Source organism: Eschscholzia californica, unplaced genomic scaffold, assembly GCF_041429995.1.
Source record: "Eschscholzia californica isolate CP2 unplaced genomic scaffold, dmEscCali1.0.p SCAF_5, whole genome shotgun sequence".
NCBI classification, from domain to species: Eukaryota; Viridiplantae; Streptophyta; class Magnoliopsida; order Ranunculales; family Papaveraceae; genus Eschscholzia; species Eschscholzia californica.
In genome coordinates this window covers 35,561,234-35,705,412 of record NW_028238472.1, presented here as the reverse complement: position 1 = coordinate 35,705,412, position 144,179 = coordinate 35,561,234, and the positions used below count along the sequence as shown (strand labels likewise).

The following is a 144,179-nucleotide window of genomic DNA, read 5'->3' as shown; positions in this document are numbered from 1 at the left end:
GTTCGGTTTGCATCTCTTGCACCATTAGGTTTATTGTTTTTACTTCATTTTTCTTTTTCTTATTCATTATCTTCATCAAATTGATAAATTAAGAGTTTAGACATTAACCAATTAAGGTTTATTGTTGTTGAGAATTACTCAGTCTTTGTTATATTAAGTTAAGGGTTAATTCTGTTTTGGCCCTCAATTGGTGAACTCATCTTTTTGGCCCTTGTAAATGTCCGGCAGTTTGATTTAGCCCCCAAGGGTAAAAAAAAGTTCAACTTTTTCTGGAGCTACCCTTGAGGCCATAATGGAATTAATTCTAATTTTTATAAAAAGATAAACGCCATCTCATCTCTCCCCCTCTCTCTTTCTCTCTTCCATTTCATCACCTCTCCCATCCACTTCATCTTTCTCACCACCTCATTGTCTTCACCAGCAAAGACCGCCGGCGAAATTTCCGGTTGGCGAAGGAGGGGAGCCCTTAATCGGTCGTCGATATGGTTTTCCCAGACTTATGAAGATTTGGGAAAACCAGACCTTCCCCAGACCGACAGAGAAAGTGATTGAGAAGACAGAAGAAAAGAGAGAAAAGGAGACGAGAGAAGAAGAGAGAGAAAAAAAGTTATGTTTGTAGGTCGCCCAACCGAAAAAATTGGTTGCCAGTGAAGACGATGAGGTGACGAGAGAAATGAAGTGGATGAGAGAGGTGATGAAATGGTAGAAAGAGGGAGAGATGAGTTGGCGTTTATGTTATTTTTTTTGAAATTAATTCAATTTGACCCCTAAGGGTAGTGCTGGAAAAAGTTGAAACTTTTTTTGGCCCTTGGAAGTCGAATCGATTTGCCGGACACTAATGGGGGCCAAAATGGTGAGTTGGTGACAAATTGGCGGCCAAAACGGAATTTTATTTAGGAAAATATAATCAAAATTCTTTACACTATATTTAGGAAATAACAATCACCCACTTTTTGTTGAACTCAGATAGTATATAAGCTTTATTGTTTTATGTGAAAGCAAGAAAAGGCAAAAAGAATTCATGATTGGAACACCATAACCTTTTACAGTCTTGACTTCATAATTATTCTAACTATCGTATATCTATTATATAAAACACAATGTTTTATACTGATTGGGACAAAGCAAAAGACAAATCCAGCCGTTCGTTATATTTTCATTAAATCTTAGACATTAAATCTATTACCTACCTTAAAAAAACGAATTTTGATCACCCACTCACTTAATCTATTATACAAAACGTCATGCTAAATCATGACCATATAATTCATTATCAGTAAATCTCAACCGTAGTATATCTTATCCTCACATACCACTCATAAAACCCCCATTTAAATGACCTCTACTAAATGGTCAGTATATTAAATAAATGTCATTAAAATTTCTCCATAACTTCTAAAAGATTAATTTCATTTAGGTTATGAATTATGACCTTTAGATCTCAACCCTTCTTTTCTCTTTAAATCATAGCCTTTGGTATTTCCCTAATAACTTTTTTATCTCCCTAACTTCTAAAGAATTTCTATAAATTCTCAAGAATGAATTGTTCTTCGGTTATAACAGAAGATTAATGAATTTTATCTCATAACCCCCTCTCTGTATATACTTTCCTTCTGCAATCTTTCATCCTCACACCTCTTTCTCTATCTCGTTCTCATTACAGATTATCCTTCACGTAGTAGAAGAATTATCCTTCACGTAGTAGAAGAATTGCATAGAGATATTAGCTACTATAAAATAAATATTAGCTAGAGATATTAGCTACTATAAAATAAATATTAACTATAATTGGCTAGGAATACCTAGGTGATGGTGGAATTTTCTTTTTTTTTTGCATTTTGATTGTTGATCTCTTTGAGTCTCTTCAGTAGAAGAGATGACAAATTGTGATTTAGAAAGATAATAAGATGTGATTAACAGAGACTAAAGAAACAAATTTTACAATTCAAAGTTAGTTTTTCATAGTTATTTGGTATTAGGTTTCCTTAATGTTTGTATTATGTAGCTCTTTTACTAATTTAATTGTAAATACAATTGTAGATATTGAGATGTTTAATTGTAAATACAGTTTTAAATATTTAATTGTAAATACATTTTCAATCTTTTTGTACTCCAACCGTTTTCAATTGGTTTGGAGAGTTCATTGTTATTCTTCTTTTGATTAATTTTGACCATTTGAAGTCTATTTTTGGTTTTAAAAATACTTTTGAGATGAGTAAGAGTCAATTAGTTGATATTCTTACATCTTTAAACTACACATTAGGAATTATGTAAATCGATAGGAGCACATCTCCTCTTTGTGGGTAAATCTTTACCAGTTTTTTATTTATAATTTTTCTATTTTTTCTTATGTAAACTCTGCTAATAATTTATTTATTTTCCTGTAAATTTAAGAATTTTCCTGTATATGATTTTTATGTAATTTAATACTTCTAATGCACACATAAAACGCTCAATTTAACATCCCGTGCCGGAGGCACGGGTTATGCATAGTACCTTTACAAATAACACATTGATCAGGTATTACTTTTCCTGCGATGCTACCTTTTTTCAATTCATAATCTATTTGATATTGTTTATTTCATAAATGAAATGCATAAGTGTCTCTACTAGTTGAAGCAGTTTCGCCACTATCCATTTTGATTTGTTTTGGTTCTTTGGTTCCAAGAAAAACACACTTATTTTGATCTCTGGATAAAAAGTCATTACTGGCAATACTGTGAAGTTAAAACCAAACTTTTCTTTGTTTTTGTAATCACCCTTGAAACCAGGTATAATCCATTATGGACCATTTATTTCCATTAAAGGTAAGCGAAAATCCCTCTAACGAATAAGTATATTAGAATAATTGCAGTCTTAGACTTCATAATTATTCTAACTATCGTATATCTATTATATAAAACACAATGTTTTATGCTGACTGTGATAAAGCAAAAGACAAATCCAGCCGTTTGTTATGTTTTCATCAAATCTTAGACATTAGATCTATTACCTACCTCAAAAAAATGAATTTTGATCACCCACTCACTTAATCTATTATACAAAACATCATACTAAATCATGACCATCTAATTCATTTCTATTATATAAAACACAATGTTTTATGCTGACTGGGATAAAGCAAAAGACAAATCCAGCCGTTCGTTATGTTTTCATCAAATCTTAGACATTAGATCTATTACCTACCTCAAAAAAATGAATTTTGATCACCCACTCACTTAATCTATTATACAAAACATCATACTAAATCATGACCATCTAATTCATTATCATCAAATCTCAACCGTAGTATATCTTACCCTCACATACCACTCATAAAACGCCCATTTAAATGACCTCTACTAAATGGTCAGTATATTAAATAAATGTCATTAAAATTTCTCCATAACTTCTAAAAGATTAATTTCTTTCATGTTATGAAATTATGACCTTTAGATCTCAACCCTTCTTTTCTCTTTAAATCATAGCCTTTGGTATTTTCCTCATAACTTCTTTATCTCCATAACTTCTAAAGAATTTCTATAAATTCTCAAGAATGAATTGTTCTTCGATTATATAAGAAGAAGATTAATGAATTATATCTCATAACCCCCTCTCTGTATATACTTTCCTCCTGCAATCTTTCATCCTCACACCTCTTTCTCTATCTCGTTCTCATTACAGATTCTCTTTCGCGAAGTAGAAGAATTGCAGAGAGATATTAGCTACTATGAAAGAAATATTAGCTAGAGATATGCTAAAAACAATTGGCTAGGAATACCTAGTTGATGGTGGAATTTTCTTTTTCTTTTTCTTTTTTTTTTCATTTTGATTGTTGATCTCTTTGAGTCCCTTAAGTATAAGAGATGACAAATTGTGATTTAGAAAGATAATAAAATGTGATTAACATAGACTAATGAAACAAATTTTACAATTCAAAGTTAGTTTTTCTTAGTTATTTGGTATTAGGTTTCCTTAGTGTTTGTATTATGTAGCTCTTTTACCAATTTAATTGTAAATACAATTGTAGATACTGAGATGTTTAATTGTAAATACAGTTTTAAATATTTAAGTGTAAATACATTTTCAATCTTTTTGTACTCCAATCGTTTCCAATTGGTTTGGAGAGTTCATTGTTATTCTTCTTTTGATTAATTTTGACCATTTGAAATCTATATTTTGGTTTTAAAAATATTTTTAAGATGAGTAAGAGTCAATTAGTTGATATTCTTACATCTTTAAACTACACATTAGGAATTATGTAAATCGATAGGAGCACATCTCCTCTTTGTGGGTAAATCTTTACTAGTTTTTTATTTATAATTTTTCTGTTTTTTCTTATGTAAACTCCGCTAACAATTTATTTTTTTCCTGTAAATTTAAGAATTTGTATATGATTTTTATGTAACTAAGAATATAATTTAATACTTCTAATGCACACATAAAACGCTCAATTTAACATCCCGTGCCGGAGGCACGGGTTATGCATAATACCTTTACAAATAACACATTGATCATGTATTACTTTTCCTGCGATGCTACCGTTTTTCAATTCATAATCTACTTGATATTGTTTATTTCATAAATGAAATGCATAAGTGTCTCTATTAGTTGAAGCAGTTTCGCCACTATCCATTTTGATTTGTTTCGGTTCTTTGGTTTCAAGAAAAACGCACCTATTTTGATCTCTGGATAAAGAGTCATTACTGGCAATACTGTGAAGTTAAAACCAGACTTTTCTTTGTTTTTGTAATCACCCTTGAAACCAGGTAAAATCCATTATGGACCATTTATTTCCATTAAAGGTAAGCGAAAATCCCTCTATGAAGTTATATAGAAGTGCTTGATTTTTGTCAAAAAGTAGGATAACATTGTCAACTTTAGTCTAATTCTTGGACTCAATATCCATACTTTGTAGTCTTATAGAATTTCGTAAGCTTGATAAAGTTTTGAGCATTACAGAGTATGTGAAATGAACACCTCCATAATTATTAAAAAAACGACAAGCCTTATGAGATTAGATACATCTTGAGAAAATAGTATCTGCCTTCTTCTTTCTTACCATTCTTCACACAAAGATAGGATTGGGCTATTATCAAACAAAACCAACAAGTTTGGTGCAACTGCAATCACTTTATATGAGGTTTGTATATATGACTCCAATTAAAATTTTTTAGTAGGCTGTTATGAAAAATCGTAATTCAGACACATGACTATCGAGATGTCACAACTATTAGCTCACAATTGAATTAAGCAACCACCTATCTTTTTTGTGGTAGATTTGACATCCTATTGATTACACCATGGGATGAAATCATTTAAATAAAATAAAGAAACTTCTGAAATAAAATTAAGCTTACGTCCTTGATACCTTCCCACACTTGGGCTTTCATACCACTCCTGAGTAATCATATGTTTTTAAACCCTCCACCCATATAACAAAAACAAGAGAATTTCTTTAACAAATTTCCTCCACTAAATTCTTCCTTTAAACCTCAATTCAACATTCCGAAATCAAGAAATCAAAGGTTTAACTCAAATCACTTTATATCTAAACTTGAATATGTTTTGACAAAGTTTCATTTTTAAAGTTGTCATGTTTCACAAACATTAGTAGCTTTGTTAGGTTATTATTTTTATATTTTCCATTGGAAACTTTCACTTTCTATACGATAATCATGTAAGTTTGAACCTTCTCTACAATGGGATAATGGATTTATTGAAACACTAGTTTGATATGAAGTTGTCAATGACATGTTTTATAGTTTTAACACTGTATAAAATTATATTTAGGTGTTCCTACCATGTCCATACCATCTTACACATTTCCTATACATATTATTAAATAATAAATTTATTTTTTAATTGGGATCAGGGGATGTCTTTTTCTTCTTCTAATTCTTCTTTTTCTCTTTCTTTGTGCACCAGTAATTTTTCTTTGTTTGATAAACCATTGGTTGTTCTCAACCGTAATAATCCTGAAATTAATAAGAGTTGGATGCACAAACATAGGACGAATAAGGAGTATCAGGATGGTGTAAAGACGTTCATAGAACATGCCATTACACATGGAAGAATTTTTAACGAAAAAGTTGTGAAATGTCCATATATAGATTGTGTTGTTGTAGAGTATGTCAACAAAAATTTACTATACGAGCATCTAATTTTTTGTGGAATAATGCAATTATAAATTGTGGTATTCTCATTGTGAATACTCCAACGACGATTAAAGGCGGAGGAGACCTTCTGATATCGACAGTGATGATCTTTCTGAATCTTCCGCAGTATCATAAGTCATAGATATTGAGTAGATGGGTTGCCCGTCTGGCTCAAGAGACGATAACGATTAAAGTTGTGAGTTAAAACTTATGACACTCGCATGTTTACGTATAATGTACACTCGCGATTTTACTACCCCCGTGGTTGAATCTGAGTCTCAGATGTTGGGAAGGGAAGAAAGGAGTGAGAGAGTGAGTAACAATTCAACTTCTATTATACAAATGTGGCCATAACTAAATGATGAACACATTGTTGATAGAGCCAGAGAGAGAAGACCGAGACTGTTAAATAGGAAACATAGACTTATTAATTTGTACCAATCTTCCTAGCAGAATTAACACAATAAAAAGTAAAAGGGGTAATGAAAATGGGGCTAATTCAGTGGATGCAAGTGGAAGTGAGATTAAGGAGTGCATGACATGGTCCCGGGGGAACTAAATATTTTCTTAATGGAGGTCTTTTTAGATAGAGATAAAGAGAAGTAGAAGATGAAGATCAACGTAACAAGAAGAGAAACTAAGAGCAAACACAATAAGGGTTGAACTAGCACTAACCACTTTGCCCAAACAGGGGAGCTCCGATAGCCCCAGATAGAGTCGTCGGGGGTCCTCTTTAAAGTGGATCCACAGTAAATGTTTTCTTCAACCTTATCTACTTTTTCTCTAAAAATTTCTTTTTCTTGTTCGATCTAATTCAGTTTTGTATCCAATGGCTACTCCAAACAATTATTAAATTGATCTAGCGAATAATGAGGTCGAAGAAATGTTTATTGATGTTTCTGAAACGCTGAACCAATTGTCACCTCTAAAAGTTATAATCATCATGTTAATATTGTGCCCGTAAATGGTTATTTACACGTCGCAGATAATGCAATTGTAGGAAATGATAAAAAAAAAGTACTTTTTGGAGCAAATTTGTTGAGCACTTCACTGAACATACAAGTCAAAGGGTTTAATAAGTCGTTGGAGTGAGATTAACAAACAATGCTCGAAATTTTGTGGTTATTTGACCACGTTACGAAGAAATCCAAACACAAAATAAAAATGATGATTGGGTATCAAGTACAAAATTTAATTTTGTAAACTCGTGTCTTTAATTTATTTTTTTCGAAATCAGGATTAACTTTTTAATATTTGGTTTTGCAATTAAAGACTACACAAGAATGCTTTAAACAATACAACGGTGGCAAAGCTTTTAAGGCTGACCATTGTTATAAAATTTTGAAAGACCACCACTAATGGATATCAGCTTTTCACAATCTTCATCAAACAAAAGAAAGTCTACTACTAATTTGGACGAATTAAGGATCACATTATATAAGTCCGTACCTAACAAAGACCACTTGGGAGAAAAGTAAGCAAGGAATTAATGAATAAAGGTAAACGTGGCGAAACTCCTTCTTCTTTTATGATGACATTTGAGTATTAGGAGAACATAGTAGAGGAGGACCACGAGAGAAATAAACTAGTTCAAGAAACGATAACGATACGACGGAAAAACTAGAATTTCAGTGGAGAAAATGATGGCTAGACTTGGTGAGTGAAAACACCAACAAAATAAATCCCAAACAGCTTGCTATTTTTGAAAAGTTGATGAATGATTGTTGTGCGCGAAAAATTGGCAATAAATTAGCATTAATTGTAATGTAGGTTTTTTTTAGGAAAGAATTGTAATGTAGGTTTATTTGTTTTTTTTTTTTTTACTTTTTTATTAAGTTTTATTAGTAGTTCTAATTATCAATTAATTCTATCAAATTTAAATTGCAATTTATAATGAGCCAATAATGTCATATATTTAGAATCAAAATGTCACACGCGTACACACATATACATAACAAAATAAATCTGAGCTGGGAGCCCCTCATTTAGGAGCCCCTATTTGAATTGAAAATTTTAGTGAATCCCAAAAATGTTGAGGCGCCCAAAATGGGACCCCTCGTCTAGGAGCCCATATTTGGTTTGCTCTAGGGGATCAAAATATAAATATAAATAAGAGAAGACAGAGACAAAAGTATAATATAGAAAAGTTTAAATTTGAATTTTTTGTTAATGTGTAAAAAACACAAAATATGACTATTTCCGTACTAATTTAGGTGTCGTTTGGCAACACTAAAATAAGTTTTTTGCTTATTTAAGTAGAAAAGTAAAAAAAGTTAGTTTAGGTGTCGTTTGGCAACACACAAAGAAGTTACTTTTTTACTTATTTAAGTAAAAGCTAAAAGTTAGTTTGTTAAGGCAAAAAAATTTGACTTTACTTAGGGTCCGTTTGATACGCGAGAAAATATATGGGTAAGAAAACAACTTGAAAAGGGATTTCTTACCTCAAAGTCAAATTTTATGTGTTTGATAAAAAGGTGAGAAATATAGTGGCTTTAGAAAATGTTTTTTAATTAGGTTTTATTGTTAATTGGGCCTTTAACCAATATATAAATGTTAGACAATTAATGGGTGCCTTTAGAATTTAAGGGGGTGCCTTTAGACAAATGATTATTAATTAAGTTTTATTTATTAATTGGACTTTTAACAAATATATAATTGTAAGAATTTAAGGGGTGCCTTTAGAATATAAGGGGGTGCCTTTAGAATTTCAATTTATTTATTCATTCGGTTTTATTTATTAATTGGACAGAGATGAACAGAGAGAGTTATACTAGGAGAGAAATAGAGAGAGAAAGTTACGGGAGGAGAGAGTTATGGGAGGAGGGAAAGAGTGAGAAATCAACTTTCCCATCTAAAAGGTGGGAAAAAAATTAGACCATTTGCACATTTTTCTTTCTTAGGAAATCGATTTTCTTACCCAAAGTGGCGAACCAAACAGCGGAAAACTGATTTTCCTGAGAAAACGATTTTCTTACTCACATTTTCACACGTATCAAACGAACCCTTAAGTTAAAATTTGACTTTCATTTGAAATTCAAATTTTTTGTTTTTGACTTCAAAATTAAGTTACTTATGTCCAACGCATACACGAACGTTACTTGACTATTTTTTTTCATGTCTACTTCCGCTCCACCACAATACAAATTTGCACCACCACCAACACCATTGTCACACCTCCACCACCACCACACCTCGACCACCGCCACCGCACCTCCACCACCACCTCACCATCTCAACCACCAACACCATACTTCCACCATCACCACCACCACACCACCATCACTCAACTTCTACCATACCATTGTACCCCCACGGCCCCACCACCACCACCACCATAACAACCATTGCACCTCCCCCACCACCATACCTCAACCACCACCACCACCACCACCACACCTTAATCATCACCTTTGTACCTCCACCACCACCAATGACACTATTTTTTTTAGTGTAAACCATATATTACCATTAATAATTGTTCCAATTACGAAATGGAAGAAGATAAAAGGATCAATCACTGACGCTACTACCCATACACCTCCACCACACCTCAACTACAACTACCTCGTACCTCCATAACCGTACCTTCACCAGAGCCACCACCACCACCACCATACCTCTACCCCACCACCATACCTCTACCCCACCACCATACCTCTACCCCACCACCAAGGGCGGAGCTGTTAGTAGGCTAACCCGGGCTGCAACCCGGGTCAACCTACTAATTATTTAAGCGAAGTAGCCATTCATTTTAACAAAAGCATATGTTGGTGTAATGGTATGATGGTTAGCTGTCCACCTCATTGGCACAAGTTCAAGTCCCTGTACCTACTTCTTAGTCTTTTCTTTACAAACCAACAACATAAGGGCCTCTTTGGTTCTTAATTCCTAAAAAGAGTCTCAAATCTTCAAAGTATATAGTCGATTCTTTTCGACTAATTAAACACAATATTTATATAGTCGATTTCATCTAATTAAACACAATATCCCAACTATCAATGATCTATTGTACAAATTTCTCATTTACAAAATAATAATTACCACATGAATTGTGTGAAACGAGTTAAAGATTCACATGGTGAAAAGTTTTTTGTGTACTCTTTATATAAAAATTTATTTTTTATCGACGTTAAACTTTCAGCCCGGGCCTGCGCCAATTCCTGGCTCCGCCTCTGATTATCACCTACATATCTTATATGGTATCTCATAGTTTTCTAAGCGAAATCTCATACATCTAATGGCTAACGCTAGTATCCTCAGGATCTCATGCATAAGCTAAATATGAACAAAGGGGGTTAGAGATTTACCTTAATCGCTAATTTCCACGAACTATTATGATTGCTTTCTTGAAGACCAAGAGCTCCAATTATAGTTCCTCTACTTGAGACACCTGAGCAATCTACTTGATCTCCCGCCTTCAAGTTGGCTAGAATTTCCCAGTTGTTAGACGAAGAACACCTTCTTCTTTAGACTAGATAGATAGTCACGAACTATTATCTCTTTATCTCTTTACTTGATGTTGTAAAGACATAAATCTCTTTGAGAATTTCCACACCTATTTGTGTTCTAATGAGGCCCTTTTATAGAATTCCTCAAGTCAGAGCCCAACCTTGATTAGGTTTCTTAATTGCCACAGAAATAAATTTAGGGTTTTCACCCTAATAGGATTCTTCCTATTATGGCCGACCACCCTATGCCCTAATGGGTTGGGTTTGGCCAGCCCTATTAGTGTGGGTGGCCATGCCTTGGCCGACCCACTCATGGGCTTTATGCGTTCGGCCAAAAACTCCTTTGGTCTGCACTTCGCACTATCTTTGTCTTAGCTTCCACCTGGCCTTTTGGACATATTTCTGGATCTAATCCGTATTTTTATGTCTCGCCCCTCTAGTCATATCTTCCGATCAAAACGACACTCTTTGGTGTTACCCGATGTAGGATCCGAACGAAGTTAGCCGCGAATCACCCCGTGATTCGGCGATCGTAGTTGGTTTCTAGCTTAAAATTACGCTCCCTAAACCGTCCGGACTTTGATGGTCTTCTTCATCAATTGTCCTACCCGACAAATTGCTCGCATTGTCACTTTGGTCGAAGGACATCTCCGTCATTTACCACCACCATCCCTCCGTCACTACCACTCACATACTTTATCCACAACCACCACCATACCTCCACTACCACCACCACCTTATCTCAACCACCTTACTACACCACCACCACTGTACTTCCACCATCATCACGACCTACCTCCACTTCCACCACCATATTTCCACTACCACCGAACTTCCACCATCATCACCATCATCATACCTCCACCACCACCATCCCCATACCTCCACCACTGCCCATCATACCTCTACCACTGTCTATCATACTTCTACCACCACCACCATCATACCTCAATCACTACCAAACCCCATAACCATACCTTTAAGGCACCGCCACCACCAATATCACCATCGCTTTGTATACAAGAATAATCGTGGAAATCATGAATAAATTTAATTAAAAACAAGTGTCTCTATGACTAAAAGAAAAATAAAATTATCAAAAGTAAATTGGATTACCAAACTAACTTTTTTTACTTTTAAGTAACATTTTTTGCAAATATACTTTTGAATTTTTTTTACTTTTTAAAGCAAAAGAACTTCTACTACAAGCAAACTTACTTATACTTTTGGTTGTCAAACGATACCTTAGGGGACCACGCCGAAAGTTGGTCATACTTTTAGAGATCAAATGAGAAATAACCCAAACAAATACATTTTTTGTTGTGTTTTGTACCATGTGATGTGCAGTATAACCCATTGTTTAAGTACTCAAGTCTCATCCTTCCATAACTGATAATGCTTCCATGGGTGCCTTCACATGCGCCCCACTTTTTTGTTATGGGTGCTTGGTTGACTCCAGTCAACTTAATGTGACTAAAAATTGCTGTGGATGCACCTTCTTCAGACTACCGCACTCGGACTATCCAACCCGAGTGTTCTCGGAGTGGCTATAGTCTGAAGTCTGGCTTAGGCTCTTGGACGAGAGAGTCTGAAACCCATCCTAATGGTCTCGGATTATCCATTTGGAGACCTCTCGAATTGGTACGAGTTCAAGACTATTTAGAATTTTAAATCCGAGAAACCAACTGCGACTTATAAATCACTCTAAACCACTCGAAATCAACTCATGATCGATGACAAACACTTTTCAAGGATTTTACTACTTCGACAACTTTTCAAAGACTAGATGAAAAGATAAAATCAGAAAATAATAATGGTTTTTTATCACTGGATGTTAACAAGAAATTGAAATCTTTCGAGATCTTTTTTTAGTTTTTTTTTTCAATCAACAATTTACATATGATGCCCCTTAAAAAACACAAAAAAAATATTCAAATTTTGATGAAGATTATAGAAGAAAAGTCGAAATTGAAATAGAGAAAGAAGGAAAAGAAAAATAATAAGAAGAAGAACAAGAAGATGGGGGGAAAAAATCAAAGAGTGCTTGGGACACCTACAGAGAAAATGAATAAAATCTTTGTGCACCTATGAAAATGAATGCTCAGTTTCTCTCTCTCTCTCTCTCTAAAAGCGATCTTCATCTTCTTCCTCTTTTCTTCATCATCAACAAAGATCTTCATCTTCTTCTTCAAGCGATCTTCATCTTCTTCCTCTTTTCTTCATCATCAACAAAGATCTTCATCTTCTTCTTCGTCTCAATTCAATTGTTCTTCAATTGTTCTTCTTCTGCTTCTGTTCTAAATCTAAATCAGAGATGGAACAACCAAAGATCACTTCACTCGCAATTACTTTAATGGGAAATGTAATTCCTATCAAACTTCACAGTGATAATTACTTAGCTTGGAGAGCATTATTTCTACCAATTCTCAAGAAATATAAGGTTTTAGATCTCATTGATGGTTCTCGACCTCAACCTGAACAATTTCTCGATACAGAGAGGAGAGAAATCAATCTATTTTGATACCTTGAATGGCTTGAAGAAGATCAGACCTTACTAATTTGGATCAATTCGACTCTATCTGATTCAGTCATTCCTTACGTAATTGGTAATTCAACTTCTCGAGAGCTATGGCAGAATCTTGAAGATTCGTTTGCCTCATCTTCTACCTCTCATATCTTTCAACTTCGAGATAATCTCAGAGATTTGAGAAAAGAAAGTGAGAAAATGCCAGATTTTCTCACTAAAGTGAAGAAAATATATGATTCTCTTGCTGCTGCTGGAAGTCCAGCATCAAGTGATGAACTTGTTGTTAGTATTTTGAGAGCTCTTCCACCTGAATATGATTCCTTCTCTGTTGCTGTTCGACTTCGAAGACCTCCAATTACAGTTACTGAACTTCAAAATTTACTAATCAGTGAAGAAATTTCTATTTCTGAAAATCAAAAGAGGTCTTCTTACAATCTAAATCAAGCTTTGTTTGCTAATCCACCATCACATCCTTCTTCTCACAAATTTTCTCAACCTAGAAATCAACAATTCAATCGAAACAGAGGCAAAGGTTATAATTCTTCCACTCAAGGAAGAGGTTACAATCATTATTCAAATAACAACAAATCATCAACTTCTCACACTCCAAAGACTTCTAATGGAGAAAGACCTACTTGTCAAATTTGTCATAAAGTTGGGCACACAGCAGTTGAGTGCTATCATAGGATGAACTTCTCTTATCAAGGTCGTAATCCACCTCAAAACCTAGCAGCTATGCTAGCTACTGCTAACATTTTAGGAGAGAATCCTTGGTATGCTGATACAGGTGCATCTCACCATATTACTCCTGATGAGTCCAATATTGCTTCTTCTTCTTCTACTGTGTATAATGATAAGGAATCAATTACTGCAGCCAATGGCCAAGGTGTGCTTATTTCTCGCATAGGTCACTCTTCTTTTCAACATCATAAGCATAATTTTTCTCTCAAGAATGTGCTAGTTGTCCCTAAAGTTGCACACAATTTACTATCAGTTAATCTTTTTACTAAAGATAATAATTGTTCTGTGACTTTTGATCCTTTTCAATACTATGTGAAGGATCTCAATTCGAACCAGACACTTTTCCAAGGGCTAGCTAGAGATGGCTTATATCCTATTCACCTCAATAAAGATCATTCATGGTCGAAACCTCAAATAAAGGCTCTAACAGCTCGACCAACATCTGCTGCTCTCTGGCACAAGAGGCTGGGTCGCCCCTCATTCACCACTATGCAGAAGTTAAAGCATTTGTTCTCTCTTACTTCTTCTCAACCTTTGTTTTGTTCAGATTGTCAATTAGGAAGAAGTAAGAAACTTTTTTTTCCTGTTTCAACTATTGTTTCTTCTAAACCTTTACAATTACTTCACATGGACCTCTGGGGTCCTGCTCCTGTTCCATCTGTTAGTGGTTTCCACTATTATGCCAATGTGATAGATGATTACTCAAAATATTGTTGGATACTCCCTTTGCATAATAAATCCCAATTTACTGCTGATTTTATTACTTTTGTTAATTCTATTGAATCAATTGGGCACCAAGATTCAAACTATTAGAACTGATGGTGGTGGGGAGTTTCTGTCTAGTGTGTTTAAACATTTTATACAAGATAAAGGGATTTCCCATCAGTTTACTTGTGCTCATACTCCTGAGCAGAATGGGGTTGCTGAATCTAAGCACATGCATCTTATTGATCTAACTAGAACCTTTCTCATTCAATCTTCTCTCTCTCACACTTATTGGCTTGAGGCTCTTACCACAACCAACTATATTGTGAATCGGCTACCTACTCAGTCTTTAAACTTTATTTCTCCATTGGAAGTGTTATTTTACTCTCCTCCTGACTATGATTTTCTTAGAACCTTTGGATGTGCTTGCTATCCATGGCTTAAGCCATATTCTTCCAGTAAATTGGATCCAAGAAGCAAAGAATGCATCTTTTTGGGTTATTCACAAACTCAGAAAGGTTATAGATGTTTAGATCCTCTTACAGGTAAAGTATACACCTCTAGACATGTTGTTTTCAATGAGGACCATTTCCCATTGAAATCAACTAAGCAAGCTCATAATTTCCCATCAGTTGTCTCCAATGTTTCTTATCCAATTCCTTTATCTCCCTTACCTATTTTACAAACTCCACCTATTGTCCCTATCCAACCTATCTCACCTATAGCACCTATAGCACTTGATACTCCTATAGAAGCTATAGCACCTCCTGTTTCCTCAACACCTCTTGTTCCAACTTTAGCACCTACTTCTTCTACTATTCCAATTACAACTTATTTGCCTGTTATCCCAACTCAATCATCTCACCCTATGCAAACTAGAGCCAAATCAGGAATTTCCAAACCTAAGACCTATTTAGCTTCCACAAAACATCCACTTCCATCTGCTCTTAGTGTTGTCATGTTACCCCCCACACCTACTTCCTTCACTCAAGCCAACAAAGACCCCAAATGGAAACTTGCTATGGCCACTGAGTTCAAAGCTCTTGAAGACCTTCAAACCTGGTCTCTTGTTCCTCCTTCTCCCAATCAAAATTTAGTTGGGTGTTGATGGGTCATGAAAATGCCCCATCTGAGTCGTTTAATTTAGCCGAGTTAGTTCTTTTCGAGCCTTTATTATAATAAAATGGTTGGACGTTTTCTTGATTAGGTGTGGTTTGTGGAGTTAGGTGCGAAAATGGTTAAAAATGAGAAAAAAGATACACGGAGGGTATTTTGGTCATTTGGAGTCAAGGGTATTCTGGGAAATTTGGACAAGGTCAGTGACGAGTGAAAAGTAGAGTCCGAGACAAGCTCGTAGGAGAAAACGGAAGTCAATTCGGAGTCCGGAAGAGCGAGATATGCATAGTCAAAGTTGGAGTCAAACAATGTAGACTGGTGGGACACTTTCGGGCACCATTCTGGCTGGTGGGATAATAGCAGGTGACATGGCACAAACCGGACAGCAGCATGTGGTCCCTCTTTTCACTTTTAAGCCCTTCGAAAATTACTTTTATACCCCTCCTTTTTGTCTCACTTTATGTTCAACCAATAAGAAATCATTTCTTGAGTAGAAAGCAACCCTAACTTCCTATTTTAACCCTCTTTCTCCCATTTTCCCCAATTAACTCCTAAAACTCTAGCCATCAACCCATCTATAAATAAATCTCTACCTCTTTCATTTCTCTTTAGACTTGAAAACCCTCTCAATCCCTCTTCTCTATTCCCAAACCTTCTCTTACCTATCCTCATGTTACCTATTTCTTTCTTCAACCTATCCCCTCTTACCTATTTCTTTCTCCAACCTATTTTCTCTTCTCTACTACTAAATCCATCTTTTCCATTCTTTTCCCATCTTTCTCTACTACTACTACTTCTTCTCTACCACTATTATTCTTTCATTAATAGTCTTCTCTTTCTTCCTTCCATATTCTTCTATCATCTTTATCCCCTTTCATCTCTTCTTTCCAACTAATTTCTACATCTAATTTCTTCCTTCTCCTTCTTTTTCTTATTTGGGTGGCAATTAAAATAGCTATTACTTGGATTTCTTGGAGTAAAATTCTTGAGCACAAATGGAGCAAATCTTGGATAAAATGGAGATACATGGGAATATGGAGTTTGAACATTCTTGGTGCTTTCCATTAATTTCTTAGTATTTTCATTTATTTTACAATGTCAATGAATGTTACTCTAGATTCCATGTATAGTTAATTTAGCAATCTAAGGTTGTAGATGAACCCATGTTGTATCTTTATAATACTTGTTCTTGATTAATTAAATCCCTTGATGTGCTTTAATGTCTATTGATTGTTTATCTATATGGATTGAATTTTCTTTCCATTACTCATGCATCATAATTAGATATTTCATACTTTCGTTAAGTTGTTAGATGGAGTACGCTTTTTAGATGATGAATAATAGTTAAGCAATCTGAATCTCTATAAGGAAGACAATTAGAATTAGTAATCATAAAATTGTTTTATCTAGAACATCATCCGGAATCCAAATAGTTCATTATATTGGATCCCGAGTATATACAAAAGAGATTTAAGTAATTAAGTGTTTGTTTTATAAAGTGACGTTATGCGGTGGATTTTATAACCTTAGATACCCTCTTACCTCTCACTTAGATAATTTAGTTAGTTTTATTTGTTATCTTATTTCTTGCAAATCAATTATCAAATTTATGAGTGGTGTGCGTGTGTGTTTTAGTCTAAGTTAGCTATTGACATCTTGATTATTGGGTCAAACTCGCCGTCAATATCTGAAGTTACCTACCTATTCCTTGGGACGATTTTCCTGATTTACTAACATACTATAACTTGACCCCGTATACTTGCGGGAATAGACCTATTTTGGGCCTATCACAAATGGGTGTATAAGATTAAGCAGAAGTCAGATGGTAGTGTTGAGAGGTACAAGGCTAGATTAGTAGCCAAGGGTTTTCATCAAAGAGAAGGTATTGACTACTCTGAAACGTTTAGTCCTGTGGCTAAGCCCACAACTATAAGGGTGCTTCTCTCTCTAGCAGTTCACCTTGATTGGCAAATTAGGCAACTTGATGTAAGTAATGCCTTTCTTCATAGTCAGCTTAAGGAAGAGGTGTTTATGGCTCAACCTCCTGGTTTTCAAGATAAGACCAGACCTCATCATGTATGCAAATTACATAAATCAATCTATGGGTTAAAGCAAGCTCCTAGAGCTTGGTATGAAGAGTTGGTTGATTCTCTTCTTGCTCTTGGGTTTCAAAAGTCCTTCTCTGATACTTCTCTCTTTGTCTATTCAAATGATGGGGTTCTTACATATGTATTGGTTTATGTGGATGACATTTTGGTCACAGGCAACTCTTCTTCTGCTTATGCTACTTTGATTTCTCAATTGAGTACTAGGTTTGCTATGAAAGACTTAGGTAACTTACACTATTTTTTAGGCATGGAGGTTCATAGAGATGATTCTGGTCTTTTCTTGTCTCAGACAAAATACACTTTGGATTTACTTCGAAAATCTCAAATGGCTGATGCTAAGCCATGTTCTTCACCTCTAGCTCACAGATTTAAGCTTACTCCATCCGAAGGTACACTACTTGATGATCCAACTCAATATATGAGTCTTGTTGGTGCCTTGCAATATCTTACATGGACCAGACCTGACATTAGCTATGCTGTCAGCCTGGTATGTCAATTTATGAGCAAACCAACCAGTGCTCATCTCTTGGCTGTCAAGAGAATACTTAGATATCTCAAAGGGACAGTTGATTATGGTATTCAATTCACAAAATCACCTTATCTTGATATTCAATGTTATGCTGATGCTGATTGGGGGGAAGCATTTCTGATAGTAGGTCTACCTCAGGCTATGTACTTTACCTGGGTGGTAATCCTATTTCTTGGTCTGCTAAGAAACAACCCACGGTTCTAGGTCTTCAACAGAGGCTGAATATCGTTCTTTAGCTCATACTGCTGCTGAAACAAATTGGGTCTGTTCTCTATTAAAGGATCTTCACTGCTTTCTCTCTCTACCTCCGAGACTATGATGTGATAATATCTCAGCTCTAGCTTTAGCCTCCAATCCAGTTTTCCATTCAAAACTAAAGCATCTTGCTCTGGATTTTCATTTTATCCGCGAGTTGGTTGCTAATAAACGAATTCAACTCTCTCATATCTCCACCAATGATCAGATTGCTGATGTTCTCACAAAACCATTGCCTGGTCCTCGATTTTGTTCTCTTCGATCCAAGCTAAAGTTATTTTCTATACCTTCAGCTTGAGGGAGGGTAATAGAGTTCTTATGATAAATTGTTGGACCAAGCTCATACGACACCATTGTATTGGATCAGACGCGGGTTTTAGCAGTTATGTTGGTTGAGGCTGGACCACACTCCTTTAGCTTACTTGTATAGGATAACGACTTCTGTTAGTAGTTATTTTGTTTGTTACATTTCTGTTATAGGATTGTTATGAGTTAGTTACTCATCTTTCCTCTTATTTAAACTCATGTAACAGATTCATTTCTTTTTAATGAAAATCGTTTTCACTACGAGGCACCCTGCTTTCACGTAGGTATGCAACTTTTGTTGTTGAAAGTATGCCACTTTAGATTTAGTTTTTTTTTTTGTTGATGTAACTTTAGATTTAGTTAGGGGGGGGTAGTGGTTGGGGACATTGGGGGACATTTTCATGTCCCCCAATGTCCGTGTTATTGGTTGGGGACATTTGAAATGTCCCCAAATGTCCGTGTTATTGGTTGGGGACATTTCAAATGTCTCCAAATGTCCCCAAATGTCCGTGTTATTGGTTGGAGACATTTCAAATGTCCCCAAATGTCTGTGTTATTCGTTCGGGACACGAAATTAGGGACATTTCAAGACAAATTGTTTTTGGGGACATTTGGAGACATTTTAGTGTAAATTTGGAGAGCTTTTGGAGAGAAAATGTCTCTCAAAATATGGAAGACACTTGGGGACATTTGAGTAAGGAAGATAATAAAAATAATTATTATTACCAAATCATATTATAATAATATTATCTTATTATTATATTACTACATTATTGTATTATTATTATTATTATTATTATTTTTATTATTATTATTATTATTATTATTATTATTATTATTATTATTTTTATTATATTATTTTTATTATTATACATTTGAGTAAAGAAGGTAATAAAAATAATTATTATTATCAAATTATATTATTATAATATTATCTTATTATTATATTACTATATTATTGTATTATTATTATATTATATTATATTATATTATATTATATTATATTATATTACATTATATTATATTATATTATATTATATTATATTATATTATATTATATTATATTATATTATATTATATTATATTATATTATATTATATTATTATTATATTATATTATATTATTATTATATTAATATTTAACTATATTAAATAATAAATATTTACCAATTGTCCATCAATGTCCACAGATATCTACAGATGTCTACGAAAGTCGAAAAATATATATTTGGAAATATTAATTAATTTTTTTTATTTCATATGGTAAGACAGTAATAATATTAAAAATAATAAATATCAACTAAATATCTATCAATGTCCACAGATATTCACGGATGTCTACGAAAGTCGAAAAATATATTTTCAAAGTAGTAGGGCAAATTTATTTCGTATGATTAGACAATAATGATTACATTAATAATAAATGTCTACCAACTGCCATCAATGTCCTCAGATATCCACAGATGTCCACAAAAGTCGAAAAATATATTATTGAAACATGAGTACAAATATATTATTTCATATGGTTTGACAATAATGATAATATTAAAATAATAAATGTCTACCAATTATCCTTCAATGATGAGATAATAATAATAATAATAATAATAATAATAATAATAATATCCACTACACATTTTGTCCATGGATTCAATATGTTGAAATGTCCCCAGGACATTTTGTCCATGAACCAAATGTCTTGAAATGTCTCTGAGACATTTTGTCTATGAATCAAATGTCCTGAAATGTCCATAAAGACATTTTGTCTACGGACAAATGTCCCGAAATATCTTGAAATGTCTCTGGAACATTTTGTCTCTGAGTATCCTCCAATGTCCTGAACCACTACCCCCCTTAGTATGCACTTTTACTGGTCTACCTAATTCTAAAGTATAGGTAAAATAGGATGCTAACTTCAGCATCTATGAGAACAAACAAACTTGTAAGATGTGAAAAGTAGTCCTTTCTAAAACAATGATGTTATTTCTTTCTTATCTATATTTCAAATACAGAACAGGGGACCAACCAGTGAAAAGAATACAATGTTTAATGAATTTTGGCCATGGTACTAATCATATTTATGAAACTTTTGTAAGTTTCTAAGTAAATCATGTTTGTTGAGTGGAGCCACCACCTATGTCTAGTTTACATGGGTCCGTTAGGGCTTCTAAACAAGGGAAGACAGTATTGAAATTTCATTTTCAGGTAACTTGATTATTTTTGGCATGTGCAAATTACTTATTAGTGAAAGCAAGTACAATCATATAAAGGGAAACCTAATTAGTACTTTGCTTCACTCCTTAGGCAAGCCTATGAAAACGATGTTGATTTTGTTTCTATAGTCAAGTTGGACCAAATCTGACCAACTCTTTTTTTGACCTACTTCTTGTTGTTGCCTAACCCATAATTTATGAAGAATTAAAAAATATATGTCTACATTTGTTCAATATTCTAAAATGATAATCAAAACTATATTTTTGTTAGCCAATTTTAACCGTTGATCTTTTTTGATATTTTATTTTCAAAAAAAATTTATTTGTTTCAAAATTTCTTATGCTAAATTTATAAGTTCTCATGTTATGGAAATCTTTGGATCAGGACATTTCTAACAACGACAACTATCTAATGTGTTCGTTAAATCTGTCTAATTTGAATTATTTTATAATCTCTTTGGAGTTATGATATATGTTTCAATTTTCAATCAATGCTAAAAAGATTTTTTTTCATTATTATTCTTTTAAATTCTAAATATAATAGGTGATTAAACTGGACATCAACTTTTAGCCCGTCCTGAATGCAAATCCTGACTCCACCTTGACCACAAGTACCAACATATAATCTTATATATGCATAGTAAATCTCCATAACAACTACCATAATATATGTTTGATCTCTATCTACTTCTCTCTACCTATACAGTGGCTATCTTCCAATATGTGAAACCCTCAGACCCGGTTCAACCAGTGGTGAAGCCAGAAACTTTTATGAGTGGGTACACCTTTTGTTATAGTTAATGAAAGAATTCCACATTACACGATCAAGCTAGAATCGAAAAGCAAATTCTTAACAAAATTTTATTTATAGTTTAGATATTCCGTGCTAACTTTGATGTATAACAATCAATCTTTAATTTTTTCAATATGGATCAAGGATCTTTCCTCCAACTGGATTCCCAAAATATATTAAAATAAAAAACAAAGGAGGGGATGAAGAGATAATGGTGAAGATTAAGAAGAACGATGCTAGATGATGAAGAGGAAGTGATCGTAATGGAAGAAAAGATGAAGATTGAGTTTTCTTTCTAATAACATAGTTACCAGAACAAAAGTCTAAAAAAGACAATTTTGAAATTCAAAATACAAGTCACCGAAAAATCAGACAAAATCAAAATTAAGGGGGGCGTTTAGAAAACTCATCATCTCTACGAGGCCATTTTATTTAGTTGGTCACTTTGAGGAGGTCAAAATTGAGCATCTCAATTCATAAGAACCAATTTTAAGCCAAGCATGCCTTTTATAATCTATTTTTAATAAGTAGTCATCTTAAACCAACACAATATTTTCTACTAACGTAAGTAGTAGATATTTTAGAAATAAAAAATTTTAAGTAGTAGAAATTTTCTAGTAAATAAGAATATTGTGTGTGGGACTCGATGCCTTGACCTCAATATTGAAACATAATCGCTTCACCAACTAAGCTAGGGAAGAATTGTGTTAGAAAAACTGACATATATAGATATATATCTAATATAGTGGCAAATGTCGCATAACATTAATGAACCACGTTAGGGTCGTGGGAGCCTGCGCCCCTACGGACCCCTATGTGGGCTCGCCCCTAGGTTCAACCAAACCCTCCATGTGTGGTGTCACAAAGAGATAGACTGTGAGAGAGAGTCAGGGTCGACCCGAACATGTGGGAGGCCCCAAGCAAATTTTAAATATGGGACCCTCGCCCCTATATAGTGTTTGTAAGAAATAATGCTTAGAGAGGTGGTTTCGATCATTTGACATCTCGTACGAAATCTAAATTATAAAAAATCACTAAGCTATAACCTGATTCATGTCATAAATTCGTTTAAAAATTAATTATTATTTCGGAATATGTGGGTTGCTTTGGGCCCGGGCCGCCTCTGGAGAGAGAGATATATAAAGATGATTCAGACCATTCATCTTAGAAATTATATAAAGATCAGATGATCGAGATGACCAGGATTATGATGAATTGCATAGAGGGGAGGCAATTGTAGAGAGACACAAAGTTACATGGATTGTAGAGAGGCAAAGGAAATTCATTCTCATGTAACATTGTTAATTAACATATTAATCCCCTTTTCTGTAGTAGTTCGATTGTGTAATATTGTTAACCGATTTCTTAGAATACCATAATGGGTTCTCGAACAATGATCGCTAATGTTTCATTTGAATTTGTCTAACAATTTACTTCTTTGCTAATTTGCCATGAGATATGAAACAAAATTGATTCTTTAAGATTGTAGAAGGATTAATATTTGGCCACTTGTACAATGTTTCTTCGGGTATCCATGTACTAAAACGAGGCTATAACTCGTGCCCAACGGGCATGGAAAAGTTCTATCAAATGCGTAATCTCAACCCTTAAAGATAAGTTTTGGAGATTTAATCTTAGCTATTGAGGAGGATTTGAAGATAAGTTAGAGGGGTATAGTTTCAACTTTTTAAGATTAGTTTGAGAGGTATAATAGGCATTAGAGAAGATTTGGAGATAAATTTGAGAGATATAATTTCAACCCTTTGAGATAAGTTTGAGAGGTTTGACCTTAGTAATTAAAAAAGATGGTACATTCCGAAAAAAAATGTACTTCTCTTATTACATAAATTGATGCCTTAGGTTAAAGAAATTTTCTAAACAGCATTGAAACCAAAAAAAAAAAAAAAAAAATCAAATTATGACTTTGTCTCACAACTTAATATTTTTGGGTTATTTCCCAAACGACCCCCAACTTTGTGACCAGCTTCCTGCCTGACCCCCTACTTTAGCAAATATTTCTGTATGGCCCCCTTTTTCCGTTATCTTTAACTGTTCGTTACTCTCTCTCCTCCATCTCATTTTCTCTCTCTGCCAAGTCACCTATCACGTCACATCATCATCTTTTCCGGCAGGGGTCGCTGTCCGGTCAAATTTCCGGCTGGCGACCTTCAAATATTAATTTTTTATTTATTTTCTCTCTCCTCTCTCTAGATTTGTTTTTTTCCTCGCCCTTTCTTTCTCTGTTTCCCTTCGCCGGAGCTAGATCTGTTCGTTGAACATACCTAGATCTGCTCACGAACAGATCTGAACTGTTCACGAACAGACCTAGCTCCGGCGAAGGGAAATCCCTTCGCCGGAGTTTTAGAGAGAGAGAGGGCGAGGAAAAAAAAGTTATTTTTTTTCTAGAGAGAGAGAGAGAGGAGAGAGAAATTATTATTATTATTTTTTTAATATTTGAAGGTCGCCGGCCGGCGACCCCTGCCGGAGAAGATGATGATGTGGCGTGATAGGTGACTTGGCAGAGAGAGAAAATGAGATGGAAGAGAGAGAGTAACGAACAGTTAAAGATAACGGAAAAAGGGGGCCATACGAAAATATCTGCTGAAGTAGGGGGTCAGGAAGGAAGCTGGTCACAAAGTTGGGGTCCATTTGAGAAATAACTCATGTTTTTTTGAGTTACAGACATGAAAAGGAAAGTTAGATGTCAATAAACTGACGGAAGACTAATGACGATATTCTTAGTAGGTCCGTAGCTAGTCCCAACTACTATGCATCTAAAGGTTTGAATCATTTTGAGATCCAATGGTCCAAAATGACTCATTTCTTTGATCTTCAGAATTCATTGATTGTATATTCATTTACTCCATTTAATTTTGTTACAAGGGTCAACGATCGACACTACTTTCCCTTGTTGGACTGGTCTAAGGGTGAAACACATAATCGTCGCGACCAACTATAGTCTAAAAGTAAAGTTGTTAGTGAATTTTAATGTTAATCATTTATCACCTTATTAACAGTTAACAATCTACTCATGGTCCAAACAAAAAAATAATATCAATTCATGCTTCAAAGTAGTCGTCTTGAATATTTCGTTTGACTGAATTCATGAAGTTTATAACTATCACTACCAACAAGTAGGTGAAAGACAAACTCAATTTTGATCACTCCTTCAACAAAAAAGATTTGAATTGAAGTTTGAGAGAACCTAATAATAAGTCCAATTACAAACTAAAAATTAGGTACATTTTCAATTATGACATTTTTTTTTGAGTGAACCATCAATACATTCATAAGTGAACAACACAAAGATACATGGTATAATTCTTATTTCTCTCCTCAACTTCATGAGAGTTATATAAGTAAAGTTCATAGAACTTTCGAATATAAAGTGCCTCATAAAGGGACAGAAATTGACTCGATACTGACTCAAAATAAAAGACCCTAAAGGCCGATAAAAGATCCTAAAGATCGAGAATGAAAAGACCCTAAAGGTCGACAAAATATTACAATAAAACTTATAAAAGAACCACTGTCTTGTTCCCGGAGAACCGTCGCCGTCACCGGAAAACCGCCGCCGACACCGAAAAACCGCCGCTACCGCCAGAAAAACCGTCTCCGTCACCGGAGAATCATCGCCATCACACCACCACAAGAAATCACGTCACCACCACACCACAATTAATACTAATTCGGTGAAGAGATAACGTCGCCAATTCCCGTCAAGTGGTTATTCTTTGAATCCAGATTGGCGATGTTAGAGGGCAGACCGATAGACAAGAATGACGTCTTCCCAATACCATCAATGATCTTCACCGACGGCGAAGACGAATTGGAATAGATACAGAGAGATGTCCAGAAGACAATTATGACATTTGTGCTAGGGTAAGTTGAAGAAAGGGAACCAGTCCGATTGAGTCATCATATCACAAATTAAGATCTTTCTTACATTTAGCATATTGGGTTTGGGGTGGGGTGGGGTGGGGTGGGGTGGGGTGGGGAACTTCAAATTTACACAAAAAAATGAGATTAGGCAAGTTCCCAAGTTTGACCCGGATCAATCAAAACCGACCCGTTTTTGTACCAAAGAATATGTGCAGAAAACTTAATGAATGGGTCTCGAACTGATATCATTACTGTCCGGTAAAAGACCATTCAAAATTGAAAATTTATACACTCGTTTGGAGTGAACAAGAAGGTCTCTGACGTTCTAAATTCAGATTTAGGTTAGAGAGAGAGAGAGAGAGATATTTGCTTGCGTAATTAATTCCTGAGCTTTAATGGTTATACGGATTCAGGTTCAGTCAAAATAGATAGATAGATAGCTAGCTAGGGAGAAAATACAAAAAACCCATCTCTCAATTTGTACTTTTTTCATTACATTTTCTTGTTTAGAAGCCTAGGTTACTTAATTTAGAGAGAGAAAAAAGAAAGATACAGAAAGAAGGGTAGGTAGTTACTCTCTTTTCTTTCTTTTCTCTGTAAAGAAAGGAAAGAAAGAAGAGTAAGGAAGAAGAACAGTTGCAGAGAATAGAGAGAGAGAGAGAGAAACAGAGAGGGGTAAAAAATAGAAACCCTAAAAAACGAACTGAACAGAGATTCACGAGAGTGTCAGATTTGCTGAGGTATCTTTCTTTTCTTTCTAAAGACACGTCCCCCCCTCCTCAATACTAGTTTTTTTTAGTGAGAGAAAGAAAAAAAGAAAGAAAACTATTTTCTTTTCTTTTCATTTCATTTTCTCACTGGAAGAGAGAGAAACATCCATTATCATCCTTAAAAAATAATACCAAATTCAAAAAAAGTTGGGGGTACTTGGGTAAGTTAGTGGCCTCTCTCTCTCTCTGTAAATTATTTCATTTTAAATTTTTCATCTTTAATAAAATTGGGTTTTTTATTTCTCTAATTCAAATTAGTTTATTAGGGTTTTTTGAATTTTTCATTTATTAATCATATCTCTGTATCTTTCTGTGGCATCAATTTTGTCTGATAATGCAGTTCTTCACTAGGTATGGACAGATTTTGTTTTACCAAAACCCCATATTTTTATCCCTTTTTCCTTTCTAGATCTCTCTGTTTCTCTCTCTCTATCTCTGTCTATCCCTATCTATCTGTCCTTTTCAGTTCATTATGTGCAAAATGGAAGAAGTATGTATTAAGAGGGTCTTTCTTTGAAAGCTATAGTTAGTTTTCTTGATTTAAAAGTTTGGGTATTTTTCAAATATCTTTGATTTGTTCTTCTTCAACAGAAATGGGGAAAGCAACAAGATGGTTTAGAAACTTATTGGGGATGAAGAAAGAGAATGATAATCATCAGAGAGATGATTCAAATTTTGTTGACAAAAAAAGGTGGAGTTTTGGGAAATCTTTGAGGGATTCAGTTTGTGTGGGTCAGATTCCGGTGACAACTACTACTAATCCGGTTCATATTCAAGGAAATGAACCATCTTGGTCTAAATCTTATTATACTAAAACAACAGAGACTGAACAGAATAAGCATGCTATTGCTGTTGCAGCTGCAACTGCCGCCGCGGCCGATGCTGCCGTTGTGGCGGCTCAGGCAGCTGTAGCTGTTGTTAGACTTACAAGTCATGGAAGGGGAACTATGTTTGGTGGTGGAAGAGAAAGATGGGCAGCTCTTAAGATTCAAACTGCTTTTAGAGGTTATTTGGTTAGTACCCCATAAACCATTCTCTCTTAATTTTACTTTTTCATTTTGCTTTTGATTGGTGGAAGTTGTTCTCTGAAACCTAGACCTTTTTCAGCTTTTGTTTTTTCTTTTAGGATTTGGGTCTTTTTGGGTGTTCATTAAATTTAATGTTCTAGTTCAATTTGTTAAGGTTTCCTGATTTGGGTATTCTCTCATTTCTTCTCAGATTCAAATTCCCTTCTTTATTGAAGAACTGAATTTTTTTTATTTGTATTATGAAAATCACAAAAAACAGGCAAAGAAAGCTCTTAGAGCCCTAAAGGGATTAGTGAAGTTGCAGGCTCTAGTGAGAGGTTACTTAGTTAGAAAACAAGCTACTGCAACTCTTCATGGTATGCAAGCTCTTTTCAGAGCTCAACTAACAGTTCGATCTCAAAAAGCCGGTCGGGTAGTCAATAATGATCAAAGAGTTTACCCCGAATTTCGACCTCGTCGATCCATTGTAAGTTCAAAAAGCTAGTACATTCATTCAAATTTAATTTTAAAGACTATTTTGTTTAATTTTGGAGTATGTATTATATAGGAGAGATTCGATGAAACAAGAAGTGAGTACACTTCATCAGTTCACAGTAGAAGGTTGTCAGCACCACTTGAAGCTGCCATTCCTAATACATCCGACGAAGTCCCAAAGATTGTGGAGATCGATACATGTAGGCCTAAATCTCGATCACGAAGAATGACGATAAATACCTTATCTGGTTATGGTGAAGACCCAAGTAATCAAATGCTATCTTCATCGCTTCCATGTCAAATTCCAGGTCGAAGTTCAATTCCTGATTGCAAGAACTTTCAAGACTTCGATTGGACATTAACAGGCGATGAGTGTCGATTCTCGACAGCTCAAAGTACTCCAAGATTTGTGAATTCATATGGATCTAATGCACCAGGTACACCAGCTAAGAGTGTGTGTACTGAGAGGCATTTCCGACCTTACTCGAATTTCCCTAATTACATGGCGAATACACAATCATTTAAGGCAAAAGTAAGATCGTATAGTGCTCCAAAACAAAGGCCTGAATCAGGATCAAGAAAGAAAATTTCATTGAATGAAATTGTCGAATCGAGGGCTAGTTTAAGTGGTGTTAGAATGCAGAAATCTTCTTCTCAAGCTCAAGAAGTTCTTTTTAAGAATGCTGTGATGGGTAGATTTGATAGAGAAGCTGAATTTGTTAGAGAAATGGAGAGGAATGATTATTATGATAGGAGATGGTGAGTGAAGTCAGAGAGATAAATTAACAGAGATATTCTCAATCTCTTTCTCTCTAGGTTAGAAATCACACAATGTGAGTAATGTTTCAAAAAGAGTATGAATTTTGAATTCAAATTGTATGTGAAGTTCATCATGAAAATCTTATTTTGTTAATGAAAAATGAAGAATATTAATAATGGGAATTTTAGGGTTACACCTCCTTACTAATGTGCTTAGTGAAGCACTCTTTTTGATGGGTTACCCCCTTAACTAACAGAATCTGTGAATTTGCCGTTAGTTATCATATTTGCGGTTCACTACCCTCGTTTGGAAAAAACAAGAATTCACCAGCCACCGATAAGACAGTTCTGAGTTGGACGCCGTTGCCGGATTCTTCTTTCGGTAATATCATTCCGACATCACCCATTCTTTGTTTTGTGTTAACGAATGTGAGTCATATGTTATATGTAAATTTTAGGGTTCATTCTTTTTTGATCTCCAACTTGTGACAAACAAATGTTTTGGCCTCTGAGTTTTTGGGCTTTTGTTTTAGTCCCTATAAATGTCTGAACTTCATTTTTGTCCACCAATTTTTGTCAAGCTCCTAACTTAGTAAACATTAATATTATATCAAATGGCACACTAGTAAACATTAACAAACATTTATGGATGAACCAAACCAAGAAAATCTACTAGAAGGAACATAACAAAATCAGCATTGTCATCCTAGCCAAAATATTGAAATGGCTAGCTCCTTCACAATCAATGAGGTACTGGCAGAATTTGAGAGATGTATTTATGGGTAGAGATCGGGACGTCTGGAACTTACAATCGGTCGACACCAATCCTAGTGGGCCATTGTTGTTCTTTTCATAAATAATTGTGCTGATGAGTTGAAGAAGAATTCGTTCTAGATCTTCTCCGTCGCTTCATTCACGAATTTCTGCCTTGATCACAGATCTATCGACGCTTATTAATTCCCATAATGGGTAATTGTTTCTCGGCATAACTTTATCTACTTGTTGGAGCTTTAAACTCGGGCAAGAATCAACCTTTCCATCTCCAAGATATATGAATCGATTCTTTCCATTTGCATAAGCTTTAGCTTTAATCCTCTCCAAAATTTATCCCTTGCACATATTGGGAGGGCAAATAGAACAACCATGAAAAGAGGTAGTGAAATCATGGTAAGGTAAGACCCTGAGCTTTCCAAAGTCGTGCTTTTAAGTGTAGGAAAGAGGGGTTCACTAATTTCCAATCAAAAAAAGAGGTATCTTTAAACGGACATAAGCGCTGAGGAGGTAATGCTAAATTCCCGTAAAAACTATTCTCATATAATCTTCTTAACTTTATGTTTCTGATGCCTTTCTAAAAGTAACCTCTTTAATTTTGTACAATATACTTATGTGACTACATTATATAAATAAAGATATATAACGTCTTGAAAAAGATAGTATTTTTTTTTTCTGTATACAATCTCTTTCAATAAAATTAACTGCAATATTTTCTCTAAATATTTAATCAATTCATTGTATCTATTTTTTGTGCCTTCGCCAAGTTGTATACCTAGTACAAGAAAATTTTCTTTAAAAAAAAAAAACCTAGTACAAGAAAAAGAAAATAGCTCAAATGGGGTTGAGAATGTGAGTGGTGTTTGAAATAATATCTTGTTGAAATGTGCTTTAAATTAATAAATGCTAAGTTGAAGCCACATTCGCATGAAAAATAAACCGAAGGGTAAATTGGCGCAAATAAAGGAGTTACTTTCTAATATCTAAACGTTACCTAGTTCTGCCCTTGATTTCAATTAAGTATATTAACCTAAATATTTTAGATTATCAGACAAAAACAATTATAATCGTAATTAGATTTTTTAGAAATATGTGCATGTTTTTTGAGAAGAAATACTTTTCGTTACGTAGAGCAAAATCACCACAAAAGCAATGATGTTTTTTTATTGAAATAAATTTGGCTTTAATCATATAATGATATATATGTAAATTCACAACTTAAGCCACTCAGATCCATCAATGAAGTTCAAAGAAATAAAAGGTTTGGCTTCTTGATCACTTAATTCTCTTGACCATGAAACCCTTCCAGAATAGCTTGCTCCTGGCCCTGTGCATTTGTATTGCCCATAAAACACCGTCCTACCATTTCAAACACAAATATAAAACTTAGAAAACAAAGAATGGAGAATAAAAGGAGGATTTCCTAATGATTCTTTAATTTTAATACTTGTTAAACAAGTAACTTAAAGCAATAGGGTAACCAGATTAGAATAAAGGTTGATCCAATTTGAGCTCTTAATTTGTGACCAATTGATAAATTTGGTCCATCTTCCGGATCAGAGCTCAAATACGGACCCATTACACATGTCGAGGTCAAATTCGCCTCCATGTGTCGTGGTGTCAAGTTAAGCTTGTAATATTTTTTCTTTTCACTTTCTAGTTTTGCCCTTTTAATTTGGGGGCGTCTATAGGCGCCTCTCCTCTTTAGGCGCCTCTCCGAAGTTACTGTAGGCGCCTCCGAGCGCCCCCCCATCTTCTTCGTTTATGTTCTTTCTCTTTCCACTTTCTCTTTCAATAAACCAACAAAAACCATTAATATATCAACAACTAATATCATTAAACATCATGAAAGAAATCAAAAACCTAGATGTACTGGTTAGGCGCCTCCCAAAATTTTCTAATTTATCAACAAAGAACCCTAACCATGAAACAAAGAACCTTAACCATGAAATCAAAAACCCTAACCTTGAAGTGGAGAACCCTAACCATTAAACGAATCACCCTAACCATTATCGAATGGTATTTTTTATTTTTTTCATCTTTCGAGTCCATGAAAAGAAGAACAGTGACTGTGAAAATGAGTAACCCTAGCCATGAAAACGGAGGCTAGACTGTCCCGGTCTGAAACCTAAAGCTAGGTCTCGGACAGGGCCAGCCCGAGACCTATCGGAGTGGACAGTCCGTCTCCTCACGGGTTGCTCAGTCCGTAGCGATGCATTGGGCCTCGGACCTGCAAGCCCGAAATGGGGCGCCTACAACTGTTGGGAGTTGACTGTAGTCAAAAACTTCTGTGAGACTCCTATAGCAATTTTAGGAGGCGCCCTTTTAATTTTTACTTTTTCTATTTCTTTCTCACTCTCTTCTGCTTTACCCACTTTCAGTCGTTGTTAGAGAATATGATGGTGGTTAAAACAGAAAAAAATGGTTACATTAGTTGATGGAGAAGGTGGAAGTGGTGCTGTTGGTGAAGAGAAAAGATAAATAAGAGAGATGAGAGAGAAAAGATCTCCAACAAGAGGTTTTTTTTTAATTGTTCAACGTGTACCTTGAATGCTTGACTTTTAAAGTGGAAGATTATAATTCTTACCACTCCAGTCAATGATTGTTGGCTCCAACAAGAAGTTGGTCGACTAGTCTTTTAAGTGAATTATTGTGGATGTAAAGGAGAATAAAGAAAGAAATAGGGGAGAGAAAGAAATCAAGTTAAAAAAGAAAACTAGAAGGGTAAAATTGAAAATTGAAACAAATTAGATATCTTGAGAATTGTCAAAAATTGGGGTCCAAATTGGATTACATTTTCTTTTTGGCCTTTCCGTCCACAAAATTGTGGAATTTGATTAGTTTTAGTTAAAATCTTTTCAAAATAATTTTCGTAATGAGTAAAACTTTCGAATCAAAGTTTTGTAATCCTCCTATTAACGTCCTAATAGATATGTCAATGAATATTACGAATTTGCAATCCGAATTAGTATTATGAGTAGAATATTATCCAAATTCTGTGTATTCAACATAATCCTTATAGCATTTGGGTTAAGTTATCAAAATATCTAAACAAATAATTATCTGCAATTTGATTACATTTCATATTTTAAATAACTGTATTTTTTAAAGATAAATGAATATTATATATATTTTATGACAAATAGATAAATCTGGGAAGATGTTATTATGCTAAATTCCTAAAATTAGGTGATAACTTTGTAAAATACCACTGGTCAATAAACATTGCAGAAAATTACTGTTGGAAATATTACGGCTGTAGACATATTATAGAATTATTTTAGACCCTACCTAATAATTTAATTCATATTTGGGGTAGTTATGTAATTTTGAATTTTGAAAAGGTGTTTGTCGTTAACCAGAGAGTATTACCTAGTCACCTCAAGTTTTAGAGCAACCTCAGTTTTCATTTTTTTTTTGAGAATTCGACTACGACATACGATAGTTGTTACAAGACATTATACATCATGAAGATGTGATGAGCACGATAACCGCCTAACTTAAACCAAGAATGAAAAAGGTCTAAAGCCCAACAACATGAAAGAGGCTTAAAGCCCGACAAATTTATTAACTTTCTTTAGGGCCTAAATTATATTGCAAAAATCTTGATAGCAAACTGCTTCCACCGAGACTCGATCCCATGACCTCATGGACTTAAGAGGGGTGTCCAACTGTTTCACCAAAGGCTGGTAGACAGTTTTCGTTTTTGTGGGGATGTAGGTCGACTATTACATACTATAGATGTATACTAGGAGAGATAACAAAAATGTTTTAAGTACACTTTCGTATACAGTACACGTTTTATCCTACATGGGTAAGAGGACAAGGAACAATTTTGTCATTTCACACCGTTTAAAAAGGGTCTATAGAAAGACGAAATTACCCCTTATTGTATTTAAGGCGGTGCACGAGAGTGTATTCGAAAGTGTACTTGTATCATTGTTGGAGAGAGAAAGAGCGAGCGATCGAGAGAGAGAGAGAGAGAGAGAGAGAGAAGAAAGACTTACATTTCACGATTAGGGTCACCCCAATTGTACCAGCCTTTGGGAATGATAATGTTGTCCATATATGTATAAGCAAAGACAACAGTGGAGAAGGTTCCCCAAGCCCTTCCTAGGTAAAGTGCACCTGATCCCGTGACCTTACAGTTCACAAATGAAAACCCTGTATCCTGCAATAAGCTCTTCCTTCCCTGTGCCGTCACAGCACCATAGTTTTGTGCTATTGCGTGGACATGACATCCCTACCAACCCCACCCAACACACACACACACACAACTTTCATCATTCTCACTTTTTCAAATACCACTTTACATCTATTTATCTTTATACATAGCCTTTTAGGTCTAACCATTCAAATCCTGACAAACCCTTTATAGAAAAGTTTTAGTGGTCATATTTTTTATAATTCAATAATACTACTATACATTATGTCGCTTCTTACAACTTTGACATTACCTACTTAAGCAATGGTAGTTCAGACGCTTCGAGTTTGATACTGTTTTTATTTGTATAGATAACAATGCAGGTCCATTAACAACCTCAGTAGAATTATTTCATCGTATTTGTTCTTCTAGGTTGTGTAATTTACTCATATTTTATTCAAATTAACCTACATTATCATCGTAATCAAAGATATATAACTTACGTTAGAGCGTCTCCAAAATTACTATATTAGCCTAATCCCAAATGAGCATGCAGGCTACAGGCGGCGTCTAGAGGATTCCCATACTAATTCATGCCGTATTTGAACAATTATGGACCAAAAGGCGAACACTTGTAGAAATCCTTAGTGTGTTTGATGATTTAGATTTATGCGTTAATCATTAAAATGATAATTAGTTAATAGTGGAATTAGAAAGATAACTAATTGACACTCTCTTGTTTGTAATAAAACTTAGGACCTTTTGTGAAGATGAACAAAAATCAAATTATATACTAAAACTGCAGTTATTGTCTTGTCCATTACTTTCCCATCAACAAAACTATGTGCTTTAGTACTGCCAAAGGCAAAGGTAATTCAATTATTTATATACTTGAAATGGAATTAAAAAAGAATTCACCAAATTTCTCAAAAAAGGACATCCCATTTTTTTTTCTTGGTAAAGAGTTGAGAAAGTTCACTTTGAATGAAAAGAACAAATGATTAAAGTTGAAGAATTTTAGTTAATGAATATTCTAACCTCAAATAGTGAAAGTGCATTCCCAAAGATGAAATCAACAGATCCTTCAATATAGCAATCTTTGTAATAATGTCTTCCAATATGATCATATAGGGTATCTTGTGCTCCTAGGAATTTACATCCTAAAAAAGCTGCTGTATCTGCTGATATCCTAAATGCTACTGCTTGCTTTCCAACTGCTCCTGCTCTTGGTAGTGGTGTTGTGTTCTGCCAATTTTCCATATACAATTATCTCAGAGCCAGGACAATATCGTTAAACTGCTAAGGTTTGGGGGGTCACAGGTGGTATCAGAGTCGAGGACGACTCTTCGCTGAGAAATAAGGGATTGTAATATTCAGACATCGATCGCAAGTGTGTCCGGAGCCTGAACTATAGGTGTACGCTCAAGCTTAGCAAGTGACGAGACTTTTTGGGGGGCTCAGACAATACCCGTACATATGGGCTTGGTCTGAGATGCCAAAAAGCGGGGACAATATGGTCAAATTACTGAGACTTGGGGCGTCACACAAAGAGAGAGAGAGAGAGAGAGATTAAAAAAACAGAGTAGTATGTACCTTAAAGGTAATGTTCTTGGCAATGAAATAAGGTGAATTAACAGAAAAAGTAGCAGAACTATAAGTTCCAATAGGTTTCCCTGAAGCACCAATTGTTTGAGCTGTATCTCCCCATTGAACAATTGTTTTATCTGAACCAGCTCCTGCTATTGTTATAAATGATTTAAATGGTGGGATGTTCACTTTTTCCCTGTAAAAGTTTAATAGAATCTCAAATCAAACATGTAATTAAAACACAAAAACAAACAAAACCCAAGTCATAAAAACACACAAGAAATTCAGTAAGTAAATGACAGAAAATTTGATCCACAACTTGCAAATTTTTAAGTAGAAATCCAACTGACCCAATATGACAAAAAGCTAAATCTAAACAATTATTTAATTATTTAATTATAATTAGTTCAGATTTTTATCAGTAATTAGAAAAACTTGAGTAAGCAAAAAGATAAAACAGAATTTCACTACTTACTGATAAATTCCTGGTTTCACTTTGATCACAACTCTAAAAAGATTGATAAAAGGAAGAGAATCAATGGCAGATTGAATTGATGTGAAATCACCAGCCTTTGGGGTTTTACTAACAGTAAGAGTGTAAGAAGGGAAGAGTTTGTTCATTGCTGCAGAGAAGAGTGAATGTCTAAGACTACCTACAAATTTGACCCACTTCATGAATTCTTGTTCTGAGTAATGGGTGTGTGTCATATTCGGCAATAATGCCTTCCCGACTGACCTACCGGCCGACTTCCTTGGCCGGTTTCCTTTCGTATGACGGCTAAATGTATGAGTTGAATTGTGGAGAAGAAGAAGAAGGAAGAAAAATAGGTATAAAGAATGTCTAAACTTGGACATGTTTAAGTGAGAATGAAAAACAGAGAGAATGAGTTTGAGAGATTGTTTTGTAATTGTATGGACCTTTATACAAGTTTGTTTTGCTCTACTATAGAGAGAGAGAGAGAGAGAGAGAGAGAGAGGTCACGGGCTCTTCAAACTGGAATGAAATAGTGGGGGTGGGGGAGGTGTCAAAGGCAGACAATTTAAGGCCACAAGAGGAGGTGAGAGGCTTCTTTATTCTCAATGACTTTTTGCATTTGAGATGTTTATAATTTAATTCTCTTGGTTTTTAACTTTTTGTTTCTTCTTGTTGTTTCCTGTGAAGGTATCTCTCTCTGTCGTGTGTGGGTTGGATTTATTCCCCACACTAAAAAGTAACCTACTTTTGTATATTTTTCGGTTTGTATATGAGCAAAGGGCGACCTAACAACTAATTATATATCATGCTAGAGTTTCGACTAAAACTTTCACCAATTAACGAATGTATACAGCCTTGTGATACATTCAAAAGAAATAAGGATTCTTAAATGTTAAGTTTGAAAACTCTTCGCAATTACAAGATAAAATTCGTGTTTGTACATCCCAAGTGTGAAACTCTCTCAAGTACGAGCCACAAGTAGGCCCAACCTACTCATGCTAGTTTGAGCCTATGTTGAAGCACACTAAAAATAAGTATTTGTTGATGCAGTCTCACGTCACATTTTTCCAACTCTAAGAGCCGGACTAACTAAACCTATAAGGCCACTTCAATTTGTTGATGCAGCCTCGTGTTGACATTCTTCTGACTCTAAGTAAAACCTCCAGAAAGCAATTGCTTGACTCGCCATCTCAACCATACGTGCACTGAGCCAATGAATCCTAAGCATTCTACATGAGCAGCTAAAGTTGAAAATCTTGAATCTCTTGGTTATACTTGACCCATGGCATCTTGGAGCAGAGGGCCATTGTATGGTAGAGTTGCTCGATACAAGCTAACATACTAACAACATCAACTAGAAGATCGCAAGGTCAAACATAATTCACTGTGAGTTTATCATAGTTGGCACTTATTGTAGGGTAAAGTTGCCCAAAGATGTAGTAGCCGACTCACCACGTGTTAGATGATCCTTGCGTCACCCTAGCTCGACCTAGATTATTTCGTATCAACATCCATCATATATAGGGTTGAGCTATTTGACGATGTAGGTAGCCAACTAACCACATTGGCTAGAGGATCTTAGGCTCACCCTCGACTTCGAGTGTCTCAAAGTTGACACTCATCATAGGGTTGAGTTATTTGACAATGCAGACAGCTGACTCAGCATATGGGCTAAAGGATTTGAGGGTCATCTTTGACCCAGATCATCTAGGAATCAACGCCCATCTACGGGTGAGCTTCTCGATTTTAAGTAGCCTACTGACCATGCTGGCAAGAAAACCTCAGGGTTACCCTTGAACTCGAGCATTTCGGAGTCGAGACACCAAGCTCTTAGAGGCACTGGCTCACCCTAGAAGCTATAAATAAGAGAATGCTTCAAAAAAATGCATCAAATCTTACTCAACTCTCTAGACTACGACTTTACAACTCGCACTCCATCTCTTTGAACACCCTACATCCTAACGTACCTCTCCCTTCTCGAATTCCATTAATTCTCAAGTACACTTCAATGACTCACCCTGTAAAGTAAACCCCCAACAAGTTTAGGAGTTACGCAATCATAGGTCATTCCAACCAAAAAGACATCTCCAACTCTCGTTCTCTATATACTACTTCTCTTACAAATTGTTGGCGTGAATCATGGAAACGTGAATCACCCAATATTATCATATAAGAAATAATATTATTATATAAGAAATAATATTATCTGTAAATATATAGTTACCAGTGTTAGGAAATTGTAACATATGTCTAATCTCTATTTCTATTCCTGTATATCATGTAACATTATATATACTCCTCATATGAGATGAATAAAGTATCATTCAAAATCAATCTTGCACTATTAAATATGGCATCAGTGCAGGTTATTTAAAAATTTACGCTTCCGCTACGTCGACTATCGGAGAATACATCACCGAGAGTCGCTTTTACTGTCATAACATCAAGGTTTGGTTGTGTCCAGATCTAGATTATTTCTGGATCTAGGTTGTATTAATCCTGATTAGGTACGAAGCTTTTATTCTTTTTGGCATCTTCAATTTCTTTTGGTGTCGTTGACAGTGCTTGTCATCCATTATCTCTACTAAATCATCTTTTATTATTATCAATAGATATTATATAATGTCTGGTTCATCAGATATGTCAATGACGGTGTCATCTAATTCTCAGACTATGACCACCGGACAATCGTCTATCTATACTAGTGAGCCTATGTCTATTCCTTATGGTGTAAAATTGAATGGTATCAATTATTCACTTTGGTCACAAGTGGTTGAGACGTTTATCGCTTGACGAGGTAAACTAGGTTATATTAATGGAAGAAATGTTGAACCTCAAATACAAGATCCTATATATGATAAATGGTGTATGGAAAATGAAATTGTTAAAGGATGGCTTATTGGTGCTATAGAACCAGATTTGATGAATTTATTTATTCGTTTACCAACAGCTAAGGCCATTTGGGTAGATGTTTCTCGGACTTAATTTGAAGGAACCGACCGGTCAGTAATTTATAATTTAACACGTAAATCTATGCATATGAGACAGATTGGTAAACTTGTATCAACATATTTTGCTGATTTATGTGCTATCTGGGATGAATTGGATTATCGTAAACCAATTCAATTTACACAACCTGATGTTGTTTTTGCTTGACAGAAAGAAATCGGGGAAGATAGAGTTTATGTATTTCTTGCAGGCCTCAATGATGTCTATGATCGTGTTCGAAGTGATATTCATCGTACAGATCCATTTTCGAATTTAGATTCGGCTTTTGCAATTGTTAGGGGTGAAGAACAACGCCGAAACACGATGCTAAATGTTGATATTAATATGGTTATGGTTGCTAAACTTTCAAAGCCATCTTTACCTAATGGTCCTTCAGGAGGATGCAAACATTGTGGGAGTTCTAAGCATGTAATTGAAAATTGCTTTAAGAAGAACGAATATCCTGACTGGTGGGACAGTTACAACGAACGAAAACGAGAAGGAAAAAATAAGAAGGGTGGAGGAAAAGCAACTCTTGCAACAAAACCATATCAATATATCCAGAAGTGAATTTTGTTTCTGATACACAACCATCGGTTTCTGGTGTCTCTCTTCTCGATCCAAAATTGATACAACAATCAGGTAGTTTCGCTCTTCTCTCCTCTGATGCTTCAAAGGATCCTGGCTGGGTCATTGATTCTAGAGCTGCGGATCACATGACCTATGATGCTAATATATTATTTAATCCTGGTGCATTCATTGTTCTCATATTGATAATGTTAATGGTGTATCTGTATCCGTTACTAAATCTGGAACTGTTAATTTAACACTGATGCAGGTTTTAAGTAACCTAAATATAGGCTAAAATAATCCGTATTTTGTAATAAAATTCCGCAAGTGCACGGGTCTATGTAGTATAGACCTAACAAGTACGGGTCGATCCCACGAAGACAAGTTGGAAATCTATCTCAACCTAAAACTAGTAAAATGATAACTTTGAGATTTGTTTTGAAAAGAAAATAATATAATGAAAATAATAGTTCAATCGGAAGGAAGCTAATATGAGAAAAATCCTAGAGTTTAGAATCCACCACAAACACTCATAAAAAGATATCTAACCATTAATAATTCTCTATCTATTTTATAACTCAATATTTGGTATATCTCTTGCATCCAAATATCGGAAAATATATATTTTTTAAAACATATAGTCGTCTAAAGAATTAAACCCGTTATGAAAACAATAACAACTCAACTATCATTTATCAACTAATAAGTATAAACCATTAAAGATTGTAATCTAAATATGATAAATCAAATCGGAAGGATAAATGATGAAGAATATATCATGTGAAAGAATAACAAGAGTTTAATATGTTCATACAATAAAGCACATACTCAAGAGAATCATTATGATGAAATATTATTTATTCATGTTCATGGTTTCATCTTTCACTCTAGGTGAAGAGTCTAGCAATCCATTACAATAATTAAAGTAGTTGAACTAAAGAGAAAGAAAAAGGTATCACCCATATGATGCTTTGATGTTGTTCTTCGTCCAGCTTCAAAGTTGTAGATGCTGTCCTCTTTGATTTATCAACTCGGCTACTGTTTTCTACTTTTTGTTGCTCCTAAAGATGATCCGAAGTAAGCCAATATAGCTACTGATTTCTCCACAGAACTCTCTTCCCTCCCTGAAAATCCTTCTTAGTCGTGGAGAAGAGATGATTAATGCTCCTCTGGTTTCAGCCGTGAGAGATAGTCCCCAAAACCGAGCCGAGCTTCAAAACCGAGCTGATATCCTTCTATCTCTCTCTCTCTCTCTCTCAATCTGTCTCTGTTTCAGCCGTCGAGAGCTTCCCCCCTCTCTGATGAAAAAAGCCTCTGTGTCTTATAGCCGAGAGGAGATGTTCCTCTATCTAGCTCTCGAAAATATTTTCTCCCAATCCTTCCTTCCCGGTTCTAAACTTTCCAACTTGAAATATATTCTCTCTTTCCTTCTTTCCTTTCCCACTCTTTATTCCTCTTTCTCTTCCCATTCTCTCTCTCTCCAGGTTAGTTATTGGATAAACCCTAGAGCAAGAGAAGGAAATGATAGCTGTTTCAATTCTTCACTGTTAAGTGCTCACGATACCGTGCATTGCGGAGCAATATAAGATGTTACACCGCGATCCGGATAAAGCCACATGAGTGCAAAGTTTCTTATCCGTTGGATTGTCCTTGATGCGCCCAAGTGCATGGCAATATCATGCGCCCAGTTACACTAAACTGAAGACCCTAAAAATTCTCATAGTACCACCATCTGTATCCGAAAATAGCCCACAAATAATCCGAGCCATCAGTCCACCCGCCTAGATCATGCCACGTTTTTCTAGACATTCTTGGCCTCACTTGAGTCAACCCACTCTGACCCAATATTTGATTTTAGCTTATTTGCTCCTCCGAACTCCGATTTGACTTCCGTTTTCGCCTGAGGGTCCATCTTGGACTCTACTTTCTATCCGAGTATCAACATAGACCAAACTATCAGAAAACTATTACCACCAAATGACCGAAATGCCCTAAAATGCGCCTTTCTCCCGTTTTTACTCATTTTTCGCACCAAACTCCTCAAAAGACACCTGAGAAAGAAAAACTCACAATTCATCAGAGTAACTGCTCGAAATAGACTAACTAGCCCAAATTAAGAGATTCAGATGAGGCATTCTCATGACTCATCAAACACCCTCGCTGTCACTTGAGCACACATTACTGGTTCCTTCATTATCTAATAATTTTTTGTCTGTGACACAAGTGACCGAGCAATTAAATTGTTTAATATTAATGTATCCTCGTTTTTGTCTACTTCAAGATTTCAACAGCAAGGAGATATTTGGGTGTGGTACTAAGAGAAAGGGGTTGTATTATGTGGATGATGTCTGCATCAGAAAATGGTTAGCAGTAATAGGGTCATCTCATGTTAAGGAAGATCAGATTTGGTTATGTCACAAGCGGTTAGGCCGTGCTTCATTTGGTTACTTGAAACATTTATTTCCTCGTCTATTTTTGGGTTGTGATATTTCAAATTTTAATTGTGAGACTTGTTTAGCAAAAAGTCATCGTGCTTCTTATTACTCTAGTAAAAATAAAATTTTGTTACCCTTTGAGTTAGTTCATTCTGATGTTTGGGGGCCTGCTCCGGTATCTACCGTATCTGTTATCGTTGGTTTCTAATATTCGTTGATGATTGTACCCGTATGACATGGTTATATCTTATGAAACACAAAAATGACGTACAAGAATGCTTTCAAATTTTTCATAAGATGATACGCACAATTTTCTACTACGGTTAAGATTCTTCGTTCGGATAATGGTGAATATGTTAATCATGAGTTAAAAAAATATTTTCAAGAACATGGTATTATTCATGAAACCACGTGTCCACATACCCCTCAACAGAATGGTGTAGCAGAACGGAAAAATCGTCAATTACTTGAAGTGACACGTGCACGTCTCATTGGTGCTAGTATGCAACTAACTGGGAGAATGCATATGCAGTTTATTTAATTAATCATGTCCCAAGTAAAGTGTTGGATTTCAAAACACCACTAGAGAAACTTTCTCAATATGTCTCTATACTTTCTCAGTTGACTTTGGTACCTAGAGTGTTTGGATGTGTAGCCTTTGTTCAAATTCCTAAACATCAACGTACAAAGCTAAATCTGTGTGCTTTGAATTGTGTGCTTGTCGGTTATTTTCCTCATCAGAAAGGGTACAAGTTTTATCACCCACCTACTCGTAAATCGTTTGTCACTATGGATGTAACATTCTCTGAACATGAGATGTATTTTTCCTCGTCGATATCCAATTCTTCTATTTCGGGGGAGACTAATGTTGTCTAAGAGATGAATTGGAGAAAACTACTTCCAGATTTCATTGAAGAACCAGAACAATCAAATAAAGATATTAATATTGCGGTAACAGATTTATTAGCATCGAATCTTGCAGAAGAAGCTATGATTGTTCATTCCGAACCAACTACTCCTATATCCACTACTAATACTACTCCCTTCTCTGCGATACCATCTAATGATTCTCCTTCGGTTCCTGAAATTGAAGTATGTACTGAACCGAGTCTTAATACTAACAGTTTAACTAACAATGACATATCAGTTGCTCTAAGTAATGACAGGTATAGTTTGCCACCTAGAAGCACGAGAGGTAAGCCTCCAGATAGGTATTCACCTCACAACTCAAAGAGTATGAGGTATCCCATTGTTAATTATGTATCAACGGATCATCTACCTACTTCAGTCAAGGCCTTCGTAAATCAAATGAGTGATATTATTATTCCAACTAAAGTTCCGGATGCTTTGACAAATCCAACTTGGAGAAAGGCAATGACTGAAGAAATGTGTGCCCTTGATAGGAATGAAACTTGGAATTTAGTACCACTTCTAGAAAGAATGAAACCAGTTGACTGTAAATGGATTTTTACTATCAAGCATAAACCTGATGGAACCATAGATAGATATAAAGCGAGATTAGTTGCTCGGGGTTTCACTCAAACATATGGTGTTGATTATCAGGAAACTTTTGCTCCAAAAGGGTAATTTGGTCTTTTGGGGAGTTCAGTAATTTTGGCTAATGATGATACTCAGATGAAAGTAGAGTCGAAGACGAACCTGTAGGCGAAATCAGAACTTAAATCGGAGTCCGGATAAGAAAAAGAAAGAAGGTCAAAGTTGAAGTCAAAATCGAGTCAACATGGACCTTTCAGAGACATGTGGCATAGACGGGAATGGTAGTATGGAGCTTTCGGTATGTTGGTGGGCGTGAGAGGGACATTTTCGGGATCTTCTCTAGGTGTTGATCCCGTGTACCGCGTAGCAGGATACCACGATGCTCCCTCACCAAGGTACGAAATCTAACGTGTGGTTGTTCTCCATGCACATGCCATCATCCTTGAAGGGCATCTCATGCTTTTAAAATGCTTCCTGCTACACTATATCACTCCTACTCTCTTATCACAACGTGCATGGGTTGGCACCAGATTTGTTTCCCATTTTCTCTCCATTCTCTATCTTTAGTAAACACAAATAAACAGTAGAGAGAGAGAGAGAGCTTAGAAGATGAAAGTTTTGTAAAGAGATTTATTAAGGGGATTTTCGATTTGAAGAGATCAAATCGATTGACCGAAGCTGGAAACAAAGAAGGAAAGAGAGATTTTCGATTTGAAGAGATCAAGAGAGAGAGAAAGGTGATATTAATATTGAATCAAAGAAAGGAAATGAAGAATATTTAGAGAGGTCTTCTTTCCTTGTCTTCTCTGAATCTTCAAACCAAGAAGGAAAGAGGGTGAGATGAGATTTCTTTCTATTTACAAAAGAGAGATAAAGTGAAGAAGAAAAGAAGAGATTGATGGAAAGATTTCGGCTGAGATATTTTAGAGAGAAGATTTTGAAATCTGACTATGAGATTGAGATGATCTTCTCGGCTGGACTAACAGTAGAGAGAGAGAGAGAGAAAAAATATTTTTTTCCTCTTTCTCTTAAACCAGGAAAGGAATCAGTGGTGATTGGGATTGATTGAGAGAGGAAAGTGAAAATTAAGAAATGTTCTTTTAATGGGAGGAAGATAATCGAAGTTAGAGAGAGAAGATATTGGAAAGGATTCGGTCTCTCTTTATCATTCTATAAAAACAGAGACCAACCAAGGAGGAGATATCTCGGTTGGGGGGGAATCAAATCATCTTCTCTTAAGCTCACTTAAACCAGAAATATTAGAGAGAGAGAGAGAGAGAGTTTCTAGGCGTGAACAGAAAACCAGAGACCATTTATCATTATCTTCTTCCTCTGTATTTGATTTTCTTTTTGTGAGAGAAAGTGAGTGATTTGTAGAGAGAAGGAGGAGGAGAAGTTTAATTCGTTTTGATCATCTATTTTTTCTTCTTTTGTTTGTAATCCTTTTTAGTGAGAGAAAATATTATCAAGATAGAAAGAGAGATTGTAGAGAGAGAGAGACAGAAAGATACAGTTTAGAATAAAACAGGAAATTGATTTTAATTCTTTTATACTGTTTGTGTTTCTCTTTTAGTGAGAGAAAGAGATTAACAGGGAGTTAAGAGAGAAAGTGATTAAGAAGAAAAGAAACAGGAAATTATAGAGAAAAAGATAGTTGGAGAAGATGAGAAAGTAGGTGAGAAAATAATTTTCTCACAGGGAAACCATTTCCGGGAAGACGAGAAAATCGTTTTCCCAGAGGGTGCGTTTGGCAGAATTTTGGGAAAACAGAAGGAAAATCTTTCCCTAAGGCCCTGTTTGGTTCTGAAATAGCGAAAAAGTTAAGTTTTCTTCTCCCTCTCTTTACTTTATTTTCCAATTTCTTTTATTTAATGTCCATGAGTAACTAATTCTCTATCTAGGGTTTTAGATGAAGTTCTTCATAAGTAATTTTATCAATATGATTTTTATTAATATTTTTATTGCTTTTCATGATAAAATCTTCCGGATTTTTAGACCATTCATGGACTAGAATCTGAGTGATATATAAAATTCGCTAATTAAATCCAAATAAATTGTTGTTAGAATTGTTAGGAGAACGGATTCAGATAACCCTAGGCTCTCCCCCATTTGAGTTCCTTGTATCATTTGTAATTATTTTCTTTCCGTAATTTTACTTTAATATTTTATTCATTTCAAAACCAAAATCAAATCATTTTAAAAATCTTAATATTTCCTAGTTTTAGAGTAGATTTCACTTAGTCTCTGAGGAACGAACCGGTCTTACCGGAATTATCACTTGACGCCCGTATACTTGCGGGTGGTGACCTATTTAGGAAACTTTCTTGGCCCATCAACAAATTCGTAACTTGACTACCAGATTCTTGTTTTCCAGCACCACCGACCCTAGTATGAAAACTTCATGGTCCTCTCACATTTGTCGGCTAGAAAATGGTTGGTTGGATCTTTATAATAACTAAGAAACAAGTAACTTTTTCTATTAACTAAAAGTTGCCGAAGTATTATAGATAATTATACATAAAGTTTACAATAATACGGTTAATTAGCAATCAAGTCTTTTTCTTATTTTTCTGGTTTCTAAAATACCCTTACACATTAAAACTCACTTTCTTTCTAAAAAAAACTTAGTAAGTTTCAGGGCTTCGAATCTTCGAAGGACTGTGATGAACCTTTAAAATCTCCGAAACAGTAACGATTAAGAGAAAATGATTATCATAATAATGATGTTGACTCAAATCTCCACATGAAAACTTCTCGATGAGCCGCCTGCTCTCTCTCACTTAAGGGTCTTCGGCCGTCTCTGCAGGACGAGGACAACCTCTTAAGAGACTTGCTGACTATCATTGTGGCATGGTTGTTTGACCATTCTTTAAGTCACTTAACTAGATTTTTTTTTTATTGGTGAAAACTTTCCTAGGTTACTCCTTCCTCATAAATCATCTCACATTATACCATTTTAACATTACTTATTGTATTTTTTGTCGAAAATTCTTTCGACCAAGAAGCCCTCTTCCTTTTCCAAAACCCTAATATCTCCTCATTGGAGCGATGCCACAAGTAAGGAGATTAAAGTTGTTGAAGATAACAAGACTTTCACTCACTAATTTACCTCCGAACAAACCCGCAATCTGTTGCAAGTGGGCATATAAAATACTCCCTCCGTCTCATATTCATAGTCCATTATCGAAACTCACCCGATTTATTTTCGTTTTGTGTGTTCCCATATTGTCCTTATTAAATAGGAATGCTAGCATTTATTGTAATTCAATCTAATGAATTTTATTGGACAAAAATAGTGCATGCATTATCTTTCTTAATAAATGCACTTGATATTGATAGAATTGAGGAGGGGTATATTTGTCAAAATAATGGATAGTATAGGCTATATATGGTATGAGACTTTCAATTTGAGACAACCCAAAAAGGAATAATGGACTTTCATTGTGAGACGGAGGGAGTATAATTTAATTCTGATAAAATATAATTTGATTCTGATGAACACATTGAACGTTTTCTTTAAGATGATTAGGATGAGGATGTTGACGTGAATATGCCTTTTGATTTCTCATGAGAGGGGGAGAATTGTTTGTGACTTTTAAATAAATCTTTGTATGGTCCCAACCAGGCTTCATAATAATGGTTGTCTAGATTCTGCTTTGTCTGATTAGAGAGGGTTTTTACAAGTCTCTCTGTGATTATTCGCTTTCTACATGTGATAGGGTCGAAACAGATTACTAAACCTAAGTCTAATTACTATTGTTGAGAGACTATGGTGTATTCCAAATGTGAGAATCTGAAGATTTCGTGAATCCATTCCAAATCACGTATACATACGCTGTCATGGTTTTGATTTTCGATTGTTAAGTTTCTTCGACCTAAGGGTAGATGTTGTAAGTGCCAGATATACATAATGGTCATAACTGGTCAAAAGATTATATTTTTATCGTCGAGCCTTAACCGCAAACAAAGAACAACAAGTAATTATGAAACATGCATGACATAAAATATGAAACAACTTATTTGGACGTCAACCATGTGGGTGGACGAATATTTTGAGCATTAACTATTTGGTGAAATTTCTGTGGCCATAACTTTCATCGGGGTATGTTATTTTGTCTCACATGCCAAATTTTTTTTTTTGATGAGATTCTCACATGCCAAATTAATGCTACAATGACTTTTTTGGTCATTAGACCAAATTATTTTAGAACAAACAACCATTTCTCTATAAATATTTAAAACAAACCAATGTTATAAATCTTTGATTTATGGTGGATGACCACCACACTTTGGTAACTCCCACCACCATAAGTTCTCCACCATTAAATTTGTATTCAAGCACCATTGATTATATGTAACTCTTGTATTAGATATGTAACTCTTCAAAGGCCTATATAAAGAGGTTACTTGCTAATGAAGAAGAGGGATCAAACCAATGTATCATAGTACTCAATATACCAATGTACCAAAGTAGAGAAATTCTCTACAAACATATGAATACAATATAGTTCTTCTTGTCTCTATATCTCTTGATCTATATTTCCATTATCTTTCTTCTTCCCTACTTCTTTTATTTTTCACAACACGTTATCAGCATGAAAATCTCTATGATCGAAGGGAAGAAGAAGTTATCCATCTCCTTGATCAAAATATAAACAAACAAAATGTTGGTAAGTTTGTTCAATTGTAATTGGTAACTTACAAGGTATTTGGATTTTTCTTTGTTGTCATTCGACCTTTCTTATTATTTTTATTTATCTCTAACCATTGATTTTGTGTTTTTTGAGACATAATAAACTATATCAAAATGATATAAGAACTAAATAGATGATAATGATGAAAGGGTTACAAACATGAATATCAACGCAATCTATTCAATGGTAAGGTCAAGGTAAGTTATTCCTCCAAATTAAATTGGTATTACTCTCATAACTAATGAAAGGGTTACAAACATGAATATCATCTTAAGGATGATGGATTATCTCATATTTACCCATCTAATTTTGGTGACAATCAAATGTAATCATCTTTACGTATATGAGATTACCAAACCTGAAGTTTGGTGTATATATTTCTTCAAATCTAGACAATTCTAAAATGATTATTAGAGTAAAAAAAAATCTCAAAGGATGAAAAGATAATATCTCTTATGAGTTGGTAAATTGTCACGAAAAAGGGTAAACCCTTGAGAAAACAAATTTATATGCGCATTCCTGAAGAATGACAAATGTTAATTTTTCAGTAGTGAAGTTATTTTCCATTAATTATGAAAGGATTATAATTAGACGGTGATAAGAAAAATCCTACACCGACTTCAGATTGGAAATAGAGTGACAAAATTGAGAATCTCATTTTACTATACCAACATATAGTTTGATTAAATTTGACAAAGCTATTCATCGTGGAATGTAACTAATTTTTGTGAAACTCATCATATATTAAGTCGAAATCCAGAATATCTATTCAGGTGATGATGATATTTTCTTACGTGTCTGTAGACAGTGATGAGTTGTAAAACAAATAAAATTGTTTGATTATCATATTTCATATTACACCTGAAGTTGTAATAACCAAAGAGAAAGTGATGATGGATTTAATAAATAAAATAAAATAAATTCACATGAAGATGATATATCTCACATGTAATTAATCACACCCGAAGTTGTGATATTATAACAAATTGCTCACACCTAAAGTTGTGATCAGATAGTAATTTTTGTCTAACGAAAAATATGATATGAAAATAAAAATCAAATTTGCCTAAAGCAATTGATTTTTCTTTCGTCCTTGTCACATCCTTGAAGTATGTGCTCATAAATAAGACGGAAATCTATCGACATTAGGGGGAGGAAGTCCTATATTCAATGTTGTAAAATACTTGAAAATGATCGAGTTTCTCTCATTTGGAGTCAATATACGGAAAACTTACTACCTCGAGATATTAATATTTTTCAAAGCTTAATATGCTTATATCCAGATAAAGATAATGGAAAATGATCAGAGTTGATCAAAGTGACATATACTATTTGACACTGAAGGAATAATTTTTCCTCCTGAAGAGGCTATCAAATTAGAAATGAATGTGATTCATATTCTTAATAAAATCCCCTGAAGAGGATATGTGTAAAAAGAGACACCGATCTTTTACAGAGGCACATATATGACATCATTGAACTATGTATGTTGTGAAAATTTGAAAAAACAAATAAATCATTTCAGACGATGTATTTCTGAATATAGTAGCTACTGGGAGCATATTGATCCGGAATTACTCTAAGTAATATTGGTCAACTTTTGACGAGATACTTCATTACTTGTGGATTTTCTTACAAAACAATTAAGTCTTCAGACATGAAGTCGAAACACCAATTAAGAATTACCCCGAAGGTAATAAAGTAGACATGTGTAAGGAATATCCTTTAGTCTATAAAGGATTTGGCGTCCACTTATAAAATTTCAATATGAATTACAAATCTCTGAATTATATTATGAAGTATTTATAAATCCTATTGTGACTCCTGAAGAGTTTATCAAAGTTTGACAGTGGAGTATTGAAAAAGATTATTCGAGTAAAGAAAATCTTGAAAATGAACATATTCTGAAATACTAAAAGGCTATAAGCTTCAAAGCAACTCATATTGTCTTAACTTATCATATGTCATGGAAATTCAGGTCCTGAAGTACCTAATATAGTATAGACAATACATTATGCGTGTTGTAATGTGGTTTTAGAAAACAACCATCATTCATATATAAAATGTCAATCGCGTTGTACTCTTTTTCCTTCGTCAAGGTTTTGTCCCATCGGGTTTTCCTTGTCAAGGTTTTAATGAGGCAACTATGCGTATTAGAAATTTTTAATTTGTTTAAAAGTTGTAGTCTTTTTTCCTTCGTTCAGGTTTTGTCCGATTGGATTTTCCTGACAAGGTTTTGGCGAGACAACTCTATTTTAAGACAATAGTCATCGAATGATGAATTTAACACCTCTTATGTGTGTCAAGTGGATTGTACAACGAAATGTGATAAGTACATCAATTTCACAAGATGTTATAGTTATCTTACTGATGTACATGATACACAAATACGGATCACTAAATAGTGACTTCAATCGATATCCCTAAAGGATTAACAAGCTTCAAGTTAAAGTATGCATGAACTTTAAGACATTATACTAATGCAACTTGAAATGTCAAATGCTACAAATTGTATTTTGTGTATATATACCGAAAGGAAGCTGACGATAAAAAGTTGAAAATGCCCTCAACCTTCATGAGGGGGAGCAAGTTTATGAAGACACTATATACTATATTTTCACAAAGTACTCTTTTTCCTTCGTTAAGAATTTTTCCCATAGGGTTTTTCTTAACAAGGTTTTAATGAGGCTGATTATGTGTTCATCAAAGATATACATAAACAAAGAATTTGTACTCTTTTTCCTTCACTATGGTTTTGTCCCATTGGGTTTTCCTAGTAAGGTTTTAATGAGGCAATATCTGATGTGGTGGACATCCAGGGGGAGTGTTATAAATCTTTGATTTATGGTGGATGACCACCACACTTTGGTAACTCCCACCACCATAAGTTCTCCACCATTAAATTTGTATTCAAGCACCATTGATTATATGTAACTCTTGTATTAGATATGTAACTCTTCAAAGGCCTATATAAAGAGGTTACTTGCTAATGAAGAAGAGGGATCAAACCAATGTATCATAGTACTCAATATACCAATGTACCAAAGTAGAGAAATTCTCTACAAACATATGAATGCAATTCTAGTTCTTCTTGTCTACAATCTCTTGGTTGATATATTTACATTATATTTCTTCTTCCCTCCTTCATTTTTCACAACAAAAACAACGTTAATTAGATTATTTATAAATATATTTTCCTTATATACATGTTTGTTGTAGATAATTTTTCTAAACGTTCATCGTTCTTTGACGCAGTGGTTGGACACTCCCTCTTAAAACTATGCGGTCGTGAGATTAAGTCTCGGGGGAAGTAGTTTGTCATCGAGATTTTATCTCATATAATTTAGGCAATAAATAAAGTAGATCTATGATAGATGGATTTCAACCCTCCTCGGATATCTTAAGTGTCTTTATACGACCTTTAGGATCCAAGATGTCTTAATTGGCGGTTATATTGCTCATTCAGATGCATGATGTGTTGCATATTATAATCATGACGTATCAATGTCATTCAAATGTAATGACTCTTGGATTAAAAAAAGTTTCTATACATACATTTTTAGTTATATAAAATGTATATATAATTTTTGAGTTTATAGCCCAAAAAACGGGTCCTAATAGCAGATATAGTCCTCTATAATCCTATAAAGGGTTTCAAAACCAAAATAATAATATAAGTGGATATCTAGTCCATTTGGTCTCATCTAGAGAGAAAACACAAATCCCTAGAATACCAAATAAATCATAATTCCTAATCTAACCTTCCTCATATATTATAACTGATTTATCTTCAAAATCCATAAAGATCTTCTTCCATTTTTATCTCCCACATTCTCTCTCCAATCACGTTTCTAAACAAAGTAAGGTTAGCTTCATTATTTTTAGTAACCGAAACCTCTTTATTCTCTCTCTCTAAATCCGATTCACATAACAAAACCTCCATTAAACTCAGAAATCTTGTTTCATCTTCATTAGATTGTTTTTCAAACATTCGTCTTCTAATCCAATACACAAGCTCAAAACTCCATTTCCATTTATATCTCTTCATATCAAGTTTATTTTCAAGATCTACAGTTTCATCTTATTATAAGTGAGAAACTATCTTTCAAATTAATGTTTTCGCTTAACATCTTCTAACATTTATGTGATTTTGTTTATAAATGGTTGTAATCACTTTATCATTGAATCATCATATCATATTTCATTAGATTTAGTTTTCCTATTGATTATAAATCGTTTTAATTATTTTGTTTACAAACCAGATTTTGATCTCTTTCTAAAACCGAAACATCATTCATTCTCTTTTTCATACTGAAGATTTCAGATCTGTAATTTAGGTTTTTGATTTTCTGACATTTCTTCACATCAGAACTTTGCATCCGTACAATTTTTTATCAAGATATTATTCCGTACGGTTTCTCTTAACAGAATGTACATTATAAGTAATTCGTATTAAAATTTTCATACTTTAAAGTACATTACGCCAATTTCAGTCGTACTGCAACTGTATAACAGGATGTAAAATATATGTAATCTGTTAACAGTTGTACATACTTTAGAAGCCTTATTTAAAAAGAATGTTTAATTATTCATAAAGTACATATAATTGCGTAATATCTGAAACAGTACATGTAATTTATAGCAAATTACACATATTTGTGTTATATTACAGTGTCAATGTGATTCAAACTAAAATACTATTTATCTCCAACACATGTTGAAGTTTATCAAACATTATGGATAATTTATTCATTGTTTAATGTCGTTTATGATAAATTATAAATTTTTCTAACTAACGTACATGTTTTTTTCTTGTAGTAAACCAGCACTGATGGAATTTCCTACAGAATCATCACATAAACTATAGAAGTATAAATTATGACGAAGAAGATTGTTTCTATGATCCTGTTTGAACAACGGAGTCTTATATGAAGACTTACAAGGAACATATAAGCTCTGCCCCTAACTTTGATGAACCACGTGCATTTAATGAAGTGTCAAAAACACTACCATGTTTGATTCGCCGTAGACCTGGAAGACCAAAGACAGTAAGGATCAAGACCAAAGACAGTAAGGATCAAAACCAAAGACAGTAAGGATCGAGAACTCGGGCAACGTTCCAACGGAGTTTGTTTTTAAGTTACCTTGTCTACTGATGGGCCTAAAAGGTTACCCTAAATAGGTCTACACCCGCAAGTGCACGGGTGTCAAGTTGTAATTTCTCGGTAAGACCGGTTCGTTCCTCAGAGACTAAGTCAAACTCATTTTAATCTTAAAACTATTGTGATTTTCAAAAGTGGTTTGATTGGTAATATGATTCAAATAAAAAGAATAACAAATATAACTCAAAAGAAAACAAATAAGTTGATATTCAGAAAAGGGGAACCTAGGGTTTTCGAATCCGTCCACGTGACAATCCTAAAGACGATGTATTTGCCTTAGTCAACTAAGTTCTTTGTTTTACTCGGGTTCTATCACATGAACGTTCTAGAATCCGGAAGATGTTGTCATTAAAAGCCATAAGAACTTTAAAAGATATGAAGATTTAATCTAAAAATTGACTTGCATATAAATCAAAACGATAACGTTCTCATTATGGACTTCATCTAAAACCCTAGATAGATAAGATTTAGCTACTCATGATAAAGGATGGAAGTTTAACTATATAGAATGAGGGAGAAAAGTAGAAAATTGAGTTTCTTACTGATTTTGCAGCCAAACAGAGCCTTAAGGATTGCCAAACGCACGCTCTGGGAAAACGATTTTCTCGTCTTCCCGGAAATGGATTCTCTCTGAGAAAATAATTTTTTCGTCTTCTCCAACTTTCTTTCTCTCTCTAACTTTCTGTAATCTCTCTCTCTCTCTCTACTATAACTATTCATTTCTATCTTTCTATCTAATATAACTAAAAAGAATCAAATTATAGTAAGGAAATCATTCAAAATAGATAACTTGACTCTCGGTTCTGTCTCTCTCTCTCTACAATCTCTCTCTCTCTCTCTGTTTTCAACCTCTTTCTCACTAAGAAATAGAAAACAAAAAAAGAAAAGAAGAATCAAATAATGAAACCCAGATGATAATCTCTCTCTCTCTCTCTCTCTCTAACCCGTGAGCTGTTTTCTTCTTCAAACTCGTTTCTCTCTCTACTGTTCTGTCTCCAAACCCCGTGATATTTCTTCAAAACCGTCCGCCTCTGTTATATAAGCCTGAACCCATCAAATCTCGGCCAAAACAAGTTTGATTTCTTCCTCCAATATCTCTCTAAATCCGAACAACCCTCTCGGTTCTGTTTGTAATTCGAATTTGAAAAAAAGATTTGATAGACCTGGATCACTGCTGATGGTGAGGACGCAAGACTTGTTGTGACATGGCCATGATACTGTGTTTCGTGAGAGGGTAAAGGCTGTTGCAACGGTACTCGTCAGATTAGGCCACGTGTACAGAAATTAAAATGACCGTCGGATCTTGCATCACGAGCAGAGGAGCATCCAAGTATCTTGCTTCGCGTTGCACAATATTAGCACTTGGAAGCAGTCCAGAATATTACCCATTGCGCCCACCAGAGTCCCGGGAAATTGTCCCTCACCGTCAGGTTGCATGCCACGTGTATTTAAGTGATTTGGTCAACCAAATTTGACTCCAACTTTGACTTTGGCTAATTTGCTCGTCCGGGCTCCGATTTGACTCCCGTTTTCGCCCACGGACTCGTCATGGACCCCTCCTCTGAGCATCAACATTATCCAAACTTACCATGCTACCCTTGTCACCAGATGACCAAAATGCCCCTAACACCAATTTCTCCCGATTTCGTCTGTTTTTCACACTAAACTCCGTAAAAGACATCTGAAAAAGAAAATCAAGCAGTTCATCAGAGTAACGGCTCGATATGGACTAACTAGCTCCAATTAAGAGATTGAAATGAGGCATTTTCATGACTCATCATCTACTATGTTCTTTTCATTTACAATAAAACACATATTATTGTTCAATAAGGTTTCATTTCAGTTGTACAAAGGTTGTGTTATTTACTATACCGTATACATAATTTATGATAAATCACATACTTTATAACAAAAAACATGATTTCAGATTTACATTTCTTAACATGTTACCATAATTTATGGTACATAATGGACATGTACGCGTAAAAAACAAGTATTTTATGTCAGAAAATAATCTAAGTATTCAATGGTACATAATGGACATGATACATACATATGATAAATTACGTTGTATACATAATAAATGATGGTTTCCTCGTCATAAATAACACATAATTTACGAACTTGTTTCATAATTTGTATTCGATGTGTGTTTATGTATGAGTAAAAACGAAAGTTAAGTGAGAGAAAGTTGATATATATGTTTTGAATATTAACCCCCCAAATCACGCTAATTGATCTCATAAAATATACTCTTTCCAAATCTGAAAGTTAAGTAAGAGAAAGTGATACATAGATTTGGTTTCCAAATCTGAAAGGATGAGAGAGAAAATCTGTTTTGGAAAATCTGTTTTGGTTAATATCCTTGATCCGTTACTTCCTATAAAAACCCCCAAATCACTCAAATCTTGCCTTTCCAGATTCTTTCCGCCCCCAAATTAAAAACCCGTGAAATATGAAGGTGAGACATTGACGGGACTCTGTTTTAGAAAGTGAGGGTTTTTATGTCCATATGGTAAAAGGACTAAAAATTTATTTTTGGGGAAGATTGGATCCTAAACCCTTTTTGAACATTATTTTGGACTATATACCCTTGGACTTATGTATATATTGTACTTATATATGTACAACATATAGGTTTCCAATTGGAGGTGGGTGGGATATTTATTTATTAGAAAAGTCATAATTTTTTTTTTTTGAGATAAACCAGAATTTCAAGAATAGCAGACTAATGAACTGAAATGTAACTTAGTTAACTGCGCCAAGGACTAAATGTTGAAGTATTAGAGATTGAAGGGTAAGATTGAAACGTGTTGGGGTGAACAAGGGAATCTTCCCAATATTGGGATCTTCTTCATTACCGAATATTGAAAGGATATTTTGTTACCGTTGTAGTTCTTTCCTCTCAACGGTCAAAAAAACTGGAAACAATTCAAAATTCAAATGTTCATCTTTCTTCAATAAATAATCCACACTTCTAACGGTCGTTTCGTTTCTCTAACTACACAGCAAAACTCATTCAAACAAGAACGATCAAGAATTTTTCTTTCAAGAAATTTCAATTAACCTTGAAAACTCCCAAGAACAAGAAGAAGAAGAAGATCAATGGATGATTTCATGTCACCAACACAACCAATCAAACCTTCAGGAATCCCTAGAATCTCATCAAACTCTGGTAAGATCTCTCTCTCTCTCTCTCTAAATTTCTTCTGGTTTCTTGTAAAACAGAATCTTGAAATTCTTCTTTATCTTTTTTGTGTTTCCAGATTTGAAACAGAAGATGTCTTCAAGGAAAGAAATCAATGAGAATGAAAAGGATACCCAGAATCATATGTGTTCAAAATCTCAAAACCCTAAAAAACCATCTGTAACTAAACATTTCATGTCACCCACAATTTCTGCAGCTTCAAAGGCTACTACACCAAGTAAGAAAATCTTGGCAGAGAGAAATGATATCTCTGGTTCAATTTTCTCACATCCATCTAATCAGATAACACCATTATCCCCAAAATCTTCTGAACTGGATGCTTCTTATGATCCATTAACGAATTACCTCTCACCCAGACCTAAATTCCTTCGTTACAATCCTAATCGCCGTACCGAAATCCTTCTCCGTAGAGAGAATGAAGTCAAACAATTTGGGAAAAATGGGTTAGGTGTAAATCGATCTGCTTCGAAGGAACCTGAGAAATTAGTTGAAGAAGAAGAAGAAGAGGAAACACAGTCTGATGTTTCTTCGTCTCAGGAAGATGTGTCTAGTTCAGGCACTGAGGAATCAGAGCAAAAACAGACATTAGAAAGTGAGAAATGTGATGAAAGTGAAGAAGAAGAAGAAGATGATGAAGAAGTTGAAGAAGAAGTAGAAGAGGAGGAAGAAAATAAGGGTTGGTGGAATTTCAGTAAGGTACTTCAATTTTTACTCATATTAAGTTTTGTAGCTTTTTCGACATTTTACGTGTCTTTTATGAATTCCCCAAACCCCCCTCCGCCGGTACAAACTATATTGGATCTGAAACAAGGTTACCAGAGATTTCAGAATAGTCTATCTCAATCTGTTTTAGACAATTTTGTACTCTGGGGAACTAATAAGGAGTTCTTGATGGAAGAAATAACCGAAAGAGGTAATGTTGAGGGGATCAAAGGGGAAGATATGGGTGAAATTCAATTGGAGATACCAAATGAATTTATAGATCAGATGGATGGGATTTCAGAGCTGAATGGACCCGAAAAGAATCTGGATTTGATGGAAGTTTCTGAAAGAGTTGAAGATGAGGAGATCAAAGAAGATGAGGTGGTGGGTGGGGAAGAACTTGAGAAGGCAGAGGACATGTTGGTAGATGAAATATTTGAGGTGAATGGAACAGAAGCTTTAGACATTTCTGAACTTGTACGAGTTTCTGAGGACCAAATCGTCGATGTATCTGTCGATGAAGAAGATGAAGCCGGTGAGAAACTCGGTACATCTGAAATGGAGGTGAATTCAGAAAAAGAAGAGAATTTGGAAATCACAGAAGCTGAAGCAGATTCTCAGATGGAAAAACTTCCAATTGAGGAAGTTAATGATGAGGTAATTGTGCAAGAAGCAGAGATGCTTGAAGGAAGAAATGTAGAAACTGAATTCTTGAGTGAAGTAGCTGAAGAGATTTCTGAACCATCAGAAGTTCTTCAAACCCAAGGGACGAACGACAACGAAAGATCTGAAAAGGAGTTGATATCAGAGAAGCAGCAGATTGAATCCAATGAAGTTGTTTCATCGATTGCTGAACTGCCCATTGTGATTTCAATTTGTGGTGTACTTCTGGCATCTCTTGTTCTTGGCTTTCTTGGTCTAAAGCGTCGAAAGTCTATTGCCGAGAATGTTTCATCAACCGTGGAACCGACATTTGAATATAGGGTTCCAAAGAAACAAGATACCACCATTGATGAGATAATCGAAAAGGCCAACAAATTGTGTCTTCCTGAGAAAGAAGAAGCTGAATCTTACACTAATCCGTCGTCTGTACTTCATTCGTTTGGGAATGTATCAAAAGATCTATATCAAAGCCGATTACAACCAAAAGTGGAGTTACTTGGTGAATTTGTAATGGAGGAGTCCGTGAGCTCCCTGAAAAACTGCAGTCTTGTGAAATCAAGGACCATAGATGGTGGAGAAGATAGTAAGTTTTCAGTGTCTATTTCAGAGAAATGGCGAGGAAGACGAATGTCACCTGATGACAGTCAAGATTATCCTTCCCAATCCGAGTTCTCTGCTGCAGATTCTCCTTCATATGGAAGCTTCACTACCCAGGAGAAGATTGTCAAGAAAAAGGTCAGTTAACAATTTCGAACTATGCTTACATTATTTTGATCAAACTATGCCGGTTAAGAAGTTCAAATTGATGATGTTTATTGAAAGATTTGATATTTTTGTGTTTGAAAACAGGGAACCAAAGATGGCGAAGAAATACTGAATATCATAACGACACCAGTGAGAAGATCAAGTCGAATTCGAAGTAAATCAGTCATGTCTCCATAACTGCAGCAATTGATAAAAACAGCTTCCTGTTGTTTCATTTAGGCTACTAGTTTTCTTTATTTTTGTTTTTAATTCAATGGTAGAAGAGTTTCCTTTACCTTAATAGGAACTGATCAATTTGTATCTCAACTAATCAGTAATGAATTTTGATCAGGCTTTTGATCAATCTTGTTTCTGTTATCCAATCTCTTATTTTCCTTTTCCGAAGAAAAACAATGGTTATAAAAGCCTGATATCATGAAAAAAATGAAGTTGCAAAAGATAGTCTCTCAAGTGAGAAGTAAAATCGATCTCATCAAAAAATAAAGTGAGAAGTAAAATCACTAGGGAAATAGGATTTGCCCGAAGTAACTCAAATACCGCCTTAATTTAAAAGCTTAAAACCACTAACTTTGCTTGAAAAGTTTAATAAGTTTGTTAGCTCCGCTTCGAGGAACACGGCCATACCATCCTATTTTTTTGTATCCCAATTATCAGAAGTTGCATTTGAGTCCGATTTTATAGTATCTCAATTCGGCTGAACTTTCAGATGTAGAAGTACTTGCAATGATCAGATATCGAAAATAGAACATGTAAAGTGATACTTTTAAATGGTCGCATACATTGATAGGATAACCATCTATACAAGTGCCAGCACAACTACTACCATTCTATACAATTTTCCAAGGATTTTCTGTTACTGAGTGTTCACTAGAAGTAATCATGTACATTTTCAAGTAAACTGCACAAAAGTATGTACAATGAGTTTCTGCACTTCACCGATCTAGACATTTTACTTCCAGACTTTGATGGCACCGTCTCGACTGCTTGATATGAGAAGCCTCTGGTTCAATTTGACAGATGCTAGAGAAAGTATGGAATCGCGGTGACAACCTGCTGAATCAGTTACTGCAGCTGCCAGGAGTGCCTTTTTTGTCAACTTGGATGCCAGAGGTTTCTTGTTCATCTCCTGTAAGCTCGCCAACAAGTAAACCTTTTTATTAGCCTCTAAAAGTTAAGAAATTTACTTCAAGGTACAAAGATTTTTGTAATAATTACCTACCAAAAAAAATGTCTCGATTAAGAAATGCATATATTCATTTTGTTTTTTTCATTTCTAGTAACAGTAAGTATGGTTCAACAAAAAAAAGTAACAGTAAGTATGTATTACTATCACGGTATCACCTGGCGACCACTTAGTCCTTTCCTGTTTATCATATATACTAAGAATAAACAGGTAACCAGGCCCACAGAGTGACGCACTGACGACTAGCGTTTCTCTCCCCGTTACAACTGGGGTTAAGGGAGTTCCTAAAAGTAGTAGTTTACTATTACGATTGTCTCAACATTGTTTACTTAAAGTCTATAAGACATAAGATAATTCAGCATTACATTCTTGAGAAAGATGAAGAAAAACAACCGAATAGACTAAGAGAAGTTGACCTAATCATTTTAGAAAAGGATTAACTTCTCGAGTCGGAAACCAAGAGATCCAAGACTACTAAAGTAAAACAATATAGTCAATACTTAAAAGCGGTCATATCTTTCATCTCAGAGAGTGTTGATTTAGTGATTTTAGTGTTAACTGGAATTTAGTAATGTTGATTTACTGCAACCTACTGCTAATATGAGACTTGGGTTACAGCATATATTTTTTATAATATAACAATATATGTGTGGCCGACTGATGTCATGTACTCAAAGCAATTCTCTAGTTTCCACTTTGCTGACTAGCCTCTGATTACAAGTTTAACTACAGAGATTATCCTTCTAAAGTGTGAGAATTGCAATGCACTTTCTGACGCATTTATCTATGTATGCTAAATTTGCCACAGTTGTTTCACATACCTGCACAACCTGCACTCCTGAACTAGACCGTGTCTCATAAAAGTCGTCATTTCTGGTTCCTTTTAACAATGGCCCGCAAACAGAGTAACTGCGATCAGGACTACAAACATAGAGATAAACATGAGTTAAAATAAAACCGACCAACCAGACAAAAGCAGAGCGAAAAGAAAAAAAATATCCAAACTAAAACCTGAGATGGTCCCAGCGGCGGATCTTCATGTCAGTGCCACCAGTTAACAAATCTCCACCAGGTAGAGGAAGCAATGAGCGGATGCCAGGAAGCCTTGGTGGCGGCTCACTCAACTCGTCAACACGATACTTCGGATTTGTATTACGTCTCACATCTTGTTTAGAATTGGTCTTTGTTGAAGGCCTTGCTAAGGCCCATGGAAGGTTAGAAGTTTCAGCTTCGCTACCATTATTGGCCAGTCTAAATACCTACAAATATATGCATGTTTTGAAATTGCTTGAGTTGGTGGAGACAAATATAAAAAAGTTGAGAAGCTATGATGATGTAACATAGCCTCAGCATGTTCCGATGTATATTCTTTTTCAATATATATTAATACAAAGTTCCAAAAAAAAGAAAGACAGCCATCTTTACCTGGTGGCAACTTCCATTCTCTGCATTCCAGAGGGAAACTTCATTACAACCAGCAGCGACATAGACCAGAGGCCTTGCAGTGGCAGACACAGAAGCATTAGGTGGAGGAATGAGTAAACACATATCCTCTATGGGGCATACCTGAGAATAGTTCCATGAGTTAACAGGAAGAAGGAACCTCAGATCCCAAAGCGTGAGGACACCCCTTGAAGATCCTGACACAAACCATTTCCCACACGGACCTGTTACCAGAGAGGACACATATCCCTCTTCAGGAGTTGCCTTTAACATCCATGACATTGAATTCGATCTTGTATCCCAAAGATGGACCCCACAACGCTGTGTGCTATACATAACAGTCTGACTAGGACAGCCATCGGAAGAGTAGTTTAACAAGGTAAGAATGGCACCTTCCCCTACCTCCCTCTTTTTCACGTCAGCAACACCTGAGTACTTCTCTACAACATTCCCCAATCCTCTAGAGATGTAGTCAACAGAGAACATATGTATTGTGCCATCACATGCTCCAACAACGACTTGTGAAGAGCTTTGAAGCATTGTAGCACAAAGTGCTTGGCTCCCATGAAGAGAATATGTGAGCCTCGACCTGAAAGAAATGTCTTTTTCCAGTTTCCTAGTGTCCCATATCTTGACAGTAGAATCATCAGATGCACTCACGAAAAAACAGTGGTCGTTTGAAATTGCGATGTCATTAACAGCAGAACGGTGTTCTTGGAGATGTGCTACAAGCACCCCACGAGGTCTCCATCCTGCGTCAGGAACTGATGATGCTCGTGAGGAAGTCAACAGTCCAGTCAAATCAGACTGTGGTTGAACATCTTCTATATTTACAGACGAGGTTCCCGTTAGAGTTCCAGACATACCCATATCTTGAAACTTTCCACCGATATAGGCAGACTCGTGGTTTTCTCTTCCTTCAGCATCATGCACGCCCATGTGGAACTGCTTACCACCTTTGCTAACGCTGAATGATCCTGCCAAAATCTTTGATGCGGCAGTTGAACCAGCAAAACCAACTGATTTGTTAATAGCACTAGTCCAAGGCATGGATGATGAAGCTATTCCAAGAGAATTTGTCTGCGGATAACAATCAGATCCTGCAGAAGCAGCTCCGCCTGCTCGTCTTTCCATGCTAAAGGAGTACAAAGGTATGCCATCAGATGACCCATCATAATTAAAACTATCTCCACCACTGATATGCGTAGAAATAATGCCGGAGAACTGCAACTTCTCCGTGCACAGAGGATCTCGAGTGTCAACTGTACTCAGATGATTGCGCATGAAGCTACCCATTGCTCTCAATCTATTTTCGTCGTCCTCCGCATTATGTAGCCCCAACTGCTGCACTGAACTGCTGATGGTTTGTTTGCCACCCCAGTTCGTCTTTGTATTTACTTCGCTTGTTCCTCTCCTATTTACTTCCGAAGTTCCCAATTGCTTTGGTTGTGCCGATGTATTGTACCATATCTTTCTTTGTCTCTCCAACATGTCTGAACCCCTCACATTTTCCAAGGCTTGGTAGAACACCTGCCTCGAGACTGGAGGCTTCAGACATGAAACGAGAGATTTCTCTGAAGCTAGAGATGCCGGCTGTCTGAGAAGTAGAGGGCGTATAACTGGAGCTAGATAAACACAAGAGTCTACAGCACCTAAACACTCACTACTAGCAGCAATAAAAGTGACAGCTAACCTTCTTACCCATTGACTTGGATAACATAACAACGGAAAGGCCCGTTCTATCATTTCAAGCAATATCCTTTTTCGCAGAAATCTGCTTTTGCACAACATGGCCAAGCACTCCAATGCATTAACAATCACAGCCTCTGTTGCATCACTTAAAGCCTGTTCGATATAAGGTAAAAGATACTCCTCAACACTTCTTTCACCCACAAAGAAGCATACAAATACAATCTGACCATAAAAAACTGCCCTTAACTGCTCATCTCGGTCATTTAGAAAAGCTGGGAGTATGGGTAACAGAAATTCATTACTCTGCCTCTGACCAAAAAAGCAGCACAAGTTTCCAATATACTGCAACAGTGCTCTCCTGATATTTGGAGTTTGTTTTGTGCCCATTACCAGCTCTTGAACAACCTCTGCTATAGACTTCCTTAAATTTGCAAGCTGTGCATCACTGCTCTGTTTCTGTAGCCATTCTGATACCTCAACAGAAGGGGCTAATGATTTATGAGGTGTGCTCAATTTATCAAAAACCCCTGCCTCCGTCAAGCTATGGGACTGCATCAAAAACCTATAAGCTGTCAAGGCAAGTTTTGAGATATTGCTAGCATAACAAATCCGCACACTTTCCTCTGGGTCATCTGGAAGCATAGATAACATTGGAAAGATATACTCAGGAAAGATTTTAGCATCACTAGGAGGGAAATCCCGAACTAACGGAAGAATGTCGCACAAAGTCTCTAAAGCCGCACACCGCACTATTGCAGCAGGATCAGATAGCATCGCAATAGCATAGGGGAGTACACGTTGCAATCGATCTTCATCATCAATATACAAGGAACATGATTTGAGTAGAAGTACAGCGGCCCTCCTTAACTGTGGTAATTTTACACTGCGTATGCAAGAACACAGCAATGATGCGATAAGGACCATATCTTCACAGCTCATATCGTGCTGGAGCACTGGATTTGAAGGCATTACAAAAGTATCTGGATGGCGGTCATATTTCGTAATTAATGCTTCTAAGTCACTCTTACTTATCTGTTTCAGAATATAACCCCCTTTGAACTCCTTGGACATGGTTTTGAGAACCCCTTCCTGAGAATGCTTATCAGAGTGCTTGATGTTTGGGGTAAATGTGGATCTCCTCGCATCAGATGTAACATAACCAGAAGCTTTTTCAAGCACAGTTTTGGTATTTGAATTATGGTTTCTCTGTTCTACATCTGTAAGGAGGGTTTTGATATCACCAAGAAGTTGGACTTGATTACCAAATAGGCCTTCTTCTAGTTCTCCCCTCTTCCTCAAGGAGCCCTCTGAATTCATGTTTGGTTTCTCGTTCTCCGTCACTTCAAGAAGCTCGCTGGTTCTGCAGATTGAAGATTCCTTGGACACATTACCACTCTGCCTACTTGATATATTTTTCTTCATTTGCGTATGTATATCATCAAAAGCACTTTGTGTGACTGCAACCTGCAAAAGAAATGATATAATGTGCCCAAGAACTAACCAAACTAAAGTGCTGCGGAAACCCTAATCTTAAGGAGCCAATTTTGCAAAACTCCTTACCCTTGTATCAGAATCAAGTGGAATCAAACAGGAAAAGAAATTATGAAGGAAGGGAGAGAAATAGCAAGGGAACACAACGGATGCATAGTTCTCCAAGTAGCTTTCAGCAGAGAGTCGGGACGATGGATCCAGCTGAATCATATGAAGAATCATCTCCCGGATACCCAGATCTGGGATCTGCATTGACAACATAATCTATCAGTATTACGAAAAGCAAGTGCGTGTGACTGTAAACAAAAACATAGATAAGTAAAACAACACGGGCTAGAAAAAGAAGTAAGAGATACATAGTATAGAAGGAAAATAGAAGACAAGGGATCAGGCCCACCTTCTCGAGGGATTGATTAGGATCATATTGGCCTCTCCTATAAGAAAGTATTTGGGATAGTTCAAATAGTGGCTGTCCCTCAAGGAAAACCTCTGCTATAACGCATCTGAAAATGTACCAATTAAGGTTTGGAAGAGTACCCAGCAGTCATCAGACAGTCTATATATGAACAAAAGCTAGATTTCAAGAAATACAGATGCATAGTTACAAGAAGAAAAAAAAGACCAACATGATTTCCTTAAGAGGAAAAAAATACCCTGCAGAGAATATGTCCATGGAAGGACTCAAAGGTGCATCTGGTGCAACTTGTCCCTCACTAGTATGCTCATAAAACCTCTGAAACATAGAGAAGAGTTTAACTTGGATCGTCTAATATATAAATGACATATCAAAGTAGCTTACATCCATACACTAAATACTTAGATGGTTGAAGAGTCGAAGTTAATGTAGAAAATATGAGAGTATTAGTTGGACCATAAACAATTTCATTCAGCTTTATTTTTTATTTTATTTTTGAAACTTCGAATGAATATATTGAAGAAAGAAAAACTATATAATAGGGGAAGGGGTTAGGACATAGATTCTCTCACAAAATCCACGCCTCCCAATTAACTACCACATCTAAATAGGAAATAGATCTAACAGTTACAATTCTTTTAGCCCACAAATATATTGTCTTTTTAACATCCTCTATGACGATGGAGCTAGAGAGATGCAGTAGCAAGTTAAGAAAAGGTCTATGCTTGCGTGGACCTGATTCAAGACCCATTTTGTGTCAAAAACATCAGTCTATGCAGATCCAGAAAAAGAGTCATCTGATATTTCTCATCATATAACGATGAAGGATGTAGCCTCTTCATGTAAGTAAACAATGCAAATTGCATTACTGGACTGGAGTAATAGGCAAGTATTCATTCAAATCTTGAAAAAAATAGGCAAGTGGGTTGCTTTGGAACCTCTGGAATGATATGTTCATAGTTCTTCTCATGCGACTTTAATATTCAATAATCTTTCGTTTCCTGGGGCATACTATAACATCTCCATCACGCAATGGTTAGTTACCCTTCCTCTCAATAGCTTAAATGATGTAGCTTAGCGGTAGTAACAGTAAGCAGATGTCTACTCTGGAAAGAGTCACCTGCCAATCAGTTGCTTCTAGATTGCAAAGTAGCACGGACACTTTTCCATGTTTGTAAGAGTAGCTAAAATCAGTGTTCGGAAATCTTATCATTTGGCATCAAATAGGTTGCACGCGAATAATTTAGTTCTTATATTATCTGGATGTATCACATCATTGATGATATGATTAACATATTCATTTCCTTTTATGAAGGAACTTAATATCAAAAAATAAAAATAATGAGGTCACTCAGGTCTCAGGTGGATTAGACCTTTTAGAGGTGGTAATATTGTATTATTATTTAAGTTTTACCTAGCTGTGCTTGACTTTATTTGTCATCATACATTATTTTTCATCTATGAAAATATTTTTACCAATAAAAAAAAAAGAAGGAAAATCTAATAAACAAAATATACTTATACACCTATAGTGTCCGTTTTATCTATGTTGCACAGCCAGAGAGGTCCATATGTGTGAATACTTTAACTATTTGTGTTTGCTAAAGCATTTTTCAATAAGCCCAGCCCACATTTTCCTTCACCAGAAAATATGACAAAAAATTAAATTGCCGAGAAAATATTCATACGTAAATCACGAGACCGTCTATTAGGCATGGAAAGCTACATCAAACAACCTTAATCTAGTTAGCCGGCAACTCTAAACATCACTAAACATAAAATAGCAAATCAATCGGATTTAACACATTCCACCACATAGAAGTATTCATAGCAGAGAACCAACCTCGGGAGCAAGATAACATCTCCTCCTCCCTCCAGTGTCAAAGAAAAAAGAGAAATCCGAAGGGTCGTCATGAGGTATATAAGTGGGCTTAAACGATGCAAAATCAGCAAGATAAAGCCAATTCCAAGATGTCACTAGAACGTTCTCGCACTTAATATCACCTGTCTCGACCAAAACGATCAGCCACACTCAAAACCAAAATTAAATATTTTCATATAATCATGTACTCCAAATAACTAGAAAGACTCACCGTGACAGACACCATTTTCGTGACTCTGTTTCAAGGCAAAGAGTAACTGTAGAACGAAAATTGCAATCGTCAAAGTGAATATATCCATGACAATTGTGATTCATGAACTTAAAACCCAAGCAACAATTAACTTTGAATCCATTAACAGTTTATTAAAAAGAAGGTGTACCTGAAAAGCTAACCATTTCTTCTCAACCAAACTGAGAAATGGCCGAGTACTCAATCTATCATGAAGATTATTAAAGAAGTATTGTCTCAATAGATAAGCCGCTTTATCCGTTTCAAGCCAATACTGCATCAAAATTTAAGGTTCACTAATAAATACACAAAGTTGGATTAACAAAATAAGGTTATTAGTGTTAAACAAAATCAATTTCAAGACAATACAGCATCACAATTGAAACTTTTAGGGATTATTAAACTTCTAGTTCTCAATTCAATACTACATAAAAGTTGAAAATCCTAGATATAATTAAAGAAACAGAACCAACAAAAATTTGGGTCATTAAACGTTTCAACCCAGTATAATTTGCATCAAAATTAAAGAACTTTGGGGATTAGCTGAAACTAGCACTACTAGGGTTTTTTTTTTTTGGTAATTCTTACTTGGAAAGGCCAAACATGGGGATGTTGAAGAGATCGAAAAATGAGTCTAATTTGAAGTAGACGACGTTCATAATCTTTGAGATCAATTGAATCCCCACGCTTGAAGTAAACTTTAACAAGAACAAGACCTTCATCATGTTTACACTGAATGGATTTCAAGAAACGACCACGACCTAATACTTCTTTGAGGACTAAATTGTATGAAGAAGGAAGATCATGAAGATAATATTCTGATGCTGAAGCTTGTGTTGTTCTTGCGATTTTATTTCCCATCTTGTTTTTTTTTTGTTACCATTTATGACTTTTTTTTTATGTTGTGGTTTGGACTTTGTTTTGTTTAAACTTCTTTTCCCCCTTTGGGTACATTGGAATGATGTTAAACCAAGCTAGCTCCACTCCATATTGTTCTTTCTTTTGGGAAGTTTTATAGGGCTCGTTCTTGTTTAAGGGGCCCCCTTCTCAATCCGATACGAGTCTATCGAATTTACATGAGACTAATCGGTACGAGTCCATCCAAATTCACTCCAGTAGTCTATTTTTGTGAATTTGTCAGACTACAATTCGATAGTCCACCGAATTCACAAGAAGGGGCCCTCTTAACAAAATTAGAGGCTCCTATAAAACTTCCCATTTCTTTTTTCTCTTTTCTTCTTTTGGGTTATTTCTTTTTTGGCCTCTTAACCCGCTTCTTTTTGACTCTCGTCTTTTCATTTATTTAGACCACCTGTGAGATGTCAAAGAAGATAGTAAGAATAGATGAGGATTAATTTTAGAAGAAGGATAGTAAGGAAAGGAAAAAAATAATTTGTTAAAGTTGATTGACGATCTTTAGAAAATGGGGAGTTTTTTTAATAAATGAATACTAGGGGGCTAAAATGAAAGTTGGTCACAAATTAGGGGCCAAAAAAAATCCTTCTCTTTCGGATCAAAATCAGTTATATTTAATATATAAAAACTCATTTATATTTAATATACAAAACACAGTTCGGTCGGTTATACAAGAAATAAGTCTAGCCATACAATTTTGCTTAGTTTCATAAAGATTATATCTAACCGAAAATGACTTCTTAATGTTTGAACTCTTTAAGTAATTATGGAAACAACAAAACAGTATTTATGTCATTTAAAATCATGAGTGAAAAAAAGGCATCTCTCTTCATTTATCCCAGAAAAAATATTAGTGCTACGTATGTTTATGGCGTTAGCCTAAAGAAATCTACTTCGCCCTTATGGGCGGGCGAGAACCTATAATGACAAAAAAAAAAGGAAAGACTGATGGTTTGAGAAAACAAGAAAAATTCGTACGTTACAAAATTTTAAAGGGAAATAGTGAGTTTTGTCAAATTTTCGTAGGCCACAAAACTTCATCTTTCTTCGTCTTCGATCACCAATTCCGACCACCACCACCACTTCCAACCACCACCATCATTCCTCTCTCCCCATTCCTCTTTCTCGTTCTCACACTAGTTTTGCACATTTGGTATTAAGGAGATTTCCACCTAAATTAGAGCGACATTCTAACGAAGGAGAGTCTCCTTCACCAAACAGTCAAAGAAGATGGAGACAACGGTGGAGGAGAGAGAGGGACATAAGAAAGGGAGGAGATAAAGAGATGAGAAAAATGGTGGTGGTAGCCAGAGGTGATTTTGTTGAAGGAGAGAGAAAAAGCTGAAGAAAAGAACTCCAAAAAGTCACAAATAATGTTGTTCTCCAACGATCTTTGTCGTCGTGGAGAAGAAATGGCAATGAAGGCTTAGGGAAACAGAAAAAGTTAAGTCAAAAAATTTTACCCGCCGACAACTGATAGCCCAGTTAGTAAGTGCATCTATTTCGTAATGCGGAAGTCCCAAATTCGACAGTTATCATACTTAGCACATCCTAGGCCTTTGTAATGATCATTGTGTGAAATTCTATTGCTATGCAGTTAGAATAAGGAATAATTTGAACAAGCTATTAGTCCACAAATTTACAAACAAATTTTAGTTTTAATTAATACTATTTGGGAGATAATATTATAACTAAACTTTGTGTTCCAATTTTACACTCCTGGTTAAGAGGTAATCAGATAACATGTCTCCACTTCTTTCAATACTGTAGGACAGTGATAACAATCTTTGGAGAATTCAATCACAACTGCCTAAATGACTTGTCCTACACCGTTTCCAAGAATGGTTCAAAATACTTCCATGACCTTGATGAAGAAAGAGACCTATCTGCTACCTTAAGCCAGATTGAAATTCTATCTGCAGCTATTTCGCATATTTGGAAGTGCAGATGTGACATGATTTTCAGAGGGTCCAACTTGAACACCACAACCTTGATCTGCACTATAAAGAGATGCATCCAAACCCAGACATCCATGCTACGAGCCTACCCCCTAACCCTTTGGGAGTGATCAAGATAATGTTTCTTTTGTTCAAAACACTCTAACTTCAGTTTTAGCTATTGTGGTTCATTATACAAGAATCCAGATCGTAAGGGATTCCATCATCACCAAAGCACGATCAGTAGATGAAGGAGAAGGGTAGGCAACTTTTTTTGAAGTTCTCCGGGCAAAGAATCATGGTGTCAGTTTACTGATTTTGGAGGGAGACTCCATTAACATCAACAACTTTTTGAGTGGAATCTCGAACAACTTGCATTGGACAGCTAAACACACTCTGGAAAGAGTCAAGGATGCTAGATCCTTTTTTGAGCAAATCAATTTTTTGTATGTTAATAGAAAGTTAAACTCAAAAGCAAACTCACTTGCTATTAAACACTAGGAAAGAGGGTTCTTCTACCTCATCTTATATTCCTAACTGCTTTTCTTCTCATCATAACTCTTCTGTGACTAACTCTTTTAATATATAGTTATGTTGTCTTAAAAAAAAAAATTTAACTCCTGCTAGGTGTACCCGCCCCCCTTGGCCCTAGGGCACAATCAAATTGTGGAGCACATGTACAAGGATCATTTGAAGAGAAAAAAGGTTTCCAAATATAAAAAAATATACACAAATCTCTCATTCAAAGTTTGGATAGAATTAGAATACCCTCCTAACTGAAATGTTAATAGGATAGTTACTTCCTATGTTTTGTTTTGTGTTATTCCTATAATGTCTAGGTTGGATTTAGGTGATACAAGAATATTATATTAGTCTTGAAATAAGACCAATTAGGCGGCGGCGAGCCTTGTAAAATCTCAACCCTAACATCAGTCTTTCTTGAATTCTTATTTAAAACATTCTTGATGTACAATTTATAGAACTACTACATTAACTGCAGAATTGGTTTAAGCAAAACTAAAAACCAAATAAAGCTCAAATTTGATAACAAAGAGAGTCACCAGTATTTTACTCCTTAATCTGTTCACTGGTCTCCCCTTCCTCCTGTATCTCGTATTCATCATCATCGTCATCGTCTTCATCATCTTCACTTCTCTCATCATAAATACTGGTTCTAGAGAACCTGCCAAACTCTCCTTTTATGTCGTCCTCGCCTCCAAGTTCCAAACCGTATTTTGTGTTACGGTTTTTTACTAGAAGCCAACGAAGTAATCTGTCTTCCTTGTTCAAGTAATGTAGTTCTTTGTTGAAGTTGGGTGTGACCATCATAGTCATCTGCGTCAGTTGACCCTGTGGTGCAAAGCAATATACATTATATATTAATCTAATCATTTCATGAACAAGTTTTGCAGTAAAAGTGATTTGTTTGGTCAGACAAAAAGTACAAATGTAAGCCAGTGTGTTCGATATTGTAAGTCAACATCTCCAACGCTCGTTTAGTTCAACTATTATTTAATTATAGTTTCTCCTACAAGGTGTGAACAAGTCGGAGCACATTAATAGAGATCAATGAAGAAGACAAGGACAACTTCTCATAATTTGATTATCATTAAATGTTCAACAGAGCAGTCTCCACAGTCAAAAAGAACTACGATATTAGAAATTAGAATTTTTGGAATCTTCTCTAATGAACTAAAAAAATTAGTATTACCAACAATAGCTTTTAGTTTATAGTTCTAACTTCTAACAGCATCTCGAATGCAAAACTCAAAAAGATCTATATTCGTCCTGTGTCGGGTTCTAATTGAGATTCTCATACTTAGGTGGCGAAAATAGAGATCCTAAATTCTTTTGTGTCTCCAACGCAAAACTCTAAACTAATTTTATTTACTTAACTGACATGGTTACTTTTGTACACAAATATTTAATCATTTTGAAAATAGATGATCACTTGATTTCTATTGGTCCGAAGTCAAACATTACGAGTTAGATAATTAGAGATATATCAAGAGGATACTCTAGAAACTGAATGTGCTCTTAAGATATCTTATTTAACTACCTTCATGTCATCTTAGAGATCCAAATTGAGTTTTGCAACGGAGAGAGTTTTTAAGGAATAACTCTAAAAATACAATATGACCCTAATCTTTTAAATTGAGTGTTGCATTGGAGATGCTCTAATGAGGAATCGAGTTATGCAGATGATAATCACGCTAACCAGACCAGTTGCTACTTTGGGATGCACAAGATTTGAAGCAGTGATCTTTAAAGAGTTGATGTTAGATTTCTTTAATAAGTTTGTTGAGAGGCGGAAGAATTGCACCAAAAATCCTTCATTTCTCTGTTTCTTTATTGTTATGGGAAATAGAGAATTTGAAAATGTGGAGTGCTGCGCGGTAGAAGAATTCACACTAGTGGGATAAACTCATTCCGGCGATCACAAATCCAAATTTCTGTGCAAAATGACATGTTTTGAGCTCATTGTTTTGTAATAAATAGAGCAAAGAGATGGCGAATGAATTAAATATCTTAGGACAAGAAGGGTTTGTAAATGTTTCGGGCAGAATAGAAAGCTTCCTATCTTTTGTTTTGACTAACAACAAGAAACTCATCGTAAAAGTCGAAACCGGTGATATAAAGTTCTGACAAAACCTTACCTAATGCCAGAGTATATTCGATCAACGTAACTCCTGAGGATCAACCTATCCAACTACCATTTCGTTTTTCTTCACTTAACTAAAAGTAGTTTTGTATTACCAAAGGAATTGGTAATTGATGCAAGAATTCCGGATATCACAAGGCATGATCCTATAAGTTCCACCCAGTGGAATCAGAGAGGGTGTGTTTACAGAGTCGGAGACACGGGTGAGTTGGGTGTAGGAGATTGAATACTAACTTAGATTTATACTAAAACTTGCTTATAAATTGGTTTTACAAGCAAGCAACATGAAATCATTCCAATATTATCAGATATAATACGGATCCTCCTTGGAATTTTTTGGCCACGGTGAATATAGGGAGATTTGGATTCTAGTCAATTGAGTACAATCTACAATGTGGGATTTTGTATGTATATTTTGCCCATACTTGCACAAAATGGTGCTAGGACCATAAAATAGTTTTCTAGGTTAACCGTCTTCTATGTAAAGAACAACCTCTCGTATAGAGCTCATGTTTCATAGATATTAACGATATGAAAACTTCCAAATGTGGATCTGACTTTTCGTAAGACAAAGTGACAAACAATTAAACAAAGAAGAGTAACAAGGTAACTTCACAGGAATGACATGAATCATAAAGCTATGCAGTACGACTCGGCCGAGTGACTCGGGAGTGACTCGGGACTCGGCAGTACACCGAGCCGAGTCTCACCGAGTCAGCCGAGTCTAGGGTTAGCCCGAGTCCCACCAAGTCAGCCGAGTCTAGGATAAGTATAAGTATATGCATACCTGAAAGTATCTTCCATCAAGCTTCTTAATACCGTAACCGAGCTGAACAGTCCCGAAGGACTTCATATCAGTAAGAACTCCATTCCTTCCAATAACATGTTGTCCTATCCGACCAATCAACTCCATCATTTGATCCTTCTTTACATGAGGTTTCATCAAGAGCATACAATCATAAAGAGGCATCTTTCTTTTTCCTCAAACTAGTCATTAAAAGGAAACAAATTAATACAAACTCTCAAATCTATAAAATAAACCAGACACCCCATCCAAATTCAGACCAAAACTGATTAAATTCACTGTCTGTAGTAGGGTTGGGAATCGGTCCGGGCGGGCGGAAACGGACACTAACTTAATCGGTCCCGGGCGGAACGGGCACAAGTATCAAGTGTCCACTCGGACATCCGGACAAAAACGGACGGGCATTTCGGATTTTTCTCGACAAAGTGCCCGTCCGTGACCGTTTTCAAACTCGGGCAGTTCGGGTAACGGTCGATCGGGCACCGGTCACTAATGAAAAAATGAATAAAATTTTGTTCCCAACTAAATCTGTTTAATAGCTTAAATACTACTTTCTAAGCATCCACTTTATAATCCCAAAAAGTAAATGAATACAGACTTTAAAGATCAAACACCCACTTTATAATCCCCAAAAGTAAATGAATACGGACTTTAAAGATCATCATTTGGCCGATACTTCGATGATTACAAAGACATGGTGTCGATAATTAGATTTAAAATCTTGACATGCCAGTAAGTTGCCGAAACATCGACCTTCATAGGTTTCCTTTAAGATCTGTTTCAGATCTTCTTTCTCTTCCTTGTAAAATACTTGCAATCTATTTCTAAGGGTGCCACGAGAGAACCTCGCATATGTTGGACAAAAACTGTCATTGATAGTGTACTCAACAAATCTATCTTCAACAAATGAGAATGCAAGTTCATTCATTACAGTCATCTTTATCATATTGTCTCGAGCTCGAGACTGGCTATACTTAAAAGTAGTCATTTGGCCCGATTGGCCAGAGGACAAGGTTGACTGTTTTAAATCAACCTTAAGCAAAGCACACCTATCATTGTGCCTGCGAAAGTGAGTTGTTCCATTGTCAGTTTTGGCATCTTTAATGTCTCCGCAATATTTGCATTTAGCCATTCTCTTTTTTTTGTTCTCAGGGTCATTTGGGATCGGAACATCAAAAAGATCCCAATGAACCCATACATTAGATGTTCTCTTTTTCTTTTTTCCTTTCTTTGAGCCATCTTGAACTGTAGTATCAACAGTAGAAGAAGGCACAATAACTGGAACAGCAGTATCTGCTGAGGTACTTGTACCAACACCCGGTCCAGATGAAACCAGATTTGCGGTACTCGGACCAGAAGCTGATGAAGCTCCAAGGTCCATGACCTACAACAATTACTACTATTTCAGTTGTAGTAATACAACAACCAAAGTAAGCAATCAGCATACATATCAAACCAAGTTGCTAACTCTAGATCAGCCATCATAAACAGGAAGCGACTCAACTTGACCAATAAATTGGCCTAAGGAATCATATCAAGTTATTAGGCTAATCCAAGAGTTTACCTTCATGGCTTCATACGTGGTACAATCTTTCATTGAAAACTCTAAAACATTTGTCATCATTTGGTCTACAAAATAAATCAGACATGTTGCTGAACTCAACTTGACCAAGAAATAGCCAGAATCAGAGTTAACCTTCATTATTCTGATTTAACTCTAACCATCAGATTCTACTAACCATCACACATATATCATATAAAATCATGAAACATCAAACCATTCGACATACATATCAATAAAGCTACAAAATTTGTCATCATTTGGTCTAAAAAATAAATCAGACATGTTGCTGAACTCAACTTGACTAAGAAACAGGCAGAATCAGAGTTAACCTTCATTATTCTGATTTAACTCTAACCATCAGATTCTACTAACCATCACACATATATCATATAAAATCATGAAACATCAAACCATTCGACATACATATCAATAAAGCTACAAAATTTGTCATCATTTGGTCAAAAAAATAAATCAGACATGTTGCTGAACTCAACTTGACTAAGAAACAGCCAGAATCAGAGTTAACCTTCATTATTCTGATTTAACTCTAACCATCAGATTCTACTGACCATCACACAGATATCATATAAACTGCAAGAAATATAGACATACTTACAGAGCTTGCAATTCTTAGATGAAAGATAAAGAAGAACTAAGCCAAGAAAGACAGAAACCAAGTGGTTAATATGAAATAGTGGGTTCACCACTTCACCTGCAAAATATGAAATAAGTTAGAAACCTAACACAAAACAAATATCATACAGTATTACCCTAAGAGATTGATTCGGAGACGAAGGCTTAATTTGAGGAATAGCTCAAACATTTGACCAACAGAAATCAGATACAAAGAGTGAAGGATAAGTTTAATCAAATTTAATACTAAAAAAACCTCTCGATTCAAAGAGAGATAAAGAAAAAATCACTTAGGGACTTAGGGTTAAGCGTTTAAACATACTTACAAATAGAGATTCAAAGAGTGAAAGCTTCGACAAAGAGAAGATATGAAGAAAGCTTCGACTCAAGAGGTTACTGATTCTAGGGTTACTGAGAAAGCTTCAACTCAAGAGGTTGTCGAATCAACAGAGGAGAGACGAAGGAGGCTGAGAGGTTACTGATTCTAGGGTTTATTGATTCTAGGTTTTTCAGATTCTAGGGTTTCAAGTTTCATTCTTCAAAGGAGAGGGACGAGACTACGAGAGGGAGTTTAGTGAGGTCGGCAGTCGGCTGAGATTGAGAGAGGGAAAGGCAAAGAAAATAGAATTTCTAGGTTAAATATTTCTGCCTTCAAATCTAAAGGTTGTAATTAACCCTACATATCTAACGGCTTAAAATCAATTATATCACCGGGCGGGTATAACGGGTAGGGTAATTGGGCGGGTATGATCGGGCGGACAAAAGAAACGGGCATACTCGGTCGGACCACCGGGCAGGGACTTTTGCCCGCGTCCGTCCGGTTAGGATCTTCCGGGCGGGCGGGTACGGTCTGCTTCGGTCATCGGCCGGTCACGGACTCTTCGGACTCGGGCGGTCGTGGGCGGATTTCGGGTTTCCGGGCCAAAATCCCACCCCTAGTCTGTAGCATCAAATGACTGACTAAAACCACTTGAGAACACAAAATTTTCATGAATCTAGAAACTAGGGTTTCAACAATTTAGATCAAAGAGTAAAAAAATAAACAGTTGATTACGATAAGCCGATCGACTTTCTAACCTAAACGAAATGGCGCTTTAATGGAACAACCCTTTTTCCTCTTTAGTTGTCCTCAGGTCGGTAACGAACTTTTGTCATGAATAAAAATGCAGAAATTTAGAGAGAGCAATAGAGAGATGAAAGTGCGACGGCGTACCTTGTATGGGAGGCGGTGGTGGTGATGGTGGTGGCGCAGCGAGACAGAAAAAGAGGAATCTAGGGTTTAGCTGGGTTACGACGGTGTACAGTCGGATGTTCCGAAGTTGGAATAGATTGTGACTTGTGATCAAAAGATTTAGAAAATTTGACATTGCCCCCACACTAGTGACGATATGTGAAATCCACCCCTACTTTTAAGGGACTGAATTGGACGCATATGTGGATAGAAATCAGGAGATTTGCGGTTTGAACCCGCTTATTCCAGTGTTGCACTTTGGACTCCCTTTTGATAGAATATTCCGTCTCTAAAATTATATCTAAAAATTTCTCACTTTACCCTTATATAATCAATATTGCAGTTTGGACCTCCATAGTTTATTTAACTCGAGTAGTTGATTGTTGCCACGTGTATAGACATGGCTGGTTAAAACAATTTGGTCGACCGTTAGGTGACTGTTTGGACCGACATTAGGATTCAGTGTTCACTAGCATATTTTGAACATTTTTTTCGAAAAGGTTACATTTGACATTTTTTTTTTGAAAAAAAGAGTCCAAAATGCGACACTAAATAAGGGGGTGTCGAATAATAACTCAATTGTAAGAAAGGGAGCCCAAACAACTCTCGTAAGTCAAGTAAATGATATAATAGTATTTTCCCTTGTCATGTGTTTTGGAACGGTTATATTTAACATTTTTTTGAAAAATGAAGTCCAAAGGGGAACACTGAAATAAGGAAGTCCAAACAGCAAGTCAATTATACGAAAAGGGGTCCAAATAACAAATCTCCCACATGTATCGTAAGGGTGGGTCTATATGCTCACCTCCTTTTTTTTCTAAGCACCCATTCGAGTCATTGATTCTAGTCAATGGAATTTAACTAGGCCTCTCTAGGCAGCCCACTCTTGGACTAGACAGTCTGGGAGGGCAGACAAACTCTTAGATTGATCCAGTTCAAGAGATATCGGACTAGATAGTCTAGAAGGTCTCAGACTGGACAGTGTGCGACTTTTCTTACCTTATCGGATTGTCCAGTCCATTAGCTTGCTTATGGTCTCAGACCGAACTAATTCAAGAGCATTTTAATTTTTCAAGTCTGAGAAACCCCACTACTACTTACGTACTACAAAACCACTCAAAATCAACTCAAAACATATGATAAATGTTGTCCAAATGTTTGAGCACTTCAAAAACTTTTTAAACACTAATTTAAAGTAAAAAAAATTCTTTAAACAAAATTACAAATTTTAGGATCGATCTTTACAGAGAAAAGAAATGGAGGTCTTTCTTCATTCTCTTTCTTAAAATAATGAACTACCTACAAACTATACCCTCTAGAAATATAAAAAAATCTAAGGATTTTAATGAAGATTTTTGGAAGAAAATTTGAAATGAAAATGAAGGAAGAAGAAGTTAAGGAGTACTACTATAGCATGGCAGGCCAAAGTGCAAAAAATGTGGGCGCCTATAGAAGCACCCAAATCATATTCCACGTCTAGCTGGTGTCAATGTTATGTGGCCAGTGGCAACCGAACATGCAAGACATGACCAATACACCATCCGCATCAATTCTCCTTTCCAAGTCATTTTTGACAGTTTTCATCTTGTAAGGTTTGGCTTCTGTTTTATTTTTGCTTTCCTTGTGTCTTATTATTTCCTTTGTTTCTCCGACGTTTTTTGTCTATAAAATCGTACTCGTATTCTTTATATTCTCTAGAATTCTATAAATTTTGTGAATAAATTCCCACCTATTATCATGTTTTGGATGTCCCCCCGTACGAATAGCTTCTTCATCTTGATTTTAATTAGATCAGGAGTATTTGAAATTTACAGTTCTTTCAACTCAATCTTAAATCGAAGAGTTTGTTTTGGATGTTGTTTTTCATTTTATCTTTTGTCAAGCTTGAGCTAAACATGTTGAAACGTTTCAATCATGATTGAGATCTAGAAAACAAACATCTAACTTGCAAAAGAATTCAACCAATTCAGATTCAAACGGTAAAAAAAACACAACCTACATCAAAGTTAGAAACTCAATATGCTGAACAATTATAGTATTCACTCATAATTTGGCCAAGTCCAAAGGATCCCTTTTCACATGTATATACAAACTTTGAAAATAATGATTAAACTTTCATCCAACTAGTTTAATGAATTTCTTATTATCAACTAAGAATAGATTAACACTTCAGGAGAATAGATTATAGTCATTGTCATAATTGATAGCTAAGAAATGTTAATTAATAACTAGAAATAAATTATTTGTCTTGGAAAGAATTCATGATCGTTTTATCATTTGGTTGCTCAATTGGTTCCTAACTAATTGCTAGATTTCCATAAAAAATAATAACAAAAATTTACAGAAAAGGAACAAAGAAACTATTAAACTAAAGCACTTAACATTCCTCGAAAAGTCATTGAAGTTCGCATTCGTTTATTTACTCTTAGGAACTTTGTAACTTAACTTTGTTGTGTTTTCTTTTTCAATTTTTTTACATCAATATAGATAGCTGTTTTTGCAGGATGAATTTGAGGTAATTTGGGGCACCATGAAAAACCAATTCTCTTTTACCATCCACCAACTTTAAGTTGCAAATAAGGAAGCTAATTATCTTGATGATGAAGAAGACTTATTCTTGGATTTTAAAATAGTCTTGTTCTTTATATCTAAACCACCTCCATAGCTTTTCCATATCTTCTTTTTCATTCTATTCTTTCTAACACAATGGGTTCTCTTCCTTTTTTCAAGATCTTCTAAGCAACTAACATTAGCTAGAGAACCAAATGACTGAGATTCCCCTTCGAAATACTTAGAAAGTCCTTTCCTGCAATATCCCATAAACAAACACTACTTAGTTCGAATATATATGAAGTCACTTAAATGTACAAATTTTGTGAAAACAAATGAGACTTACTTGATGGGGAGATGAGCCATTAGATCAGATAATCCGTACAAAGGCCCATTATGCTCAGAAGACGACGATGATGAAATGGAAGTAGTACTTGTTGAATCGTCACATGGCGAAAATGTGGGTGATATGAAATCATTGATATCATTTACTGGCCACTCAATGTTTAGAGTAGCAATCCGAGAATAAGGACTTGTTATCATCAGAGCTGAATCACTAAAGTTCACAATTTGATTGTATTCTTGGTTGCTCATTTTCCTTTTTTATCGAAACTCCAAAAAAAGAGGACGAAGACGAAGAAGAAGACTAAACAAGCTTAGATCTGAATAGTCCAAGAGATATAAGCACATAAGATAATGTTATATAGGATTGGTCTTTCTTAGAAAGCATGAAACTATATATACAAGTAAGGATGATGTTATCCAAAAAGTTCAACTTGTGGGACAAGGTTTATAAAGTAATGTTTAATGTTCTTATCAACACAAAATAATAATTTAAATTCTTTGTTTTTTTTCATCTCGAAACACCGATGTATAGAAAAATAAAACTTGGAACTCTAAGTACACCATTAGTTAGAGAGACTAGATAAGATTTATCTTCGAATCAGTAAAATTGTTGGGAAAATACATTTGAGGAAGTAATCTTATTTTGCCCATTTGTTATCTTATTTTCAATATTAAACAAGTTGAGTTTTTAATTGACTATTTTATACTATTTATGGGTTTAAGTTAATAATTTATTATTATGATTTTCATAGTTTGAAGGTCCTTACCTTCCCAAAGTAGTAGGATAATGGGTATAGGATAAGATTAAAAAGAATAATGATTTGATTACATCTATATGAGTCATCACCACCTTGGCCCTACGAATACATGTTCTTTCCACAACACTCAAACATTATCCGCCTCCCCCAAAATAGTAAAATGTGTTAAATTTGAAAGGGACTCTCTCTTTCCCATTCTACTCAAAAGATAATCCGAATAAAATTATTCAAATATGGATTATGTCCTTGGTCGTCTAGAAAATTTTTTGTTGAACAAAGACTTTGGTCAATTAAATTTAATTTAGTGACATTTTATCTTGAGTCTATAAATAATATTATCTTTTTCATTTTTGCTCTGTAATCTTCATCTCTTTTTCTCCTATCCATTTTCTCTCTTTCTCTCGCTATCTTCCCTACTCATTCTCTCTTTCACTCACTGTTTTTTTTTTCTTTCTCTCTCTCTCTCAAGATAAAGGGAAATGTTTTCTTCGTCGGAACCTTCTTCTTCCGAGACGAAGAGGGCCTCCTTGAAGGTAGCGAAACCTTTCTTGAGGGTTTCGTGGTCGAGAAGACAAGAGATGTATAGTGTACATTGTGGGCGACCAACCACGAAGCTGCAATCTTTCTCGAGGTCCTCTTTATCTCTGACAAAGGGGATAGACAAAGGGTAAGAGAGAGGGAGAGAGAATGAGCACGATAGATAGAGAGAAAATGAGTAGGAAAAGAGAGGGAGGAACACTTTACCTGAAACCTAAAGCTCCAAAGCGAAGGACTTATAACCCACATCCAAAACGAAAAAGCATAAACCTATAACATGTGACTTAAATGCAAAAACTATAAAATTATAACGTTTAACCTACAATCGATACCCTAGCTAATCCTTAAGGCATTAATCTTTAAGGGTGCGTTTGATTCCAAGTTGGGGAATGGAAAAAAAAAAGAGAAAGTGTTTCTCTGAGAAACACTTTCATCTAGAAAATGATGTTTTTGAAACATTTTTCAAATTTTCTACTGTTTGGTTCACCAAAGAAAATAAAGTTATTTTCTCATGTTGTTAGTTTCTGTTGTTTGTCTGGCATATAGAAAAATATTTATTTACTAAATCATTCATTTATAAAACATTGTCGGTAACATAATACTTCATTAAAATAAAAAAGGCCTCTATTTTAAAAGCTTAAAAATGACTCAAATATTTGTCCTAATATTAATTAAAAATATTTATTGAAATAACTTAATAAATATCATCATAGTAGATGTCTTCACTTCAAAGAATGTCCATAAGCAACTAAAACCTTAATACTAAAATAAATACAAAAGTTTTTACTCATTTATCACACTTTTGACAACTTTCTTCTTAGCCATGTTCTTCGAAATCTCTCAGAAAGTTCTAAGAATAGCGGTGCAAGTTCTGAGTTATCTAAAAACAAGACCAAAGCATCTTGAAACTCGGCCTCTGTAAAGCTTGGAATGATCAATAGTGCACCTTCTATTCCATTAAGTGAAGGAGTTTGACATGTTTCTGCAAGTTTATTTGCAGCATCTGCAAACAATATAGTTGTATCATCTGATCATGATCGCCGTTTTTGCTTTGGTGTTACAGATCGGGCACGTTGAGTGGAAGCAGGAGAGCCAAGACCATCATCTTCATCCAAATTAATTGACTCCACATTTGCACTTTCACCTAAACCAAAATCAAGTAAATATGAAAATTTTAGGAAAAATGACAAAACTTTTAAGTTAATGTTGACATTAACCACTAACCACGTGTCTCGGTCGTGCGCAAGTCTTTTGCATTTAGGTGCTCCTACAAAACAAAAGTCAACAATATTAATAAAACTTATTGTTAACAAATTTTGTATATGAAAAATAGCAAGTTGAGTACACCTTACCGCTACATAAGCATTCCATGAATCATCATCAGCCTCATTGTGAAAAGTTTCCGTATTAAACGCAAAACCGCTAGAATTGATTGCAGCTCTCGCGGTAAAGTAATGCTTTCTGAATGTTTTCGTTCGAGATATGATGTTTTCAATAGTAATGGTAACTCCAACTCTCTTGAATATCTCATCTATTACTTATTGGTTTCCGTTTTTTTCCCGACTAATATACTCTTGTAATTAAAGAGTATGCACTAAAATGTCGTCCATTAGATTGCTCCAAACTACAGTTGGTCTCTTAGTCTTTTTGGTTGAGTCCATGTTATCAGACTGAGAAGCCATCTTCATTGAAAAAACTCTCACAATATCATCAATTTTGATTAGACAGATTCAAGCTTATTGCAGTTTTATACTAAAAACTAAACAAATCAAATATTCTATTTTAGTTTAGAAATAGCAAAAGAAATATCTCTAAAAGAAAATCATAATCTTTAACATGCTAAGAAGTACGAAACACATAAATATCAGTTTGAATAATCGGCCCACATGTCTTCTGCAAGCAAATCCCTATTAGCTGTCTACAATTGTGATGGAACAATGTTAATTTCTGCGTCTTGCACATCCTTATCTTCGTCTTCTTCACCACCATTGTCTTCTTCTTCTTCTTCATCACTACTTATATCATCAGGATTTCCATCTTGTAAAAAATTATGCAATGCACAAACATGCTATTACTATTTTAGTTTGTGTGTCGATGTCGTGGAACGGAGAATTTCGCAATTATGCAAATCTTTTCTTCAACAACCTTATAGTTTTTCTACAACATTGCGCAATGATGAATGATAATAATTAAATAACTCTTTGGGTGTTTGGGGACGATAACCAACGTGCTCCTTAAGATGATATCTAGTACCACGGTATGGTGTGAGGAATCCAGGTACTAGGGGAAATCCCCAATCAGCAAAATAATATTTGCCTACATGGACGAGGTTCATTATGATTATTATTAGTAACGTAAAACTTAAGTAGTATCTTTCAGTCAATATACATCTAAATCAAACTATCTACCTATTGAAACAGTTAGTTTTCGTCCAAAACGACTGACTGCAAATCTTAATAGACGACCATCATGAGCAGACCCTTCCCCTCCGACAAGTACGTAATGAAATTTCATATCAAATCCACACGTTACAAGGATATTTTGAGAAATGAAACCCTTCATATTTCGATATCTAGGTTGGTCCTTGATAGGAACATTTGCTCTGGTGTATGTACCATCAATTGCACCAACAACATCCTATATGATATCACATAGTGTCAATTAAAACTACTTAGGTAAATAAAATTTAACTAGATCAGTTAATTTCATATTCTAAACCAACCTTGAAGTTATCATGCCAAGATTTTCGACGATTTCCGTCTGCAGGAGAGTTTGCTATTGTTGCTATCTTTGTAGAGTCTAAGTACGGATGTTAAAACCAAGTGGAAATACCTACTCACAGTTTCTGCCGATCGAATGAATTAATAAACACTATAAGACCAAAAATAAAACATGAAATGGAAAATAAGTCTTAAAGTGTACTTTTTGTTGGTCCCATGCTTCAAGCCATTTATTTACTCCCAATATTGCCCTTTTATAAATATATTTTAGCCTAGAGTAAACCAAAGGTTTCTTGTGGTTGAATTAATAAATATATTCTTTCCATAAATTTTAAGAGATGAAATTTATCGTCAAAATTTATTCTCAATATTTATTTCCAAAATTTATAGTTGTCAATATCAACATACCAAATCAGTCATTTTTGTCCTAAAAATGGGATTCTCTTCTCTTTGTCTACGAAATTACAACGTTTATATCTATACAAACTATTTTGTTTTGAAAATCATTATGAAAATTATATGTATGTTGATTAAACTTCGAATCTTCGTAAAACATTTCTTTAATTCTACATACTTAAATGTGACATTTTTTTATCACTTTTTCGTAACAAAAAAAGTTAAATTTTTCATCACTTCAATCTTATTTTCATAAAAAAACATACTGTAAACTGATATTTATTTTGCTGACATTTCAGTATTTTCAAACATTTTATTGATTCTATTAACATAATATGCATGACATATGTTATGAATTAGTTAGAGTATGTGAATAAGAGTTTGATTACTTATCCAACATCTTACTAATTCTAACAACATTTTTAGATATAACATAATTCTAAATTTCTTTCTCGCATTTAATTCATTTTAAGAATATAATTATATATTTATACTCAAAAATACTTCTAAGTTTTTAAACCAACTTATGTGATGAATCGACGTAACAACAACATAATAATGTATCATATGTTTTCAGACTTACTTACATTATGTTAACCAAATTTTTAACGTTTCTCTAGCATTTCATTGATTCTTCTGTATTCCTTAAATTAGGAGAACATTTTAAACATTTTTCGAGAGTTTTTTTATTCGTATTACACGTAATGCTTTTACATTTTTATGTACAGTTATTCAATCATTGAATAGATTTTAATGATTCAAATTTCTTATAGTTGTTACCTTAAACGAGAAATAACAAAGGCAAATGCATGGGGTCCAATTTTCACCCACGTCGGTCAAGAGTTTGAGGGTTGGGTTCAAGACTTCCGAGATGCTCTCGGTCATTACTCTATCAGTACGAAAAAAAGCTACAAGTTATAAAACTCAATCTTGTTTTCAGACATTTTACTTATTTTTACAACACAATTTGTTAAAAATATATAATAATAAAAATAAATTTCCTTTATTGATTTTAAATAACCTTGAAATAAAATAAAATTAAATAACTTATCTATTTTTGATGAAGATATAGATGTCTTATATCCTGAGGAAAGACCTGCAACCTCATAAAATGTCATTGGAGAAGTAACTTGAAAGAATTGTGGAATAGGGAAGTTGTCGTTGAATTAGTTATGCTGAGGGGTTCTAGTTTGATCTTTGAGGTGATCCTTTTCTTGCTGGTTGCAGCTGGTAACTCTCTCCCACTTTATTCTTCTTCCTTTTATGAGGTTTTTTAGTTGATTGTCACTCATCTTTGATTTGGAGAGATGAAGCAAGGGTTCAATCTCATGTTGACTTGAAAATGAAGATCGTTGATTTCATATAGGTCTGGAGTAGGCTTTGACTTGTAGCCTCTTCTAGCTTTACTCTACCTGGTGTTCCTTGAATTGGTCTCAGATAAAGGTTTAATTCTGTATTTGATGTTCTTTTTGAATAATGCTTAACCAATCTTACATGAGAACTAAGAAGGGTTTTGTGTCAAGTTAGCACATTAGAGTTTTCACATCTTTTGGCATTAATGTCGAGCTTTCATCTTGCAATGCTGACCCATTCTAAGAGTAAGGTGCTTTTTAGGATTGAGTCCATATTACTATGAGGAATATCACAATACTACTACTCATGTCTCTAATCTATTGTCCCTTGTACTCGACGAATTCTTGTAAACTTTCCGGTCATCTGACTAAACGTCAACCACTAAATTTGTGTAATGTGGGATTTGTTTTAGGAGATGGAGTTATATGTGCATGACAAAGAATAAATGGTTTATGAGTGAAATACTTCAATACTTGAGAGTCTAACAAAAATTTACTTTCTTTGTGATTTTGCTATTTAACATCCTACGACTTCATTTTGGAGCGAGAACCAGTAGAAGCAAGTCTTTTCAAGGTCGGACCTGAATTTTGTCTCGATATCACAATCGACTTGAACACAATTTCAGAATGTTTTGTTGGTTTATTTGACTCGTCTCAGATTTAGTTGGGTTGATTTTGGGTTTGTTTGGTTCAGACATAGAATAAAAACCCATTGTCTGAAATAATCTGAAACGACTATTTTGTCCTGATCAAGACAAGTCGGAAGTAAACGTCTCGGATTCAGACGAGTCATTAAGACTGTAAAATGAGCCAACAACATTTCGTAAATGGATATGGAAAAATATTAGTATTTCAAGATTTAAACTTACTAGATTCTCAGTATATCCTCCATTCTGTTGCATAATGAGGCCTATCATCGCGTTATCTATCGCAATAAGTAATGTCGACCTTATTTCATCTGCATGTGTAGTTTGTATTGGAATGTCTTGATTTATATGAGAACAGGTGACTGATGAACTCTTGTTTCTAAGACACAATTTGTTTCAGATTTCTATAGAGGAAGCACAATTGGAGTCTGTTATGGAAGAAATGATGCTGATCTTCCCACCCCTGACAAAGTAGCCCAACTGGTTCAACTTCATAACATCAAATACCTTAGAATTTATGATTCTAATACTCAGGTTCTCAAGGCTTTTGCCAACACAGGCATATAACTCATGATTGGAATTCCAGATTCAGATTTATTACCTTTAACCCAGTTCCAGTCAAATGCAGATACATGGTTAAAGAACCAAATCTTACTTCATTACCCTGCTACAAAGATTAGGTATATAACTGTAGGCGCCGAAGTAACAGAACACCCCAGGAATATAACTTCTCTTGTTGTACCTGCCATGAGAAACATTCTGTAGAAACCGGATCTGTTTTCTGTCAGTTTGGGCAACCAAACGTTGTCCAAATCAAGATCAGGACCATTGGATTCGTCTCGTCGAGCTCTTGAATCTAGACATAAAGTTTGTCAGAATCCGATTTCATATGAATGAGTTATCAATTGATTTACTTTGGAAAAATATAGGGATAACTACAACGTGTAGTTTTATTATTACTACCGTATTGGAAAAATAAGGAAAGTTCTACTTCCTTATATAGACTTTTCCTTATGTTACTAATAATAGATTGGTTGGGATGATGGGATGGTTGGCGTGGTTTGCACCACGCAAACCACGCATCACGCACGCTCGACGTGGGCGAATGGGCGTTTAGGGCGCATTGGGCTCTTTAGAGGCGCACTTTGCACTTTGCACTTTGCACTTTGCACGTTGCACTTTGCACGTACGCATCGTCGCGAGGAGCGATTGGAGCCTTGGATTTTACGATCATAGATATGATCTGACGGTCAGGATATTTGGCGCTCTTAAGATAGATCCGTTGATGATCTAACGGTGGGCGTTCAATGCGCGAGATCTTAATAGATCCGTTAAAATCTAACAGTCAACATGGCACCCGAAAACCACCAGTCAAATATGACTGTTGGGAAGCATCCATTCAACTATAGGCACCCATACGAAGTGGTGTCAATACCCCTATAAATACCATGAGAATTCAGCAAACAAATCATTAGTTTTTTGCATTTCTGAGCATTCATTTTCAAGCATTAGAGTTTAAGGATCGTTGTTCAGAAGTTCATATTACTTACCAAGTTCGTCAGACTATCATAACTAAGAGGTACCATCTTTACTTTGATAGGTAATCCGTTTTATCCTGGGAGACATACACCATTACTGTTGGTACTGATATACAGGGTGTAAATTGTCTTAAGGACAGAGGTATCCTCGACTCGGATATTTTACATTTGATTTTTCTTTTTTATAATCACTCTTTTTATCTTAATTGTTAGAAGATAACTCTTTCTCTGATTTAAGAGATAGAAAGACAAACAAAAGTGGGTGTACTCTGTTTTGTTAAAAAACAGAAAGATTAAGAACTATTCTCTAAAAAGAGAACCAGGGAAACAACACATTCAAACATCTCTAAGAAAAGCTGGACTTCATAGAAAAATCAAAATATCTAGTACCCATTCACTAGGTGTCTTGTCTTGATCATTTCCCCCATCTGCCGGAGCTTTCAACAGTAAGCACACCTACTTTTTGAAACCCATGTTGGAATTTCTTGTAGAGAACGAGTCCCCGTTCATGGTTGATGTTTATCCTTATTATGCTTATAGAGATTCTGCTACCAACATATCTCTAGATTATGCTTTGCTTGAATCTTCGTCGAAAGTTATTGATCCTAATACTGGTCTTATTTACACAAACATGTTTAATGCTCAAATCGATGCTCTTTATTTTGCATTAATGGATTTAAATTTCAGGACTATAAACATCATGATTACTGAGACTGGGTGGCCATCGAAAGGATCAACTAGAGAGAAAGCTGCTACACCTGATAATGCTCGGACCTATAACACCAACTTGATTCGCCACGTTATCGGTGACACAGGAACTCCAGCAAAACCGGGTCAAGAAATGGATGTGTATATATTTTCGTTGTTCAACGAGAACAGGGAACCCGGATTGGAAACCGAGAGGAACTGGGGTTTGTTTTATCCTGACCAAACTAGTGTTTATAACTTAGATATGACTGGAAGAGGCTCGGTCGAAGTAAACAGTAGTGGAGCAAATGCAACGAGTTCTAGTGGAACTTCGTGGTGTATTGCTTCATCTACTGCTTTAGAAGTGGACTTGCGAAGTGCTTTGGATTGGGCTTGTAGTTCGGGCGATGTAGATTGTTCGGCTATTTAACCAAGCCAACCTTGTTACCAGCCGGATTCTTTATTCTCTCATGCTTCATATGCATTTAATAGTTATTACCAGCAACATGGAGCCACTGATACTGCTTGCAGCTTTGGCGGTGCAGGGGTAAAAACTACTAAAAGCCCAAGTATGATTTTCGTATCCAAAATCTCCTTAGACATAACTTATTTCGTAGAAACATATTGAGTCATACTAACGTCCGTGTTACATTACTATCTTGATTTTTCCCTCCAATCGTAAATACGTCATCTATACTTGCAGGCTATGATAGCTGCTTGTACCTTACAACCGGGTTAGTATCTGAATCTGTTATTAACTTTCACTATTTTTGTTAATTACGTCATTTATTTTTACATCTTTTCATCATCTTCATAAATGATTTTTGTTATGGGAAGTTTTATAGGGCCTTCCCATTTTTGTTTAAAGGCCTCCCCATGAACCATTTCACTTGAGAAATAATCATTGGGGGGGGGGGGGGGGCCTTTTAACAAAAATGAGGGGGCCCTATAAAATCTCCCTTTTGTTATAAATCTTTCGACAGGAACAAGAAAATGCCAAATAATGTCACAACCATCACTGCACCTTCATGTGGAGTGAAATCTACTACTTGTGTGGTAATATCCGGATCGATGTCCTTGTTTGCCTCTTGTTCTGACCTAACAAGCTTAAATTTTTTGGGGGAGTTTGCTGCAATAGTAGATATGCTACAATCGATTCATCGTCTGGGTGGTACTTGAAATTAATATTTTGCATTTGGAATTTATTTAGAAGTAGAAGTCATGGATGTACACCATCTCAGTAGTACAGAGAACAAACTAGTTTGATCACTACGAACGGACGCAATATAAAGCCGTTGTATCCAAACCCAAACTGATCAAATAGTGTGAAAAAGGGAATCTCTATCCTCCATCCCTCGGGGCCAACAAGGGCTAGTACATGAGGACATTCACATATTGTCGATCGACTACACCTATGGACCTGATCTTAGGCCCTGAGTACCGTTGCTGGTCAAACCTTGTGGAGGAAATTCTTGACATAGACTAAGTCATCTGTTTATAATAAAACAAGCTAAATCGAATAAAAAGAGATTTAGTTTTTTTCCTCGACCACCATTAACTCCATGACAACCAAGCTTAGTTGGGCTTTGTAAGAGATAACATAAATCTGAAAGTTCGTCAGTGTTGTTGCTGCAATCTCTATCAGCATTTGTAGAAGATGAAAGAGTAAAAAGAAAACATGGAAGGAGGAGAATCAAAATGATCTTTTGCACCGAAAAACACGAGTCAACGGTTGTTCTCGTAAGGCGTCATCCTTTAAAGAGGTACGTAAGTTGTAATCAATCCTAGTATATTTTATTCAGAAGGAATTAAAAAACCTAACACTTCAAAAGATATTGAAAAATGTGAATCCACAACTTATAAATAAGCAACAAGGTTTTCATTATTAGACCCCTCGGATAAACACAATCAAGAAGCAAACAGTAAGAATAAATCAATAAATTAATGTTAACTATGCCTATGAATTTTTAGAGGGAAGGTTCCTTCTCTATATGCATGGATCTTCAAAAACCTTGTATGTGGTTTCCCACTATTCTGGTTACCTGTAGTTAATATCTCCACTACTGTTCTGATGCGGGTATTATCGAAAAAGAACGTCATCTGCTCCACTTATGATGTATATACAAAATCGAAGAGCTTCTCGAAGGTTTAGTATTAGTAATCAACATCATTATCATATGTAAGGTCCTCTGAAACACATAAAATTATTAGCACGAGCAAGAAGATTTGATAGCAAATAAAGATGGTTTCACGAAAGAAAAATAGCCAATCCACAATGAGAAGAGATATCCCAGAAGAGGATATAGAACACGGGTGCATTACCTTCATCATCCCCCTCGTTAAAGGGATCCTCATCATCGTCAAAATCTTTGTTCTGCAAAATCGAAAGGTTCACAGTTTATAACTCAAGCATAAAATTTATAATGCCAAATTCATATTCTGGTGATTAGGTTTCCGAGTGACTAGTTCCAGATAGGTAGTCGAGCAAGGGCCAGGTTTTGGGAACTTGTATGGCACTATGCTGACTTCGAGCCAGTCCCAAGCCAGAGTAATTATGTTTGATCATATCTATTAAGGAATTTCTACTAATAGAAGATTTTTGTAGTAAACCATTTAAAAAATGAAAAAAAAAACGAACTCGAAAACTTGCAAAAGTTAGGTAGTGTGACAAACCTGGTTATAATCTCCGTCATCATCCGACGCGCTCTCTTCTTCCGATATCTCTTCTTCATTTTCATCGTCATCTTCATCTTCATTCTTATTTTTCTTCTCATCCTCACCACCTTTCTCCTATTAATTTAGTAAGTTGTTAACAAGTTTATTGCAAAGCGGCATATCATTGTAGAACAAACAATATAAACATGAACAGAAAAATGAACGAGAAATATACATAACAAGTAGTTCAAGCATAATTTATCGAAAGAAAATAATAGAATTTGTGACTTGATGATATCTGTTACCTCTAGGTCTTCTTTTTCAAACTTCTCCCAAGCTGCCTCTTCCCCTACAAAATGAAATGTATCATTGCTTTAATAAAATACCCCATCACTATGAGCCACTTACCATATATGTATTTCGGCCTATGTAACACGGATATTCCGATATAATACATCAAATAACTGAAACATGACTACGAACAAAAAAGGCACAACCATTAAACATTCAAAAGCCAATGCTCCTAAAATGATCTATGATTAAGATTTGTGTATTAAACATGTCGGTGGTTATAATAACTCGAAACATATATGGAAGTAAATAAATGTTCAACTAGCTAAAGGACTCGAAAATGTGTTTTCCATTACCTCTTTCGGGATTCCACTGCACTTTCCCCTGGTTTCTCTGTTTCGAGCCTAACAAACAATCGGTTGTATCAGGAGAAAACATGCAAATACAATCAAAATGAACTTATTTACATGCTTTCAGAAAAAGTACAAAACTTTTATCAGTTCTTTAATGTTGTTTTGATCGAATACCTTCAATAAGTTCGGTTGGAAAATTATTAGGAGCAAGCTTTAAGTGAGATGCAAGGGAATCACGCTTTGTTCGACCCTTTGGCTTGTGCCTATCAGAATACCTTTCAATATCAATGTCATTGTTTTCTGCAAGAGAATAACATAAAGCAATAAGAGCAATATCACACCATCCAATACTAAAAAATTGGACATACAAAGTAGTACTTGATGAACTCTGTAATTATTATGATATAAAAAGACTTCGGATGTAATTGTTAATGCTTACTCTTTTCTTCTGGGACTTCTAAATAATAAGGAGATGCTTTCCAATAAATCTGCAATTCCCTATTCCATTTCATCAACATTATCTCCTCCTCTTTAACACTATTGATATTTGGTAAAGTGACATCTTCCTGCATTCACATATAATAGTAAAAACCTACTAAATAATAAATCCAACTCCTTTAAGCAACTACATACCACATGGCTAAACGTAAGTGGAAATGCTAAGTTCACAAAGAAATTTGAAGATTTTTATGCCGAAATTATGTGGCAAGTTCCCTTTGAAGGCGTTCGGCCGAATCTCGGTTTAAAATATGAAAAACCCATAAAAGTTGTTTATCTTTGAATCTGTTAAATTTGTTATTATCAAGCTCGAAAGTAATCGGTAATGTGGATAGGACCCAGACATTATATTCTTGATTACTAGATTACCATTTTTTTCATACAGAATTACTCTCACAAAAATAGTGTTAAAAAATTTCGTCGTTATCACATTATTTAATTCACAAAAATTTATTCACATTATTTAATGAAACTAACAAAGAAAAAAAAAAGTGAAAACTCACAGGGAAAAGGACAAAGGGCTCTTGGATTGCATTATTACCAAACCTTCTACCACCAAACCTTCCACCACCAAACCCTCCACGGCCACGTCCTCTCCCTCTGAACGCCATATCTTCTTCTGCATTAATACCAACCAATTAGGTTTAATTTTAAAGAACAATAGCACCATTAAACCATGGAAGAAAAAAAAAAATTACATTATTTTATTAATTCCACTGAAACGTTGAAAAAGCTTTTAATCACTCATTCTTTAATAACAACTCTATTCAATATTAATTAAAATAAGTGTAAATAGATATCGATAGTTGTTTGATTAATATCATTATGAAATTTAATAGTATACTCCTTACTAAGTTAGTGATAAAAATGGAAAGTGAGGAATGGCTATTGGAGTGCTGGTTGTAGAATTGATCTTCTTATAGGGTTTCGCCCTAAAGAGGCACAACCGGTAAAAGGTGAATATGAATTGGGATTAGGGTTACTTTTTGCTTCTTTAACAGGATATGAATTGGGATTCAAATATGATGCTATGCCCGGTGGGAATCCCGGCCCCAATCCCGGCGTGCTGACTTGTCCCGCCAGCCGGGCATAGCATCTCACGTGAACTAGCCCTTTATAAGGGATTTGAGTATTTTTCGTAAAGAGTCCTTTCAAAACCGTTTAATTATAGATATGGGCTTTCCATCAAAATAGGGTAAATCAAATTCCAAAGGGAAATGATAGAGTGACTTTTTTTTTTTTTTTTTTTTTTTGAGTAAAGTCCCATCATAAATTAACATTAACCAGTTTAATACAAAAGTGAAATAAAGCTGGTAAAATTAAAAGTTAACTACAGGACAAGACTGACTAAGTCAGTATTAGATGTGGGTGGCGAGGTCATGCGCAAGTTGATTTGCTGATCTCGAGATGTGGGTAACAGTAACCCCCAGTGCTCCCATCCGAACACGTGCCTCCTCAATGATTCTCAGCAAACGCCATGGGCAATGGTCCAGATCTTGTGATAGAAATCCAACGGCTAAGGCCGAGTCGCTTTCTATTATAAATCCCACTAAACCCAGTTGTTGCCCTAGCTCTAACCCTAAAACCACCGCTTGTATCTCGCTGTGGAGAGCTGAGATGGGAGGAAAAACCTTCGATGATGATTGAAGAATCTCTCCAGTAGATGTTCTAGCTACTGCAGCCGACGAACCCCTTTCGTTTGTAAAACCCCCATCTACATTAATCTTTATTTGTCCGGCCAGAGGAGGTGTCCAAGGTTCGTGATGAAGCTGAGAAGGTGAGACAGTTGCTTCTGTGGGAAAAAGGTGAGAGTGATACCTGATAGAGTGACTTAGAACTTGGTACTTAGAGGGTGACATATTTCCTCATTTAGAAACAAAAGCGGTCTCCACCGTAGTCAAACTTTGAAAAAACCTTGTCTTTTAGTGATTCCAAATCAGCTGGGCATTAAAATGCCCAAAAAACTGGGCACTCTAGCTATTGACGAACAAATGGAGTCCTTCCTTCCCAACTGGGGTTTTCTTCTTCATCCAAGGTGAGAGAATCAGTAGGTTCCTTCATCACAACAGATTAGATCTCTCTCATTGTATGTTTTCCAGGTTCTCTGTCCCTCTCTCTCTTGTGGGAAAATTTTTCCCTAGTTTCTACTGTCATAGATACTTCAGTGATTTTTAAAGTTGATTTCGACCAAATAGTTAGGTTAGATTACTTAGGTGATGAGTACTTAGGTCAGATTGTTGTATTTAACTCAGTAATCACTAACAATCTAGGGCAAAATCAAACCTGAGTAATCACTATAAATCATTAATCATCACCTTAAAATCTAGGGCAACATTAGAGCAAAATCAGTAGTTTGACATAAGTAATTACAGCAATCGGAGTATGAGATAAGGGCAAAAAACTTTTTGAAGAAACCTCACAGTGTATATATATATAGGGAGAGAGAAAGAGAGAGATTTGATCGGCTGATTGAAGAAGGAGAAAAAACTTTTTGAAGAAACCCACCAAGTGAAAACTTGTTGAAAACCCCGAGAGTAAAAGTTGGCTGAAGAAGACAGCAGAGAAATTGATTTAGGAATGGTTTTGTCCATTTTTTATGAAAACCCCTATTTTTAATTAAAGTACCTTTATTGGGATTAGGGTTACTTTTTTGGGAAATTTAACCAAAACTCCCTAAAAAATTTGAGTTTTGGTTAAAAAGGATTTATCAACTTTTTATAGGCTTCAGCTCCCTATGGCATTTTTGTAAATAATCTAATAAAGGGAAAAGACGAAACTGACCTTATTGCAAACTAGATTGCAAACCAGTTTGCAAACGAGAGTGCAAATTAGTTTGCAAACGAGAGTGCAAATTAGTTTGCAAACGAGAGTGCAAACCAGTTTGCAAAGCTTTGCAAGACAAATCAAATTGCAAAGTAGTGCAAACTAGTTTGCAAAGCTCTACAAACCAGATTGCAAAGTGTGTGCAAAGTCATTGCAAGGCAAACCAGATTGCGAAGCAATGCAAACGGGATTGCAAAGCTCTGCAAACCAGTTTGCAAAGCTCTGTAAATCAGATTGCAAACCAGTTTGCAAAGCTCTGTAAATCAGATTGCAAAGCACTGCAAACCAGTTTGCAAAGCTTCGCAAGCTAAGATTCCAAGGGCAATTTCGGCATTAGAAATGGGAGTGCTTTTAGAATTGTCCTTCAAGCCTATTTCCAAACTATATTTGGGGCCTAAAAGGACAAAAAGATAAGTTGTCTTTTTGACAAAAAAAACATGAAATTGGGCTTCCTGATACTTTTTTTCTCTTCTTTAAGAGGGACCCATATATATATATATATATGGGGTGTTTTTTCCTACTTTCTTAAGAGGGCTTTACGGTTGATACTCATTATGCCCCCCGTGAAGAGACCAACAAAGTTGTTTGCCCATTTGATATTTGTGGGTCAGCTGGACTGTTGGAGTGCAGACCTAATGCTATGCCCAGCCACAATCCCAGTCTAATCCTGCCCGGGGTATGTGGCCGGCTGAGATTTAGAGAGAGAATTTGGCCGCACACCCTGGTCGAGATCGTGGTCGGGCATTTGATCATTTTTCGCTGGAGTAAGAGTGACAGGGAGAGTGAGAGGTAGTGATGTATTTTCTTCAAGTTTTGGATGTTTAATTTTGATTGAGCACGTCATGTATTCTCTTCGAAGTCGACCATATGAGGCAGATTAGAAGATTATAAATGCGATAGAAGATATTAGATCAGTAGAATAATAACAAAATCTAAATTGCACGTAAAAGTAAAATGGATAATTACATCACCTGTAGCACATAGAACGATACGAAAAACCAAAGCCATGCACTTTTATAGATAAATAAATAAATAAATCAAGTGTTATTATAGTTACAGTTTAAGAAAATGAAATTTCATTACAAATGATAATACTTAGTAAATACTTAACAAGTTATTATCACTTAGCAAATGTTAAAAAACACACATTCTTAGTCAATAGTCATGACGGTCTTTCCCTTCAACAAGATTAAAAAAGAAAAAGATTTTGATGGCCTTCGAGACCTTTTAGATATGTAGTTGATAATCCTTACATGTTTATATACTTCATTCCTCGTGTTCAAGACTTGAATCCTAATATCATCAGGATGTTATCACTGCCATAATCCATGTCAAAAAATAAAGATCAAATTTTGGAATTACTCATTAACCCAAAAAGTGTCAATTCTTAAGTCCATTTTTTGGTATATGTTCTTAAGCCATTACTTCGGTAAAATTAGTTGAAATTAACAAATTTCTTTTTTAATTTTCAAACGTTTTTCTCGAATCCCCAAATACATTAATAGCAATATGTAGAGTAGCTCCGTGAATTATCAATGGGAAATTTTATATAACATATTATTTCCTTCTATCTAAAACTACGTAAATGAGAATGTAAAAGTACGAAGAGCTCTGAAGAGACCATGATAGTTTGACAAACATTCCTCTTCTGCAAATATAGTTCGTTAACAAACTTTTGTAGACAGTAATTTAAGGATCCATATCAGAATCACAGAAAAGAACAAATAGTTATTTAACATCATATGCTTTATCTGAATCTTGCTCCATGAACCAACAGTCAAGAATCAAAAAAAAAATTCCTCAACAGGAGAGGTTTATTCAGTGCACGATGTGCATCATCCCTTTAAACAACAGTTCTTCGTTTCGACGAAGAAATAAAAATTACTTTCCTTGTGAAACCAGAAAAAACAAACAGAAACTAGAACAAATTTGCAAGAAAGACACTGGTGGCAACCACCTTACTAACTAACAAAAGTTGTTTCCTTTTTCTTTTCGTCTTAACACGGCAAAGATCACTAATTTTTGTTCTTATTTCTTTTTCACGTCAAATGATAATTAAGTTGGGAAGCCTACAAATATACGCGTAATCTCCAAAGTTTGCAAAAGGTTATATGACCTGCCGCATAATCAAAGCTAGCCTTAAAAGAGAACTCATTTTGCTTGGAACTTGCTGCTGACAGAGTCATAGCTAGGAACATTTACAACTGCGAAAAGAAGATCAGATGGAAGAGTTAATCCAGGGACTTAAGAACTTGCATTTGTTTCGATACTGAACAAAGTTAAAAAGAAAGGGAAGTTCAGGATTTAAGTTATATAAGGTAATTACCATCTCCCCATGATGCCATTGCGAGAGGAGAAGACACAATCTTACTGGCTATGGAACTTATATCCTTCAATGTAACTTCATCTACAGCCTTCAAGAAATGCTCCACAGGTTTTCTGCAAAGAACAATACCTAATTTTAAGTACTAAAAGTAATTATCCGCCTTATATTACCTAGATATTCATGCTTCCTGGAAAGAATAAAAAGGGCCGAGTCAAAATGTTTGAGGTTCAACAGTTCCAAGATTTTGGGACTGATTGCCAAAACATAGATCATCTGTTACTAATTTAGGCTGAGTTTCGGGTAGCTATTCTGATGAATAATTTACTAATTAGGACATGCTTTTCCAAAGCAATTGCGTTTCTTCAAGAAATAGCTCAGGGATGCTTCAGAAGCTACTAAGTAGTAGAAAATGCAAAAGTATTTACACAAATTAAGAAATCCCACAGTATTCTGCTTGATGAAATAGCTTTCAAGTGGGAGTTATTAGCTATTAAGTAATAAGCATTATCCCATTTACGTGATTGGCATGCTACGTATATCATGGTCCTCATCTTCCTTTTTTTATGGTTTAGATAAGTTTGTATCTAACACAAAAATAAAGAGAAAGCGAACGATTTCTGAGGAAAAAAAGAAGAGGAAGAAAAGATTTGTTTATCTTGCTTCGTTCTATTTATATGGAGCACGAGTCAGAACCATAATTAGATATAGTCCAGTTGGATTTGTTCTAACTTGGGAAAGTTGCACGAAAGTGTACCTCTCTCCAAATGTTAGGACCTGGCGTCCAATATCTTCTGATGCAACCATCTGCAGAACAAACAAGTGTTAATGACAAACACGATCCTTAACTTGATGAAGTTCAATTCTAATGATGTAAACTATCTTCTGACTTAAGCTTTTACCCTTGATTCCAAGTTCATTAGAACGGCAGACTTTGTTGACTCCTTCGCCCGATCCAGCTCTACCTGGCTTACTGCATAAGAAGAACAAAGGGAGTAGCATACAGCAATTGTGAGAATACATCTAAGAGAAAATGCTCACACTCAGAGATAAGTTAAAGTTCCAGCAACAAACCTTTCCCAGAAGTTGCAACTTCAAGTAATTCTCTTGCTGCTAAATCAACAGCTTTTGATACAAACTCAGAACCCTATAACATAAAAAGATGAAGATCCTCAGCTGACACGGTCGTTACAGACCAAGATACCAATAATAAGAAGATAAATCATAATATTGAAAACAAATATGCTGACAGGATTTTCTAGAGAAAACAGAAAGTCCTAATGCAGAAACAAGCTCAGCACACAGGACCAAATGCAGAAACTGGTAGTCCTCTTGTACCTGCAACCATACCAGGATATGGTGCAGAGAGTGCAGCACTTAATTAACCTTTCCCGCAACAGCTGTTCTCTAAGTAGCAGCCTCTTTTTCTTCTCTCTCTTATATATAACTTTCTATTTATTTGTATGTTGGTAACTTTAAACTACCGTGTAACTCGCTGAGTCACTTAATTTGGATCCTGGCTCAATCGGTCGAACTATGTGAACAACTCGGGTTCTTGTTGGCTCGAGGACTCAGCCATGACTTGCCTCAGGCTAGTCCTCAAGTCCGAGCCAATCCCTGAATTATTCGTAAAGTTAAGCAGATCCCAATTGTTCGTTCACCAGCAATTGTCAAAAGGAGAACGAATTAAATCCCAAAATGGCTGTCGGGTAACGCAAAAAAAGATGGTTTGCTGACTCTTGCCTTTCTACATAAAGTACATGTACTGCAATGAATTCCTCCCCTTTATCTGATGCTATCTACCATATGAAGTTCCTGAATTACTACCCCGAACTGTAAAATTGACTCTAGCTGGAACTAGATTCATTCTAGCTAAGCTATGGCAAAGGTTTGTAAGTATAGGGGTGTTAATATAAACTTTAAAACAAAAAAGGTTTCTTTTAATGGACTTCAGAAACCAAATATGGAATAGGCACTCAAGTATATAGATGGCACATCAGATGTTGTTGTCTTACGCCTCAAAGCTGACGGACTGGTTACATCACCCTTTACTGACAGTCTCCAACAAATCTAAGTTACAGCACATCTATTACACATAGGTTTCCTACATAAATAATCTATTTTTTCAGTCGAGCTAAGTGTAAATCATTCAACTTGAACATATGATTAGAATTAAATATTCCGGAAAAAGTTTCAAATTAGGTAAAAACAAGAGAAACCGAAAGAAACGTAAAATACAAGTAACAATAAAATAGAATAGATCTGTTCCTGTTTTCTACTTGATGGTAAACAAACTCAGGAATCAACTAATCAAGTACCAAACATTCCAAAACAGTGAGCCAAATTAATAAAATGGTTAAGGGTAAACGAAGCAGCTTACAGTAGTGGCATGGATTCCAAAGAGGCCAGTGTCATTGTAGATGCTGCTGAATGCAGAAAATGACTGAATTTGGTGGTACTCGTTTAGAATGCGGGTGTCTGTTCATATTTCAATTCATTTAAAAGAAACATCAAACTCTACATAACAATTGGACATTAGACATACTGCAGTACATTAATGGATTTTTTTTTGAAACTTTACATTAATGGATTCATTTAAAAGAAACATCAAACTCTACATTAATGGACTCATTAAAGGTAAGAACACATCGTGTAGAAAGGATAGAAGGATAGGAAAGGAAGGAATACAAAAAGAAAGCCACAAAACTTAAATCTGCCTATTTTCCAAAGAATGCATCTAGCTTAGTCAGTTGACTAATACTATACATCACATTAGTATTAATATCATATATCAAACATTTGTGCAATAAGACTTACATAATCGTGAGTACATCCCTTTCCCAGGTCCACCAGCTGAGAAGGATCCTCCTCCTCCCATTAGCATCTGGACAAAGATGACCAGATTATGATTCCCGTCAACGGCAGGAAAAAGGAAAAACATAGAAGAGATATTATCACAATTTTCTTAATCTTTTTTCCTTTCCCCTACTAGGGGTTTTGAAATCTTTGTAAATTATCTTTTCCCGTTCTATTAATTCAAATTATTCTAAAAAAAGTCAATGAAATTCAGAAAGCAAATGAAAGACCTGAAGTACAGTCACCGTCATGGCATCTTTCTCCTTATGCCAGCCTCCAGGAACTTCAAAAGCAAGTGCAACATGGGTTGCCTGGACCTCGTAAAAGCAAATGAGAGAACCTCTCAGAAAACAGCTTAACTATTCGAAGAATAACATGGATGATTATCAGAACACAGGTCAGGATGAATGTGTTCAATACGCACCGGTGAAGCAGCTTGACAGCGGAAATCACCTCCAACATACTGAGACTTTGGAACGGTAGAACTAGGAGCCCCGGAGAGGTCCTCCAAGAGTGGTTTTGCAAAAGAAAGTAATTCCTCATGTTCAACTCCAGATGCCGCAAGTACCATTCGTGGAGCAGTATAATTTTCCTGAAATATTGAAACAAACATTAGTTGGAGATGCACATAAAGAACGTAACCTAACGAAGGATAAAATACTAACAGTAATGCAAAGGCTAAAAATATAAAAGATCATTGTTTACTTTATTTTTAGTTTTTTACTTACAATAACAAACTCCTCAAGAATCGTACTGTTCAGCCTGCTAATAGAAGTTTCTGAAGCCAATAGAGGATTTGCTAATGCACCAGCATATCCAGCAGAATGGAGTGCCTCCATAAGCAATCCCTGAGGGTTGTTATTAATTTCTGCTATCTCTGCTTGCACCTTCTGGAGCTGTATCAACGTAAAAATGACATTTCATGGAAACGCAACAAGAGATTTACAATGTCTTAAAAGGGTCAAACGCAATAACAACAGAAAATCCAATTCCAATACAAGATTAAAGAATACCTGTTCATTGACCTCCCAATCCAAGAATGCAGGGTTTCTCACAGAGTCAACAAGCAATTCCACCATTTGAGGAATGTAAGTCTTCAGAGCATCATAAGTATACCCCATCTGCTCTCGTGAAGCTGAAGCTGTTACATTACCTCCAATTGCTTCTACTTCTCTCACAACACGTAAATTGCTTCGGTTTGTAGTGCTTTTGAATGCCATTCGTTCCAACAGGTGTGAAGCCCCATAAGAATTCGGGTTCTCGTAAATGGAACCACAATCGATGTATAACCCTATCGATGCAGCAGGGTTCTGATCCACCCACCAACCCAAAAAATATCACTTATTGAGTTTTTCTTCTTAACAGTAAACGAAAATGAGTAATGCTGACGAGCGAAAGTACAACATACATACCGGGGATGTCTCGGAGGCAATTTTGATACCATTAGGTAAAGTTGTGATCTTGGTCTTTGCTGGTTCTACATAATCAGGTAAAGGAGGTGGAAGGGTAACTCCTTGAAGTGGGAAATCAAGGGGTGGGAGAGAGTTTGATTTGTTTCCAGTTAACCAACCAAATATACTCCTCGAAATCGCAACCCTATTTCCCACTCGATCCTACATAAGAGTAATGACCAAAAACTTATCAATTCCAAATATAATTGTTCAATCTGATAATCTCAATTAAAGTAAATCAAAAGAAAAACATCTAATCTGTTTGATCATGACATACGAACAAAGTGGGCGTAGAGGAAACCAATCTTATTGACCTAACTAAACATTGAAGCAAGGAAAAAACAACAGACTACAAACAGATCTATAAGAAAAGATGAGCGAAAACATTAGGTGATTAAAAAAAAAACCCTTGACCCAAATTAGCAACAAGATCAATTAATCAATCATTTGATAGGTGGGTTACAGATTGCCCCAATAAAATGGGGTCAATCAGGATTAAGATTAGATAGAATCTGAGTATTTTGATGATGATGATGATGTTTGAGAGATTGGTAATACTAACCTTGATAGGGTTAAGTCGCGATGCTGCAGTTCTGTACATGTTTGATTTCGAGAAAGCCCTAGAAAATTACGACTTCTCTCTCTCTCTCTCTCTATTCTCTTGCAGGTCGAGGTCTAAGGGATAAATCGGAGATGGAAGAGAAGCATATGTTTGTGCTGAATTGGGTACTGTGTATATATACGCACGTGAGAGTATTGGCTAATCAGCATCTTACACGTATGACATTTTACTACATTCACGTGAGAATGAGCAAGTTAGGCTTGAGGGTGAATGGGCCATCAAATCGTGAAGGCGAGGAGTTAATTTTCTGTAAGCACCACCACTTTATGGACATAGCTGGCTGCCTTCGTTTGGCGACAATTTAGGGACGGGAATCGGTCCGGGCCGGTTGATATCGGGCTATAACTTCATCGGGTCGGTCGACTCAGACATTAAATGTTGGTGACCACTTATTTGTTCGGGGCGTCACTTTCAAGAATTGTTTGTTTATTGACCGTCTAAGACCGTTTATTTTATCGGGTCAGTCGGAAACCGGTCGGCCTCGGTTCGGACTTTCCAATAACAGTTTACAGAAATCTATAACTTCATTTTCATCCACGTGAAGCAACTCTCAAACAAAAAATATGAATCGAACTAGTATATAAGTATGAATGAAACCAGTAAGTTTGAATCCAACCAGTAAAGACTAAAGATATAGAGAAAAATATAAAATAAAGTTATACAGACCTTTCGTAGTATGATGCTCGATGCAAAACTTCAAATGGATGAAAAGATTTAGAGAGAGAACGATATAAATGGAGAGAGAAATCAGAGAGAAGATAGTCTCAAGATTTGTAGCCGACCGTTCAGGTCAGGACTCTCGAATTACTTACTTACTTGAACCTTGGAAGTAAAGAGAATTAGGGTTACTTAGGGGATGTTTATAAAGAGTTGGGTTTTGGGGTCGTTTTGGTCTTCTATATCCAACGATCATCATAAGTCTATAAATTCCTACGGTCTATAACCTCTAAAAATGAGGATGGATTCATTCGATCACTAGTACCGGTCGGGTATATGGACGGGCCATATTAGTCGCTCGGTTAGCAGGCGGTATGCCGACATAGAATTTTGACCGTGACCGTCCATCAATTCCTTCAGGTCGGTCGTGTTAGAATCTGACCTAGAAACACAAAGGAAGCTTTTTGCATATTTGAGTGGGTTTACTCCTTGAAATGGCTTGAAACAGATATCGTGGAATACATGTCGTCGAGGGCTTGAATTTCGACTAAATATTTGCATAAAACATGTTTTATATGAATAAGATATTAATATTTGACATCGGAGCTATATCGTGCGTGTTGGGAGCTAATTATAGTTAGTTTCACATCTAGTACTGAAACAAAATCATAAAGGCTTATAAGTAATTACTCACTCATGCTTGGGTATTACGTGAGACGTGATATAGTGCTTTGCGTGGTTTGCACCACGCAAATGGCACTCGTGCATGGGGGAATGGGTGGATTGGGCGCTTTAGAGGCGCCCGCACGCACTTCGCGCATCGTCGCTAGGAGCGTCAGAGCCTTTATCTTTTTAGGTACATCAAATGTAATCCAAAGTCAGAGCCCATTGAGTTTGTTATATATCATTTGTTTAACAAATATAACTATATATTGAAACAAGACTAACAAGACAACAAAGAACTATAGCTCAGTTGGTAAGTCTCGTGGTTTGTGCTCTATAGGTCACGGGTTCGACTCCCATTGAACGCTTTCTTTTCAATTTTTTAAGTTGTAAACAACCAACTCTATCTATAAGCTCCTTAGTTTTATAATTTTTCTCTGTCAACCTATCTTTCTAACCTTAATTACAAATTGCGTTAAAAAAATCGAAACTCTAAAAATCCTATATAAATTAGGAGACTTTAATTTGGTTAGGACAATCATAGAGCAACACCGTTCATTTGGGTTCATCAGTTATTTATTATAACGTTTATTTGACCCCGATTGAAATTTGGCACTGGGCCCCAAAATTGTCAGCCACGACCCTGTCCAAAGGACGATATTTATTCTGGTAGTGATCACACGGATCACAATCTAACGGTTTGTGCTCTATAGGTCACGGGTTCGACTCCCATTGAACGCTTTCTTTTCATTTTTTTAAGTTGTAAACAACCAACTCTATCTATAAGCTCCTTCCACTTTTTTCATTTTTTTTTACAATGTTCATTTCAAACCTTAGTTTTATAATTTTTCTTTATCAACCTATCTTTCTAACCTTAATTACAAATTGCGTTAAAAAAAATCGAAACTCTAAAAATCCTATACAAATTAGGAGACGTTAATTTGGTTAGGACAATCATAGAGCAACACCGTTCATTTGGGTTCATCAGTTATTTATTATAACGTTTATTTGACCCTGATTGAAATTTGGCACTGGGCCCCAAAATTGTCAGCCACGACCCTGTCCAAAGGACGATATTTATTCTGGTAGTGATCACACGGATCACAATCTAACGGACTAGAAGAGTCTCGTTGACTGACCAAAGTCGATTAGACTCAACAGTCATTACTGTTCGCCCAACAACCATGGCGATTGTTCTTATTCTATAAAAGACTTGTAAGTCAGACTGAAAAAATTCACTTCGAAGTAAAAGATATCCAGAGAAAGAATTAAGAAAGGTTTGTATTGCTTGCAAGATTTCGCCCGATTTCCGATCAGAAAGAACCTTCAGGTCAGAAAGGTAAGACAGTGTCCTGGGAGGCAAATCTTATTACTGTTGGTTCAAAATACAGTGCGACTATTGTCTTAAGGAAAGAGCGACAAACTCGCCTCTGTGTTTCATTAATTTCTATCACTTGTTAATTTAATTTGTTAGATTATAAGTTTATCATTGTTCTGAACTTCATAACAGTACGAGTGATAGTCAAAACTCTGACTTTTTATAATCAGTATACTGAGACTAATAAGTCGGGCACTGACTATGACCATCGGGTGTAGTGATGCTTAAAAGGCCGGGTCGGGCCGGCCCGGCCCGGGCCTGTCCAGGCCGGGCTAGTAACCGGGCCGGGCCTAGCCAACCCGGGTTGAAAGTTTCCCGGGCCGGGCTCAACCCGGGTTGGCTATACAAGGGCCCAGCCCGGGACTGGGTATAGACCCAGGCCTGGCCGGGCCGGGTTGAACCCGGGCCGGGCCGGGCCAGCCCGGATTTTCTATAATATATATATATATATATATATTTTTTTTTTTTTGAAAAACCAAAATTTAAATTAAAAAAATACAAATCTATTGTTTATTTTGAATATAAAAAATTAAAACTTTAAAAAGGATTTTCTATAAATAATGACATGATTTAGAAATGACTTTTGGAAAGATTTTAGGAATAGTTATTAGTTAATAGGATATAATTTTCATAAATAAGTATAGAAAAGATTTTCAGAAAGAGTTTTTTGAATTGATTTATGAAATTACTTTTTGGAAATAATTAATAGAGGGTGACTTACATAAATAAATTAATAAGTTTAGGAAAGATTCTGTGAAAAGATTTTTGGGAAATGATTTTAGAAATTATATTTTGAAACTAATTAGTAGAGGATGATTTATATAAATAGAAAATGATTTACATAAATAGGTTAACAAGTTTAAGAAAGATTTTTGAAAAGATTTCGTGAAAGTGATTTTAGAAATTACATTTTGGAAATAATATAGAGGATGATTTAAATAGATAAATTAACAAGTTAGGAAAGATTTTTCGAAAATATTTTATGGAAATGAATCTTTTAGGAACGATTTTGTTGGATAGATCTTTTCGAAAAGGAATGTTTTCAAATTATCTAAATTTCTAAAATAAGGCATGAAAAAAAAAAAAAGGTTTTGGCGGGTCGGGCCCAAACCATAGGCCCAGCCCGGGCCCGGAATAGAACCCGGGTTGGCAAGGCCCGTTTTCCGTACGGGCCAGGCCGGGCCGGGCCTGTACGGAACGGGCCGGTCCCGGGCCCAACCCGGGCCGGCCTGGCCTTTTTAACAACACTAATCGGGTGCCCATAGGCACTTTTTGTCTCGGTCGAACGGATCGGGTATCAGTCTTCCGGATCTTTTTCCCACCACTAGGCAACACTGACACACAAGGAGGGGAAAAAATAAAATGTGGGGGATTATGTGTTTAAACATCGATAATTGTCAACCCTTGGTTGCCACGCTGGTTGATAGTGTTGACATAAACTTTAAAACCCCGGACTTCGTATCTTCATCATCTATTCAACTCTGTAATCCTGTGATTTACTGCAACTTCTTTACTTGAAAAAAAGTTTCTTGCATTTTTTCAAGCAAATTGATCTATCAAATCTTCAAAACTGTTCTTGTCCAAAAATCCACTCTCTATAATGAGCAAAGGTAACCCATTTAGTCTTTCTTGTAACATAGTCGATCTGAAGTATGAATTTAAAAATTACTAATTTTGAGAAGCTTCTTTCTGTTGATGAAACCGTTACTGGTATAGGCAACAAAATCCTATAGGCAATACTAACAGCTGGTAAAAAATTCACTTTCTTCAAGAAATTCAATACCTCATGGCTTTTGTAATCTCAGTTGGCAAAACATCTTGCACAAGTTTTAACTCTACAAATAATTCGTCCCCTTCAACGTTAAATGATCATATTTTCTTAGACTATTTGCAAGATTCTCACAAGAAGCTTTAATTCTTCGTCATGTATCCACTTAACTTTTTCGGTCTCAACAAAAACACAAACATTTTATCATATTCTTGATATTGTTCAAACCTTCTTTCCAATAAACCAATATAGCTCGATCAACTAATAAAATGAAATACTTAACTTTGAAATATTCCTCACCAAATGGCGGAATTATTTGCGATGATCTCTCACGGGTCTCCTGAAAATGTCTTTTTCGACACGCCTCACGGGAATCACTAAATCAACATCCAACTATTAGCCATTCTCGTACCATCGATCATAGCCTTTTCAAACCAAGTTTCTCTATACTTCTTGAACGAAGTAATTAAGCCTTTTACAGTTGTAACAACAACGTCTATGTGAATATCCTTTGATTGCAAACATTTGTTGCCCTTATTAACCAACACCAATATCCTATACCAAATACAGATGCCTAATAAAAACTCGAAATCACCAAGCTCGTGTTATGCAATAGATTGTGCTTCACTTATTGTTGTTGCCTCGTTATCACTTTCTGCCAATTGAAGTAAAGCTTCTCTAATTTGTAGAGGTTGCGATATAATCGTTTTAACACTTTCAACACGAGTTTCGCAACGTGTGGTTAATAGTTGTTTCAGAGTAACTCATTTAGATTCCCTTTTAAATCTGCCATCGCTTTGTAGAATTCGCGAATAAAGGATAAAGTCGTTGTACTACTCCAAAGAAGTCCTTAGCCTTACCATGACAGTTTGCTATATCACAAAGAGTCAAATTAAGACAATGACTACCACAAGGGGTGTAAAATGCTCTTGGATTTACATCCGAAAGTTGTTTATGTACTCTTTGTGTGCATCCTTTCAACTTGGAAGCATTATCATATCCTTGTCCCCTCACATCATCAATCTCAATACCCAAACTCTTTAATGTTGTTTGTAGTTGTTCGAACAATCCAAGTCCAGATGTGTCATTCACATTAGCAAATTTTACGAAATATTCTTCCACTTTCACATGAGTAGCAGTCATATCTGCACATCTTAAAATCATTGTCAATTGTTCTTGGTGATTCATATCAGGTGTACAATCAAGTATAATTGAAAAATATATAGATTCTTTAACTTTTGTAAGTATTGCACCTCTGACTTCAACGGATAATAATTGTATCAACTCATTTTGAATCACATTACTTGAGTAATGACATCGAATCTCATTACTTTTAAATCCGACTGAGATGTTCCTCCATAATTGGGTCATGTTCTGGTAACATCTCAACGAACCCAACAAAGTTTCCATTGGTTTCCTGCCCAATTTTGTGTTTTCTTCCACGAAAAGCCAAATTGTACTTGGAAAGATATTTCACAATTGAAATTAATCTTCGTAACAATAATCTCCTTTGTTCTTTTTCCTTTTTAATACATTCTTGCATAGTTTTATCAATTGTCTTACTTTTTTCCAATCTAATTTGCGTCTCAATCCATGTAGTCATGTTGGCAATATTTGGAGCGGTAATCTCGTGGTCTGTAAGTCTCACACCAAGGTGTTGCCTATCTTCGTAACCGTCATTTGCTAATTGAGTTTTCAAAGACCTCGTTTTAAGTATTTTACAACAAAAACAAAATACTTTATCGACATCTTCTGAATACACGTGCCAAGTACTATCATGCTTTTCTCTGTTTTGTAAATATCGAGTGTAAATTCGAAAGAAAATTGTCTATTATTCTGATCATTCGATCCAATCTATATTGATAGATCTCTTATAAGCAAGTAATAAAATGTCGAAAAATGTCGAATGAAATGGTCGGAATTTTTCGGTTTTGAAAACAACCTACACGAAATTCAACTTACATATATTTCTTGCAAGATTTCGGCCGCAGTTTTCGAGATTTCGACCAAATCCATCCATAAATGACTGAAAAAATATGGGAGATTTGAATCATTTCCAAATATGATAGATTTCTTCTTTACTTCATGTTGTTTTCTTCTTCATTGAATCATTTGCTTTTGATTTCATTCTTTGCTTCATCTTGATTGATTTGAACAGAGGTTTGGAACCCTAGAGAGAGAGAGAGGCAGCATAATTGTAACCACCTCTTGTTTATCTATTTGTTTTATCTCTCTAGTACGTAGGACAGTAGGACTAGGTTGAAATCAATTGAACTCCTCCACCTGAGAAGACCATAAAGACGCTAGTAAAGAATCTCCTTTTCCCTGTCTCTTTCTTTGTCTCTCATTATTAGTTACTGTTACAACTTCAGTCTGAAATTATTTTCTCTCTCTAGACCGGGCATAGGGTTAGGATAGACGCATAGTACTCTATTTCTACTACTCTCCCCGTAAAAGCACCATAATGGTCTGAGAAAACAGTGATTCAACTTTTTGAATAAACCGTGATAACAATCTGCAGTTATAGACAATTTAATCCATCTCATAATTTTAAAGGGGTTGATACGATCAAAATATGTAAATCAAGTTCAACCTTGAAGATACTGCACAGGGAGAGAACGTTGCAGGTAATGATTGAAGAAGGTGCGAGAGACTAGCTAGAGAAGGAAAAGAACGGGTAAGAGAGAAAGAGAGAGAGAGACAACTAGCAGCTCTCTCCAGTCCCTTTTGGTTAAAAAAAAGTGACCCGCTTATGTGGAAAGTCTGTTGGCGTCTTCTCCACATGGACAGGACGGTCCAACAGACAATCCATAAAAAAACTGGTTGTTCCCTCCTATTTGGTCGCACTATAGCATTTCTCTTTATTTTTTTCAACCTTGGACGACCCAGATTTAGTTTGTAAACCCTATCTGAAAAAGAGAAAGAGAGAGAACCGAATCCATTTTTAAACCAGATTTAGTTGTGAATGAAAGTGTAGAAGACAAATAAGTATTGTTAGCCGATCTAGAGTTATAATTAGGAACTGTTTAGGAGAGTATCAACCATTAAAGGATGAGAAGGTTGGAGCCCCATTTATACAAAAAAAAAAGGTTGGAGCCCTAATTTTGAGAAGCTTTTTTATGTTGATGAAACCGTTATTGGTATAGACAACAAAATCCTATACGCAATACTAACATCTGGTAACAAATTCATTTTCTTCAAGAAATTCAATACCTCCTGGCTTTTGTAATCTCAGTTGGCAAAATATCTTGCACGAGTTTTAACTCTACAAATAATTCGTCCCCTTCAACGTTAAAATGATCATATTTTCTTAGACTATTTGCAAGATTCTCACAAGAAGCTTTTAATTCTTCGTCATGCATCCACTTAACTTTTTCGGTCTCAACAAAAACACAAACATTTTATCATATTCTTGATATTGTTCAAACCTTCTTTCCAATAAACCAATATAGCTCGATCAACTAATAAAATGAAATGCTGAACTTTGAAATATTCCTCACCAAATTGCGGAATTATTCGCGATGATCTCTCACCGGTCTCATGAAAATGTGTTTTTCGACAATTTACACGCCTCACGGGAATCACTAAATCAACATCCAACTATTAGCCATTCTCGTACCATCGATCATAGCCTTTTCAAACCCAGTTTCTCTATACTTCTTGGTCGAAGTAATAAACCTTTTACAGTTGTAACAACAACGTCTATGTGAATATCCTTTGATTGCAAACATTTGTTGACCAGCACCAATATCCTATACCAAATACAAATGCCTAATAAAAACTCGAAATCACCAAGCTCGTGTTATGCAATAGATTATGCTTCACTTCTTGTTGTTGCCTCGTTATCACTTTCTGCTAATTGAAGTAAAGCTTCTCTAATTTGTAAAGGTTGCGATATAATCGATTTAAAACTTTCAACACGACTTTCGCAACGTGTGGTTAATAGTTGTTTCAGAGTAACTCATTTAGATTCTCTTTTAAATCTGCCATCGCTTTGTAGAATTCTCGAATAAAGGATAAAGTCGTTGTACTACTCCAAAGAAGTCCTTAGCCTTACCATGACAGTTTGCTATATCACAAAGAGTCAAATTAAGACAATGACTACCACAAGGGGTGTAAAATGCTTTTGGATTTATATCCAAATGTTGTTTATGTACTCTTTGTGTGCACCCTTTCACATTCGAACCATTATCATATACTTGTTCCCCCACATCATCAATCTCAATACCCAAACTCTTTAAGGTTGTTTGTAGTTGTTCCAACAATCCAAGTCCAGATGTATCATTCACATTAGCAAATTTTACGAAATATTCTTCCACTTTCACATGAGTAGCACTCATATCTGCACATCTTGAAATCATTGTGATTTGTTCTTGGTGATTCATATCAGGTGTACAATCATATATAATTGAAAAATATTTAACTTCTTTAACTTTTGTAAGTATTGCACCTCTGACTTCAACGGATAATAATTGTATCAACTCATTTTGAATCACATTACTTAAGTAATGACATCGAATCTCATTACTTTTGAATCCGACTGAAGTGTTCCTCCATAATTGGGTCATGTTCTGGTAACATCTCAACGAGCCCAACAAAGTTTCCATTCATTCTTGCATAATTTTAATACATTCTTGCATAATTTTATCAATTGTCTTACTTTTTTCTAATCTAATTTGCGTCTCAATCCGTGTAGTCATGTTTGCAATATTTGCAGCGGTAATCTCGTGGTCTGTAATTCTCACACCAAGGTGTTGCCTATCTTCGTAACCTTCATTTGGTAATTGAGTTTTCAAAGACATCTTCTTAAGTATTTTACAACAAAAACAAAATACTTTATCGACATCTTCTGAATACACGCGCCAAGTACTATCATGCTTTTCTCCGTTTGATAAATACCGAGTGTAGATTCGAAAGAAAAATGTCTATTATTCCGATCATTCGACCCAATCTTTATTGATAGATCTCTTATAAGCAAGGAATTAAATGTCGACCGAAATGGTCGAAATTTTCCGGGTTTGGAAACAACCTACACGAAATTCAACTTACATATATTTCTTGCAAGTTTTCGGCCGAAGTTTTCGAGATTTTGACCAAAATGTTCGAGATTTCGACCAAATCAATCCATAAATGACTGAAAAAATATGGGATATATGAATCATTTCCAAATATGATAGATTTCTTCTTTACTTCATGTTGTTTTCTTATTCATTGAATCATTTCCTTCTGATTTCATTCTTTGCTTCATCTTGATTGATTTGAAGAGAGATTTGAAACCTTAGAGAGAGAGAGACGCGGCAGATTTCTGTCGTGGAGAGGGAAAATTCGGGAACCTCATTAGGGTTTATGAGGATTATATAAGGGGCATATAATTTTTACTAGAAGTACTTCATGTTTTATTTCAAAATGGCCCCCTAACTGTTGCAACCTATTGCAGATTAAACCCCTAGCCTAACTGTTTTAGGATTATTAGGGTTAAATATTTCAATTTACCCCTAAATTAACAATTTTATTACAAATTAGACCCTAACCTAACTGTGTTAAGGTTACCACGGTTTATTCAATCTAGCCCCTAAATAACTATTTTATTACGGATTAAGTCCTAACTTAACTGTTTTAAGATTACTAGGGTTAAATAATTCAATTTAGTCTCTAATCTAACTGTATTATTACAGATTACACCATAGACTAACTATTTTAGGGTTAAATCATTCAACTTAGTCCCTAAACTAACTGTTTTATTGCACAATTTCATCATATTCTAGGGTTATTAGGGTTAAATAATTCAATTATGGTTAAAGAGACTTGTTATGTACAATTGCATCATACTTCTGTCATTTCGAAGATTTGTTAAACTTTCACACTGACCGAAAAGTTTCCACTTTTGGACCGACCGAAATTTCCACAGAAAGCGACATTTCATTCCTTGCTTATAAGACATTTTCAATTACTAATCCATTTCCCCTCAAGAGTATCACAACTTCTAGGACCATATATATTATCCGGAATCAGATCACAAGCTTCTTCCCAGAGTCATTAAAAACATGATCGGGAATATCATTATCAAGGTCTTCACTTGCTGAACTATTACTAGAATTACCACCATAATGAAATTCATCATGTTGATGATCACCAATATTATTTTCATCTTGAATACTTTGACAACAATACAACTCGGGCTATTATGAATATCATGATTTCACAACAACCATAGAAAGGCAAATTGATATGGTTATGCATTGACAGTCGAAAGTTCTCCACCAAATCGTACTACAAGCAGATCAAAATCACACTAGTAATCTCAGAGGAGACACACTCATTCCCATGGACAAAATTTTGGAAACAAAAAAATATGGACCCCAACATACAAGTATTCATCTGGAAGCTAATACATAATGGACTTACGAATCAACATAAGCAGTAAAGTTCCAAACGTACCTAATTTCTGTAAGATATACGACATACAAGAGATTGAAACCAGAGCTCACGTCTTTAGTGACTGCATAAGATTTTAAAAACTACTTAGACATGTTAACAACCCATCTCTACAACAACTTAACATAGATCTTATTGGTTCTTTAAAGAAGCTGATTTTGTCTTGGTTTACAAAATCAGAAAGGGCTCACTAAGATGGTTGAATATTTGAAGAAAAGAGTTGAGATTAAAGATCTTAGCAAAACTAAATTTTGTCTTGGTTTACAAATCCAACATTTGCAAAATGGATTTTTTATCCATCAATTGATGTATACAGAAAAAGTCTTAAAACATTTTTGGGTTAATTCCGTTTTGGCCCCCAATTTGTGACCAACTCACCGTTTTGGCCCCCATAAGTGTCCGACAGTTCGATTTGACCCTACAGGCTAAACTTTTGACGAAATTATCCTCGGGGGCCAAAATATAATCATTTCTGAAAAGTTTAAAAACAAAAAAAAGCCACATCACACCTTTCTTTATCATCCACTTCATCTTATCTCTCCTCCATCACATCACCTCCTCTCCACCTCACCCTTCTTCTCTGGCAAAATGTTGCGGACCGGAATAAAAATTCCGACCGGCCACCTTATTAAAAAAAATTTCTCCTTTCTCTCTCTTCTACCTCATTCATCTCTCTTCTTCCTCCTTTCTCTCTCTCACTCCTCTACTCTCTTTCGCCCTCATCTTCTCTCTCTCCCTCATCTTCTCTCTCTCTCTCTCTATTTTCTCTGTTCCGGGTATCCTTCGCCAGAAATCGTCTGGATCTAGGGAAAACCCCAGATCCAGACTCCCCTTCGTCTAAGAAATCTCAGACGAAAAGAGCTCTTCTTCGTCTGGTAAATCCAAGACGAAGAGAGGTTTTCTTCGTCTGGGATTCCAGACGGTTTCCGGCGAAGGATACCCTTATCCTTCGCCGGATTAGAGAAAATAGAGAGAGAAGATGAGGGGGAAAGAGAGTAGAGGAAGGAGGGAGAGAGACCTCTCTTCGTCTGGGATTTACCAAACGGTGTCCCGCGAAGGATACCCTTATCCTTCGCCGGATTAGAGAAAATAGAGAGAGAAAGAAGATGAGAGAGAGACAAGATGAGGGGAAAAGAGAGTAGAGGAGGGAGGGAGAGAGAGAGATAAGGGAGAGAGAGGAGAGAGAGAAAGGAGATGAAAGATTGGATAAGAAGAAGATAAAAAAAATGGTGGTCGCCGGAAAAAGTTTCCGGCGACCTTTCTCCGACAATTTTTTCCCGGCGATATCCTATGTGGACAGAAGTGATGTGGCAACTGTTAGATGAGGTGGACATAGAAAAAGAAAAAATATAAATGACAGAAATATCATGGGGGTAGAGTTGGGAGGTTGAATAAAATTTGGGGCCAAATAGGAAATTTTTTGGGCCAAAATGAACTGTCGGACACTTATGGCGGCCAAAACGGTGAGTTGATCACAAATTGGGGGCCAAAATGGAATTAACCCAACATTTGTACATGGAAAAAACTCATCCTTTATGTAATCCTATGATTGTTCACTCACTTAATCAAAAGAAAGACCCATTCCGTTCTCGAGAGGAAGATGAACATTTTGATGTTGTTGAAGTACCGTATTTGAGTGCAATTGGTGCTCTTATGTATTTAGCAACTTGTACCAGACCAAATATAACATTTTTTGTAAATTTATTGGCAAGTTACAGCTCTACACCTACCAAAAGACATTGGAATGGTGTCAAACATATACTACGGTATCTGCAAGGAACTATCGATATGAGTTTGTTTTACTCGAAAGGATTAAAATCACAATTACGTGGCTATGCAGATGTTGGATACCTCTCTGGTCCTCATAATGCACGGTTACATACATGTTATCTATTTACTAGTGGTAATATTGTCATATCGTGAAGATCGATAAAACAAACTATAACTACATCTTACAACCATTCTGAAATAATTGCTATTCACGAGACAAGTCGTGAGTGTATATGGTCAAGGTATGTTATCCAGCATATTCAGAAAATATGTGGACTTTCCTCAACCAAGGATACTCCAACAGTATTATATGAAGATAAATAGACAATGCAACTTGTATTGCACGACTTAAAGGGGGATATATCAAAGGTGACATATCTCCTAAGTTTTTCTACACTCATGAGTTACAAAGAAATTGTGACATAGAAATTAAGCAAGTATATTCAAGCGATAATCTTGCAGATCTATTTACTAAAGCTTTACCAACTTCAACATTCAAGAAATTAGTTTATAACATTAGAATGCATCGACTAAGTGATCTTTTACAATCTCAACCGTCTGAACGTCTATGAGGGAGAGTATCTATGAGGGTAGCAAACTAAGAAGGTATGTCACGAAGTATAATATATCTTACATTGTAAATCTTCGAACTGTATTATTTTTCCTTTGCTATAGTTTTATCCCATTGAATTTTCCTTGACAAAGTTTTAGTGAGGCAGTTTATGTAATTCTAGCATAATCGAAGATGTAGAAGAACATTATCCTCTTTTTCCTTCATCATGGGGTTTCGCATAGAGTTTTCCTAGTAAAATTTTAATGAGACAATTTCTTATGTTGTGGAATCCAAGGGGGGAGTGTTAGTGAGTTCGCCAAAACTCAATTATGTGTCGTTAGTTTATATTAGTTAATCATTTATTTTTGCGGAACTAATCAAATTAAATGAGTTTTTGCAGAATAATCCAAAGACCTGAAGAAGTCAATATTTGTGAAAAAGTCATGTGCAATTTGGTGTCCAACAAGATCATTTTTGTTGTGACTAAAGTTAATCTAGGGGCTATTCTACAATGAAGACGCGTAATAGGAGGTGTTTTTCAGTGAAATAAAGTATAAGAGCTCAACAACAAGTTAAGGCCTAAAGTTAATGGTGACCTCTTAGTCAATTTGGTCAAAACAGCCTTCTTCCCCCTCTTTGTGGTGATGGTACCATCCACTTAGATTTTTCATGCTAATTAATTGGTAGGGATAACTATTACCAAATTTCACATGGATACGAGACATTTTTAATGATGAGAGAATCAAAGCACTGGCATGAAAGGCAAAAATCATGTTCCCCGTAGAATGAATTAGAGTAATGGTAGCACGGAATTTGAACATTCAATTAGTTCAGCTAGTGTACGAACCTTGTAAGTGGTTAGCACAGGATGAGGCATATGACAGTAATTCTAGAGGCTATTGAGCTATATTGCGAGATAACTTGGGTTTAGTAGTGGTTGCTGGTACAACAAGGGTGGACCGAGACTCTGTCATTATGCATGAGTTGCAAGGGGTGAAAATGGGCTTCCAGTTGGCTCTAAGGCATGGTCGACTTAAGGTCAATGTGGCCACCGACTCTATGATACTTAACACTCAACTCTCGAGTGGGGTCAGATCCCTCCCTGGAAGGTATTGAAAATATGCAAAGAGATCGCAACATTGCGGTAACAATTTGAAGAATGCAAAGTGCACCACGTAGTTCGAGAGATGAATGAAGCTGGCAATTTTTTTTATCAAAGCTACGTACAACTAGAGAAGAGGCGGAGTTTGGAAACGACCATCCCACCAAACTTGGGGAATATTGTGGAAGCTGATCGACAAGATGCTATTAAGTTTCGTACCACGTAGATTTATTTAATTGTGTCATTATGTTTTTTCTTTACTGTATTACTTTTTGACTTTACCACCCTCGTTGAGCTTTGATTTGATGTAAAACTTTTATGGGATCGGGCCCTTTAACCTATTAACCAATGCAAAAAAGAAGAAGTTAAAAATCCCTAAAACATTATGATCCCTAAAGCGATCGGACTTGATGATCTTCATCATTTATCCTATCTGACAAATTGAGTGCATATCTTGATTGAAGGACATCTTCTTCACAAAATGTTATGAAACTGATGAAGAAATCATTAAATCTACTGTGGACGGGAAAACCCATGATATCCTCTTGAATTTGAACTTCGTGATTGTAAACGAGTTCTTGCAATTCATCGTGAAAATTCAGAGGCAACGACAGGAAAATCCCTTTATGGATTACCATTAGATGGGTTCGACTATGTATCAATCGAAGATATTGTTGTAAGACATGTTAATCTGGAATACATAAAACTTCATGACCGACTAAACATTAACTAGCCAATAATATTAAATAAGTAATGAGCTATTTATTTTTATTTGCTTATTCTTATCGGGTGTTTTTTTAGTTTCTTAAGAATGCAATAGTCACTCAGATAATCATATTTTAATGAATCAAAAACATACCTTTTGTTGTAAATAATCTTATATCGTAAGTGAGACAGAGTGTGGTGTTCTTCTTAAAAGGTTAAACTTTTTCTTTTTTTTTTTGTTGAAAGTGATAATTATATTAAAACTAGAACTTTAGAGTTTTATTACAATACATATTAGAAACTATATACGGAACATTCTTCCATGATTGCGTCTTATTTCTCTTCCTAGCCCACTTTGCCAACTTGTCTGCCACTTGATTGAATTTCCTATTCGTGTGAGAGAATTTGACTATTTCCAGCCTTCGCCTGATATCCTGAATTTTTTGATATGAATGTTGGATTGCCATTGTATTTCATTCCTCTTATTTTGTAAATATTGTATGATATTGATGTTATCGCTTTCTATGATGATCTTGCAATTGTTGTGGGATTTAGCCCATAACATTCCATTTAGGATTGCGATCGCTTCGCTCTCCTCTGCATTTCTGCTTCTAGTGGTGGTTGCATATGCTTCAAGAAATTTAGATTCATTGTTGTGTATCACCAAACTTGTACCTGCAACATTCTGGATATCAATGAAGGACGCGTCTACATTTATTTTCAAGAAAGACCTGTCAGGAGGGTTCCATTTTTCTGGAATGGTTTTGTTTGTGGTTATATTATTTTCTATGTATTTAGGGAAGGTAGTAATCATATTTTGTATTTTGTCAAGAGTATTAATCTCATGTTGAAAGCAATGGTCGCAACGAACTTTCCATATAATCCATAGAATTGTAGCATAATGAATATTATTGCTCGTGCTACTACCCTGAGGTTTCTGTTCCCAAGTAAAAATCTATTCTGCCACCGAAGGTATATGTTCCGAAATAATATTGAAGTAAAACCATATATTTTTTGCTTACGAAGTTTTTTAAAACTGTGAAACTTGATGTAACAAAACGGACAATATCATTGGCCGCCCTGAAAGCTGGTCCTATCATCTTCTAAGACTTTTGTCATTTTTATTCACTTTCAAAGATAGTACCCAGTCTTCCAATAGATTAGTGCCTCATATTGTAATATAATATACTAAATTTGAAGATATTCTAGTACTATGTGCCCAGGGATCCTACCAACAGCCCACCGCTTTATAAAGATTCTGATGGACGAAGGAAAGTAATCCTCAAAACCAGAAGAACAAATCCAAAAAAATTATAATACTACGTCAATAGCTGAAATTTCCTCTTTTGATCAAAGGGAAAAATTCCACGTTTTATGTACTGAGGAAACGAATTCATTTCTTCTATACTTTTCTTTAGTAAAGTACTTTTCTCTTCTATGTGACTGACTGACTGATTATTTTCTCTCCAGATTCTCTCTCAAGATTACCCAAGTTTAAGAAATGGGACTCAGTACCAAATCTGATCAGAAAATCATCACAGGAGATGCCGGATATGTCCTTGAAGATGTCCCTCACTTGTCTGATTACATTCCTGATCTTCCTGTATCTCTCTCTCTCTCTCTCTCTCTCTCTCTCTCTCTCTCTCTCTCTCTCTCTCTCTGTTTATTGTATTATGACTAAGATTAGGAACCTGATTTACATATTTTGGTATTGAACTTTTAGGGCATTTCTTTGATTTGTGTTGTTGAGATTTTTTTTTACTAATTGATAAGCTTTTGCTAAGAAAGGAAACAAGGTCAATTTTAGAGCTTTCTAGCAAATGTTCATTTTTTTGCTATTGTTAATGCTATATCTTTTGTTATATGTATGGACAAAAGATCAGAATTGTTGTATGATGTTAGGGTTTTATAAAGATGTTGAAATTGTACTTTTTTTTTTTTGATTTCTTGCAGACCTATCCCAATCCTTTGCAGGATAACCCTGCATATTCAGTGGTTAAGTAAGTCCATTTAGTGTTTTTGATACTCTTACTCAAATTATTGTTATTCATCTTGATTGAAATTTTAACGGTTCTTCGATGTATATTTCTATACTTCCAGGCAATACTTTGTCAATGTCGACGATACAGTATGCCAGAAGGTAAGTTTATCTAACCCATGTTACGAATTTATAGACTATTGCTCACTCAAATTTCAAGAGCTTGATTTGTGTGAGCTTTCGATATCAGCTATTAACCTCTTCATACTAATTTAATTTACATATACTTTATTTTGTAGATCGTAGTTCACAAGGATAGCCCAAGAGGGAAACATTTTCGACGGGCTGGACCCCGACAAAGAGTATGTTTCCAGCAACTAATGTAATCTGATGCAAAATTTAGTAACATTCTTACAGAAGATTTTCTTGAATATGGCAGGTGTACTTTGAAGCGGATGATGTGCATGCATGCATTGTAACATGTGGCGGGCTCTGCCCTGGGCTCAACACAGTTATTCGGGAGATAGTTTGCGGTTTGTACCACATGTATGGTGTCAGTAAAGTTCTTGGGATAGATGTGAGTTATCAGATTGTTCAAATCTCCATTTCAATTTTTTTAAGTAGTGACAATTTAGGATCATACTTATATTGTGTAAACTGTGTCAGGGAAAACAATCTAGGGTTGGGTTTTGTTTTGAATTTATTATAACATTTGTAAAGTGTACGAAAGGTCGGAGATTCCTTTGTTCTCCATAAAGTGCATTTGGGTGCATAGACTTCATGATATATATTGGTGTTTCTGATTTACGACATGGATTCTTGCAGACTCTAATACAAATTGAAGTTCCGTTTTTGTTTCTTATCCCAGTTCATCCCCTCAATTACACATTGCTTTTGATCTCATAGTTGAATGATAAATACTTTTGTCCATTTGCATGCACGAAAAGAACATGCATGTTGTTTTTCTGGTGACACCCTAGATGAGGTGTCTGCGACAATGTTAATCCATAAACTGATACTCTAGTTATACGATTTCGTTGGTTTGGTGCTCTTACTGTCTATCCCCGACATCTGCAGGGAGGATACCGGGGTTTCTATTCTCGAAATACGATTTCATTGACACCGAAGGTTGTAAATGACATTCACAAGCGTGGTGGCACTATCCTGGGAACATCACGAGGAGGCCATGATACCTCAAAGATAGTTGACAACATTCAGGACCGGGAAATTAATCTGGTAACTGGGCGTCTTTTATTTGGGCTTCTCAATTTGTCGCATATCAGTCTAGAGTTTCTAATATATATGTACTTCGATACACACCTACTTGCATTTATGCCTCGCTTTGGTAATTTGGTTAAACCTACTCGTAGGTCTTCATTATTGGGGGAGATGGGACTCAAAGGGGAGCATCTGTTATTTTTGAGGTAATCTGTTTAATGGATTTTTTTGGTGTAGTATCATCTTTGAGGTGCTCTTCTCAAATTTCTTCGCTTTCTCAAGACTTAATACCTTAGATTCGCTTTTCCATCATGCATTCTTGCTAATATATGTTCTCAATAATGCAGGAAATTAAAAGACGTGGTCTAAAAGTTGCAGTAGTTGGAATCCCGAAGACCATCGATAATGACATTCCGGTACTTCTTGTACCCTTTCACTATCTTTATATTGTTGTTTCTCCTCAAAGACGTACAATCATATTATAAGTCCAACGCCATCTGGTTTAGAGGATTCAGATTCTTGAAATGACATCTGCTTTAATATAGTTGTGGTTTGGATTTTGCGTTCATAGCTAATCTTAATTCTTATATATTATACTCTTTCGTTCTAATGGACCAAGTAATAAATCTTGGTAATTCTCAAAAAAGAAAAAAAGAAAGAGAACGAAAAGACAAGAAAAAGGGTCACATGGAGTAATGGTCGATAAAAGTTAGTGAAAAGTGTGAAATGTAAACTAGCTTTTGAAACTATTTATTATTATCTTATTGAATCAGGTGATAGATAGATCGTTTGGATTTGACACTGCTGTTGAAGAGGCTCAACGAGCCATTAATGCCGGACATGTTGAAGCTGAAAGTCAGGAGAATGGTATTGGTATTGTGAAGTTAATGGGACGCAATAGTGGTAAGTTTCAGACACTTTAATGGTGTCTTTGTTAAGATTCTATGGTTCAAGTGAGGTTTCAGCTAAGAGCATGGGAATATAATTGGTAATGATATTCATTGAAGTTTGTTTTGCAAAACCTACAATCCGACCTCCTTCAGACCCTTCATATTTCATTAATAGGAACGCTTCCCTTCTGAGATTATGTTGAAATGAATTACTTTGAATTCTTATTCAGATACTCATTTATCCAAGATATGTGCAAGTTTGTAACCCTTTAAAAGTTCTTCTTCAAACAACTTAAATTGGTTTTGGAAAGCGCTACCTGTAAAATGAATCTTTGAAGTTCAGATTTATAGTAATTTGAGTCAAGTATGGATGTTTTCCTGATACTGATTTTGCAATTTGAAGATCATCAATCCCTGTTGACAAAGTTAATCTACCGTCTTTATGGGTCTTCCAATTCTTGCTTCCTTCTACATCGTTACCTAACATTCACCTTTAATCAGATTGAATCATTGAACCATTGGTACAGGGTTTATTGCGATGTATGCTACTCTTGCCAGCCGAGATGTTGACTGTTGTTTGATTCCGGAGTCACCTTTCTTTCTTGAAGGCCCTGGAGGACTTTTTGAATTCATAGAAAAACGTCTAAAAGAAAATGGACACATGGTCATTGTAGTAGCTGAAGGGGCAGGACAAGAGCTTCTTGCTGAAAGTATTCGTTCCATGGATCAGAAAGATGCTTCAGGAAACAAACTACTCCAAGATGTTGGACACTGGTTATCTGACAAAATCAAGGTTGAAAATATTTCAGCATCCTTCATCTCTGGCCTTGGACCTTTTCATGGTTTAGAGTATTTCCGCATTCACATATCTGACGTTCTACCTGTTCATGGTTGCGAAGAGTTCTGCATGATTCAATTTGGAGGATTACTGTCATTCCATAACTTGCTGTTGGTTGCATTACTTCTGTGTTTATGTTTAATCCGTATGCTCAAGGGGCCTCATTCTAACTGCAAAGGGATACATGTACTTCCTAATACGTTTTTCACTCTGGACTAGACACAAAAGATTCTAGACATACGGACCTGACGATTTGTAAATCTCATATATACTAATGAGACACAATTTAGATTGTCCAATCTTTTGATCAACTAAAGCGCCGGTTTAAGTAAAACCAAGACAAAAGTTGAAATGAAATGTTCGTGTAGTTGAGGTTGAGCCACATAACTTTGTATTTTTTCATATACTTCGAGGTCTGTATATCTACGCCTTATCATGTTTTCTACCATATTTTGCTCTAGTATGTCTTAGGCAGAATCAGGTTTTCATTGTTTCTTATGGGTTAACAACTTTTGGATCAAGTTACAAGCTCTTCTTCTGTTGTTGCAGGGTCACTTCACTCACAACAAGATGACCATAAATCTCAAGTATATAGGTCAGTGGTATTAATTTGTTATACATGAAACATGTCTTTAATAGAGTTGAGTTGGAGAGATTAACTCTGATTTAATCATAGAATGAATTATTCTCTTGCAGATCCTACATACATGATCCGAGCTGTTCCTTCAAATGCATCTGACAATGTTTACTGCACACTCCTTGCTCAGAGTGCTGTTCATGGTGCAATGGCAGGGTACACTGGCTTTATAGTTGGACCTGTAAATGGAAGACATTCTTACATACCTTTCCAAGTATGGTACTTTTTAACTTAAAAAAGTTGTCAAGGGATATTTTTGGGTTTGTTACTATTTTTTCGTCAATTTTCTACTGATAACGTTATGCTGATTATTATGGTTCAATAAAAAAGCTTGTTCAGCTAGGAACTGAAATATTAACTTCATGTTAGGCTATGTTGGTTCTTGTTCTTAGTTATTAAACATAGAAATAGAAATATAATACCCAGAGGCCAGAACCAAGACCCACAGTACTGAAATGGTTTCAGTTACTAGTGGCATGAGTTTCTAGTTAGATAGAAATGTTAAATTTTACGTCTGGTTCCCTTCTCTTTATTATTCTTTCTTTAGGGCTTTCAAATAGCAGCTGTATGAAACAAGTAATTGCGCTAGGACTCTCACTCCAAGGGCATTTTAGGGTTAAGTTATCCATTTCGACTTCACGTTTTAAGGTACTATGAGCTGAGAGGTTTTACTTTCAGTTTATGTGATACCATCAGCGTCAAGATTGCATCTCCATCAGAAAAGATCTCAATAAACCTGAATTTTAGTTCAACAAACAATTTGTTAGTCCTATTTAAGTATCTGCTCGTCCATAGTTTATTATCCTAATTTTGGGTACTGTTTAGTGATCATGTATTGTATTTTGCACCTAATGATTGGGTGGGTTTGAATTAAATTCAAGATTTCACGCTCTTCTGAAACTGAAATCAATTTTACAAAAATATCTTGAAGCCTGTAGGAGCAATAATGGCGAGTCAAATTTGAGTAATTGTTTTGCACACTACGGCGTACAAATATCTTGAATTTAGCGATTACTCTATTACTTGATTATCACGATTCGTAACCAAATGTCACGTCATGCACATCATTAGTTTGTGTACCTGTACGATGGATCTTTCGGAAACTGGTTTTTTGTGCCCTATGAACCATGTTTTATTTTATACCCTTTTTGAAACCTTACCCTTTGTTTTTGTCCGATACTGTATATTTTTCCAGAAATACTTTAGTTTCTAAAGCAGAAGTTATTCACTTATGTATGAAAACTGAAATAATTTATTATAGGAAGCATTGGTTATTTTATCTTTGATGACGACGGTTTGTGAATACTTGATTGTTTTTCCATGCCAGTGTGTGACTGAGATACAAAATAAGGTTGTGATTACTGATCGAATGTGGGCAAGGCTTCTAGCTTCAACCAACCAACCAAGCTTTATGAGCACAAAGGATCTCATAGAAGAGAAGAAAGTTGATGAACCACCGACAACTCTTTTGGATGGAAATAGTTGTCAGGATAAGTCGGTGAGCAAAGTGAACAACTGATGATTTTAGGATGAAATGTTTTCAACCAGGTTGTGAATTAACTACGAAATTATTTCTTGAGGTATTTTTTATAAACTGGCGTCAGTGTTAATGTAATAGATTTTCATCGGTGTACTTGTGAATGGAAGTTTCAGTTTATTAGTTTTATTCGCATTATGAGAAAAGAGTCAAATTTTGATGTTGTTGCCCAACACTTTATTGATGTCATGTGGATTTTTATGTATGGATTTGAAGCTCTCGTGTGCCCTGTAATTCTCATTGTGTGCTAAATGCCTACATCAACTCCCACTTTGATGCCCTAGTTGATTGCATCTAACGATCTCAACATTCATTTATCATCATTTTATGAATGTCGAGAACTTCAATTTTTTTGATATTAACAGTTAAGAGAGTCAAGTAGAGTGGGAGTCGGTCAATTGAATCTGAAAGTTTTAATACACTTCTGTTTGTGAATGAGCTGCCAACCAAACAGTGCATATGGTCAATCTTCATCTGGTCCAGGGTTTAGCTAATTTTTGCAGTTTTTGAGTTATGTTTTATGCTTAATTTTCAGAGCTTGCTTTTGACATAGGTTTTGGTGCCATGTCTTGATTTATAAATCTCGGTCGTCCAATTTTCTTTTATAAATCATGGCCCTTCATTTTAAAGAGTCTTTGAAAAGATAGATATTTAACAGTCAAAATAACTACCCACTCCCTAAAAATCTCCGGGGAATAAATTCTCTAGGGAATCCATGTTTTTTTGTACATTCTCGGGGGAATATTATTTTTTAACCCAAAAATTAACTTGATCAAACATTGCCCCCTAATCTTCATCTTCTCTATCACCTTCACTACCACACTTTCTCACCACCACCATTCCGACCACCATTCTCACCTCTACTCTCTCTTCTCTCCTCTCTTATACTCATTATTTGATACTGTGTCTGCTCCTAAATTAGCCTTATTCAAGTAGCTTATATTCCTTATGATCCACAAAGGATCCAAGCTTCTGATGATCGAACCATTACAGAGTTGAAAACTCTTCGTGATATCAGAAAATCTTTCACAAAGGTTGAAAAGCTTCAAGATCATGAATTTCAGATTCAGAAATAGAAATCCTGAATCTAAGAGAAGGATTGAAATCCTTAAGTTGAAGCAAAATAAATTTGGATTTAGATAAAAAGAACAAAGATATGCCTTTGAATCAACAACTAAACCGATTAATGATTTCGCAAAACCCTTCATTAGTTTGACGGAAGCTTCAGGTTGGAATCTTGATCTTGCAAGAAAACTCCATTAAAGACTATCAAATAATCTAAAAAGTCCAGCAAGAAGTATGTGTTCCAAGCCTTACATCGAGGAGAATGTTCAATTGATATTCTATTGAATCGTACAATCAAGGTGGTATCTTGAGGTTTGTAGATCCATTTGGGTTTAGGCAGTTTTCTGTGAGGAGGAGGGCTTATACATCCAGGACTTTCTAGGGAATTGGTAACAACTATGGATTTTGAAATGTAAATAGAAAAAAATCTAATTTAAGTTTTAGGTTTACTTTCTATGACAATCAAAGTTCCCTTTTCTTTAGCTTCATCTATTATCAGGCTTGATTTGATTGCCACTTTTAACTTCTGAATAACCTTGTTTGATGGGAACAAAACATTCAAATACGAACTACACCTATGAGTTTTCAATTCTATCCAAAATATTCTATTAGAAGAAATCAAAGAAGAAGAGGAGAGAGAAGAGATGAAGACTATGGGGCAAAATTCAATCATGTAAATTTTTGGACCAAAAAATAAATATATTTTTAAATCAAATCTTGATTGACCAAATCTTTATTCTCCGGAGATTTTTCTTTATTCCCCAAAGCCGCAACCATTTGTATAAGACCAAAATATTTGATAATTTTGTATAACATAATTATAGAAATTTCCGTGGCTTACGGGCACGGGCTCCCTAGTCTATATAACAAATTAGTTAGGCTTTTTGTGCCATGTCATAGTTTGGCTCTATAAATCTGGGACGTTAAATTGTTATTTGTGAATCTCAACCTTTCTTTTAAAACAGTTTTTAGATGAATTTTTTTTTGAAAGTCACCATAACTAAACCACTTCATATAATGTGAGAATTTATAAGTGGGTAGTTATCATGATTACCCACTTCCTATAATTCTCACATTATCCTCTCTTCAAAAACGATTTTTTTTTCTCTTTCCTTCTCTCTGCGTAATATGCATATAGAAAAATCCGTCCATACGGGCTCGGGCTATAACCTACCTCTTTAGTTTCTTTTTTCTTTTTGAAATTTTGAATCAACATATAGTGAAAAGAAGAAACGAACTGTACATAGAAAAAGAAAAAGAAAGAAAAAAACTAGGGATACTTGTTATATCATCCAAGCATCCCAGTTAACAATCACATCGAAAAAAGGAAAAATCATTAAAATCTTTGAAAGTCTTAGACCAAGCGAAAATTGTTCCTTTGATGTCCACTTTGTTGTTCATATTGGAATTCTTAAAAATCTTGTTATTTCTATCCTTCCAAAGGTTCCAAACTATGGTTGCTGGGATTATCGACCAAAGTTGTCTTCCCGACTTCTTTGGTTTCATACCTGCCCATTGCTCCAAGATTTGATCCAAGGATCTTGGAAAACACCATTAAATTTTGAACGATTGAAGAAAAAAGGTCCAGAGTTTCTGATGCTACTTGGCAATGAAGGAATAGATGGTTGGTAGATTCCTCGTCTGACTTGCGGATGGTACATCTGTTGGGTAACATCATACCTCTCTTTTTTAAGTTGATCCACGATTGGGAGTCTTTGCAAAGTTGTTGCCCATAAGGTAAAGTTAATTCTCATTGGGTTCTTCCAACTCATTCTTATGACTTTTGAATTTAGAATAGATCCCCTGCTTGACACCTTGGAGTAAAAGTTCTTAACACTCAAGGCCAAGGAATGAAATTTCGATTTCGGTGGAAATCTCGGTCGGTCCAAAAGCGGAAACGTTTTGAGGGCACGTTTTTATCTGTGTGAAAATTTTACAATTTTACGGAAATGATAGAAATACGATGCAATTATTCGTTACAAGTCTCTTTAATCATTATTAAGCATAAAAAGATGTCCTATTCCCCTTCATCACCAAAATGTGTGTAAATTACTTCCATTCTGTTACATTAGACATTAATACCAAAATGATCTCCTACTCCCGTCATCACCGTCTTGGTTTGGATGTACATAAGATTGATTTCTAATTGCAATATTCTGCCCATGACATTCGATTTCGGAACCAATTCCGATACTGTTCAACGTATGTAATATAATCGCATAGTGGTCCTATTAGGGGATATTGATGGTATATAACAAAACTTGGTTGTTGAGGCAGAAACATTGATGGTCGTTCATCATCATTATTGCTCCAAGAAATATGACTTGGATAGTTATATCCGAATGATGCAGATGAACTATCGTAACCATAAGAGCTATCGTCGATACCCATACTACAGAGAGTGTCTGTAACCAAGGAATGAAACTTCGGTTTCGGTGGAAATTTCGGTTGGTCCAAAAGTGGAAACGTTTCGTTCAGTGTAGAAATTTTACAAATCTTTGGAAGTGATAGAAATATGATTTAGTTGCTTATAACAAGACTCTTTAACCATTATTAAGCACATATGGTTCAAAAATAAAAAAAAGTAGTGGATTTGCAACATAATTTGTTAGTTGGGGGAGTAATCTTCAATCTCACACTTAGATCTGGGGGTTGAGTTGAATATTTTTGACTTCCATAGTTATTTTAGGGGGTAAATTACTATACTAAACAATTATGTTGACTTAAAATTAAAAATGACGGACCAGAATACACAAAAGATAGTTATATAGGCGTTCCTCATAGTGTTAAAAGCACCTCTTTCCTACACCTACGAAATTGCCTTGATGGGTGTTTTTAACACTTCAAGTGGGTGCTTTTAAAATGCCTCTAGAAAACATAACATTAGGGTTTCATAGAGACCCTTCTTCCTTCTTCTCTGCCACTCTTTCTCTCTCTAAAATTTCTGAAGTGATGAAGAACACGAATCTCTTTAATTTTTTTGTCGTTCCAACCAAGAAGATGACAAGTATAGTTTCTAAAAACCAAATGAAGAATGGAATCGACCAAAAATATTACTTTTGTTGAAAGGATTTGGTATTTTTCGGTCTGATTTCGAATATTTCAAAGTTTCAAACGAAATTTCGGTAAATGTCGGACGATATCTTGCTGGAAACATCTGTAAGTAGGGTTTCGTCTACTTAATTTGAAAAACCGAAATATTTCGACCATTTCGGTCGAAATATTTTGACATTTCATTCTTTGTCTGTAACACTGTTAACACTATTGCCCCAAGAAGAAGTACCCGAGTCATTCATTTCAGCCAACTGGTTTTTCCTTCTACGAGAATACGATACAGGTTTAGTTGGTCTTTGTGGGACTCCATGATCATGATCTTTCGTTGCATGATCAAAGTTGTGTTCCTCTGTGTAAGGGACATGTCCTTCATTTCCCTCGTTATTATCTTCCTCAACATCGTTACTCTCGTTATTCATGTTATTGTTTCTGTCATCCCTAATATGTGATATGCTAATATAGGAATTATCATTTAACCCTAATTCTGAAGCAATCTGAGAATTTGGCCTATTGTTCGACTCATCCATATCAGGTTCTCCCACCTCTCTCACCCATTCAAATAATGGTTGTTCTTCACCCTCTTCGTAGAAGATATATGCGAGGTCAATCAGACTGAATCTAAGTAGTCTTATTTTTGGTGTTTCAATCGTAGTCGCATGTTGTAGTGCGCAAACACATATTTATGCAGTCGTTCATTACCAAGACGATTTCTTCTTTGACTATGGATGAGACCAAAGGTAGACCAATTTTTCTCGCATCCAGATGAAGAGGTCGTCTGAGCTAAAACCTTTATAGCAACTGACCTTAAGTTTGGAGCATCATTTACGCACAAAAGCCACCAATCAGCTGCAAACACATCTACTTACTTAGATAAGTGATTAACCCTAATTGATTATGAATTGTAAATTTTATTCTACCTGGTTGAGTTATGTTTCTTCTATTCACTGCAGATGTATTACCAAAGGAACCCGATGCTTCTCTAAAAGGCTTTAGCTGTAGTTTAATGACTCAAACAAAGTTAATTACTTTTCCATAATCTTAAAAACATTTCAAAATGTAAGTAAACTGACCTCCAGGAGACAATTTGTTTGTTCTTCTAGTAATACCAGTTTTTCGACCACTTCCTCTACGACAGATAACAGTTCCCCTCGAATTCCAAGACCATGTTTGTATTGGTACTTTGGGTTAAAGTAGTAGGCTACATTTTAGTTAAAGTGATGTTTTTTAAAACTAAAAGAAGTAATTAATATTGAAAAAATTAGAAGACTGTGAAATTACCAGCTCGATGTAGAGGGTGTGTGAGATGCCTTGTCCATCGCTCCTCAATGATCTTCAGATAAACCTTAGGAGAGCGAGCAACTTTTTCAACTTGACTTTTCATTAGTTCCATAGCATGGTAGATGTATCTCATTGTAGGCTTTTTATCTCCATCTACCATTCAGAGGACTTTTGCGGTCTAGTATATTGACAACACTGTTGGTAAAATACGGTAAAAATAAAATTATTCTACTATGCAGCGTAAAAAGGATGTTTAGCATGTTCTATAAACATAAGAAAGAGAATCTCAATCTAGACTCAACACATAAGCCAATTAGAGTTTTTGTTTTGAGTTTTGCATTGGAGATGCTTTAACTCCGAATGTTCTGAAACTTTCAGGGTCGAGTGGAAATCGTATTCTGAACAACTTTGTTAGAAATAACCCTAGGCTAATTCGGCTCCGAAGGTGCTCAAATCTGCACGTTTCTGTTACGAACTAAAACTGTAGTTTTTCAAGTCCGAATTCTAGTAGGGTTTCTACTAGAAGATAATGCTTCCCCTTAGTTTATTAATCTTAATGAACTCCTCCAATTATGATGCTAGACCTCAGTGGAGCAGTCAACCTGAAAGAGTATAAGCAGAAGAAGAAGAAACTGAAAGGAGATTCTAATCTGTTTTAGAGAATGAGAATGTGTGTGTTTTTAGAGAATGGCGAGGGGTGGGGGGTGGGGGGGGGGGGGTTTATATAGGCTAAGGGAGTCGGTTTAGGCGCCTAGGGTTTTACCCCTAGGTGTGCCGCCTCCCCCATGTGGGCCCCACCTCCATTGCTTTCTCTAAATCCTAATCCTTATCTTCAGTTTTATCTCTTCTTTCCTGAAATACCCTTAATGTGCATCAATGGTTTAAAGCTTTAAGATTAGGATCCAAAGCCTATTATTGGACCGGCCAAGTGGGTCCATCAACCCATAAGACTTATCTACGTCCACCATAAGATATCGTCCTGACTCCCGTTTCATAAAGAAAGCTAAAACACTTTGTTCCATCGGACATTAAGTACATTGCATGTTGAGCATCCGTGAACGTCTCTCTGGAAATGGTTTGTCACCACGGAGGATCATTTACATCTTGTCAGTCCATTAGTAACCAGCATATAGTCTCACGCAAAGTGTTACCTCCAATCCAAATGCCATTCTAGAAGCTAATCTTTGGGCCATTGCCTACTTTCCATTTTGTGAGGTTTAAGTATCTCTCTACTTTGTTCTGGATGCCCCTCCACACACCACTGCCATATCGTCTATAGTTTTGATGTTGTCACCCAACAGTTTTATTAGGACATACCGACCCGATTCCAATCGAGTGGACCCGGTTCATGCAGAAATTAGGAAGATATATTTCTTGTATATTTAGTTTAGAAACTGTATCTCTTGATTAGGAAACCCTAAATCCTTTGTATCCCTATAAATACCTATCTATGTACATTAGAGTGAAACATCAATACAGAGAGAATTAATTGTTCAAGTATCTCTAACTTCACTTTGCACTGTATCTCTCTCTTTTACTCGATCTACCCCTCTATCTCTCGGTCTCACGGGCTCTCTCTATATTTCATTATCAACAGGTTCATCCCTCTTCACATGGTATAAGAGCTAAATATTTTTTTAAGCTTTGACTTCTAATGAGTTTTCTTCCGAAGTTGTTACTAATTCTCTTCCTAATCTTGGTGGTCCATTCGATGTTCATCATTCGGGTTCTCCCACCACAATTTTAATCACAACGCTTTTAACTGGAAATAATTACTCCTCGAGGAATGATCAAGCTCTTCGAGCTAAGGATAAATTAGGTTTTGTCGATGGAACAATCTCCAAACGATCCTAATGAGTTGCATCTATGGGGTTGTTGTAACGACTTAGTATCTAGTTTGCTTATCAACTCAGTCGACCCTTCTCTTCGTTCATCAATTCTTTATGATGATAATGCATGTGATGTCTGGAAAAATCTCCATGACCGCTTCTATCAGACTAATGCTTTGAAGGTTTTTTAACTCAAACGAGTTATTTATTCCTTAAGCAGGATGGTTCTGACGTCTCCAATTATTTTACTAATCTCAAGGCTCTTCAAGACAAAATTAAATTTTCTAATGATTACAGAACCATGTATTTGCGATCATGGAAGGTCTTTTCTTTGATCGCACTAATCAAGATAGAGCAATGGAATTTCTTCAAGGTCTTGACGATCGTTTTTCGGCTATTCGAAGCCAAATCTTACTAATGGACCCTTTTCCCTTCATTCTTCGTATTCATTCTCTTGTCAAGCAAGAAGAAGTGCAACAAATTAAGCTTAATCAACTCCACCATTATCAACAATGAGGCAGCTACTCTTGCCGTTGGCTCACACGACAGTGGACGACCTCCCTTTGATCGATCGGATAAGCCACGTCCAAAGCGTCCATACCCATATTGTGATCATTGTAAAATCCACGGACATCACATATCAACTTGCTACCAACTTCATGGCTATCTCCTTAAACCGGTGCTCGCCCACGCAACCGCAATCGGTCGGACCAACTAGCCGCTTCGGTTCAAGAACCGACCGGCAATTCGGTGCCTTTAGCATCGTCCCTCACTGTCAACCAGTACAAGTTGCTTATAGCACTTTTGGATCAACAGAAGAAGCCGACTAGCACTTCTTCCTTCAGATCACCTCAAATCAACCTCATCGGTACGTTCTCTTCATCTTTTTCTCCTCCTTGGGTTATCGGTTCGGGCGCCGCCAAACATATATGTTTGGTGCTTACTCGTTTTTCCACATATTCGATGGCACCACCTAACCTTTATGTTAGATTACCGGATGGTTCACGAGTCCGTGTTCTTCATATAGGTTCAGTTTTCTTTTCTAATGATTTCTTTTTACAAGATGTGCTGCGCATTCCATCTTTAAAATTAATCTCATTGCAGTCTCTCAAATCTCTAAATCTCTCCGATGCACTGTCCTATTTGACTCTGAATTGTATGTCTTTCAGGACCGAACAACGAAGAAGATGATTGGGCATGGAAGTCTTCATGATGATGTATATTTTCTTCGCATGGGGCGTCAATGTTTTTTCAGTTACTGGTTTAGTTAACGATAGTCCTAGTAATGTTTCGTACAATTTATGGCATTGGCGTCTTGGCCACCCATCGTTGTCTCGTCTTCAGTATTTTATTTCTAGAATTCCTCGTAGGAGCTCTATTTTAAATAATAATAAAGTACCATGCGATGTTTGTCCTCGTTCTAAGTAATCCCATTTACCTTTTCCATCTCATGTTTCTTCTTCCGCTCATTCTTTTGAATTAATTCAAGCCGATGTTTGGGGTCCTTTTCCGGTACCCTCTACTAACGGATGTCGTTATTTTCTCACCCTTGTCGACGACTTTTCTCATTGTACTTGGGTATTTCTTATGAGTTCGAAATCAGACACTTTTAAATTAATTACTAAATTTTTTTAACTATGTCTCGACTTAATTTAATTCTACCATCAAAATATTTCGTTCAGATAACGGTACTGAATTTATGAATAATGCTTTACAACTTTGGTTCCTTGATAAAGGAGTTATTCATCAACGCAGTTGTACACACACATCCCAACTAAATGGGGTGGTTGAAAGAAAACACCGCCACATACTTGAAGTGGCTCGCTCCCTCCGTTTACAAGCCCATCTCCCTCACTCCTTTTGGGGAGAGTGTGTTTTAACTGCAGTTTGTCTCATAAATAAATTGCCTACTCCGATTATCCATGGTTGTCCCCTCATGAAGTCTTATTGGGCTCTCAACTCGATCTTTCACACATTCGCATGTTTGGGTGTCTGTGCTATGCTCGTATTCCGTTACTCAATACAGAAATGGATCCTCGTGCCTCAGCTGGAATATTTCTTGGTTACCCAAATGGTCAAAAGGGTTACATATCTATGACCTCCATACTCGCCATATTTTTACATCCCGCGATGTTGTGTTCCATGAAACTAGGTTTCCTATGGCTAAGCCAATCTCTTCTCTCTCACCGTCCATTTCACCTGCGCCATTTCTCTCCATTTCGGACGATGAAACTTTTAATTTTTCTGGCACCGCTTACTTCAGATACATTACCGATAAGGCCGCCTTCCTCACCGCCACTCGACCAAGAGACGGAGGGGCCTCCAGCACCTCCCTCCTCGTTGCCTACTACGGGCGTGCCTATAACACAACCCAATATCTCTCCCTCGGTTCAGCCAGACATTCCCCCCTCGGTCGACGATCAATCTTCTGTCCACTCCAACGTCGCCGACCGACCAATTCGTCCTCAACGTCAGCGTTGTCTACCGACTCACTGACTTCGTCTGTTCCACTACTTCTGCCTCCGTCAAATACCCTCTTTTGACGCCCCCAACATAGAATTCCACGTCAGCCGCCATGAAAACCTAAACTTAAAGGATTTCTCCGCAGAACAGTAAACATAGTCGATATATTCATCAAAAGAGACAAATAATATCAAATGTGCCGTTCATAAGAATCAATAAATCATCTAAAAAAAACTTTATTAAACTTTCAAAACTCAAACAGTGTTTCTAAATCATCGAGAAGTAGGTCAGACAGAACGAATGAAAGAAATAACTGTCTACGAGACGAAACCCCAAATAACTACCTTATCTCGAAAGGGAAAAACTACGAAAGAAACTCTGAGCTGACGAACTGCGATCAAACAGGTGGTGCTCCCGATCTCTATTACCTGAAAAATAGTAGGTTGGGTCAGAACTCAGCTAGTAGATTTCCAATTACCTAAGGTCTAAATAGATCAATCCAACACCAAATCGAAGTATCGAACAGAAGAAAAACAATAACAGAGTCAAAAGTTCTACCACTTTCGAGCCAACACAACTAAAGCCAACCTTTTATACGGTTGAGAAGAAAGGCATACAATACAACTTCCCTTACTAAGTATTAGGGTTTCCTGGTAGGATTTTGAGGATGATTAAAAGTTTTAGTTGAAATTCATGCAAGAAGATGATATTTTTTTGCTTATTTTTTGTTGGTTCTTGTCGAAAAAATTCGGTTTAAATTTGGTAGTTCTTGCCGACAATCCGTCTTTTTTTTGTTGCCATATTTTTCTTATAGTTTTTGTTGTTTTTCACCGAAATTTTTTAAATTTCTGTCTAGTTAAAAATGATTTGATATTCATAGTTTATATTTATTCCTATGTCATAGATCGAATTTTTCACTTCATTACTTTATATGAAGGAACGAAACTCGGAACCATGTTTGTGTCGAAAAATTGGGACAAATCAAAGCTTAAACATTTGGGTTTGATTGGATCTTCAGGGTTGTTTTGCTCATCATCAACTATACTGTTTTTGTCTCCATTTCCATTAAGATTCGGCTAGATAAACTGAAATGCATAACAATTTTAAAATTTGGCAAAAGTATAAATTGCAAAATAAGCAAGCAGTTTTCTGAGAAATTTTAGGTACCAAATTTTTGATAAAAATTTCACTGAAAATGTTCATCGTTCTAAGCATTATTTGACCGAAAATTTGGGCCGTTCATAAAAGCGAGGCAAAAATGTTGACCTAGAAATCTAAGTTCTTCAATACCAAAGTAGCTCTGTAAATACCAGCGACCTAAAAATCCTATAAGAAATCATCCCAAATTATTTCTCTCAGCAATTGGCAATTGGGTGAACAATTAAGTTATAGCGCAATAAGTACTCGGTGATATAAGTAAACAAATACATATATATGATTCTTGAAGCATTGCCGTTAGAAATCAGTATGTTGGGATTGGACGTGTCTATTGATTCATTACTTTCCGACTGCAAATAAAGTATTTGCAAATCACGTTCTGCAACTTGAATTTGTAATTTTTTGAAATCGCCAAGAGTGTCAAGATTATTATGTATATTTATCATTTTTTTTATTAAACCATAATTCCATTCATAGCAAGCATAATAATCCAGAACATTACATGGTTGAGAGATTAACTCCCCTCTTCAAACAACATAAGAGTTACATAAGTGAAGTACAAAACTTCGAAATGTAAGGTACCTTATGAAGAGAAAGAAGTTGCAAGATATAAACTAAAAAAAAAAACCCTAAAGGTCATAAAATAAGAAGATCCTCAAGATCACGAATGAAAAGATCCTATAGATCACAAAATATAATCGAACTAAAACATAAGAAGAAATTATAAACCAATCAGATAAATGGAAATCGTGTGAGTATAGATTGATGATGAAATAAAATGTTGTTGTTCTCTTTATTTAAATGATGTAGATATTCCTCTCTTGATTCTCTGGAAGAACTAATCGATGATTTTTTCTCCATGGCAACCACTCCAATTCTTTCCCTCTAACACGAAGATAAGCGACGATGCAAATTCAGCCAATAAAATCTTAAAGAAAATTTGTGTGATCCGGCCGAACGAGAAGAAGATGAATCATCAATCAAAAGAAATCGTCACACACATCAACTTACTCCCTCCGTTTCCTTATCTGATCTACTACAAAGAACTAAAGTTAGAAGTGAAACTAGATCTAAACAACCTAAAACGCGTTTTCCCATTTGCAATAACAGGGGATACCGACGAAGGGACCCCTCCCTTCGACGGAAGAAGCGGTGATCAAAACTTGGTAGAGGAAATGGTTACTGGGAGAAATTCTAGAGAGAGAGAAAGGAGAGGAAGCGGTTACCGGGTCAAACAAAAACTAAAACACTCATAGTATTTAGATTATATGATACTTGAGTAGTAAAGCAAAAGAGATTATCTAATAAATTATTAACTCATTAATCCTACTTCGCAAATCATTTATGTGCTAAATAATATCACTAAATACAATTAGGTCATTTTTTATTTATTTTTTCATCTCCAAAATATTATTACCATTAAAACTCACTTTCCCTCTCAAGAAACTTAGAAATTCTTATGCATAGATCGAGAACTACAATAGCTTGAAATGACGCACAAACCCTAATTTTGATGTTACCCTCATTTGTTCAAAACAAAAACTGAGCTTTTTTGGTTTTTCAGACCACATTCTGCAACTCGAGTTTGCAATTTTTGTAGACCTAGATTGCAATCTTCAAATCGAGTTTCCAAAATCTTCGAACTGAGATACAATTATGCAACTCAAGTTTGCAAGTCCTGCAAATCAAGTTCGCAATCCATATTTTGCAATTTGAATTTGTAAGAATTGCAAATCTAGTTTGCAGAAAATGACAAAAAAAAAACGTTGTTATTTAACAATTTCCAAAGGAATAATTAAATTCTAGGAGCGCAGTTTATTTTTCACAACTTAATCTAGTACTCAGTCTCCCCTAATTCAGGTTAATGGTTTTGAGTTATGAGATTGTACATGGATTTTACTGTGTATTCGCTGCTTTGGCTAGGCTGCAATGACATTCTTTTGAAAGAATATTTATTGGGATAAAGGTGATTTTGTTCACTATTTCTTGAGAAAACAAGTGATGCAACAACTGAAGATTCCATTCAGGAACTGCATTCAGCTGGATAAGTTGATTTACATACTGAGTTGCATTCTTGAAGTTAGTGATAATATTTAAAATATTATTTATTTTCTTACTGGTTAGGAAGCCACTACCTACTACTCTTCATCGTGGCCTCTATTTTATTTTTCTGCTCGAGGTTTCAGCAAGTGGTCTTTTTTGATAGAACTGTTTACTAACACTTATTGAAGTTAATAAAATTAAGAAGAAAACCAATTCAATAATGGAATCGGCATTATTGATGGAATCGAAAATGTCAGAATCACAAAGGATTTTGACAGAAGAAGTTGTCCAGCTAATGTGGCGGTTGTGATTTAGTCAAAATTTTAAATCACAACCTCCAAATTAACTGGACAATTTTTTTTTTGTCAAAAATCCTTAGTATTTTTAACATTTTCTTTTGAAAATTCCCACGTGTTGATTTTCTGACAGTTATTGAAGATAAGAAAACTAGGAAGAAACAATTGAAGTTAAGACGTTGCATGTTTTGCGTGGGACAATGCTCACAGTCCTTATCTCTGCAAATCATACAACATCTTTCTTAAAAACCCAACAAAGATAAAAAAAATTGAGGTCGAGAACCGTATCTCACAGTCTTTATCAGTGCAATTTAATTCAAAATATTATAATATTTAAAATATTATCCATTTTCTTAATAGGGTTAGGAAGTCACTGCCTACCAGTATTTGTCGTGGGCTCGTGGCCTGTGTTGCTTTTTCTTGCTCGAGGCTTGAGCAAGTGGCCCAAAGGTAATTAGCCCATTTTAAAAGAATTAAATAGGGCAAAATGGTGATTATTCCCGTGAAGGAGGGTAAATAATAAATTGAGTCGAACAAACCTACTTAAACGACAAACCTGGAAAGAAACACTCGATAAGATTAGTAGCAATACGATTAGTAATCATCATGGAAAATGTCTTACTACTCCTCCTTGCAAGCATAATTGCAGTGTCCCATGCTTCGCCTCATGGTAGAATTCCCTTACCAATAAACCCCCTCAGGCTACAATCTGGCTCCGGAGGACATCACCTTAAAGGTGTCTCATGTCTTAGTTGGCGACTCGGTATAGAAACTAACAATATTCGTGAATGGAAAACAGTTCCCCTCGAGTGCAAAGACTACGTCGGTCACTACATGCTCGGCCATCTTTACCGTCAGGATTCTAAAGTCATTACCGACGAGGCGGTGAAATATGCTCAAAGCCTGAATCGTGCTGGTGACGGCAAAGAAACGTGGGTTTTTGACGTGGACGAGACCACCTTGTCTAACCTACCTTATTATGCTGTTCATGGATTTGGGTAATATTCATTTTCGTATGGTATAAACTTGAGACACCAAGCTACTTCCGTAGTTGTAAGTTGTAACTATTTTAACTTGCGATGTTCATAATGTATGTATATTTCAGAGCTGAACTGTATAATGCGACGGCATTTGATGCGTGGGTGGACACCGCAAAGGCACCAGCATTACCGGAAAGTCTTACAAAAAATTAGTTTCATTAAAGTTCAAGATTGTCTTCTTAACAGGAAGAGCTGAGCAACGAAGAAAAATTTCAGAGCAAAATCTTAAAGCAGTTGGATATGAAAAGTGGGAGAAGCTCATTCTAAGGTACGCCATATAAGCAGTCATTCACTGTTATATCGATTTTATAAGTAATTATTCATGATATGTTTTTTCTAATTGATATTGTGTCTGCTGCAGAGAACCGTCGGATACGGATAAAACTGCAGTGGTATAGAAATCAGAACGAAGAGCGAAACTTGAACAACAAGGGTATAGAATAGTTGGGAATGTTGGAGATCAATGGAGTGATATTTTGGGAAGCAACCAAGGCAGCAGGACCTTCAAATTGCCCGATCCTATGTACTACATTAGTTGATCATTTTTTCTTTGGACAATGATTCCTCCTAATTGTCTTAATTGGAGTAAGAAGTTGTCTTGATTTTGGCTTATGGTGGTCAAAAGTTAATAAAATAATAAAATCTAGCCGGATTTTATTGTTCATTATCGATCTTTGTTACAATTATTGCGTGATAAACACCTATGTTCCTATTTTATTCATTTTTTCCATTTCTCTAATATTCGAAACCATCATCCCTAGGGAGTTAAAAACAAGTTGAAAGAGATTTTTTAGTTCAAAATGGGTGAAATATAAGTTATTCTACCAAAAAAATTTCCAACCTAATAGTTTGTGCCAGTAGTTCATGAAATGTTAAGAATATTGCACAACAGTATGAGTCAATACTTAATAGTGTTTCCTCTCTCTCTCTGCCCTTTCTTAATTTCTCCGCTCCGGAAAAGGGGAGAACTCCTTGTTGGAATCGGAGCCGATTTTGGCTTGACCAGACTCGTCAAACTTAGAAACGGAATGCACCATTGCGTTCGTCTCGTCGAGCTTTTCAATTTAGAGCCAAGAATCACCCAAATCCGATTTCGGGTGAATGAGAATTCAAGTTTAAAGTTTGGACGAATATCGGTTGAAATAGGGACTAAAGCGTCAAGATGGACAAGTCACTTTGGGGGTCGTTTGAGCGAAGAACGCACATCCTGATCTGGATGGCTGGCGTTCGCTCGCGGGATTGCGCAAGATCTAACGGTCGCGTGTTGGATGTCGGTGGACAACGTTGTGACATATCCAGACGCGTTGGATCAGCAAGATCTAACGGCGCGCGTCCATTCCGTGTCGGGACAGATTCGGGATTTCGCGGGATCCCTCATCTAACGGTCATTGCTTTAATCTGTTGGGACGAATTTGGTATCCATCCGATGGATGTCGTTCACTCCGAGTTTTCAAGCTAAATCTGATGGCCCAGATTGCACCGACTTTAAATTCAGTTTGAGTCCGCAAATTTGAAGATTTATGTCCTTTGACCCCAAAAGACAAATGCACCTATTCGATTCCTATATAAACAACCCAAACCCACTTCATTTTACACATCAAATTCATTCTCTTCTCTTCTAACAACTAGTTTTTGATTGCGAAGTACTCTAGTATATCTAGAAACTCTCCTAACAAACAATCATAATATTTATGATTGTTCGTCAGCTTTCAGAATATAGAAGTACTATCTTACAATTCTGAAAGGATAGTCGTTGTATCCCGAAGGCATACACCCTAACGTCTGGTACTGTTGCGGGAGTGTGAAATGTCTTAAGGAAAGAAGGAACTCTGATAAATCATTATTCTCTTATAGTTTACAACTATCTCGGTTCAAAGTATGCACGCTTTGACCACAACGGGTGTGGAATTATGCTTTCAGGATACGATGAAGTCTTTACAACTATCTCGGTTCAAAGTATGCACGCTTTGACCAAGATCAAGAACACTCAGAGAATTAATTAACTGATAATGCCAAAAGAAACCGACTTCCAATTCATCCAAAAACTTGTATAAATAAAAGGTTCATTCCCCAAATAGCCCCCAACTTTGTGACCAACTTCTTGCCTAGCCCCCCTACTTTATCAAAAAACCCATATGGCCTCCTTTTTCAGTTACAGTTATAACTCCGTTAACTAATCATCACCTCTTTCTCCTCCATCTCATCGCCTCTCTATGCCACCTCATCTTCTCGCGACCTCATCGTCTTCACCGGCGAAGGTCGACGACTGACCAATTTTCCGGTCGACGACCTTCAAACATAAAAAAAACATCAAGAACCCGCGTTCACTGTTAATAAAATGGAAAATGAGAATAAGACAGAAGGAGAGAAAACGCGTTGGATCATTGGAGGGTTGATGTATAACAAGTGAAAAGATGCGGAGACATCTCACCCATGGGATGCATCCATATTGCACCCACTCATCTTTGCTGGTTGACGTTGGGAAATTGCCTTTCATGGCATCTCTTCAGTTGGTGGCTAATATGCCTCATTTAAATTTGAAAGTTTTCAACTTTCTCCCACCATTTTAAAAATTTGAAGACAAAACAAAATAAAACAAAACAAACAAAACAAACTTTAAAATAGATTGGCATTATCCTAAAAACTTGTACATACATGATAGGTATCTTATGGATTTGAACCTTCACTTAGTGCAAACAACTCAAAGCTTTATCAGAATGCTATGGTGAATGTATCTTGAACCAAGAATCCTTTACTGATGAAACCGGAGTCAACGCACTTACTTGTTTCGGTGAATCAAAGTGTTCATACTCCGCACATTATTGGTCATGTGCAATATCCCTTTCATGAGTCTTCTTCAGAAAACGACTTTATTTTCTTAGGAAACGACCTGATCTCCATACTCACTTAGGCAAGTCCACTTGCGGTGTTTTCGCGAGGCACCACTTAAAAATTAGGACTTATTAAGGATTTAGCATCCATCCTTAGTACTAGCTCAGAAATGGGAGAATATAAAATGCTAGTATTCCATAATCGCGAAAGCTTTAACTTGTTGGTACCCGTTAAACTTTGCCTATCTATTTCAAGACATAAGTTGGGTTTCTGTTAAAGGCGATCAACCTTCATTCACAGACATGAGCCCCATTTTCTTATTCTTAACCGAGATAATTACTTTAGGAAGTCCTTTAGTCAATGGGCCTGCTAAGTTTTTTTCAGTTCTACGTGGTCGTCTGTAATTACTCCTCTCTTGAGTAATTGTCTCAGAAATTGATGTCTGAGACTCACGTGTCTCAACTTGCCATTGTAGGTCTTATTTGCAACGTTGTAAAGTGTTGTCTGGTTGTCACAATTTATCATGACCGGTGGAGATGGCTTCTTCCATATGAGAATTTCTTCTAGCAGATTTCTAAGTATTCTGCTTCCTTGCTTGCATCTGCTAATGCAATTAATTCTGATAACATAGTTGAATAAGAAATATGGTCTGCTTCTTGGATCCCCAAGACACAGCAGCTCCACCTAAAGTGGAAATCCATCCAGTGGTAGATTTTGACTTTGTCCTAATGCTATTCCAGCTAGCATCGCTACATCCTTCTAATATAGCGGGGTCTCCTTTAAAATGTAAATCATAATCTATGGTTCTCTTCAGGTAACTTATGTTGGGGTTTCAACTCCTTCAACTTAGCACTCTAGAAATTGCTTTCCAATGCTCTGGTCTTGGATTACTAGTAAATCGACACAATACACTGACAGCGTAGGCTATGTCAGGTCTAGTGCAGTGCATCACATACATCAGACTACCTATAACACTAGCATACTCATGTTGAGCTTGAGCACAACCAGTATTCTTCAGTTTTTTAATACTGAGGTCCATTGGAGTTAGAGCTGGTTTATGATCAAAGTGATCATGCCTTTTCAGGATCTTCTCGATGTAATGTGTTTGACTTAAAGTCAGTACATTATCCTTTCTCAGAATTCTAATTCCTAAGATAACATCAGTCACCCAAGATCCTTCATATGAAACTTAGATGACAAGAATTTCTTTGTTTCTTCAGTAGAAGATAAATCAGTTCAAAAAATGAGCATATCGTCAACATACAAACAAATAACTACACAACTATTCTTATCTACTTTACAGTAAATACACTTATTTGCATCGTTGACGACAAATCCATTCGCGGACAATATGATCAAACTTTTCATTCCATTGCTTAGGCGATTGCTTCATACCGTAAAGAGATTTTACCAACTTGCAAACATTCCTTTCTTAGCCTAGAGAAATAAATCCTCCAGGTCGTTCCATATAAACTTCCTCCTCTAAGTTACCATTTAGAAAAGCCGTTTTCACATCCAATTGATGAATAACTAAATGGTGAACTGAGGCAAGGGAAATCAACACACAAATTGAGGAGATACATGCCACTGGTGCATAAGTATCGAAATAATCAATATCATGCCTCTGTTTAAAGCCTTAAGCAACTAATCTCGCTTTAAACTTATTTATGGAACCATCGGGATTTAGCTTCTTCTTAAATAACCACTTACATCCTGTAGGTTCAGCCCTAGGAGGTAAATCAGACAATACCCGACAAGATAAAATTCATTTCATCATTTATAGCTTCTTTCCAGAAACTAGAATCTCTAGAATTTATAGCTCCGGAAAAGCTAATCGAATCATTATCAATATTCAAAACAAACTTTGTAATGTCTGTCACTTCAATTCTATCACCTTCCACTAAATAAATGATGAAGTCAGGACCGAATGAACGTTCTGTTCTAGCCCTCTTACCCCTCCTTGGTTCTAATTCAGGAGGTTCACGCGTCCTAGACGTGTCCGGGCCTGCCAGAACACCTTGTTTCTAAAATTTTCAAAAACTCCCCCCCTTTTTTTTGTGATTCCAACGGCTGAAAATTCGTGATTCAACACCCAAAATTCAGATTTTGAAAGCTCTTTTCAAAAATCTTAAACCCTTCAAATCTATTTTTCAAAAAATTAAAATTAATGTTTTAATCCATTGAAACTCTTTCAAAACCTATTTTATTACGCCTAAATCTCATTCGAATTAATCAAATTGATGTCCCAAAAACTATTCGAATTTATCTATCTAATGAAACAAGTCTGAATCTAAATTGTTTTTAGCTAAAATTAGTTTGTGCAAGAGGCTCTGACGCCACTGTTGGGTTATTGTGTCTCTTAGTGTTGTAAGCGGAATCTCAGACGTCTAGTACGTCTAATACTAGTTTTCGGGATCACATGCAAGCTCTTTCCAGGGCTCCCTTTCGGGCCCGGTTCTTTCAATTTTTATCCGGGCTCTTTACGAATTCTTTGGGCCTATCAAACTGGATATAATCCATCTATTTGCCAAGCTCCCACTAGTCATTTCTCTCCTTTCAAGCCAGCACTCTTCGGTGTAACCTGTTGTGGGATCCGGTCTATTTTAGCCGCGAATTTTCGAAGTGATTCGACGATCGTAGTTGGCTTCTAGCTAAGCATTACGATCCCTAATTCGACCGGACTAGATGATCTTCCATGTTAAGTCATCGTAATCCTATTCGACAAATTTCACGCATTGCCATCTTGGTCGAAGGACACTCCTGCAGAAGGAAATCCCTTCAGACCGAATGGAGATATCCTTCCTCTTTGATATATTTTTTTACTTTTTTGAAAAGAACCTTTCAATTGATAGATTACAATAGTCTGTACAAAGATAAACGTCAAAAAAGAGGACTAAAAAGTAATACAAATTAACTAAGGGTTAACGATAAGATTTGGCGTCGGTCCTCGACCAGAAGGCATTGTAGCTAGCATGTGAGTCGCACTGTTACACTCGCGAGGGCGGTATTGCAATTGTATATCAGTGGTATAGAGAATACCGCGTTGTTCCTCAATTT

At 35.8% G+C, this 144,179-nt stretch overlaps 8 protein-coding genes, 1 long non-coding RNA gene and 2 pseudogenes across 20 annotated transcripts; 6 read left to right on the top strand and 5 right to left on the bottom strand.

Annotated features, from left to right (window-relative positions):
* Nucleotides 1-26,009: 26,009 nt before the first annotated feature.
* On the top strand, nucleotides 26,010-28,951 carry LOC147538874 (protein IQ-domain 26-like). Of its 4 annotated transcripts, none has more exons than XM_086643581.1 (4): nucleotides 26,010-26,499; nucleotides 27,121-27,542; nucleotides 27,817-28,023; nucleotides 28,105-28,951. In XM_086643581.1, the coding sequence occupies exons 2-4, from the start codon at nucleotides 27,123-27,125 to the stop codon at nucleotides 28,792-28,794; spliced, it is 1,317 nt and encodes a 438-aa protein (XP_086499707.1). In that variant the 5' UTR covers nucleotides 26,010-26,499; nucleotides 27,121-27,122; the 3' UTR covers nucleotides 28,795-28,951. The 4 variants fall into 4 exon arrangements, with proteins under 4 accessions (XP_086499707.1, XP_086499710.1, XP_086499711.1 ...); XM_086643584.1 differs by having other exon boundaries at nucleotides 26,056-26,690; XM_086643585.1 differs by lacking the exon at nucleotides 26,010-26,499 and adding an exon at nucleotides 26,704-26,880.
* A 1,756-nt stretch (nucleotides 28,952-30,707) lies between these two features.
* LOC147538873 (putative pectinesterase 53) lies at nucleotides 30,708-36,371 on the bottom strand. The gene is made up of 5 exons (XM_086638931.1): nucleotides 35,768-36,371; nucleotides 35,299-35,488; nucleotides 34,744-34,950; nucleotides 33,569-33,804; nucleotides 30,708-30,920 (listed from the first exon to the last, which is right to left on the bottom strand). Exons 1-5 carry the CDS (start codon nucleotides 36,145-36,147, stop codon nucleotides 30,773-30,775), a joined length of 1,161 nt encoding a protein of 386 aa, XP_086495057.1. The 5' UTR covers nucleotides 36,148-36,371; the 3' UTR covers nucleotides 30,708-30,772.
* A 19,627-nt stretch (nucleotides 36,372-55,998) lies between these two features.
* Nucleotides 55,999-58,808, top strand: LOC147538872 (uncharacterized). The gene is made up of 3 exons (XM_086638930.1): nucleotides 55,999-56,288; nucleotides 56,380-58,421; nucleotides 58,536-58,808. Exons 1-3 carry the CDS (start codon nucleotides 56,219-56,221, stop codon nucleotides 58,626-58,628), a joined length of 2,205 nt encoding a protein of 734 aa, XP_086495056.1. The 5' UTR covers nucleotides 55,999-56,218; the 3' UTR covers nucleotides 58,629-58,808.
* A 377-nt stretch (nucleotides 58,809-59,185) lies between these two features.
* LOC147538871 (serine/threonine-protein kinase VPS15-like) lies at nucleotides 59,186-67,835 on the bottom strand. The gene is made up of 11 exons (XM_086638929.1): nucleotides 67,375-67,835; nucleotides 66,938-67,060; nucleotides 66,769-66,814; nucleotides 66,519-66,679; nucleotides 64,914-64,993; nucleotides 64,658-64,763; nucleotides 64,330-64,506; nucleotides 61,060-64,233; nucleotides 60,646-60,893; nucleotides 60,456-60,555; nucleotides 59,186-59,577 (listed from the first exon to the last, which is right to left on the bottom strand). The coding sequence occupies exons 1-11, from the start codon at nucleotides 67,645-67,647 to the stop codon at nucleotides 59,401-59,403; spliced, it is 4,665 nt and encodes a 1,554-aa protein (XP_086495055.1). The 5' UTR covers nucleotides 67,648-67,835; the 3' UTR covers nucleotides 59,186-59,400.
* Nucleotides 67,836-70,468: 2,633 nt separating this feature from the next.
* Nucleotides 70,469-73,392, top strand: LOC147538870 (uncharacterized). Its single transcript, XR_015226139.1, has 3 exons — nucleotides 70,469-72,185; nucleotides 72,519-72,945; nucleotides 73,065-73,392. It is a non-coding gene; the product is annotated as an uncharacterized LOC147538870 (long non-coding RNA).
* LOC147538869 (Translation elongation factor EF1B/ribosomal protein S6 family protein) lies at nucleotides 70,493-75,980 on the bottom strand. 4 transcript variants are annotated; one of them, XM_086644043.1, is made up of 4 exons: nucleotides 75,629-75,980; nucleotides 75,286-75,381; nucleotides 73,088-73,287; nucleotides 70,493-70,988 (listed from the first exon to the last, which is right to left on the bottom strand). In XM_086644043.1, the coding sequence occupies exons 3-4, from the start codon at nucleotides 73,268-73,270 to the stop codon at nucleotides 70,707-70,709; spliced, it is 465 nt and encodes a 154-aa protein (XP_086500169.1). In that variant the 5' UTR covers nucleotides 73,271-73,287; nucleotides 75,286-75,381; nucleotides 75,629-75,980; the 3' UTR covers nucleotides 70,493-70,706. The 4 variants fall into 4 exon arrangements, with proteins under 4 accessions (XP_086500169.1, XP_086500170.1, XP_086500171.1 ...); XM_086644044.1 differs by having other exon boundaries at nucleotides 75,625-75,979; XM_086644045.1 differs by having other exon boundaries at nucleotides 75,282-75,381; nucleotides 75,629-75,955.
* On the top strand, nucleotides 75,671-89,242 carry LOC147538868 (glucan endo-1,3-beta-glucosidase 13-like; annotated as a pseudogene).
* A 656-nt stretch (nucleotides 89,243-89,898) lies between these two features.
* LOC147538867 (uncharacterized) lies at nucleotides 89,899-92,951 on the bottom strand. 3 transcript variants are annotated; one of them, XM_086644251.1, is made up of 9 exons: nucleotides 92,705-92,951; nucleotides 92,364-92,479; nucleotides 91,802-91,928; nucleotides 91,537-91,662; nucleotides 91,366-91,413; nucleotides 91,024-91,067; nucleotides 90,737-90,853; nucleotides 90,386-90,437; nucleotides 89,899-90,252 (listed from the first exon to the last, which is right to left on the bottom strand). In XM_086644251.1, exons 2-9 carry the CDS (start codon nucleotides 92,469-92,471, stop codon nucleotides 90,218-90,220), a joined length of 657 nt encoding a protein of 218 aa, XP_086500377.1. In that variant the 5' UTR covers nucleotides 92,472-92,479; nucleotides 92,705-92,951; the 3' UTR covers nucleotides 89,899-90,217. The 3 variants fall into 3 exon arrangements, with proteins under 3 accessions (XP_086500377.1, XP_086500376.1, XP_086500375.1); XM_086644250.1 differs by having other exon boundaries at nucleotides 92,712-92,951; XM_086644249.1 differs by having other exon boundaries at nucleotides 90,160-90,437; nucleotides 92,712-92,951.
* A 3,361-nt stretch (nucleotides 92,952-96,312) lies between these two features.
* On the bottom strand, nucleotides 96,313-102,060 carry LOC147538866 (mitochondrial-processing peptidase subunit alpha-like). Of its 2 annotated transcripts, none has more exons than XM_086639082.1 (13): nucleotides 101,876-102,060; nucleotides 101,275-101,475; nucleotides 100,876-101,172; nucleotides 100,591-100,758; nucleotides 100,287-100,454; nucleotides 100,093-100,173; nucleotides 99,824-99,890; nucleotides 99,387-99,484; nucleotides 98,081-98,153; nucleotides 97,909-97,979; nucleotides 97,764-97,813; nucleotides 97,010-97,122; nucleotides 96,313-96,887 (listed from the first exon to the last, which is right to left on the bottom strand). In XM_086639082.1, exons 1-13 carry the CDS (start codon nucleotides 101,912-101,914, stop codon nucleotides 96,835-96,837), a joined length of 1,479 nt encoding a protein of 492 aa, XP_086495208.1. In that variant the 5' UTR covers nucleotides 101,915-102,060; the 3' UTR covers nucleotides 96,313-96,834. The 2 variants fall into 2 exon arrangements, with proteins under 2 accessions (XP_086495208.1, XP_086495209.1); XM_086639083.1 differs by having other exon boundaries at nucleotides 101,275-101,571; nucleotides 101,615-101,990.
* Nucleotides 102,061-118,004: 15,944 nt separating this feature from the next.
* On the top strand, nucleotides 118,005-124,298 carry LOC147538865 (ATP-dependent 6-phosphofructokinase 6-like). Of its 2 annotated transcripts, none has more exons than XM_086639734.1 (14): nucleotides 118,005-118,241; nucleotides 118,437-118,569; nucleotides 118,920-118,966; nucleotides 119,067-119,106; nucleotides 119,244-119,306; nucleotides 119,384-119,521; nucleotides 120,022-120,180; nucleotides 120,315-120,368; nucleotides 120,510-120,578; nucleotides 120,936-121,065; nucleotides 121,580-121,845; nucleotides 122,440-122,485; nucleotides 122,587-122,741; nucleotides 123,855-124,298. In XM_086639734.1, the coding sequence occupies exons 2-14, from the start codon at nucleotides 118,468-118,470 to the stop codon at nucleotides 124,044-124,046; spliced, it is 1,461 nt and encodes a 486-aa protein (XP_086495860.1). In that variant the 5' UTR covers nucleotides 118,005-118,241; nucleotides 118,437-118,467; the 3' UTR covers nucleotides 124,047-124,298. The 2 variants fall into 2 exon arrangements, with proteins under 2 accessions (XP_086495860.1, XP_086495859.1); XM_086639733.1 differs by having other exon boundaries at nucleotides 118,124-118,342.
* Nucleotides 124,299-137,856: 13,558 nt separating this feature from the next.
* On the top strand, nucleotides 137,857-138,955 carry LOC147538864 (acid phosphatase 1-like; annotated as a pseudogene). Its single transcript, XR_015225850.1, has 3 exons — nucleotides 137,857-138,248; nucleotides 138,356-138,558; nucleotides 138,652-138,955. The product of XR_015225850.1 is annotated as an acid phosphatase 1-like (transcript).
* Nucleotides 138,956-144,179: the final 5,224 nt, after the last annotated feature.

Excerpts from the sequence above, each read along its gene's own strand:
- LOC147538866 (XM_086639082.1), bottom strand. The coding sequence starts at position 101,914 with ATGTACAGAACTGCAGCATCGCGACTTAACCCTATCAAG. Across the intron at positions 97,123-97,763 it reads GTCCTAACATTTGGAGAGAG|AAAACCTGTGGAGCATTTCT; the intron begins GTACACTTTCGT and ends TGTTCTTTGCAG. Across the intron at positions 96,888-97,009 it reads AATGGCATCATGGGGAGATG|TTGTAAATGTTCCTAGCTAT; the intron begins GTAATTACCTTA and ends TTCTTTTCGCAG.
- LOC147538874 (XM_086643581.1), top strand. The coding sequence starts at position 27,123 with ATGGGGAAAGCAACAAGATGGTTTAGAAACTTATTGGGGATGAAGAAA. Across the intron at positions 27,543-27,816 it reads CTGCTTTTAGAGGTTATTTG|GCAAAGAAAGCTCTTAGAGC; the intron begins GTTAGTACCCCA and ends CACAAAAAACAG. Across the intron at positions 28,024-28,104 it reads TTCGACCTCGTCGATCCATT|GAGAGATTCGATGAAACAAG; the intron begins GTAAGTTCAAAA and ends TGTATTATATAG.
- LOC147538865 (XM_086639734.1), top strand. The coding sequence starts at position 118,468 with ATGGGACTCAGTACCAAATCTGATCAGAAAATCATCACAGGAGATGCC. Across the intron at positions 119,107-119,243 it reads ACGATACAGTATGCCAGAAG|ATCGTAGTTCACAAGGATAG; the intron begins GTAAGTTTATCT and ends TTTATTTTGTAG. Across the intron at positions 119,307-119,383 it reads GGGCTGGACCCCGACAAAGA|GTGTACTTTGAAGCGGATGA; the intron begins GTATGTTTCCAG and ends TGAATATGGCAG.
- LOC147538873 (XM_086638931.1), bottom strand. The coding sequence starts at position 36,147 with ATGTCCAAGTTTAGACATTCTTTATACCTATTTTTCTTCCTTCTTCTT. Across the intron at positions 35,489-35,767 it reads GTGAAACCAGGAATTTATCA|GGAAAAAGTGAACATCCCAC; the intron begins GTAAGTAGTGAA and ends AAACTTTTACAG. Across the intron at positions 33,805-34,743 it reads ATGCACTTTCACTATTTGAG|GGATGTCATGTCCACGCAAT; the intron begins GTTAGAATATTC and ends TGGGGTTGGTAG.
- LOC147538867 (XM_086644249.1), bottom strand. The coding sequence starts at position 92,471 with ATGGCGTTCAGAGGGAGAGGACGTGGCCGTGGAGGGTTTGGTGGTGGA. Across the intron at positions 91,929-92,363 it reads AGCCCTTTGTCCTTTTCCCT|GAAGATGTCACTTTACCAAA; the intron begins GTGAGTTTTCAC and ends ATGTGAATGCAG. Across the intron at positions 91,663-91,801 it reads AGAAGTCCCAGAAGAAAAGA|AAAACAATGACATTGATATT; the intron begins GTAAGCATTAAC and ends ATTCTCTTGCAG.
- LOC147538871 (XM_086638929.1), bottom strand. The coding sequence starts at position 67,647 with ATGGGAAATAAAATCGCAAGAACAACACAAGCTTCAGCATCAGAATAT. Across the intron at positions 67,061-67,374 it reads CCCATGTTTGGCCTTTCCAA|TATTGGCTTGAAACGGATAA; the intron begins GTAAGAATTACC and ends ATTTTGATGCAG. Across the intron at positions 64,764-64,913 it reads ATGGACATATTCTCTGCAGG|ATGCGTTATAGCAGAGGTTT; the intron begins GTATTTTTTTCC and ends GTACATTTTCAG.
- LOC147538869 (XM_086644043.1), bottom strand. The coding sequence starts at position 73,270 with ATGCCTCTTTATGATTGTATGCTCTTGATGAAACCTCATGTAAAGAAG. Across the intron at positions 70,989-73,087 it reads TTGATGGAAGATACTTTCAG|GGTCAACTGACGCAGATGAC; the intron begins GTATGCATATAC and ends TTTGCACCACAG.
- LOC147538872 (XM_086638930.1), top strand. The coding sequence starts at position 56,219 with ATGGATGATTTCATGTCACCAACACAACCAATCAAACCTTCAGGAATC. Across the intron at positions 56,289-56,379 it reads TAGAATCTCATCAAACTCTG|ATTTGAAACAGAAGATGTCT; the intron begins GTAAGATCTCTC and ends TTGTGTTTCCAG. Across the intron at positions 58,422-58,535 it reads AGAAGATTGTCAAGAAAAAG|GGAACCAAAGATGGCGAAGA; the intron begins GTCAGTTAACAA and ends GTTTGAAAACAG.